At 43.0% G+C, this 139001-nt stretch overlaps 18 protein-coding genes, 2 long non-coding RNA genes and 1 pseudogene across 30 annotated transcripts in view; 8 read left to right on the top strand and 13 right to left on the bottom strand.

Moving 5' to 3' along the window:
* LOC8064483 (probable inactive beta-glucosidase 14) overlaps positions 1–107 on the bottom strand; it is a 4030-nt gene extending 3923 nt beyond the window's left edge. The window contains exon 1 of the mRNA XM_002448129.2: positions 1–107. This exon is cut by the window's left edge and continues 22 nt beyond it. The gene's annotated coding sequence lies outside the window, so the exon portion shown is untranslated.
* On the top strand, positions 1549–2705 carry LOC110436557. Of its 2 annotated transcripts, none has more exons than XR_002454342.1 (3): positions 1549–1856; positions 1940–1974; positions 2459–2705. It is a non-coding gene; the product is annotated as an uncharacterized LOC110436557 (long non-coding RNA). The 2 variants fall into 2 exon arrangements; XR_002454341.1 differs by having other exon boundaries at positions 1550–1856; positions 1943–1974.
* Positions 5793–15337, bottom strand: LOC8064485 (probable inactive beta-glucosidase 14). Its single transcript, XM_021463336.1, is given in 13 exon segments — positions 5793–6352; positions 6469–6577; positions 8075–8177; positions 8450–8705; positions 8830–8945; positions 9037–9289; positions 9368–9455; positions 10443–10517; positions 10628–10648; positions 10651–10702; positions 11128–11186; positions 11321–11387; positions 15039–15337. Coding segments are annotated over 13 exon segments (1560 nt in total). The 5' UTR covers positions 15177–15337; the 3' UTR covers positions 5793–6129.
* On the bottom strand, positions 16112–21502 carry LOC8064486 (beta-glucosidase 16). The gene is made up of 11 exons (XM_002448132.2): positions 20967–21502; positions 20741–20807; positions 18809–18870; positions 18619–18694; positions 18333–18495; positions 17964–18216; positions 17729–17844; positions 17384–17636; positions 17121–17223; positions 16898–17000; positions 16112–16718 (listed from the first exon to the last, which is right to left on the bottom strand). The coding sequence occupies exons 1-11, from the start codon at positions 21099–21101 to the stop codon at positions 16496–16498; spliced, it is 1554 nt and encodes a 517-aa protein (XP_002448177.1). The 5' UTR covers positions 21102–21502; the 3' UTR covers positions 16112–16495.
* LOC8064487 (beta-glucosidase 18) lies at positions 24720–29478 on the bottom strand. The gene is made up of 11 exons (XM_002448133.2): positions 29326–29478; positions 28806–28872; positions 28612–28670; positions 28434–28509; positions 28234–28308; positions 26262–26602; positions 26039–26154; positions 25675–25927; positions 25476–25578; positions 25251–25359; positions 24720–25147 (listed from the first exon to the last, which is right to left on the bottom strand). Exons 1-11 carry the CDS (start codon positions 29476–29478, stop codon positions 24967–24969), a joined length of 1533 nt encoding a protein of 510 aa, XP_002448178.1. The 3' UTR covers positions 24720–24966.
* LOC8064488 (beta-glucosidase 18) lies at positions 36205–40561 on the bottom strand. Of its 3 annotated transcripts, XM_002448134.2 has the most exons (11): positions 40172–40558; positions 38666–38732; positions 38468–38526; positions 38304–38379; positions 38144–38218; positions 37715–38055; positions 37486–37601; positions 37090–37345; positions 36870–36972; positions 36667–36775; positions 36205–36523 (listed from the first exon to the last, which is right to left on the bottom strand). In XM_002448134.2, exons 1-11 carry the CDS (start codon positions 40352–40354, stop codon positions 36343–36345), a joined length of 1566 nt encoding a protein of 521 aa, XP_002448179.2. In that variant the 5' UTR covers positions 40355–40558; the 3' UTR covers positions 36205–36342. The 3 variants fall into 3 exon arrangements, 2 of the variants coding, with proteins under 2 accessions (XP_002448179.2, XP_021318225.1); XR_002453912.1 differs by lacking the exons at positions 36205–36523; positions 36667–36775; positions 36870–36972 and having other exon boundaries at positions 37253–37345; positions 37418–37601; positions 40172–40561; XM_021462550.1 differs by lacking the exons at positions 36205–36523; positions 36667–36775; positions 36870–36972 and having other exon boundaries at positions 37270–37345; positions 37460–37601; positions 40172–40561.
* Positions 43322–46270, top strand: LOC8064489. 2 transcript variants are annotated; one of them, XM_021463260.1, is made up of 6 exons: positions 43322–43981; positions 44241–44336; positions 44439–44600; positions 44994–45237; positions 45608–45645; positions 45747–46270. In XM_021463260.1, exons 1-6 carry the CDS (start codon positions 43451–43453, stop codon positions 45846–45848), a joined length of 1173 nt encoding a protein of 390 aa, XP_021318935.1. In that variant the 5' UTR covers positions 43322–43450; the 3' UTR covers positions 45849–46270. The 2 variants fall into 2 exon arrangements, with proteins under 2 accessions (XP_021318935.1, XP_002446784.1); XM_002446739.2 differs by having other exon boundaries at positions 43325–43981; positions 44508–44600.
* On the bottom strand, positions 44787–50626 carry LOC8075929 (pentatricopeptide repeat-containing protein At3g09040, mitochondrial). 4 transcript variants are annotated; one of them, XM_021463257.1, is made up of 4 exons: positions 47275–50626; positions 46864–47006; positions 45520–45601; positions 44787–45316 (listed from the first exon to the last, which is right to left on the bottom strand). In XM_021463257.1, exon 1 carries the CDS (start codon positions 50465–50467, stop codon positions 47378–47380), a length of 3090 nt encoding a protein of 1029 aa, XP_021318932.1. In that variant the 5' UTR covers positions 50468–50626; the 3' UTR covers positions 44787–45316; positions 45520–45601; positions 46864–47006; positions 47275–47377. The 4 variants fall into 4 exon arrangements, with proteins under 4 accessions (XP_021318932.1, XP_021318931.1, XP_021318933.1 ...); XM_021463256.1 differs by having other exon boundaries at positions 45520–45659; XM_021463258.1 differs by lacking the exon at positions 46864–47006.
* LOC8068630 (disease resistance protein RPS2) lies at positions 50757–55017 on the bottom strand. Of its 2 annotated transcripts, XM_021463259.1 has the most exons (3): positions 54730–55017; positions 53752–54412; positions 50757–53094 (listed from the first exon to the last, which is right to left on the bottom strand). In XM_021463259.1, the coding sequence occupies exons 2-3, from the start codon at positions 54367–54369 to the stop codon at positions 50977–50979; spliced, it is 2736 nt and encodes a 911-aa protein (XP_021318934.1). In that variant the 5' UTR covers positions 54370–54412; positions 54730–55017; the 3' UTR covers positions 50757–50976. The 2 variants fall into 2 exon arrangements, with proteins under 2 accessions (XP_021318934.1, XP_002448181.2); XM_002448136.2 differs by having other exon boundaries at positions 53752–55017.
* LOC110436357 lies at positions 55308–61956 on the top strand. The gene is made up of 3 exons (XR_002454252.1): positions 55308–55657; positions 55771–55943; positions 61167–61956. It is a non-coding gene; the product is annotated as an uncharacterized LOC110436357 (long non-coding RNA).
* LOC8054271 (disease resistance protein RPS2) lies at positions 56134–60356 on the bottom strand. The gene is made up of 2 exons (XM_002448137.2): positions 59668–60356; positions 56134–58844 (listed from the first exon to the last, which is right to left on the bottom strand). Exons 1-2 carry the CDS (start codon positions 60292–60294, stop codon positions 56631–56633), a joined length of 2841 nt encoding a protein of 946 aa, XP_002448182.1. The 5' UTR covers positions 60295–60356; the 3' UTR covers positions 56134–56630.
* LOC110436292 (casein kinase 1-like) lies at positions 62914–67824 on the bottom strand. Of its 2 annotated transcripts, none has more exons than XM_021462973.1 (14): positions 67182–67824; positions 67018–67058; positions 66237–66306; positions 66005–66153; positions 65761–65856; positions 65456–65526; positions 64752–64813; positions 64492–64555; positions 64319–64403; positions 64062–64188; positions 63901–63974; positions 63751–63811; positions 63556–63650; positions 62914–63467 (listed from the first exon to the last, which is right to left on the bottom strand). In XM_021462973.1, exons 1-14 carry the CDS (start codon positions 67255–67257, stop codon positions 63174–63176), a joined length of 1365 nt encoding a protein of 454 aa, XP_021318648.1. In that variant the 5' UTR covers positions 67258–67824; the 3' UTR covers positions 62914–63173. The 2 variants fall into 2 exon arrangements, with proteins under 2 accessions (XP_021318648.1, XP_021318647.1); XM_021462972.1 differs by having other exon boundaries at positions 63553–63650.
* Positions 68524–73367, bottom strand: LOC8054272 (putative pentatricopeptide repeat-containing protein At3g23330). Of its 2 annotated transcripts, none has more exons than XM_021462971.1 (2): positions 69650–73367; positions 68524–68832 (listed from the first exon to the last, which is right to left on the bottom strand). In XM_021462971.1, the coding sequence occupies exon 1, from the start codon at positions 73324–73326 to the stop codon at positions 71392–71394; it is 1935 nt and encodes a 644-aa protein (XP_021318646.1). In that variant the 5' UTR covers positions 73327–73367; the 3' UTR covers positions 68524–68832; positions 69650–71391. The 2 variants fall into 2 exon arrangements, with proteins under 2 accessions (XP_021318646.1, XP_021318645.1); XM_021462970.1 differs by having other exon boundaries at positions 69081–73367.
* LOC8054273 (60S ribosomal protein L14-1) lies at positions 75769–78039 on the bottom strand. Its single transcript, XM_002448139.2, has 5 exons — positions 77912–78039; positions 77704–77805; positions 76291–76420; positions 76102–76214; positions 75769–76020 (listed from the first exon to the last, which is right to left on the bottom strand). Exons 1-5 carry the CDS (start codon positions 77912–77914, stop codon positions 75961–75963), a joined length of 408 nt encoding a protein of 135 aa, XP_002448184.1. The 5' UTR covers positions 77915–78039; the 3' UTR covers positions 75769–75960.
* Positions 80341–81054, bottom strand: LOC8054274 (antifreeze protein Maxi). Its single transcript, XM_002448140.2, has one exon. The coding sequence runs from the start codon at positions 80850–80852 to the stop codon at positions 80400–80402; it is 453 nt and encodes a 150-aa protein (XP_002448185.2). The 5' UTR covers positions 80853–81054; the 3' UTR covers positions 80341–80399.
* Positions 87210–89966, top strand: LOC8054275 (dCTP pyrophosphatase 1). Its single transcript, XM_002446740.2, has 2 exons — positions 87210–87651; positions 89440–89966. Exons 1-2 carry the CDS (start codon positions 87460–87462, stop codon positions 89671–89673), a joined length of 426 nt encoding a protein of 141 aa, XP_002446785.1. The 5' UTR covers positions 87210–87459; the 3' UTR covers positions 89674–89966.
* On the bottom strand, positions 93132–96345 carry LOC8075930. Its single transcript, XM_021463869.1, has 9 exons — positions 95619–96345; positions 95178–95329; positions 94928–95023; positions 94639–94701; positions 94416–94484; positions 94210–94312; positions 93992–94063; positions 93739–93827; positions 93132–93635 (listed from the first exon to the last, which is right to left on the bottom strand). The coding sequence occupies exons 1-9, from the start codon at positions 95956–95958 to the stop codon at positions 93483–93485; spliced, it is 1137 nt and encodes a 378-aa protein (XP_021319544.1). The 5' UTR covers positions 95959–96345; the 3' UTR covers positions 93132–93482.
* On the top strand, positions 117654–118939 carry LOC8084661 (protein CUP-SHAPED COTYLEDON 1). The gene is made up of 2 exons (XM_002454684.2): positions 117654–117926; positions 118074–118939. The coding sequence occupies exons 1-2, from the start codon at positions 117654–117656 to the stop codon at positions 118548–118550; spliced, it is 750 nt and encodes a 249-aa protein (XP_002454729.1). The 3' UTR covers positions 118551–118939.
* On the top strand, positions 122585–124850 carry LOC8084660 (annotated as a pseudogene).
* Positions 123354–124751, top strand: LOC8056404. The gene is made up of 4 exons (XM_002454682.2): positions 123354–123393; positions 123576–123697; positions 124493–124555; positions 124668–124751. Exons 1-4 carry the CDS (start codon positions 123354–123356, stop codon positions 124749–124751), a joined length of 309 nt encoding a protein of 102 aa, XP_002454727.2.
* On the top strand, positions 134645–136858 carry LOC8054276 (protein G1-like4). The gene is made up of 3 exons (XM_021463993.1): positions 134645–134797; positions 134930–134997; positions 135381–136858. Exon 3 carries the CDS (start codon positions 135395–135397, stop codon positions 135992–135994), a length of 600 nt encoding a protein of 199 aa, XP_021319668.1. The 5' UTR covers positions 134645–134797; positions 134930–134997; positions 135381–135394; the 3' UTR covers positions 135995–136858.

The following is a 139001-nucleotide window of genomic DNA, read 5'->3' on the forward strand; positions in this document are numbered from 1 at the left end:
CCAAACAGGAAGTCTGGAGGGAACTGGTTGCGATCAATAGCTGATGAAGCGCACGGCAGTAAGAGCTGGTGAGCAAGAAAGAAAGCGAGCACAATTATTACGCCCGCCATTATTCTTGCTCGATGCTGGCTTATTGGCTGGTGGCTTTAATTTGCTACACCACCAACAGTTTGTGCCCTCTTTATTTATAATCTCAGGGAAACGCAGCGCGTAGATTAGAGGCTTTGAAAGCTTGATTTATTTACAGTCAGCATTCAATTTTGAAATGTATGGCTCAAATCGGATGTGAGAACGTATGAGGATGTTAGAGCCGTGTAGAACGCACACGTGGGAAGAGATTTTTCCGCTTAATTTGTTTTTGTTTGCCTTCTCCTTCTCGATTACAATGTCCTGGCCTCCAATGTCCACCGACCTGCACAATGTCCTTGACTCCTTTGGAGAGGAAATTAATTGGGCTTTGTTTAGTTGGTGAAAAGTTTTGCAAAATGCTACTGTAGCACTTTCGTTTGTATTTAACAATTGTTGTCTAACCATGGACTAACTAGCTAGGGTCAAAAGATTTATCTCGCAAATTATAGGTAAACTGTACAATTAGTTATTTTTTAATCTATATTTAATGTTCTATGTATATGTGCCGTAAGATTCGATATGACAGAGAATCTTGACTATTTTACAAAATACTTAAGGAAACATGGCCTGAATGCAGGGCAACGAATGAACAAACACATATGTAACACGTGGAGAACACATATGTAACACGTGTGTAGATTCATTAGGACTTACGAGGGCTATGACACATACAACTTGTGGTATATAGCTGATGGACGCCAGTAGATTCAGTAGGACGTGTCATCACAACTCATCAGAAATGCAGATTTAGTTTCACTTCACGATTCAGACATATAGATCGAGATAATATAAGAGATCTCATCATAATATAAGGCCTTGAAAAAATTACTTCCGACCTCTGCCTAACAAGAAATGCACAGCCACAAAGATGATGCAACTTGCGATGTACTACCATAGCTGATGGATACTTGTTGATTCAGTGGGACTGAACTCAAGGGCTGTACGCCTGTACGTATGGTCACTGCACAATTGAAAAATGAGTGGTTATGTTAGAGTTTGAACTTTGAAGAGTCTCCTGTGGCGTCGCTGTGGGTGTACTCGCCCGGCTGGAAGCTTCATGTCGGCCTATCCTTCGCTGCCATTCACACACACACACATGTACACACACATATCATTTTTTTAAAACACTAAATTTTATTATTTCAAGCACCTTCAATTTAAATTAACTTTTTCGAGAATAATGTAAGGAAACAAAATAAATTAAAAAATTTAGAAAGCAAACTCGAACAATTTTTAATATTTGAAAATAGAGTTATAAATAATGAGGAGAAAAACATTCATTTTTTTAAGAATTACAAACAACCATTTTCTTTTTTTATAATTAGAAACAATTTTTCTTCTGTTAATTAAAAAATCATTTTCTTTGCCGAGTGCCTGAGACGATGGCACTCGGCGAAGAGCTAACCCTAAAGCCCAACAAAACACCCACCCGTGGCTTGTTTCTGTAAAAAAAAAAAAAATCCTCGCACACATCCTTCCCATTCACGACGCCTCCAGCAGATCCCCATCGCCGCCGCCACCTCCGCCCGATCTCCGCCGCCGCGCCGCCCCAGGCCAGGCCGCACCGCCCCCGGCCAAGCTGCTGCTGTCCAGGTCCGCCGCACGCGCGCCCGCCTCCGGCCGCGCCCAGGCCGTACGCGTGCCCGCCTCCGGCCGCGCCCAGGCCGCACGCGCGCCCGCCCCTGGCTAGCGGCGCCGTGCAGTGGTTCAACAGGTCCAACATCAAGGTTCGTCGCCCTGAGATCTCTGTCTGCGAGGAGACCTGCTATTCTGCTAACACTGGGGCTCACACTCCTTGATCTGCTGTCAGCAGGTGAACACGGGGACTTGTCAAGAAGGAGGAAGGTGGGCCAATCAATTGAACTGGGACATTAACATTACACATTTTTCTTGTATGACCTTAATTATTCTTGCATGAGCTTGATATTTTGTACTACCTGACAGCAATATGCAAATTAAAACATTCTTGTAGTCACATTTGAAATTATTGAAGCACATCTTTTTTTTTGTGGTTGCTGAAACATGAGGGCAGCAGCCTAGCATGCACATTAAATTGTCCTATATGATGATACATTAGCTCATCCTTGAAACCCATGTTCGTGCTTTTGGGTAATTGTTTATTCAAAACATGATAGGTTTTTAGTGTCAAACCTACCGATGGCCTGCCTACTAGATCTATTGATGTGTGGGCCTTCGCGCCAGATTTGTTTGTCAGCCTTCGTGCCGACGTTTCCCCGTGCAGGGGAGGTGCTGCCAAAATTATTAACTTTTGTTTGAACTATTTACATTTTTTTTCTCACTCACATGCAATCTCTTCTCTTTTGTGCAGCATCAATCGGCGGCAGCGTCAAACCATTGCGGAGAGTCGCCGGCATCGCAAGTCGGCCCGTCCCCACCCGGACCGTCTCTGGGATCGCACGTTGGGGCGTCCCATCTCTCACAGTCGCTGTGAGCCGCTTGCAGATTCTTTTTTATGTATTGAACTTGTGGACTATGAGCTGTGATTTGTAACATATTGTGGATTTCAGACAAATTTGGTCCTTTTTTATATAAATTTGTGGTTTGTGATTATTTGCTATTGAATCGTGGTTTCTGATATATATATATATATATATATATATATATATATATATATATATATATATTGTTGTCTACATGGGGAAAACAAAAAAAAGATTTTTTAGAGGTGGCTTTGTCGAGTGCAATGGTCATGGCACTCGGCAAAGAAAATACTGAAAAAATATTAAAACAAGTCTTTGCTGAGTGTTGCACTCGGCAAAGAGAGTTTTTAATTTAAAAAAATAAAAATCTTTGCCGAGTGTTGCACCCGGCAAAGAAAACACAGCGTGACCTGCCTGATAGACGGCGTTAAATCTTTACCGAGCGTCACCGTGGCACTCGGTGCCGAGAGTCTGCATTTTGGCACTCGTTAGAGCTGGCTTTACCGTTAACATCTTCGCCGTAATTCTTTGCCGAGTGTTGCACTCGGCAAAGGCTTTGCCGAGTGTAACAGACATCCGGCAAAGAATCAACCTGCAGTTACGGTCATTCTGTGTGGTTGTAGTGTCCAGCCGGCTCAAATATCAACACTATAGCGAACTGAGCTGGTTAGGTTTTTTTATGGAACATGCCCAACTGAGTTTAAGTCTCCAACTTGATACAGGTGTTAGTATTTTTCTGGATTTACTTTAGGATTTAATGGTGCTATTCTTTTAGTGGTAGGTGATGTGTTCGTCAACAGCGAGGCGTCTATGGTGACTTCGTCAATTTTAAAATTTGTCGTTCCAACTCGGTTCTTCGGAGGTGTTAAAAGAGGTAGGGTGTGCGTGCGTGCGTTCATAGGGGTGAGTGTGCACTCGTGTTGTGAGCGTCTGCATCTATGTCTCGCATTTTTTTAGATTTATTCTAGGATTTAGTGGCGCTATTCTTTCAGTGATACGCGACTATGCCTATCGACAGCGAGACACCTATGGTGACTTCGTCAATTTTTCGAGATTTGCTGGTCCAACTCGGTTCTTCGGAGGTGCTTATAGGGGTAGAGTGTGTGTTCATAGGAATAAGTGTGCACTCGTGTTTGTACGCATCTACGTCTGTATCTTAGTCTCGAAAAAAATCAACACTGTAGCACGCCGTTTAGTTGTGGTCTTGCACAGCTCAAATATCAATTAATAGTGACGAAATATACAGATAAAATTGAAGCATGCGCTCTGTCCAAGCTCGGATTGATTACTAATATGGTTTTGAACAATTTGTTACTATCATTAGTACATGAGTTTTTAAGAAAATGTTTTTTATGTGACGAAACATAACATATATATTTATCGCTCATATACGCTAGCATGACATTTACAATATCAATATTGTATAAGTTGGGTAATATAGAAACATATATATGTGTTATTTAAATATTTTTTTATAATAGAAGATGCTAACAATTTAGATGTAGATTTTAAGGGGACATATAATTTTTCTAATAATGAGATAAAAATTGTGTTAGGGAAGTTATCTATCATAATAGGAGGACAGGGATAATTAGATGCAAATTTAGGTCCATATTTCTTAATGGCATTGGTGGGTCATTTAAACATAGAGCCATTTGTTACTTTATTGTGTTGTTTCACACAATAGCAGAGGTGGATCATTATTTATAAAATAGAATAAATTCAAAAGCTATTATTATAAATTGTGATTAGGTTATATCAAATTAATGGCCACATGTTTCTAATATTTGTGAGATTTTTTAGTATCTATTTTTCTATCGAGAAGACACACAACCAAAAGTTACAAAACACAAGCCAACCGGTGTCGAGAGAGATCCCTAGAATGGTAGAAAAGCAATGCAGAAATCGGAAGTCAAAATGGAGCACGAACTAGTGAGTAAAGCACAAAAACACAAAAACAGCTAACACTGCACACTGGACACTGTCTGCCAACCCATCAAACTACCGCGAGTAGCGTACTCCATACGCGTCATCCGCCACTTGACTCATGTCACCATTGTCCTCGACCGTCCGACCACCAAGTCTCTTCAGAGCCTCCACTCTACCTGCACGTTAGTCGTCTTGACTCGGTTAACACGGTCACTCCTCTATGTACACTTGCGCTTGTCGATGTCTCCAGATATCAGCCACCACGGCTCCCGGCCTCCTGGTCCCTCGGTCCATGCCTCATGTCTGTTTTTCACCACTCATGGTCCATCGGCACGGTCCGTCTCTACTTGACCTTCTTCTCACCATCGACCACCACCTCCGGGCTCCACATTCGTACACCACAAGAAAAGTAACATGTTGTACGACACACTCACGCTACAGTTAGTTCACAAACTCAACCTGAAGTGCTAGTTCATTGACAATCACTCATCGCAAATCAGAACCACAAGAGCATATTTTAACCTTGTGTTCGCACCCATGTTGAAGTCTTTCCACTTAGACCTACATTGAGGTTGCCTTGAGTAACCCCCAAAAGTCAAGTTCCTTGTGGTGTCCCATCCTTGAATCCACTAGTTGATCTTTTCTCTTGTAGAGGCAAGATCACAGCTCTCACAAACCGTCCCACAAAACTTTACAAGCTTGGGTGCTCACCAACAACACCTAGTCATCTAGGAACAAAGCTCTAAGATTAACAAATGTTTTAGTGAATTACTTGACATAGGCATATGGTGCTCAAGGCTTAGAACAGCTTACAAAGTGCTCACACAACTCAAAACTCTTACCCAATCCAAAGGATCTCACTTATCACACAAAAATCGCACAAAAGGGACAATGGAGAACACTTGAGGCTTTTTGAATGTTAGCTGAACGTGGAAGGCATCGGTAGCCCCCCAAAGTGGGAGAGGGTGAGTATAAATACTCTTGTCACATGAAAGTCATTGAGAAACTTATCACACAAAACCGGCTTGGCTGGTTTTAGAAACGGCCAGCATTGTGCGCTAACATAGTGGTATCGATCGCATGCGAGGACGTCACAACAAGAATTGAGAGGGCACCACCACAACTGAGGAGGGGGGCAGGCGATCAACGGAGTGCCCAGTGGTGAGGTCACTACCCCAGGGCAGTGGACAAGGCAACAGCTGGCCCAAGGTAGTGGTGGATCAAGGGGCGGTGAATGAGGCAGTGGAGGAAAAAAATGGTGGACATCGATTAGCAACAGGGCCGAATCACCGGTGATTGAGGACAACTTTGATTTGTGTGTGTTTATGCTTATGGCAGTAAATGTTATTTAATTTTTATAAGTCATACATACATACATACATCGCACCGCTGATGAAATCCACTAATGACGTTTGTGCCCAGTGTTCTGCCCAAACTCAATACACGGCATCCTTCAAAATGAAAACAACCCCTCAAAACACGTGTGTCGTACACTCGATGGAGGATTTGATTGCAGTTTCCAGAGTGAGTCGAACAAGAGGGGCTTCACTCCAATTTATTCAACGCAATCAAACATGCATACTAGCTTTTTCACACAGCAATCCGATGAGGAGAGAACGGTCATGGATCATTATGCCGTGTAGTGCTGCAGCTGGGAACTTTTGTCTCGGAGCCTTGTCCCAACAAGTGATCCCTTGAGAAACTTCCTGAACCAGTTGGCCGAAAGTTTTGGAGTCCTCTTCAGCGTGTTGAAGTCGACATGACAGAGCCCCAACCTTAGCGTGTACCCAGACGTCCACTCAAAGCAATCCAACAAAGACCATATGAAGTAACCGCGCACGTCGGCACCGTTTCTTCACAAAGTTAGAGACATAATATTTTAGCATTCATCAAGGATCGGAGAAAGGACTAACCTATAGCTTCGAGCAAAAGCTTAGGTTGAACTTGTAAGAGTTGAGCAAATACATACCTTATGGCTGAGGCTAAAAAGGTCAGGTAGTCACGAATGTAGTTAATCCTTGGAGTATCGTTGGTAAAATCCTTGGCACTCATGCTGCTATTGCTTCCTTGAGCATAACCTAGAAAAACATAAACACATACTAGATATCGCGTACATTGTATCATGTTGTACTATTGTGACAACAATATTACACCAGCAATACCTGGCAATCACAGCCACGGGGACGGCAATATTAATCTAGTCTACTTGAAACTTTGCAGTTTATTCTATAAAGCAGCCTTGCTAGTGGAGCTAAAGTTGTTTTTCAAAAAAAACATTTGGTAAAACAGCTTCTCAATTTATTCTATAAAGCAACTTTGCTAGTGGAGCTAAAGCTGTTTTTTTAAAAAAAAAACATATGGTAAAACAACTTCTCAGGGAAGATAGAAGAGAGAAAGCTAGAAGAAGTTGCAGAATGTGTCTATGAGAGAAGCTAAAAAAAACAGCTTCAAGGGAGAAGTTGTTTCATCGGAACCGTTTGGTAGGAGAAGCAAAAAAAAAAAAAAAAACTATGAGGCTGTTGCAAAAGCTATACCTAACACACCCTTATACAGAGGACAGGGAGATCCGACCTATAAGAAACTTGATGAAATTTCACTAGGAATAAGAAATAACACCCAAAAAATTAAGTTGAGCTAGGCTAACGTTCTTTGTTTTCAAAATAGGAAGGCAGGCTTTGAAGCACCGGTGGAGTTGTAGCATTTCATCTTAACATAGTATTGTTTGAGGTTTTCAAAAAATTGATCTAGATTAATCTTCACTACAGTCGATCAACTAAAACTAAGATAAAAATTAGGGATGGCAATCACAAGTCACAACCACGGGGCCGGGTGCAACATCAGACCCGCAGGTATCTTTGGGTCATCCCCACAAAGATGTCAGGTCGGGTGCAGGTGTCATATTTTACCCATGGATGACACCAGGGCCAGAACTATGTTTTTTCTATTTCCCCCCTCCTATTAGAGGTCTAAAACTAATGCTTGGCACAAGTATATGTACAACTTAGAATGACTTGTATGTATTATATTGGCTATGAACGTTCATTTCATTGGCAATAATAAATTGATAATTATGTGTTATTTTTCTCAAATTTTATAATCTTTCAGTTATATGTTAGCTTCTTATTAACACACCCATGGACCAACCGAGAGCCATGGGTCACCCGTGGGTGCGTGTACGAGTGTGACATTGCACCCATCGGTCTCATTGAGAGCGGGCGTAGCCAAATATCATGGGCATCATCGAGTGCAGGTTTTTACTCCACCCGCGCCCCATTGTCATTTCTAATAAAAATAAAGGAATAATTCTCTGTTTCATTTTATTTGTTTCTGTTCTGATCTCATTGGAGGGAAATGGGGTTAGGGAAATAATCTGCAAGGAGAGCAGAAATACTACACAAAACAGTGCCAGTGTCTTGGCAATGCAGCAGCATCACACAGAGTGGATTGTGTGCTTGGGCAGTGTCCTATTCAAATTAGTGAGATAAAAAGCAGCATGTATATATTACATTATTTCTACAAATGCTACATGACAACAATTTCAGCTTACAAAATAAACTAACAGAAAGAAGCCATACCATTTTCTGTAATATAGATTGGTGTGTTATTGTATCTTTCTTTGTAATACATGACCACTTGTTCCATCCCATCTGGAACAGAATAATAGAACGGCGCTCCTGTCTGCATGAATGATATTGCAACCACACCAATTATCACTTGATTATTCTCTTCAAGCAGGGTTTCAAACGAATTAGTTTTCCATTTTGTCAGTTCCAAAATCGATTGAAACTTTGCACTCACTAAAGAAGGAGATGGTGAGTTTAGTTTTTCCTCACTTACTATGACTCGAACACAAGTGGGGAAAGGGAATATAGAAACCTCCTCACCACCACCAGGATGATTACATATATTTCGAGCACAAATAAATTGATATTCAGAAGTTATGTATTTACCGCTTCACCAATAAGTACTCCGTCATCGCTTACTGCTGAACTAAAAACTCGAGCATCCCCATCAACAGGATCTACTTCACATGGTGAGAAGATGCAGTCCTTCAAATATAATGTCGTATAATGATTTAGTCCAATGAAATCCAATCCTGTGGCCTTTAGCAGCTTCTTCTGTTTGGATTTGAATTCAGGTAAGTTTGAACCTAAGATCTTGCGCATCTCTATGGGATAATCACCAAGAATTAAAGGATCCAAAAACCTAGCATATACGGAGTATAATTAAATAAATAAGGCAATCAAATAATTATATTACAATCTAGGATTTTTTTTTTATTAGGGTTATTAAGTGTCAATTAATACCATCCTAAGGGAAAGATTAGTACCATGGACCACCAAAAGATAAAGCACGTTCAACTGCTAAGATGTCTGCTGTGGTATTCCCGAATGGTTCATACCATATTGCGCAAATAGAAATTCCAATATGACCACCTTGTTTCTCCTATGGAATGGGAAAAACATATCAACAGTTTCTTTTCATTTAAAAATTATATAGAAAACACCATATCGTCCAAGATGACTACGGTTTGTACCTGATATCTTTTTCTGTAGACACTGACTGCATTTGCATGCGACAATATCATATTGTGTCCTGCTATGTATGGCTCTGTTGTGGAATTCCCAAAGCCACAATTACCAAATGGCTGAGAGCAGCGACTGGGTGGGTACCATCCATCCATATAACTGAACTTCAAGGACAGATTTGCCTGATTAAATGTTATCCAAAATTTTACTCGATCACCAAACATCTTGAAGCATACTTCTGCAAAGTAGCCAAAGTCCTTCCTGGAAGGTATTTCGAAGTCAGATAAATAAAACAATCAGGAAATATAATGCACCTTTATGACATAGCAACAGACATACTGAATTTCGGGGCTCAGCCATCCACCATATCGCATTTCCAGTTCTTGTGGAATGTCGTAATGTGATATTGTAACAAACGGTTGTATGCCTATTTATAAATACAGTAAACAACTGAGGTCTTCAAAACTATAATAAAATATATCCTGGATCCTTAAACTTTTCATGGACTCTCAATTGGGTTCTCTAATCCTCAATCTAGTGCTGATTTTCATTTTGGTCATCAAACTAAAAAAAGTATCTAGGTCCCTAATCTACTGATCTGCTATTGCGCTCAACTAAAGGTCCAAAACCATCCATGTCACCGCCAACTGCATATATGGCCGTGCTGGTTAAAGATGCAAAAAAGAAACCTCCATCTCCATTTCATTTCCCTTGTCTCATTTGTCTTGCAGTCCACCTTTCATTGCTTGTTCTATGGCTACTGAGGCCTTGTTTAGTTCGCAAAAATTTTCAAGATTTCCTGTCACATCGAATCTTTGGTCGCATGCATAAAGTATTAAATATAGATAAAAGTAAAAACTAATTACACAGTTTACGTGTAATTTGTGAGATGAATCTTTTGAGCATAGTTATTATGTGATTGGACAATGTTTGTCAAATAAAAACGAAAGTGCTACAGTAGCCAAAAACCATACTTTTTGCCAGCTGAACAAGGCCTGAGCGTGTACCTTGAGTGCAGACATAGCCGCAAGGCCGACAGGCAGCACAGGCAAGCACGTGGGCGCAACCACGAGGCGGGCGTGGGAGTGGGATCGACGGGAGACAGAGGTTGGAGTGGACGGAACGAGAGGGGAGAGGGAGGGTTTTTTTCTACAAGTTTCACGCTGACACAACCATACAGGCATATGGATGTGATGTGGTGGGATTTGGACCTTCACTAGGACATAACATTAGTTGAGGGACCGAAATAATCACTTTTTTAGTTTGAGGATCTATGTGAGAAACCACGGTAGATTGAGGACCTAGATGTTCACTTTTTTTAGCTCAAGGGTCCAAGTGAGAATCCATGAAAAGTTTAAGGACCCATGGTGCATTTCACTCTTGTGTTTTCATCGCATAAATTCCATAGGGATACCTTTTTGCAGAAGTGCATCAATCAGATCATTGTAGAATGCTATGCCATCCAGGTTAACATGTCCGAATTGGCCTCCTGCAACAAGAAGTAACTATAAAGACATCAATTTGTTCAATCGACTTTCCAAGTCAACCATAAATTCTTACATAATCAAGTAATGTATTAGTTCAGTATTCTAAACTCACTTGGTAGAATTCTTGTCCACGTATAGAGAACCGGTATGAGTTGACACCCAAGGAATGCATCAATTCAATGTCTTCCTGGAGCAGAAAAACATGCTTCCAGTCTTAGGTAGTTGAATGGATAGAATTCGCCTGGTTAACAATAACTGGTATAGAAATTCATTTCATGCAAGAATTATTCAATAAACTCTCCATGGATACTATCTACATTTTGGAGAGAGAGAAAAAGATTTTTTTTTTCGAAAGATCCGTTACCGGCTTTCATTGATAAGGAGGTAATTATGTACAGAGAGTTTAAAGCTTTGTCAGGCTTTCACACTAATGAGAGAGCCATGGCAACCCCGTAGTCTTTGGTACAGGTTTTTAGGTTTAGTTAGTAGTTTTTCTCTTGCCTTTCTTTGCTCGATGTTTTGCTGATCTTTGTTGTTTTTCTCCTCTTCTTATACTCCACATTGTAAAGTACATAGAGAAAAAGAATTTACATGTAACCAAAAGGAGGTTACCAAGTAATGATGATAGTGATCAGCAGTAGTCTCACCGTTGCTTCCATCCTCGATTGTACCTGAACCCAGTATTAAAGATTGGATTGAAGAAACATAGAAGTTAACACAGAGGAAGGAAGGGATAGAACTATTGACACGAAAGGAGTTATCCACTAAATGAAAGTGGACGGTGATGCAAATTATCATTCCTCACCTAGCTTATGGGAGAATACATCCCAAGTGCTGAGGCCTCTGTTACCCTCCAAATATGCGCCTTCAATCTGAAGTGTACCAATCGAATAATATTGTCAACATAATGAATGTGTTTTTTTTTTAAGAAACTGGAGGGGTTTGCAGCTTGCACCCCTACAGCGATCAATAAAAAAGCCCAAAAAGGTGAAAGTAAGTTCAAGGTTATAAGTAAAATTGTACAACTACCAAAGAAGAGGTGAGGTGGGGGAGGGAGGGAGGGAGAATTAGGAGACAAAGAAAGAAACTAGGAACATCAGAAGCAGCACTGAAAGCAACCAGGCTATATATATAGAACATAAAGACCAATCCAAGATAGGACTATGGAATAAATTCAGATTTGCCACCTCCACTAATTTTAGCCAGCACCCCAGTACAACACAAAACGTCTATGTATTGGCATGTGAGCTGCTTCTACGCCCCAGCACAACACAAAACGTTTGTTTAGCCTTTATTGTAAGGTCATAGACTAATGTCAGGTCTGATCCGCTTAGTGGAACTCTGGGCTGCTTGTTTGATTTAACTCTAAGCATTCAGGTGAATGTGAAGGCTGGGATACTTTTATTCTGTAATCTAAAAAAAATTGGCATGGGTTGGGAGCACACCATTAGCTGTTGTGTGATTTGTAGGAAGAATAGAAGTACGCACTCAACTTGCTCTCTGCAAGGAACCAGAGAAAAAGGTAGCTCCCCCTAGCACCCCATGGGCGACTCGAGGGTGCTTGCCGGTGTTGCTCGCCCAATCCCTCTGAGCCTCCTCTCCAGCCGCCGTCACCGCCCTCCGGCATGTGGCACCGGTGGCCCGCCGTGATCCCTAAAAATAGGGAGCCGCTTGCATCCATCCTCTCCCCTCCTTCCTCCCAAGGCCCCTCTCAATTTCCTTAGTCTCATCCTTCTCTTTTTTTTTAGGAAACTGGAGGGGCCTTGGCCCCTACAGAGGTTATATTAAAAAAACACAAGATCTAGGCCTCCTCGGGCGATCTGTTGTCTCCGCCTCTGGCTTGCATGTCCCCTCCCTGCCTCATCTTTCTCTTCCTCGTTGGCACCTACGACCTTTGGCAGCCGGTGATCAGATCGGGGCTACCTAAGCCCCGATCTGTTGTATCGGCCTCCGGCTTACGCAGCGTAGATGGTCAGCGGGCTCCACAGCACAATGCTCCATGACTCAACGCAGATGCATGCTGCTGAACTTCCCTTAACGCATCCTCCCATTACAGTGCTCCTAGATATGGGAGCCCCTGCACGGGTTTCTCTATCACTAGCTTGCCATCGTCCTTGTTTGGCCCTAGGACAACGCTCCACGACACGACGCGGAAGCATGCTAGTGAGCCCCCTGGCGTGACACCCTCGTTGTGGTACTCCCGGGCATGGGATCCCGTACATGGGTGTCTACTTGACTAGGCCAAGCGGTTTGCTGCACCCATTGTCGAATACTATGCCTCACAACCAGATTTGGTGGAGCTGCTCTGTGGTGCAATGTTCTTCTTCATGTGATCACGTGGTTTGGTTGTGGGCATGCTAGCGACGGGGCTGCATGCCTGTGGATGTCCCCTTCGCTGGATCCAGCAGCCGCATGTCTAGATCTTGTGGAGCCACGGGATCAAGGCACAGGTGGTGCCTTGGCAACGGTGTGGTGACATGCATGTGTAGGATGTGTGGTTTGGCCACGGGCGAGCCGATGGTGGGTCTATGTGTATGCAGGTGTCGTCTCCCGATGCCCTCTTGTCGAGGAGGGCAAAGCATAAGTTCGGCAAAGCAATGACACCGACCATGCCTATGTCCATGGTGGCGGTGGCAATGTCATGGTGGCGTCAGGCGTCAACTTAGTAGACATGATGACGCCACTATGTTATAGCTTCATCTATAGAGCACTTGCGAGGGTTCTGGGTAAAGCTCAGCTCTATGCTAGGCCAGTGTCGAGGGACGCCTAAGGGCAGAATTTCTTTATTAAAGGCATTGTTGAAGAACCTCTTGTTCCTTTCTCTCCTTGGTCAGCCAGGTCAATGCATTTCTCCTCTAAGATGGGTGAAAGCCTTGCTAAGCTCCTGCTTGGTAGACAATGATTATGTTTTGACGCCATTCACCTCCCTAGAGGTACCGTTGAAGATTGTTATGCCTTCGTGTTGTAGTTTTCTCTTTTACTCGTATGTTTGTGGTTGTGCCACTGTTCGCCCTTGTGTTGTGTTATTTTTATTACTTACTCGTGGGTGTGGCACATTCTCATCGTTGTTCTTGGGTTTTTATCCTAATTTAGCTAGGTCTTAGTTTTAGTCCAATTTTCTAAAATTAACCTAATGAAAGGGTTTTGCCTCGCCCCCCCCCCCCCCCACCCACCCACAACGACACTATTGATGTGGTTATGCCATGATATATCAATACTATTCAGGTGGGGATTGATTGTAGTTGCACGATGGTTCCAGGCCTAGCCGCCTAGGATGACAATCATACTCGTGTGGGTGCGGATTTCGTATACGATGGTTGTAGATATGAGCATGGAAACTCACTTGTGGATATATGAGGATCAGGATCAGGGACCTGTAGAGATGCATGTTTTATCATACGCAGCTACAAAACCTTACCATGGACATCCTCACTGGTGGACAAATGCTAGGGTCATGAGTATGTTTACAGGCGAGTAAATGATTTGTACGCACCTTATCGTATCCGCTGCCATCTCTATCTAGGCCTCTAGCACCTCGATTCCCTTTGCTGGTGCAGCTGTGTAGGTCACGGGGCGGGGTGGAGGTGCATCTCCCTTTGCTGGCGTCGGCCGTCAGGCACGAAGCGGAGCCGAAAAGCGGGAATCCACGGGGAAATGGAGATAGGCTCGGACTCAGGGTGGACCGGATCGGATTGGGCACGAAGATTGTCTGTCGAGATTGAGGCTGAGGCGGACATAAATGGGCCAACTCAAGTTGGTTTGGAAGTCGGATGACTCTTGTGCAGCTAAAATTATTGCTAGCTTTGTTTGAGGCGATTTGAGCCGAATCTATAAATTTTACTAAATAAATCTTATTCTATGGCACTCTTGAAGGTATCATAATTTCTAAGTATAATAATTATTTTACCAGTTAAATATTTTACTAATGTGACAAGACATTTATTGACGATATAGTAATTTTTTGGAGAAACAAGTTCTAAAAAATGATTTTTTTTAGCACTTTGTTGATCTATATATGAACCGTAACTAGAGGCTCATGTTGGGTTTCAACTCTAGCCTACCCCAATTTGTTTGGGATTAATAGGCTTGTTTTTGTTGTTGTTGTTGTTGATGATGATGATGATGATCTGTATACATCTTAATAAATATTAAATATTGAGAAATACATATGGGAGTAGTTATTATTCATAGATTAAAAAAATATAGTTTTCTATAGGAATTATCTCAGCCAAAATCAGTTTATAGAAATACACATGGGAGTAGTTATCCATTGATAAATATTAAATATGAAGCACTTCTCGGATGCTTTATTACAACCAAGTCGCCAAATCCAAATATATTTTTTTGGACTTTTTAATTCTTTGAGCTTAAACAAATATATAGTTGAATATTGTAATTGAGGGGGGGTGTCTTCTTTTTCGCCAGAGCGGCAGATAACACTTCTCCCTCTAAAAACTCCATGTGCAGACCAAGCCAACAAAGTAGACACCGTATATTTTTTTGATTAAAAAGTGGGTGATTACCTGGTATGCGGAGGTGGAGGTCCCGAACAGGAAGCTGTCAGGGAACTGGCCGCGGTCAACGGCCGAGGCCGCGCAGGGGCACGGCAGGAGCTCGTGAGCGAGCAAGAGCAGCAGCCACACCACCTCGGCCGCCATCATCGCCGCTCCCGCAGAGCCGCCGCTAGCTACTTGTCCTCTTCCTCTTTCGTTCTGAAGCTCTCCTTGATTCTCTCAGATTGCGAGCTTTTTTCGTGCGCGCGCACTTACCTATCCTGCGTGGGCTGAGTGGCTGCCCTGGTCCGGCAGCCCCGCACTGAGAATGCGATTTTGCAAAGGGACCCGACGACGCAAGACCCCTCCTAGGCCTTGTTTAGTTCCAAAATATTTTGCAAAATGGACACTGTAGCTCTTTCGTTTGTATTTGACAAATATTGTCCAATCATCAACTAACTAGGCTCAAAAGATTTGTCTCGTCAATTCCGACCAAACTGTGCAATTAGTTTTTATTTTTGTCTATATTTAGTACTTCATGCATGTGCCTAAAGATTCGATGTGACGGGGAATCTGAAAAATTTTGCAAAATTTTTTGAGAACTAAACAAGGCCCTAGACCTGAGTTTCGGCTGGCCAATCCCTGTCCGGCCGGCTGTGTGTCTTGTCATTGTCATGTCATCTTCATTTCGTCGTACGCTCGCACGGTCTTACTCGCTCCGTTTAAAAAAACATGTAAATCTCGGTTCTCGATGAGTTAAAAGATTTTTAACTTTGACTAAATACAAATAAAAACGTATTGATGACATGTAATGAGTATAGTTAGATTAGTTATTAAATATAGTTTTATGATAAACCTGATTAGATATTTAAATGTAAAAATATAATTTATAAACTTAGTCAAACTTAAAAGATTTTTTGACTCTCTGAAAATTAAGATTTACATGTTTTTTAGGATGAAGGGAGTAATTAGTTGTGGATTGTGGCCTCTGTGGCGTCGAGGTATGTAGCCGAAACCTGGACCCTGGAGAGACGCTGTGATCAATGCCAAAACGACTAACGGTAATGCGTTGGATCGACGGTGAGGTCGAGAGAGATGGAACATGCGTTTCTCAGCAGCAGAAATGGACTGCTGGGCGTTCGTCTATGAAATAGTACTACAGACAGACATTCACATTCAGATCGTCTGAGAGCATCTACCTGCAACTGCAAGCATCTAGCTAGTAGTACAGACCGTTAAGCCATCGAGCAGCAGTACAGCATGATCCACTATATATGCAGCAGTACCACCTTTTCTAATGATGCCCATATATTATATCTATCCATATACACACACACTAGCTAGGACACCCCACGCATTCTAATATGGCGAGGGGAAGGAGACGAGCACGATCGAGTAGTGCTGACTCCTGAGTTCATCCTGAGGCCTGCGGCTAGCTGTTTAGCAAATAGCAACGCATCCGTTCGCTGGAACTGGAAGCATCACCATCACGCGTCTGCTCTCCGTGCCTGCGCTTCGTCTTCGTGGGTCACCAGGCTGGTGTTGCCTGCGGTGAGGAAGCCCTGGTACCACGTCGCAGACATCCGGGGCGTCCTCTCCTGGGTGTCGTAGTCGACGTGGTACAGGCCGAACCTCACGGTGTAACCGAACGTCCACTCGAAGTTGTCCAGGAGCGTCCACACGAAGTAGCCCCGCACGTTTGCTCCGTTCCTGTATGTATTCAGTGTCGACAGGTTGAAGTTTCGTCAGAGAAAATAAAATTGCTAGCTGATGATTCTCTGCTTCTGGTTGGTAAGCTAGGCCGGCTTATATATCATGAGTTCTAGGTGAATGGTGAACGGAACCCATTAAATTCTTCTAGATTGTTGTTTGGTAAGCTTCATTGTCACCTGACTGCTTTGGATAGGCATGTGACGTAGCCCTGCAGGTAGTTCTTTCTTGCCACGTCGTTGATCAGCCCTTCCCTGTTGGCATCACTCCATTGTGAGAAACCTGAAAACAAGTATATATATCTCAGAACATATATGACCATTGATCATGCACGCATGGAAATGACCTACTCTGGACCAAGACATCGATCCCCAGGTCCCTCCCAGCAAAGCTGTAGCTCACCGTTCTCAGTGATATACACCGGCGTGTCCTTGTACCTCCCGTTCACAAACATGATAGCCGGCTCTATGGCTTCTGGGACATCGTAGAAACCTGACAGCGCCGTCTGCGAGAGATTTATAATACAAATCAGAGGCAAATTTCACCGTATATGAACAGTAATGAAGCAAGTATATACAAGAAGTACTGTCTGTATATATGAACAGTGAAGGACTGCGCTGATGATGATTAGCACGTTTATATGCCAAGATAGTGCTAGTTCTTACATCTCTCCCGATCTTCACCCCGTCCTTTTCCCCGGTCGCCAAGACAAACGCGTTCCCTTCGTATGTCTGAAGGTTGCACGGGGAATGGATGCAGTCCTTAGCGTAAATCGCCGTGTAATGATTCAGCCCGATGAAATCCGGCTTGTATTGTAGCAGCAGCTTCTTCTCCTCCGCGGTGAAGGTTGGCAAGTTTGATTGCAAGATCTCTCGCATCGCTCTCGGGTAATCACCGAAAAATATTGGGTCCAAAAACCTGAAAAACAAAGCAAAACAATACATGTGTGCATGCACTCGACAGAATTGTTGCATATATATATGACATTTTCGTGAAGGTTGACGACATACCACTCGGTTTCGAAAGACTGCGCGCGTCGCGCCGCCAGAATGTCCTCCGTGGTATTCGTCAGCGGCTCGTACCATTTCATGGCGGTCACGATCCCGATGGAGCCGCCCTGCTTCGCCTTGAGAACAGAGCACGCACGCGTACGTCAGCATTGCCGATGATGATCACTAGATATAGCTCACTGCTAAGACAGCAGCAGATCGATCGATACAACAGATGATCAGTAGCCGGACAGACCTGGTAGCTCTCCTTGTAGTTGCGGACGGCAGCGGCGTGGGACATGATGATGTTGTGCGCGGCGACGTACGGCTCCCGGTGCGAGTTGCCGCTGTTGCAGCTGCCGAACGGCGGCGAGCAGTGTCTGGGAGGGTACACGCCCAGCATGTACTGGAACTTGGTGGACAGGTTGGGCTCGTTGAACGTCGTCCAGAACCTCACCCGGTCGCCGAACGCCGCGAAGCAGACGTCCGCGTAGTACTCGAACTCGTCCCTGTGTTTGTTATTCATTGCATTACTGAAACTGCACGCCGAGTCTCTGGAAATATACGCATGGCAAAAGCAGGACAAGGACTACGAGAGCTAGCAGAAGATGCGTGAGAATTGTACCGGATCCCAGCGCCCAGCCAGCCCACGTATCGGACGTCCAGCTCGTGCGGCATGTCGAAATGGTTCAGAGTCACGAATGGCTGGATCCCTTTCTGCAGGAGCGCATCAATCAGGCGGTTGTAGAAGGCTATCCCACCTGCATTGACGCCACCAAGCCGGCCTCCTACAATCGTTGTCCACATCAAAGTAAGCATTAAGGAACCGATCGATCATCGAGCAGTTGGCAAGGCAAATGAAGCTTGCTAACTTAATATTATGAGGAATCCGATCTTATTGGCATACATACTTGGTAGAATCCTCGCCCATGAGATGGAGAATCTGTAGGCGTTGACGCCCAGCGATTGCAGGATCTCCACATCTCCCTGCTCACAGGTCACAATTCACAAACAGGTGGCAGCGTCATGCACCATTTCACATACGCATGCACGACATGATCCGGACGTCAGCGATAGACTGAAGTTTTCTGTGATCTTTACCATGTAGCGATGGTAGTGGTCGTCAGCTACGTCCCCAGTGCGTCCGTCCATGATCGCTCCAGCTGCAGAGGAGCAAAAGCAGGGCCTTGAATAGATTGCTATCGCTAATAATACATACAGTACGTTCGTATATATATGGACCGATCGATCGAGACGCTCCAAAATCCTAGCAGGTAAGCTGCAGCAATCAGATCGGCAACTGTATCTGTTTAGATGATGAACACGACAGCTCGACAATATAATTAAGCTAAAGCCTTGTTTAGTTCCGGAAAATTTTGGGAAATCGACACTGTAGCACTTTCGTTTGTATTTGACAAATATTGTCCAATCATGGACTAATTAGGCTTAAAAGATTCGTCTCGTCAATTCCGACTAAACTGTGCAATTAGTTTTTATTTTCGTCTATATTTAATACTCCATGCATGTGTCTAAAGATTCGATGTGACGGGAAATGTGAAAAATTTTGCAAAATTTTCTAGGAAGTAAACAAGGCCTAAACTTATACTCAAACCCCAAAAAAGGAACACATTAGGGTGCGTACAACTAAGGATAAGATCGAGCATGCAGTTGCGTGGTACTGTCGACATGATCCAATTGTGCTTGAGCTTATTTGCAGCCGAATCTACAGTTATTCAGTATTATTTTTCTCTCCCAACAAATCAGCGAATAATACTTTTTGTCATGGTTTATTAGCTAAACGAACAGGGCGGCATCGATCAGCAATGTCCGGAGGAAGCAACCAAGCGGTTTGCTGCGGACGATATGAAATTCGGAGGGGAGGGGTACTGGTAGCCCAGTGAGGCATCACTGGAGAATAATACGGATTTCTATATGTCCGAAAAGACCTGATGCTTCTTTTGTCTGTAAGCTAACCAGTGAGAAAGCTGATGCCTTTATTTTCTTTTTCGCCTCTGAATATTGGTGGAACGAATGCCTGGCACCCGTAAAAAGTCATTTTCCGCGTGCGTCGCTGTCATGTACTTCCTCCGTCCCCATGTCCCGTAATAGAATAGAAGACCTTGTAAGGCCAATCTCCGTGCCAAGTTTTATCATAGTTTTATTTATGTTTGATGAGCTGCCACGTGAGCCATTTTGATGATATGGTAACATTAAAAAAGAAGAAGAAATGAGTTTTACAAGGATAATATAGAAACTCTCTGGCCATGATTACCAACTACTTATGAATCATGAAATTAAATATCCATAAAATTATAGAATGAAACTTTTATTGAAAGATATGTTTTATTCATGTTTTATTTTATTATATATGATATGGTGGTCTTGAATGTTATGAAACTCTTCACTCAGACTATCTAAGTCTGGACATGGACGTTAAGGAGAAAACAAAAGGTACGATACATAGAAAATTACAGGTTAGGATGGAGAAATAGAGATAGAGATATTTTATTGGTAAAGAATAAAATTATATTGGGAAAGAGAAAAGTACATTTGAAAGTAAGTAAGAACAAGTATTTTAAACACAAAATTTGAATACTAGTATAAGGTCTTGTCTTCTGAAACGGAGGGAGACTGCGTTCAGCAAGTAGTACAGATCATCAAATGATTAGAATCTACAAGGACGAATCTTGCTTACCATTATCCCCGCAAAAAAAGTAAGAATGCTTACCACTAACATTTGTTTGGTGGGCGAAAGTTTGTTCTGCGTCTTGTTTTGTTTTGTTTTTTGAAAAAAAAAAAGAAGAAGAAGAAGAAGAAGGAGAAGCAAGCATTTATCTTAATAAGGAATTTTTCAGTAACAGCTGTGATGAAACGGTCAGATGGACTTGTTATAGTCGTTTTTCCAGACAACGAACAGGGACGAAAACTCTCATTTTCAGTTTCTTTTCGAAGCGTTAATAATCATGGCACACGTCCACACACTATGAATGAGCAAAGAGAGCATTCGAGCTGGTGTGCTAAGAAATGACTCACTGTGTGTGTGGGTGAAGACATCCCAGTTGCAGAGGCCCTTGCCGTCCTCCAGGTACGCGCCTTCAATCTGACAGCGGCACTTGTCAAGAAAGAGGGCAAGACGACGACAGTCGACAGGCGGCACCGGCCGCTTTCATGCCTGCCCGTCCTCGTTTCAAAGAACGGCGACGGTGTGCAGGATGGAAAGAGAGATGCTGCGCGCCGGAGTTAGAAGTTCGCAACTCACCTGGTACGCCGACGTCGCGGCGCCGAAGAGGAACCCCGGCGGGAACTCGCCGCGATCGACCCCGCGCGCGGCCGGCGCGAGGAGCGCCGCCACCAACACGGCCGCCGCTGCGGCAATGGCTCTCGCCGTGGCCATATATCGCGGGGCGCGTCGTCGTTGCTCTGCTTCCCCCTCCCCTAAGCTCCCCGGTCCCTGCCGCTGGCTCTCTAGCTAGCTCTCCGCCCGGCCGGCACCAGTCACCCTCCCGCAAGGCACCGCCCCCGACGTGACTCCGAAACGAACGCCCTCCTCTTGTTGCTGTCGCATCGCAGCGCCGCGTCGCGTATTTAAAGGTGCTCGCCTCGTGCTGGGACAAGGATCAGATGGGCAGCGCTAGCGCGGCGCTGTCCGGCGTGCGACTCGGCTCGGCGGCAAGTCGTCCCTTGGATGGATCGCGCACGAGACCATGTGAGGCCGGTCGGACGGACGGGTCCTGCCGGCCAGGCCGGTGGGTACTGGAAGCGACAGCGAAAGCTATTCGCTGATTCTAACAGAGTTAAGCTTAAGCGAATGAGCTGCCTGTGGGAATGCGGAATGAGGACTGCACTGTTCGCGCAAGGAACCATGTAAAGCAACCAGCCACGAGTACGGGGCAGCAGGACAGTGCTGCTGGCCACTGGTTTGGTGCTGTGCGACTACTGGGGGTCAGGTAAACTGCCTGACTGGTCACGGATTTAGTTTCACTGTCATCACCTTGTCACGCTAGTTACCGCTACCAAACCCCGGGGTTGGCGGGTTGCGTCGTCCAATGGATCGCGTCCAGGTCCAGGTTGCTGGCGCCCGAGATGGCGATGCGCGCGCGGCAGCCGGCAGATGGGATGAGGCCGCGCGCGACGTGTGTGGCGCGCAGGGGATTGTTGTGTACGCGCGCAGGACTAAAATTGCTCGATGGACTGGCCAGGCCGAGAAGCGCCATCGATCGCCACTTTGTCACGATCCGGAGTAGCGACCCGGCCTGGGTGTGGGTGACACACTTCGCCAGCAATCAACAGCGACAACGAACGCTCGTGGCTGGTGGGCCGTGGCCAACGAACGAATTGAAAGCACCGATCGTTTTGGATTTCTGTCGTGGCTTTTCGTCTCTCTCTCTGCACGCTGCATGTCGGTAGCAGGGGAATCTAGATTTGGGGCTCGTTTGTCAGAAAATCAGCGCAAACATTAGAGTACAGGGATGGAATGGTTGATCCTCCCAGACTAATTAATTGGGCTAGATGCCCTTGTTATTTAATGACTCGTGGCGCTTAGACAAATAAAACCTGGGTGATGAAGTTTTGCATATGTTTCGCACTTGCACATGAATAACCAACCATTTTGCAGCCGTATCGTATCGTATCGTATCGTATGGGATCTCAAAACGGGCGGGTAAACTCTCGCGGCCCGCCGAGACTGCAAGTGCAAGGACAGAAAGTCTAGCTGAGTCAGAGATTTATCCTTGATGATGATACCGTACCGTACACGACGGTGCACGCCTTGACGAGCTGCAGCTCCTGTTGCCGTGCCAGCCCCCAAGGCCCCAACACGAGACTCCTGTTCGCCACGCCACCAACCATCAGCGCGCTCGTCGGCCATGGGGCCCATGGCCAACGTGCGAACTGCGAAAGCAACACCGATCGTTTTGGATGGGGAGCACGCGTTGGTTCTCCACGGCGCCGGCGCGGGTGCACGCTGTGGCCACGTGGGCAGCAGCGGGGGAATCTTGGATTTGGAGGCGCTCCAGCGGCCGGCGCGTATGGTTTTTGTTTGTCCGTCGGAGTATCGATCAGTGCAAACATTAGATTACACGGACGGATGGTTCCTCTCACTCTCAGACCGGGCTAATTAAGGCCTCGTTCGGTTGTTGGGAATTAAAAACAGGTCTGCTTTTATTCTTGGGCTGCATCAAGTGATACTGGTTGGTTCACTAAAACCTGGTTCGTTTTTATTCCACACCTATGATGGTCCGTTTTCATTCCAGACATAAAAGAGAGAGAAAAGGCCTGAATCAACCAGTTTTTATTTCGGGCCGTATCTAAACGAACGACCATTTCTGATCCGACCTGACTTGAAGTCGGACCAAATTGATCCGGGCGGAATAGGCCGTATTGTTTAGCCCAAAACGAACGAGGCCTAAGGGTTCATTCGAATGGCAGGAAATCATCTCCTGAATTTATTCCTACCAGAATTACTTAACTAGCCGTCTGCAACTATCCACATCAGCTGTCCTTTTTACAATCTTTTCTAAGATGGTTCTCCAACCCTCACTAATACCGATCACATATCACAGATGGAAAATCCCAGACGCTTAAAATAGACGGAAAACCCCCACATGAAAATCCACCTCAACCGAACGGGCCCTAATTGGGATTCCTTTACTCGCAGCGTTTGACAAAACCCACCTGCTTTGCACATGGATGATAAAGTCTTTGCATATTATGCTTTTTGCACTTGCACATGAATAACCATTTTGCAGCCGTACCGTACCGTACCGTATGGGAACTCGAAAGTCAAAACGCGGGTAAACTTTAAATTGTGCCTGCCGGATCGAGCAATATACAACTTCTTCAGCGAGTGCACGCCGCAGCTTCGGTCAAGCAACATGAAATTTGCTCGCCTCGCTACCAAGTGGGTTCAAAACTTGAGGAGACACCGACACCGCTGCGTACAGACCAGAGAGGCAAAGATCGAGCCCACTCCATCTGGAGTTCTGGACTCAAGTAGAAAACATATCCAACTTTGCCATATTGTGAGGAAGTCATCTTACCACATACCCCGGCCCATGGTGAGATCCAAACCTCTTTTTTTCCCAGCTTAATGGAGCATGGTGAGTTTCTTCTATTAATAGTACTCTCCCTTTTTCATATGGCTTGGGAGTAAAGGAATTATATGCAGAACAAACTGTTTGAGCTATGCGACAAAATGACTTTCATGTCACACATGTGACATGCTATACAACCTAATTCATATGGCTTGGGAGGTATTGAGATGAACAAATAGTCCATTTCCTATCTCGGTTGAAGTGGAGCCAAATAAACCCAGCAATTACTACTCCACCATTTCCAAAAAGGCAATAATTTTTTTAGTACTGTCCTTTTTTTAAGAGGTTGTTGTGATTTTAAATAATTAAACTCTAAATTTTTTTACTAACAATCAGTCAGTTTATGTGTATGTTTTATGTTCAAAAGAGTCATGTTACAATGTCTTCTAAATAGGGTTCAAAATTATCTTGGCAAAATTTCACCAAAGTCTCACAAATTTTGGTAATTTTGAGGGTGGCCGAAAGACAAATATAAATTTTGTATTCCACTAATATATGTGTTGTATAATTCTAGAATCATACCTTCTATGGTTTATATTGCATTCTTCAAATCAATAGATGTTCAACCACAAACCATTCTAATATTTTGTTTAGGTCAAAAAGTTTACAAAAAATCATACTTCATGCTTATCTAAAAAAGTTTGATCAATTTTTACGAATTTCGTTAATTTCAGGGGTCACCAAAAAAAATTATAGTAGTGAAATTGAAACCCTATTTCTAATACGATGTCAAATTCATAACCGATGATAATATATTGGAAGAGAAATCAATGGTACGGTACAGGTTTGTAAATTTATAAATTTTGAGGTATGCCTAAGGAAGAAAACACTTTGTTGTCCGGATCAGGGATGACAACTGCGGAGTGGCCCTTTAGGCTAATTTCAATAGGGTTTTACGAGAGTTTTATGAACATCAAATATACCGGTATAGAACTATATTAATAAAGAGATATAATAAACATTTCATAGGAGTACAGAGAATTTTTATGGGGATAAAAATCTTCTGTACTATTTCTAAAATACATATGTGCATTCAAAACTATAATATAAAACTTTCACTAAGACTAGCCTACAAATAAGATCATGTTCTTCATTTTCTGAATTGAAGCAGCAGCCTGTTCAGTCGCCACGCCTCACGCGCTTATATATTTAAACAAAAGGCACCCTCTATTGAGCTTCATGTAAACTTTGGAGGAACCGTTTGTACCAGAGCGCGGATGACTTGGGCTTTCTTTCCTGTGTTTGGTAGTCAACATAGTGAAGCCCAAAGCGGAGGGTGTATCCGTATGTCCACTCAAAATTGTCAATGAGAGACCAGATGAAGTAACCTCGAACGTCGGCGCCGTCCCTACCAATTTCACTTAGATACGTTAGTTACTAGGGAAACAGTTCGTCCACGCATCGATGCAATTAATTAGGCTGTCAACTTTGAAATTAAAAATGGAGCTGACCTGATAACTTTGGCAAGTTTTGTGAGGTAACCATCGAGGTACTGTATCCTACTCTGGTCGTCAAGCCAATCTTCGACTTGGTTGTAACCAACTCCACCTTGTGCATAACCTGAAGAAATTAATTTTTTTTTAGTTACGTATTGTTGCAACTCTGAACTCTGAACGTCGTCAGGGAAGGGAAACTCGGAACATGAACAGCACTGCAAGCTGAATTAATAGGTGTACCATTTTCGGTTATGAACATGGGTAGATTGTTGTATCTCTTCATGATGTAGGTGACCATCTTCTCTATCCCGTCAGGAACATCGAAGAACAGTGGCATCGCTGTCTGCACAAAATGAAACACATATCACTCAGTCATCAGAACTTTGTCTTCATTTTTCAAGTAAGCATGCATATATAACGACATCAATCTGCTTATTACTGGAGGTCCGATGGGAATTCCATTTCTTTCTCCGGTGTAGGCCGCCAACGCGTATTGGATATCCTGTCCCGATGGGCAACCTGACGTGAACATGCAGTCCTTCACGTACAGCGTCGTGTAGTGGTTGATCCCGATGAAGTCCAGCTTGTAACCCAGCTTCCTCTTCTCCACCGGCGAGAAGGTCGGCAGCTTGGAGCCCAGGAGCTGTCGCATCTCCGGTGGGTAGTCGCCGTAGACTATCGGATCAAGATACCTGCAGCAATTAATAATAATCAAGCGACAATTGGAAACAAACGCTCGTGTTTTGCAGGCCGTTTTGCTTTGGCTGATCTGAATATCTGATCTCTAGACTGTTTATAAGTACCATGGAACGCTGAAGGCCAATGCCCGTTCAGTCGCCATCCGGTCCACAGGTGTGTCCGTCAGTGGAACGAACCAGAAGGCGGCCATCACAATGCCAATCATGCCCTTCTGCTTCCTCTGCAGCACCGAAAATTAAACCGGGAGGTTGGTGAGTACGTTGTAAAGATGTGGCGACCATCAGTTGCCTCTGGGTTAATCAAATAGTAACTAGCGATATAATTAACCTGGTACTTCCTCTTGTAAATCTCAACGGCGGTGGCGTGGGACAGGACGACGTTGTGCGTGGCGACGTAGGGCTCGGCGTCGGAGTTTCCCTGGGCGCAGGAGCCGAACGGCGGCGAGCAGCGGCCCGGCGGGTAGGTGCCGAGCATGTAGCCCTTGGTCATGGCGACGTTGGGCTCGTTGAAGGTGGCCCAGTGCTTGACGCGGTCGCCGAACGCCGCGAAGCACACGTCCGCCAGGTAGCCGAAGTCGCGCTGGACCTCGGTGCTGAGCCACGCACCGTACCTGTCCACCAGCTCTTGTGGGATGTCGTAGTGGGCCAGCGTCACGAATGGCTCTATTCCTATGTTCCATGCAGCAAAAAATCAAACGTACGTGTTGGAATTCAGAATTCTCATCTCGATGGAGCTCACAATGGATATGGTTCAGGTGACGAGAGAGCCCACTGTCTGAAGGTTTGGATTGTTTAAGAAAAAAAATCCAAGAGGTGTACCAAAGAAAGTGTCATAAAAAATTTTATGGTAAAATATCCAAACCCCAGCCTGATTCGCTTGGCTGAAAAGTTATGGTTGAAAGTATTGTTTGCTGATTTATAAACTCAAACGAACAGGCTATATAAGAGCTCCACCAGATTAAGGATAAGTGATCCCTTTCACTATAACTAGTGATAAAGGGGAATGAAGGAAACAAAAACAAGCTCTAACAAATCTCCTTTTCAATCTCTTTTTCTTGATTTTTTTTCTCAATCTAGAAAATCAAACCCTCGATCCCTCAAAGAAAGAGGAACAACCGAACAACCAATAAATTTTCTCAATCAATTTTCTTCCTCTCCCTCTCACTGTCATGGTGTCACCTCGGACCCACAAGCATGCTCTCATTGCTGACTAGGTAGGCAGCCGTCACTGCAGGCAGCCACACCGATTAAGGATAAGTGATTCGTTTCACTATAACTAGTGATAAAGGGAATTGAAGGAAACAAAAACAAGCTCTAACAAATCTCCTTTTCAATCCCTTTTTCTTGATTTTTTCTCAATAGAGAAAATCAACCCCTCAATCCTTGAAAGAAAGATGAACAACCAACAAATTTTCTCAATCCACTTTCTTTGTCTACCTCTCACTGTCACCTTAGACCCACGAGCATGCTCTCATTGCTGGCTGGGCAGGTAGCCGTCACTGCGGGCAGCCACACCAATCTTCTTTCAGTCGACATTGAGAGGCGAAAATGGGACTATGGGAGGGAGATTTTTCCTCACTGACACATAGGTCCCACATATATAGGTTTGTGGCTTTCCTCAATTTGCTGGAACACATATCCCCTAGACTTTACAATTTAGTTTTCTCAATAACCTATACTAGATTTTACAGGAAAGAGGATCTGGTAGAGATGCTTTAATCTAGCAACCAATGGACTAAGGAGGTCTGAGTATCTGTAGGTTGGATTTACAAAACAAATGCCTTTGAAGTCTTATCCAAGTGACTTTTAAAACTTAGTAATAAAGACAGGGTTTAGCAAAAACTTACTAAGAAATAAATACATTAAAAATAAGACGTTGTCTAGTATAAGTAAAAAAAGGCGAGAGATTATCGTTTTTGAATGGGTCTCCTGGGTGTGAAAGACCAGTTTATGAGCTTGCCATGGTTTAATTTGAAAAAATGGCTCTCAAATCAGATTTTGACAAGATATATGCTTATGGAGATACTCTTTGTGTTCAAAATACCCAATATAACATTGTTCGCAAGAAACATTGCTATTCGTGTTCAAAATACACAAATCAATTTATGAACTTTCCGCTAGCTGTAGATTAGTAATAGATGCTTGATGGTGTAGGATGTATTTTTCTCTCTTTAAGAGTCTATCTGAACAACTTAGATGTGACTTTTCTGTGATGAACCTTGTAATGAGTTCGGTTTGGTTTTTTCAGCGAAATAAAAAAAAATAAAAAGGTGACGATGGTTACGGCTTACGGGAGATACCTTTGAGCAGGAGTGAATCAATGAGTTTGTTGTAGAAAGCGATGCCTTCCGGGTTGACTTGGCCGAATCTTCCTCCTACCCTCGGCAAATGAAACATTTTTGAGGGGTTAATTAAGAAGATATTGCAAAGATTTCAACGAGTACCAACTGAGAAATTAATGATGGAAGTTTTTAAGCGTACATAGAACTAACAAACTCACTTGGAAGAATTCTGGCCCATGATATCGAGAATCTGTAGGCGTTCGTTCCGAGAGAGTGCATGAGCTCAACATCATCCTGTGAAGAAGCAAGATTGGAGGCGCTTAAAAGGTGTAATTTATCGAAAAACAGGGGGGAACCATTTTTTAGTTAATGATATACTATTGTAACATGTACTACCTCGAAACGATGATAGTGATCATCCGCGGTATCCCCGGTGCTTCCATCTTCGATTCTTCCTGAAATATAGCACTATTGTTACTACTATGTCTATCGGTATGCAATTCATGGCAGGCATCAGGCAGAACGACGGCAGTTCAGCTTAACAGAGTGGAACTAGCTCAGCTCTCTCGCATGGAAATTCTATGATTTACCTGGTATGTGAGTGAAGACATCCCAGTTGCTTAAGCTTTTGTTGCCCTCGAGGTACGCACCTTCGATCTACAAGTGAAAACAAGATTACATCAGTCAGCACGGCTTACTGAACTACTATCTTTTTTTTTTGGCTTTATATTTTTCACCATGTTCATCATCTTAGCTAGATTAGATAAGAAGAGTCATTCAGTCCTGCTGCGCAACGCAGGGTACGTGGGCCTGTAATCACTAGAGCCCAAGAAAGCCCAGTAAAAGAAGTACATATTCCAGCTTCCACGAGACACAGAACGACCGGGACGATGGATGGTCCATGCGAATGCGATTCTGCCTAAGTTCTCCACTTATATATTTTCTCATCATCCGCACGTACACCTTTTTATTTATTTATTTATTTACCTTCGTTCACCAATAGGAGGCCAACCAAGCGCCTGCATGATCTGCATGGGCTTGGCATGGCAAGAGATGGAGGCAAAAACAACAACAAGGCAAACGAGAGATGGAGGTCGATGGATGGATCACCTGGTAGGAGGAGGTGGCGGTGCCGAAGAGGAACGACGCCGGGAAGTCGCTCCGGCGGACTGCCGCCGTGGCCCATGGGAGATCCAGCAGCCCCAGGAGGAGCAATAAAGCCCCGGCGAGCATGAGCCGCCGTGCCCTGGCCCTGCCCGCCATGCACACACACCACACCAGCTAGTCTACTTTATTTGCTCTTGGCTCTGTACGTACGTAGTACGACGACGTTGGCCGATCGAGCGAGGTGGTGGCGCTGGTGGGTGGGTGATCACTGATCGGAGAGGACGGCACGGTAGTGCTGTTTCCAACCGCCTTTTTTTTTCTCTTTCCCCCATCGGTGCTGGACATATATAGGCTACTAGCTCAGGTGGCTGTGGTTGCTTGTTATCTTGTGTGAAAAGAGCCGTGTCGGAGGGAGGGAGATCTGCCGTCATTCTCCACTACTACGGGAGGGAGATTCTTGCCGTGATTCTTTTTCCCCCACTACTACGAGACGCTCCGCCTGAGCGCCAAGGCGTGGCGCGGGGCCAGTCGGCACACAAGTAAAAGCGCGAGATGCTGCGGGGCACTTGTTGGCGGGGCACAGTAACAGTTACGTACGGGAGAATTGAACCGGGCTGGACCTTAGCAACCAAGTTCCCGGAACATAGGGTACGTGGTACGGGAACGTGGTACGCGGTACGACATTCTCATAAACTATGGAACGTAGGGGGTATATAGCTTCGTCTCGTTCCTTTAAGTTGCGGAACGCGTTCCACTTTCTAAAGGAACGTGTTTGGGACGTAGTGGTTGGCTCAGGTAGTTTTACATGTTGTTTTAAACCAAATGAGTTCGATTTCTAACGTGATATAGTTTACTATTGTATTTTTGTTTTATTTAGGGCTGTCCAACTCCAACCTTTTGGCTCATTGCATGTGTAGGCGAATGAGTCAATCACCATTTAGATTTTTCGCCTACCGCTCATGGACGGGCACGGCGCCGTATGCACACACACCACGAAGTTCCATAGTCGTTTGGGACTGACGTTCCTATGATTGCTCCTATATATGATTCGTGTTCCACCGCATTTGGGAACGATGTTCCATGATGTTCCCGTTCCACGTTTCGGGACGAAGTTCCCGGAACGGGTTACGTACCCATGTTCCCGTACCCCGGCTGCTAAGGGCCGGACAGGAGTAGAGACTGGATGAGTGCAAAAGAAGGAAAACAGCGATAGCTAGCGAGCGCGCGCGCGCACGACACGATCATTTTACTGAAAGCATTTTCAAGCGGTCGGTAACCATTCCTGTTTTTTTCCACTCGGTTTTTTTTTTCTCCCCGTATCACTTCTGCTTCAACAAGTTAAGGCGTGTGACCGCGGTTGGAGAACCGTACTGGGATCTTCTTCCTCCTCGCATGTCTACCTCTGTCTTCCTCATCCACCGCCCCTGGTCAGCGACTGTTTCGCCGTCGACCGTGCTGCCTATCTCCTCGTCGACCTCATTTTTTCCCTCCCTCTTCCCGGCCGCTGTTGCTATGACCACCGCCCCTATTTGGCCTGGTCGTCTCCTAATAAACTATTAAAACCGTCTCCACTGCTTGGCCAGCCTATATCCTCGGAGCCCCTTGTAAACTCGTTAGAGTTCGGAAAAAGAGGAGAAATAGATGAGAAAGAGAATAAGGAGGTAAAAAAAAAAAATGGAACCCATCGCGTGCTAGGCTGAGCAGTGCGCTTGACGACTGAAGAAGTCATCCTCCGATCCTACAAAGACGGTAAATGAACCTATGCGTGCTGTTGCATAAAATTACCACCGTTTGAAACAAAGTATATATATATATATATATATATATATATATATATATAACTATTACTCTGTACCTGGCTACAAAATAATTTATTTTGTAGCCACTTTGAGTTACGATAATTACTATATTAATTTACAAGATTATAGTAAATTTTTACTAAGTGGTTTATACAGTGCGCTTGACGACCGAAGAAGTTATCCTCCGATCCTACAAAGATGGTAAATGAACCTATGCGTGCTGTTGCATAAAATTACCGCCGTTTGAAACAAATATATATATATATATAGGACACATTTATTTTACACGCGCGTGTAGTTACTCTCATCTATGTATCTCTAGATTTAAGGTGTATATGACCGAACGAAATGTATATAGACAAAGTATATGATCATACTAGACCATCTAGAGTGATATGTATGTTAAGTATGCATGCATACATAGAGTATATGGTTATACTTATTATATATAATATAGTAGTGGCATTTTAGTAATATATTTAAAATATAATTTTTTTTTGAAAAATTTTCGCGTGGTAAGATCTATAGTATCTTAATATGGGTATATAAACATACTCAAACCGATAAACAAGTATGAATACATACAAAATGTAGTTTATTGAAGATGAGAGTAACTACACGTACGTGTAGAAAGGAATTTGAAAATGTAGTTTATATATATATATATATAACTTAACTATCGTAAATATGTATACATATTATCGTAAATTAGTATATAAAATTATCGTAAATGGAGGTGGCTACAGAATAACATATTTTGTAGCTACAGAGTATATTGTCCCTATATATATATATATATATATATATATATATATATATATATATATATATATATATATATATATATATATATATATATATAACCTAACCGGATAAAGAATCATCACGAGAAACTATTAACTTGGATGTAGTGTCCCCCCGGTCGTTCTATAAGCCTTCTCGACTTGTCGTACTTACGTAGGCGAAGATCGATCGAGTTTTCCGCATCGGTAAGCCTCTTGCCAGCAAGCAAATTAGCTGATGTGCTTCTCGATCTAATCTCCCTAGTCCATCGTCGTCATCATTAATTTTCCGAGGGGCACACCGCACACTGGCACATATTCTGTCGGTGGGTGTGCCGTAACGATCACTGAAAGTGGGAAGTAAAATAGGACTTCATTAACCTCGCCCCAGCCACAAGATTCTAGAGTAGATTCAAGATGCTTGGCTGTGTGCCATACGCGCGTGACGGTCGCAGTGAAAGCAGCCGCACTGCAGCAGCCAGCCAGTCATTGGCGAGGAATCTTCCCGCCAATCTCTGCAAGGTGTCACATCGTAGCGAGGAGATCCCATACTCAACAAGGAATCGCGGCAAATATCAGCGAGGTCTACATCATCGCAGCGAGCTGATCCCGTACTCAAGCTAATATAAATACCGGATAGAAGCCGGCCGATTCCAAGTGGATTAGTGTCTGCGTAGATGAATAGCGGATGTTATTATTAGAGCTTCCGGAGTAGCTTACATGCTGAATCCAGAGGATGCTCTGCCGGACAGTTTAAACTAAAAATGATTCTGATTATGTTTAGTGAATATTTGAAATGAACTATGTGGTGGAAGCTAAGAAAAATAGTTTTTTTCTAATTCACTTAACGCTAGAGAATCACTTTTACTTAGAATCATCCTCTTAAAAAATCAGTTCCGTAAATAATCTAGAACAGGAGCTAACATGCCCTTATAACAAATTAATGCTAAGTTCCAGCAGTGACATACTTCCTCCATTTTAAATTATAAATTGCTTTGATTATTTCGGTATATCAAATTTGTTATTTTATAAACCATATGCCATCCCAGAGCCTCACCACGTAATTAAGATCAATCAACATCCACTTAGTCAAAATGTCACTACATCAGAGAAAAATTGATTCTTTTTACCAAAACGAATTGGCAAGATCACTTCTTTCGATTAAGCAAGAAAGGGAGTTTACGTACAAGAAGAGAGTAATTGAATAAGTGGAAGAGATTAACTGAAAAGTCACATTCACAAGAACCCAATAAAAAGGCTTTTGTAGGCCTCTGCTAATGATTTAATGTATGTGCTGATTTCCCATCCATACTGTGGTGCTGCAACAGTTTTATGAATTGTTGACTGTTGATACTGTAGCCAGCGACAGCTATTACAGGTGTTACCGTCTATTTCAACGTGTTTGGTTCATGGAAGCTACGATAGTATATTATGTTCATGTCATGGTTTCGTCACCATGACAAGTAATTAGTGTATTCGATCAATGAGCTGATGTATGGGATTTCGGTGGTTAGCACTCAAGACCCAAATGGTATATCTTGGTTCAAGCTTCTAGGCCCTATGTCCAACATCGTGTTCTTCATATTAGAATGCTCAAATGAGTTCTTATAACGAGAGAGTATGAGATCGCTAAGAGCGTCAACCAAACTCACCCTATGCCACCCCTTAACCCATCATCACCGAGGCCACCAAACCTAGAGTGTCCCCAGAGCCAAGCATTGTCCCCTTGGGTGTCATCACGGGGTTTTTTTCTCTGCCGGCGCGGGAGAGGCGACGGGGAACCAAGCCCACCTAAGATGTCGATGTGCATGCTATGTTGGGGCTGGCGTCTTCAAATTCGTGTTTGAGTCGGTGTTATGTGGTGCAAGGGGTGGGGACCATGAGGAGATGGGCACGAGTTGCATAGGTAATTTTCACCCTAACCATCGGGAGCGTGTGTCGCAGGCGAGCTGCTCCGTGGAGCATCACTAGGTGTGGTTTGGTAGAGAGACAAGAGAGATGAAAGAGAGAAGTGCCTAGTAAGGAAGGACAGTTTGGACCTCTTTCATGGCTCATGTCACGTGACAAAGCGGTGAGATAGTCAAAATGCAATGGAAACGAACAACTAGAAGACTGAAAGACTTTTTATGGCTCGTATGAAATTTTAAACTTTATAATATCACATAGAAAAATGTCTCCTAAAGAATCATTCAAATCTAGAGGTGATTTTGAATGGGTCACTCCTTGGTCCAAACACACACCCTCGTTACTTTACAGGAGAGAGGGTTTTTTATGGAGCGGACGAAGGGTTGTGCTCACTGCTGTTGTCGTCCACGACTCGACGCACACACGGATGACAGAGGCTAAAAAAAGTTCTCATGTTTTCATCCAGTAACACACACGTACGGACCATGCGTCGTCGCGTTGTGTTTGCATCCCTGCAGTGTGGCGTCTCTAACCGTGCCGTTGACGAAGCAACTGAAGTTTAGTAAAAAAACAGTAGTGTATGAATCGAACTTGCAGTATACCCAGAAATATGAGATGTTGTCTCGCGAAAAACATGACCTCTCTGTCTGTGTTACCTGCTTATCAAACTTTTTAAATTTGATTAGATTTATAAAAAATACTCCTAAATGAGTGGGACCTGCTTATAAAAAATTTTAAAATTCGACTAGGTTTATAAAAAATACTTCTAAATGAGTGAGACCTGCTTATTAAACTTTTTTAAATCCGAATAGGTTTGTAAAAAAAATACTCCTAAATGAGTGGGATTATTACTGAACTCGGCTTTTGCTAATGACTGAATTTGCGTATAGCAAAGTGTGTGCATGCCCACATTCATCATGTAATAAAGTAGCAGACTTATGTGTGTTGAAGTGATATGTCAATCACTTGGGATGATGTATCTCACTTTCTTGAGGATTTAGTGACCAGCGATTCTGCTGAGTCCGATGAGTAATGAAGTTCACGTTTCAAAAAAAAATGTAAAGTCAACATCTATTTGGTGATACCAAATTAGATCTCTGCGTACGTATCCATGACCAATACAAATCATTCTCTACTCTTGGAGCTCACACGTTCACGTCCTACCTGGTTCCAATATGAAGACTGGATCAATGTGTCTGGGTCCGATATGAAGTCTTCAGAGCTCACGTGTCTGCATCTGATTACTTAGGTTCAGACTAAAATCTCTCTCTCTCTTTCTCGGTGTATTGTGGTTGTGCCACTGTTCACCATTGTGTTGGGGTGTGTTGTTGTTGTCGTTGTTTTTTTATTAATGGGTATGCCACAATCTCGCTTTATGCTAGGGCTGCTATTTTGGTTTTAGTACAGTTTTCCTCATTCCCTAAAAATGAGGTTGTTGATGATATATTCAGGTGGGAATTCTATCCCTCAGTGATAGTTCAAAAAATCATGATCCTAGTACAACACACGAGCATATACTTAGGCTTTGTTTAGTTTCGAAAAAATTTCAGATTTCGCTACTGTAGCACTTTCATTTTTATGTGACAAATATTATCCTATCATTAACTAACTAGGATCAAAAAATCCGTCTCACGATTTACAGACAAACTGTGTAATTAGTTTTTATTTTCGTCTATATTTAATGCTTCATGCATGTGCCGCAAGATCCGATGTGACGGAAAATCTTGAAAACTTTTTGGATTTCGGGGTGAACTAAACAAGGCCTTAGTTATTATAAAAAAGATTCAATGATCTATCTAATTATACTAATTATATCTTATAATATTAGTATTTTTTATATATATGGTTAAAGTTGAATGTTTCACTTTTAGAAAGGGAGAACGAATGCCTCAGGAAACATATTTTAATCCCAGAGTCGGTTTCTTCTGCCTCGATTTTAACCTACACCAGTCTTTTCCAAGTGGTTATGTAACACCTTTTTCAGGATGTTGATGTTTACCTACCGGCTAACGCGACACATGAGCAAGCAAGCGATCACGCTTCCATGTCTTGACCACCTTGCGCAGTAGAGTAGTACTTACTTCTACAAATACGTTTGTTCTTAATTAACATCGACACGTCAGATTATAAGTTGAACACACTACCTCCTCTTCAAAAAAAAAAAAAATCGCCTTCACGATCTCTTTCAGTCCTCCAGTTTCGTCATGTCACCACCTCTTGTTTGTCTTCTGGGCTGGCATGCTCCAGGTTCAAATACAGAGAACTGAGTTAGGCCTCAATCGGTCCATCTGATCTGACCAGCCCAAGCTTTATATTCGAAAGGCCCGTCCTTCATGGCCGAGCGGCCCACGTACGCGTGTGAGCACCAACGTTTGTTCGCGGGATTGGACGTCAGAGATGACAACTGTGGTGGCCCTTTATTAAGGATCAATAGATTTATACAAATCATATCAGGTTCTTTATTTTCTGAACTGAAGAAGCAGCATGTTCAGTCGTCACACACGCTTATACTGTATTTGAACAAGGCACCCTCCCTACTGAGCTTCAACAAAACTTTGGAGAAACCGTTTGTACCAGAGCGCGGATGACTTGGGCTTTCTTTCCTGTGTTTGGTAGTCAACGTAGTGAAGCCCAAAGCGGAGGGTGTACCCGTATAACCACTCAAAATTGTCAATGAGAGACCAGACGAAGTAGCCACGAACATCGGCGCCGTCCCTAGCAAATTCACTCAGATATGTTAGCTCGAACAGACGAACAGTTTGTCCACGCATGTAATAATTGACCTGTGTGAAATTACGCTCGTGTATGTGAGTGTCTGCATATATAACTGGGTCTCGCAAAAAAAAAATGCAACTGACCTGATGACTTTGGCAAGTTTTGTGAGGTAACCATCGAGGTACTGTATCCTGCCCTGGTCGTCAAGCCAATCTTCGACATTGGTATAACTATCTCCACCTTGTGCATAACCTGAAGAAATTATTTTGAGCAACTGTACGTTACAACTCTGAACATCGTCGGGGAAGCGCGGGGACATGATCATGAACAGCACTGTAAGATGCACCATTTTCGGTAATGAACATGGGAAGATTGTTGTATCTCTTCATGATGTAGGTGACCATTTTCTCTATCCCATCAGGAACAAAGTAGAACTTTGGCATCGCTGTCTGCACAAAACGCAGGAGGTATTCAGGTCGGTCAGCACCCGCCTTCACTCAAGTAACATATGCTGCATATCTACACCAATGTAATTACTGGAGTTCTGATTCTTGAAAAGAACTTACCGGGGGTCCGATTGGAATTCCATTTCTTTCTCCGGTGAAGGCCGCCAGCGCATGATGGATCTCCTGCCCCGACGACGGGCAGCCTGACGAGAACATGCAGTCCTTGGCGTACAGCGTCGTGTAGTGGTTGATCCCGATGAAGTCCAGCTTGTAACCCAGCTTCCTCCTCTCCTCCGGCGAGAAGGTCGGCAGCTTGGAGCCCAGCAGCTGTCGCATCTCCGGAGGGTAGTCTCCGTAGATTATCGGATCAAGAAACCTGCAGCAAGCAGCGATAAATATAACTGGAAACAAATAAACGCTCTGAAAAAATTAATGCACATCCATCCACCAGCGTTAAGTTCTGCAGGTCATTTGCATTGCATGTGTGGACCTCTGGACTGTGCCGTCGCTCCCTACCATGGAGCGTCGAAGGCCAGTGCCCGTTCGGTCGCCAGCCGGTCCACTGGCGTGTCCGTCAGCGGCACCAACCAGAGGGCGGACATCACAATGCCGATCATGCCTTTCTGCTTGCTCTGCAGGTAATTTCAATTGTCCCAAATGATCGAAAAATTGGGAGGGAAACACGACGACTGAATAAGAACCGATCGATCGACCAGCTAGCAAGACGTTGTAGGAGAGTACGTACCTGGTACTTCCTCTTGTAGATCTCGACGGCGGTGGCGTGGGCGAGGACGACGTTGTGCGTGGCGACGTAGGGCTCGGCGTCGGAGTTCCCCCGGGCGCAGGAGCCCAGCGGCGGCGAGCAGCGCTCCGGCGGGTAGGTGCCGACCATGTAGCCCCTGGTCACCACCACGTTGGGCTCGTTGAAGGTGCTCCAGTACTTGACGCGGTCGCCGAACGCCGCGAAGCACACGTCCGCCAGGTGGCCGAAGTCGCGCCGCGCCTCGGCGCTGAGCCACGCCCCGTACCTGTCCTCCAGCTCTTGCGGGGTGTCGTAGTGGGTCAGCGTCACGAATGGCTCTATTCCTGTCGTCGTTGCCACGATCCATACGTGTGTTTGGTGAAGAGAGATGCATGGTCAAGCTAGGTTGTACATGGCTGCTGAATTATGTACCTTTGAGCAGGAGAGAATCGATGAGTTTGTTGTAGAACGCGATGCCTGCTGGGTTGACTTTGCCAAATCTTCCTTCTGCACTTGGCAAGTGAAACATTTTTAGGTGGGCTGCATATCTAAATGATGAAGTTTTGAAACATGGAACTAATTAATAACTCACTTGGAAGAACTCTGGCCCATGATATCGAGAATCTGTAGGCGTTCGTGCCGAGGGAGTGCATGAGCTCAATGTCTTCCTGTGATGAATGAATTTATCCAAAAAAAAGGTCAACTTTTAGTCTGTGATAACACTGAGGACACTATATTTGTAATAACACTGGGGACCTCGTAACGATGATAGTGATCATCCGCAACATCTCCGGTGCTTCTGTCTTTGATTCTTCCTGAAACACATTTACTACTACTATGTCACATGCATGTATGTGGGAGTAGTTCAATTAACAGAGTGAACAACGGCAGTTTTCAGCTGAACAGAGTGGAAGTAGCTGTACATGGAAAAAAATGTGTAGTTGTATGATTTACCAGGTGCATGAGTGAAGACATCCCAGTTGCTTAAGCTTTTGTTGCCCTCGAGGTACGCACCTTCGATCTACATGTGAAAGCAACATTACATCGACCAGCATGCATATGGTTTATTGAATTTTCTTTATGTTCTTCATCATGTTCATTCATAATATTCATCGTATATAGATCATAAATAACAACCATATCAGTAACAATTCATCGTTTCACATGCCGCCAAAAAGCAACATGGATCACAAGGAATTATATCAGGTGATGTTTAACAAATGCTATCTAGATTTTTGAAGGTTCTTTTCGGGAAAGACACACTATAGTTACAAATCTACAATCTTGGAGTTTATTATAATGGTCAAGTGTAAGCCCAAGCCCAAGTATATAAGGAGCCTGTTCGCTTGTTAAACCGTACTTTTTCTGTCAGTCAACAATGTTTTTCTCTCACAATAAATTAGCAAACAATATTTTTAGTTATGGTTTTTCAGACCATCAAACAGACTCAAGATCCCGTACACTTTAGCAATAGTTCATTAGAATTTAGGATTAGTGACAAGGTGCAACAGCTCATCAGCAAAATGAGTTTTTGGCCTCTTTCTTTCTAGGAGGCGAGGAGCCGAGCCGTCAATTAATGTTCGAGCCCCGCATACGACACATAGCGATCGTGACTTCTCCGTTTCGTATTTCGGCACTTGGTGAGATGGCGAGTTTCAGAATCCAGAGGACAACGTTCTAGACGACGAGCAACGGTGGCGGCTAGACAGGTGACTAGTTGAGGCAAAGCCTTCTGTCCTTGTGTTCTTTTCGTGATTTTGTGAATCTTGGTTGTCAATCAATTTATATTTAAATTGTATAGATCTTAGTTTTTTTCCTTGTTCAATTTTGTCTAGTACTTTATACTTATATATTTATGTTTTTCTTAGAAAATTAGTCTATAGGGGCTATCATGACAAATTTACCAGAGAGTTTTAGGACCGAGACTGCATGCAAGCTACTAGCAACCTACATGTTGACTATCGTCTTTCCTTTACTGTCTTTTGGCTTCAATTATGAACGTAGAATTTCAAAATTCTACACTATATGTGTATAACGGTAATTAATATATGGACTAATGTTTCTTGTATATATATATTATATTTAAAGAAAAGCAGCAGCCAAAAGCATGAAAACATATCCTGCGGCAACCGCAAGTGCTTGGGCCTGTAATCAGGTGAAGCTCGATCGATAGGGCCCATTAAGAAGCATCGCAGCCCTGCAAATAGGTTATCCGCCTCAGAACGATGTGTATGCGATTCTTCCTATGTTATCCACTTATTTCTCATCATCTGAATAACTGAAGAGATCGACCACAAGTGAAAACCAACCGCAAGTATCTTCTTTCCTTTCAGGATCGGGGGCCGCCAACGCCCAATTAATAACCGCCTGCAGGATGCGTCTGCATGCGTGTGGATGCGCGCTCGCCGTCGCCGCTCGGCAACAGAGATGGAGAGAAATGAAACGATAGAGGCGGCATACCTGGTAGGAGGAGGTGGCGGTGCCGAAGAGGAACGACGCCGGGAAGTCGCTCCTGCGGACCGCCGCCGTGGCCCAAGGGAGATCCAGCAGCCACAGGAGCGAATAATAAGCGCCGGCGAGCAAGAGCCGCCGCGCACTGGCCCTGGGCCAGCTACCGGCCGCCGCCATGCCGCCGGCGTGCATGCACACACACTATATATACTTTGCCTAGGCCTTGTTTACTTGGCTAGCTAGCTAGCTAGCTTCTTGGACGACTTTGGCCGATCCGAGGTGGGTGATGACAGAAAGGGTGTGGTGTTGTTTGTTGGAGAAAGTAGCTATAGCTAGGGTCCGCCCGACGACCTTTTCATGTGATCTCCTCGCCACGCCGAGTTCCTCATCCGCTAGCGCTTTTCGGTGCTGGATATATATAGCTAGGCTGAGGTGGTTTTTGTGTGGCGCATGCACACGGGTCGGGGTGGCGGAAAAGGCGAACCGTTGGGTCCGGGACACAGTCGTAGGTATCGATCGACGTAGTAGACGTGGCGCTAGTTACACTAGTGGACAGCAGTACAAATATGACGAGTCTTTCAGAGATGGCTGTTTGAACTTGTCATATAGAAAACAATATTTAGACAGGTGAAATAATAAACCGTCTCTGACTTTGCAGTCCACGGTATATGTGTCTGTGATAAGTGAACATTTGAAATGGTCAATATCTAGATCCGTCTTAAATATTTCGGAGATGGTTATAGTTTGAGTGCGTCCGTTGATTTCATAAAGTGCATCAGAGACGACCCTTTTGTTATCCATCTGTAATATAGCATATATCTGAGACGGGTCGTAATTCAAAGACGCATTCCCGGATAACTCGTCTTTGAATCTGAGGTACCCTACCTTCGTTCTCCGCTTCTCATACATAGGCGATTGATGATATCTGTGTCACAGTTTTCTCATCAGCTGGTGCTGCGACACGTGTATCGCGAAAACTCGCCATCGACGACGACGGCAACGGCTTAAGGCCCCGTTTGATTCGCCAGAGTTACACACTGCTTTAACTTCCATCATATTAAATAATTAGACATATATATAGAGTAATAAATATAAATTATTTATAAAACTAAAAACAAAGCTAAAAAATAATTTGCGAGATGAATCTTTTAAATCTAATTAGTTTATGATTAGATACTAATTTTTAAATAAAACGAAAATACTAGCTGTGTTTGTACGTACGTACGTACGTGCTGCGTGACGGACGGTGCGACGATGCAAGCAGCATCCACTGATGAGGGTACCTTTTCCATCTCGGCGAGGGTGTTGTGACCTCGCCGCGAGCAGATAATCCGATACGACCGGCGCTGACAGATCTCGATCGATTCACCGACCCCACGTGGAAATCGCAGGTCCGGGCTCGCGGGTGGTTCCTGCCACAAGTCGATGCCGTCCTGTCTTCCCGATCCCGACGTCTCTCTAGGCTAGCCATAGATACATAATAGGCCCATAGCCAGAGCTGAGACAAGTTTTCACGCAGCTAGCTGTTACCGTCCACGCGACGCACGGGAAAGCAAGGCCTTGTTTACTTCCTCAACCAAAACATTTCGTTACACTGTAGCTTTTTCGTTTGTTTGTGGTAATTATTGTCCAACCATAGACTAACTAGACTCAAAAGATTCGTCTTGTCAATTTCGACCAAACTGTGTAATTAGTCTTTATTTTTATCTATATTTAATACTTCATGCATACGTCTAAAGATTCGATGTGACGGAGAATCTTGAAAATTTTTGGGTTTTTAGAAGGAAATAAACAAGGCCCAAGCGTGCGCGTCTCGCCGTCGTCGAGCAGGTACGGATGATAGGTAGAGGTAGTAGAGAACGGTGGATTACCTCTGTCCTTTCTGACCTCTCCACGTCAAGAAAGCTTCGTCCGCAAAACAGAGCACGTTTATAACCGCGCATGCTCACATGGCCTGCGTTTGTTTTTGATCCACTAGCGCGCGCACACGTATACGATGTAGGTGGTCTCGATCGGCGTTGTCTCCTTGTTCCATGTTTTTTCCCAGTCCAGGAGGATGATGTATGTAGCCATCGACCACCGTACGTTCGTGTCTTGGCCTCCTTCTGCACTACTCTACAAATACGCTGACACGTCACATTATATAAGTTGAACACTTTTTTTTGTCCCCTCGAAAATTCGCTTTCCTAGATCATGGTCATGACCTCTCTTCCACGTTCATGTCAAGCATCTCCAAGTTTGTTATTTTTTACTTGACAAATCTTGTGTTTTGGCAACTCCTAAAACAAAATACCAAGTAAAAAAAGAGACAATTTTTAAAAGTTTGCTATTCTTGACTTGCCATAACAAAAAATAGAAGGTCCATAAGATTTTTTTTTTTCGCAGAATCAGCGAGATTGATGTCGCCGCCACGTCGTCCTTCCTATGCTGCACGTGAAGGTTCCCTCTCCTAGCAATTATCTCCACCGCCGGCCATCTCCCCAAGCAGCCACGTACCTGATTGGATCAAAGGCATCACGCAGCAGCAGGAGCCGTCGGGGCAGAGGCCGGCCTTGCGCGCGTGAACTGATGAGATGACTCACGCAGCAGCCGTCGGGGAGGAGGCCGGCCTTGCGCCGTGAATTGATGAGATGGTTCACGCAACAGCCGTCGAGGAGGAGGCTGGCCCTGCGCGCGTGAACCAGATGGCTGTGTGCGGATCCGATCTTGCGGGAGGAAGACGACGAAGTTTCCTTGGGCGCGCGGGAAGGAGCCGCTACGGCATGCGATACTACGATGCGCGGTCGATATGCGCGTGCGGAGGGGAAGAGTGGCAACTTGCTAAAATTACCAAGTTGATTTACCAATCTGTTGGAGACTACAATTTTTTATTTTGCCAAATTTTTAAGAATAACAATCTTATTTGATAAACTCTTGGAGATGCTCTCTTCTGGGCTGCTGCTATATATGCTCCAGCTTGGCCCAGCTTTATACAAGAAGAACTGAGCAAGAGCAGACCCAATCGGCCCATCTGATCTGGCCAGCCCAAGCTCGTTTCGATCGGCCCGCTGTTCATGGCCGCCTGGCCGGGCGCGCTGCGCGCGCGACGCCACACTTTGCAGAGTGGAATTGCAATCACAGTAGTAAAAAAAAAAAAAAAAAAAAGCTCCGGCGGCAAATATCAACCACCCCGGCCGAGAAATATCCACGGCTAGTCTCCTCGCACCCGCCCACCCGCGGCCGCCACTTCGTCGCCCGCTCACTCCCGGTCCCGGTGACCCACCACCGCCTTCGTTCTCCCCGACGACGATGATCGCCGCCGCCGCCGCAGCAGCAGCAGGCGCGGCCACCGCCTTCCCGTTCGTCTCCACCGCCTTATTCCACCGCCCGCGGCTCCGGCCCAGCTGCCCGCGCCGCGCCGCCGCCGGGCCCTCGTCGTCCTGGGAGGAGCGCGAGGACGCGCGGTGGCTCCGCGAGGAGCAGCGCTGGCTGCGGGAGGAGCAGCGGTGGCTCCGCGAGGAGTCGCGCTGGCGCGCCGAGCGCGAGGCGCTCCTCGCCGAGGTCGCCGCGCTGCGGCTCCGCCTCCGCGCGCTCGAGGGCACTCACCCTGCTGATCACCTCGCGGTCGTCTCCGTTGACGCCGTGGTGGCCTCGCCCGCGCCGCAGCCCAGGCCGGCGCTCGTCGAGGAGGTCGAGGTGAGGAAGGAGGTGGTGGTGGTCGAGGAGAAGAAGGTGGCGGTGGCGGCCAAGGCCGAGGCGGGGAGCGGCGCCGGTGACAGCAGCAAGAGCAGGAGGACGCTGAGGGCGGGGGCCGAGGGCGAGGACGTGCGCGCGATGCAGGTGAGCGTCGTCGTAGGCCTCTCGTTCTGGCTAGGATTCGTGTTGCACGCCGTGCGTGTATCTGGGTGGGTGCGTCGGCTGAGGTACTGAGGTGCCACGGCCCGGCCCAGCAGGCCAGAAGTGTCTACGCGGCCAGATTTTTTCTGTACAAATCAAACAGCAGCTTTAAATTGCAAAACGTCTCATGAATCCTACTATAGTTTAGTAGTAGACGACTGATTGTCAGTACAGAAACTAAATGCATTTTTGCGTGACGCAGGAAGCTTTGCTGAAGCTCGGTTTTTACTCGGGCGAGGAAGACATGGAGTACTCTAGTTTCTCATCTGGCACCGAGCGAGCTGTCAAGACATGGCAGGTTAGTAATACTAAATTATCTTATAAGCCGTACTTTTTCTGTCAATAATATTTTTCTCTTACAACAAATCAATAAATAGTATTTTCAGCTATGGCTTTACAGACTTATTATCCTGCACACTATATTACATTGATGCTACGTGATGATACGATGATACGCACTCTCTTTCAGTCAACGGTTGGAACTTCAGAGAACGGAGTGATGACGTCGGAGCTACTTGAGTGGCTATTCTCAGGGAAGACTGGGGAAGATGCGAAAACGAAAGTGAGTTTAGCTTCATCACCTTGCCAATGTGATACAATTTATTAATTTAGGCCCGCTTTGGAATGTAGAATTTTTCTTTTCTGTTTCTTGCATTTTTTTTCACGTGAAAACAAACTGATTTCTGAGAAATACTCTACAATTTCTCCTGCATTTGAAAGGGGCCTTTACTATAGAATATATCCAAGGTTTTTGTGCTTCGCAAAACAACTTGATTTTCTATATACTCAGGACACTTGATTACACGTAAATCAGAACGAAACAAATTCTTTCGGAACCAAATAAACAAATAAACTCTCCAGTTACCTTCTGCATGCGGTACAGGAAGAGCCTTTTATAAACTAACAGGCATTGTACATCGGGATGCACAGTACTGAGATTCCAATTTTCTTCTAGGATGGCACAAACGGAGCAGCTGTTCCTTCTGTAACAGGGATTGCGGAGGTTCAGAAAACTGTGATTACAGAAAATGGTGTCGCCGGAGCTGGGGTCTCCGAACACAGAGTGTTTCTTCTTGGTGAAAACAGGTGGGAAGACCCAACCAGACTGACGCAAAATAAAAAACCAGTCAGCACCGGCACTACTGCATCAACCAAGGCATGCATCTCTTGTCGAGGTGAAGGGCGCCTCATGTGCTTAGGTAATAAACCCTACTAGTTGCACTAATGTGTACAACTGCATATTCAGCTTCCGTATGTACAACTCATAATCTCTGGAACCTGAACCATAGTACGTAGATTTTTGTCAGATACCTAAAGTAGCAAGTCTTTGTAGTTCCTCTGTTCTGAATTCTAACAAAACTGAATGCGATAAAACTGTTTTCAGGCACACTTTTTAGTTTTTATTGTGATCTCAATCCCTACTTGATGTCTGATGTAAAGTAAGAAATAGCATGTGAACAATTGCTGACTGTCGTGCTTACCTTAGTTTTTGTTAACCGTGTACGGAAAAGTGAGCAGGAGCGCTGCATTGCTTTTCATTAGTCCTAATTTGTTTCTTCTTTCCTGCAGAATGTGATGGAACAGGTGAGCCGAACATTGAACCGCAGGTAACCATAGTTTCCTGTTGCACAAATGCATCATCCCATCAGTTAAGATAAATTTTGCTCTTTCTTATCTGAATGCATATTAACATTTCCTCAAAATGCAGTTCTTGGAGTGGGTCGGTGAAGATACAAAGTGCCCATACTGTGAAGGACTTGGTTCCATTTTATGTGATGTTTGTGATGGAAAGAAAGTAATGGCAAGTTAAGTAAGACTTAAAGCAACAACATGCCTTGTTTGTGTTCGGTTCCCACCCTGGGAAACACGTCTAGGCCAGGCATCAACGCCAGATGTTCGATTTGGGCTCAGATGAGGCTGCCTGGTGTCACTCCCCAGGCGAGGATTGCAACCAAACATGCCAATATAGCAGCATGTGTAGATACTAGCAAAATATTCAGTTTTATCACAAAACTGAAGAATGCGTTCAAATGGCAATTTGAGTGGACTGTTGTCCTGCAGAAAGCAGAGGCATAGCAACAGTGTAATATTTTTATGGTACAATACGAGATGGAAACATATTTAGAAAGAAGAGGAATGCTTTCCCAAATCAGGCCTGTAAAATTAATGTGCCTATTAATATTTCATTTGTTACAATCTCTTCCCAAAAGTATGTGATAATCTCAAAAGCTATGTTGGTGTTCTTTCCTACCTGGACTAGTATCACCTACTTCGATTTTACAGCATGCAGCCATTTGCCACCTAAGCTTTGGAATAGTGCTTTAAACATGATTTCTGTTATACATGTACAGAAGAAATGAACTGCTAGCATATATCCGTAAAGGCAACATATTGTGTTAGATAATGTCAAATATTATATTATGGAATGAATTGGTGAAATATGGTACTTCTAAAAAAATATGTTAGTGATTAGTTCTTTAAACGAAGTAGAAACAACCCATGGTTTTATTAGCATTAGTGCATGAAAAATAATTTGTCTGCAGTCAATAAATGAAGCATGGCCAGCAACAACGGAGAAAGTATGGTGATTTTCTAGATCTGGTATTTTTACTAACAGAGTATAGCACTGAAACAGACAGACTCCACTGTTTTCCATATATCCTTTGATACACTTCTTCATTACTCTGGCAAAATACCAGCAATGACTATATTAATGAGTAATAGGTCAAACAAAACAAGTAAGGGTGATTGATCTATGTTTGTCAAAAAGCTAACTTGAATATATGCTTCCCCGATCAATTAACTTGAATAAATGTTTCCCTTACCAGATAAGAAATAGCAGTCTGCTGTTCTTTCTTCTGCTACAGAAACTAGCAGTCTTTGACCATTTACATATCCTATAGAGTAAGGCACTAAGGCAGTATGCATTATTTGTTCTGATGCCTTTCACATGCCAACTCAGCCTTATCTATATACAAAAAGTTACGACTTATGAGTACACAGAGGCTTATGACTAAAGCAGAAAAGACTTCATGGAAGGGGAAGAAAACCAGAAATGAACTTAAACAAATCAAATTTCATCACTAGAGAATCATAAAGATCTAAACGATGTAGTTATCTTAATGCTTGGAGCCCAGATGATAAAACATATAAACATTAAGTGATCAAAGCCTAAATCCTTAATTTATATAAGTGAATGTATTACATATACTATGCAAGGGTACCAAATTCCTCACCTAAACAACCAGACATCTACTTAAGGTCCATGACGAGTTAGAAGATCAATCTAGGCCCTTAATCCTTTAGCGTGATATATTATTTAAACATGGTCACTATCCCTCAAGTAAGCATTTCAGACAAGCTACGCAGATCATATTCCTCAATTCTGTCATCTTTATTCATCATTCCAGTTAGATCATCAAGCATTTTGTAGATGCCCAGAGTGTCCGGATGATGTGTGTCCTGTACAACAAATAAGTTTGTTTTGTTACCCACTGTGATCCAACTACACCCTGGAAATTTCATCACCCCTTTTTCTCGCATAGCTTCTCTGGCTACCTTAGCTTCAACCCAATTACCAGCCGCAGCATGCAAGCTTGAAAGGAACACATACGTGGACGACCTTTGTGGTTCCATCTCAACAAGTTTCTTTGCTGCAACTTTCCCTCTTTCTTCATCCTTGTGCATTTGACATGCTGCAAGGAATGTAGCCCAGATTACACCATCAGCTCTGAAGGGTAACTGGTCAATAACTTCTTGAGCTTCTTGAAGATGACCACCACGCCCAAGTAGATCAATGAGACATGCATAGTGATCTACTCTGGGCACTATCCCATAAACTTGGCTCATAGAGTCAAACAAATTCCGGCCTTCGGAAATTAAACCAGCATGGCTACAAGCAATGAGAACACCAAGGAGTGTGACTTCATCAGGCTTTAGTTGTGATTCTTGCATCTTCTGGAAGAGAAGAAGTGCCTCGTTTGCATAACCATTTTTCGCAAAACCAACAATCATGGAGTTCCATGGCATTATATTTTGCTTGTTTTTCAATTCCTTGAAGATTTCAAAGGAAGAAATAACATCGCCACACTTGGAGTACATGTCCATGAGGGCACTGGCTGCAGTTTCATAAGAAACAAAACCAGATTTGATAATGAGCCCATGTATCTCTTTTCCATCTGTAAGTGCTGCTATCTCAGAACAAGCTTTCAGAACACTAGCGAATGTGGCCTCATCTGAACGAACATCGTGACTGCGCATTCTCCAAAACATCACCAAAGATTGATCACTGTAACCATTTTGAGCATACCCTGAAATAGTAGCTGTCCACTCAACCAGGTTTTTGTGATCTGGCACCTCTGCTAAGAGTTTGTTTGCATCCTCAAGCAACTTGCACTTCAAATATATTCCAACAAGAGAGATGCCAAGTGAAGTATCCTGATTCAAAAGAGCAGATTTCAGCGTGTAGCTATGGACTTGTTTGCCAATTACTGAACTGACAGGTCCAGTACACCCAGAAAGAATGCTTGCAAATGTAAAGTTAGACGGCTTGAACCCATCTTTTAGCACTTGCTGAAATAACTCTATGGCTTCATCTTCTCTATTGTTCTGCACAAGACCTGTAATTAGAGCATTTATTGGAACCATGCTGCTTGCATCTACATGTGCTAAAACCTTCCTAGAAGATTCTACATCTCCAAACTTTGAATACAGGTCAATCAGAGAGCTGCCAACAGCATGATTTGAGCAGACATTATACTTGATAGATGCGCAATGAATTTGCTTTCCAGTCTCAGTAGCCCGGATGTTGGAACAGGCATTAATTGCAGTTGCAAAAGACACCTCATCTGGAGCTATACCATAGCACTTCATCCTTTTAAGCATATAGACCGCTTCTTCCTCCTCTTCATTATGTGCAAGCCCAACTATAAGAGCATTCCAGGATACACTATCCTTGCCTGGAATGAGACTGAATAATGCTTTCGCGACATCAATTGCTCCAAGTTTTGAGTACATATCTAGCATTGCATTAGCAACAAACAAGTCTGCATCCATGCTGTTCTTGATTGTTATACAGTGTACCTGCCTACCTATATCAAGTGAATCCAAGTTAATGCACGCGCCAAGGACACTCACAAATGTAAAATCATCAGCCTCAAGATCAGCCCTCCTCATATACTGAAACATCTGAATGGTCTCTTCTTGGAGATCATTTTGAACAAACCCATAAAGCATTGCATTCCACATGACAATGTTCTTTTCAGTGGAGAAGTCAAACACCTTCTTTGCATCAGAGATGCAGCCATGTTTCACATACAGGTTGATCAGTGAACTGCCCACAAAAACATTTGCATCTAAGCCATGCTTTACTGCCGCTGCATGTATCTGTTGACCTTCATCAAATGCTGTCATGCTGGCTGCTGCACTTAGCATGCTCGCAAAAGTGGACCTAGTTGGCATCAATCCCTGTCTCTTCATATCCTTGTACAGGCCAAACACTTCACTCTCAAGACCACTTTGTGAATAACTTGAGATGACAGCGTTCCAAGCAACCGTGCTTGGCATTTGTATCCTCTTCAGCAGAGTTCTTGCGTCAGACAGTCTGCCCATGCTTGCAAGAGTGGAAATGATGGTAACGTATGTTACCTGGTCTGGAGCAGAGCCCATCTTCTCCATCCTAGAAAACAAAGCCAGTGCTTGCTGGTAGCGTCCAACCCGATGGTAGCCCGCAATCATGCTTGCCCAGCATATTGTGTCAGGGCAAGCAATCCCATCAAACACCCTCCTCGCATCCTTGACCTCAACGCACTTGGCATACATGTCCACCAGCCCAGCCTGACAGAAGGCACTGGAGCAGAACCCGCTCTTCAGCACATCACAATGCACCTGCCTGCCCTGCTCGAGAGCACCCAGCCGCGAACATGCGGACAGAACCACCGCAAGGCCAAACTGGTCTGGCGTGCCGCCAATGGAACACCTGAGACGCTGGAACGCATCGAGAACGTCCCGAGGGGACCCCGACCGCGCGTGGCAGGACAGCACCGAGCTCGCCGCAGCGCCTGACGCTGGAGCCCCGGTGCAGCAGCCCAGCGCGCGCCAGGCGTAGCCCACGCGGCCGGACCTGCCGTACAGGTCGACGAGCGCGTCGCCGAGACGGCCCCGGAGGGGCAGGCCGAGGCGCAGGACCCGCGCGTGAAGGACCCCGCATGCCCGCGCCTGATGGGTTCGGTGAGGAGTCGCGTCGAACGGGTGGTGGGCGTGGCGGCACTCCCGGGAGAGCGATCCGAGGAGGGCGGCGTAGTAGGCCGTGGGGTGGAGCTCACCACCCGCCGCGCCCGCGCTCGCGGATGCCGGTAAGGAGCGGATAGGGTGCTGCTTGGGTCTCGGCTTGGGCGCGGCGCGGAGGGCGGCGGCGGAAGCGGAATGCATGTGCGCACGGCTACAGCCACAGCCGCAGCCGCCGCATGTGCCGTTCGTTCGGTTTTGAGTAGGTGACGGCTCAGCCCATCAGGCTTTTGCAGGGGATTGTAGGGCTGCCTGTTGTCGTCCGTCTTTTGCAGGTAAGCACGTTTGGCGACTGGAATGAACAGAATAATATTTTTGGTTGAAAAAAATTCACCTTCGTTCGATGAGCATCAATCCGTTGATTTTCTTTTTGAGGAAAACAATCAATCCGTTGATGCTACCGAGTATTACAGGACTATTTTTTATATGCAAGTTAATAAATGGAGTTTTATTTATAGCATTTACAACAATGAATGAATCAATCAATCAATCAAATAAAACATGTACAGATTTGTGAACCCCAGCAATATATACACTCATACAGATTGCCTACATGTACAAACAACTCATCGCATATACAGATTATTGCGATTGGGTTATTCGTGCCAGTATTGTGCTGATGACGCAGCAACCGCTGGAGAACAGGGTTGCTGTCAGATTGGAATGAAGAACTTGCTCTCTTTGCCCTCCTTGTCCTCCCACTCCAGTTTCTCCCACCATTCAACTGAACAGCACACCTGTTTCAGTTTCCCAAAATTGTAGATGCTGCTCAGTGGGATGCTTCTCAGATTCGGGCAATCCTCCACCCGGATGGTCTCAAGGCTGGGAAAATTTCTTGGCTTGCAGATACTTCTCAGCATCTTGACATCAGTCAGCTCGATTGATCGCAGGTTCAGGAACTCTGCATGCGCGTTGTCACCGCTATTGCACGCACTTTGACCATCACCAATCCACTTACCTCCCTGTCCTTCTGTTTTTGTCTCTGCCTCATCACCGCTATCTTCTTCAACAACCTTCAGCAACCCATCACAACTGGTTATGACAAGCCTCTCGAGCATTTCGAGTTTGAGGACCCATGTGATGTTCTTCAGCTTCGGGCAACTCGAAATGGCTAATTTGCGGATGCGCCGAAAATGGTGGGGCATTGGTGCAACAATGACGTTCTCCAGCACAGGAAGAACTGAGAGGGTCAGGACCTCCAGGCCTGAAGTTGTCAGCTCAGCATCAGCATCAGCAACCAGCGTGCTTAGATTATAGCACGACTCGACATACAGCTCCTCGAGGTGCACCAAGTGGTTGAGATCAGAGATTTTGAGCGAATGCATTTTTCTACAGTACTTGAGATTCAGACGATATGTTGACTTTGCCAAAGGACTAGTCTTGTTCAGTTTCTTTAACACGTCCTCTGCATAAATAGTGATTCCAAGGAAAATTAGTGCGTTCAGGGAATCCAGATTCAGGTCGTTGACATCACTAATACCATAGTGACTGCGAAAGAGATTAAGCACCCTCAACTTGAGCAACTTTGAGCAGTTATTCAAGGTATCTTCGAGTTCAGCAGTCACACTGAGATCCAGATGCCTCAACTCTTTCAATAACCACAGCCGCTCAGGTAATATCCTAATACGTGTGTGTGACAAGTTGAGATGCTGTAATGCAACCAATGTCTCGCATTCTGGAAGTGATGTTATTGCAGTGTGAGAAAGATCCAGCACTTTCAAGGACGGCATAAACTTGAAAAAACCTGAACTCAGCTTGTTCAAATTTGGGTTATTCTGGATCAATAATGTAGTGAGGATTTCACATTCCGGTGAGAAAAGAAGCTCTTTGATATCATTAGACATGATGGAGATCCTTGTAGCTTCCTTCCACTCTTCTGCTGGTGGAGCACTATCCAAAGCCATCCCTGCTTGAACGAGAAACTTTTGACCTGTCTTGTTAACCAACCAAATCCCCATATGCCTGATTACATGGTGCATTTTTACCTTTGATGACAATGAGCTACTGGTCTGCAACAAGCTTGCTGAAATAAGGCTCTGAATTATCTGATCACCCTTTTGACGATCATTTAGTAAACCTTCAGCCAGCCAATAATTAACAAGTGGTTCCTTACTAATAGATCCATATTCTGGGAAAAGGGTGCAGTACAAAAAGCACTGTTGTTGAGTGGGTTTCAGCCTGTCATAGCTGTATTTCAGCCGATAAAACATTTCATCCACATCTTCATTGTTCAACACATTGATGTCATTAGCGGCTGAAATCCATTCTTTTGGTCCTTGCAACCCTGCCACAGCAGTCCCAATGACATTGAGTGCAAGTGGCAGACCTCCACAACTGAAGAATATTTTCCTGGCTTGGTCCCGAACAACCTTGTTGAAATTCGGTGACTCAACTGCTTCAAAAGTCTCATTGCTCAGCTTGCTCAAGAACAGGTTCCAGGCAGCATCATCATCCAAAACTTTCATTTCAATGCGACTCCTCTGTGCACCCATCTGGAAGCATACTTCTTGGAAACGTGATGTCAGGATCAGCTTGCTTTGGCTCTTTGTGTCTGGAGTTGGGATACCGACATCCTCCAGTCGGAATCTCTTCCTTACGTCATCAAGTAGCAATAGAAATCTTTTCCTGGCCAGTGCCTTAGCCAGGAATCTGGCCCGTTTCTCAACTGTCTCTAATTCATTCCATGGCAAATTAAGCCTATCAGAGATAGTCTGCTGCATCTCCACTGTGTTCAGGGTCTCTGAATTGGATACTTCAATAAAGATAACAACCTGGAATAGCCAATTTAAGGAAATATACAAAAATTAATTGCAGTGCAAAAGTAATCTGCTGATATGATTGAAATACAAAATAGAAATCTTGATCCCCCCCTCCCCCTCCTCATGTATACAATATAGAGAGGTGGATTATGAATGCTGGCTAACAATAGGTAAACCTCTGGAGAATAGGACAGTGTTATTATATTTTCTCCAATTGCATCTGTTCCAAAATAGTTCTTAGAGGAACCTTAAAAAACTTGTTACACACAAAAGAGTCACATCCATTTCATGTTGTAAAAAACGATGGTTCTACTTTCTTCTTCCTGCCTAATATGAATAGTTCATGTAAATATCCATGGTTTACATCTTCAGTTTGAACTAGTACTCGTGAACAACATATTAGCTGTACTATACATGTGCCAGAATGTTTGGCTATACAAGAACAACAGCATTTCCCTCCCATTACTGAAAGTCTGAAACTCAAAACTTCTGCAGTTTAATTTATGTTCAGTCTGCATATCATTCTGAATACACTACGAATGTAAGCACCATTAAATTCATCACTGAAGCAATCCTATATACGCAATTCAAAAGAGGAACACAAATAAGCAGATCCACGTATATTATGATGGGTAAAAAAATGCAGATTTGGAGGAAGTGAAATAGTACCTGATAGTTGTGATCTTTCTTTTCAAGATCATTGTTGAAGGCGTGTAGGAGAGTCGTCTTGCCGATGCCTCCTTGACCCCACACACCAATTATGTTTGACTCGCCCTTCTCAAGCAAATCATGGAGCCGAGCCAACATGGGCTCCAACCCAACGGTCTCGGTTTGGGATAACCGACTGACGGCCCTCGGCGGTGGCTTGAGCCCAAATGTCCTGAACTTCCTCCCTTGCTCGGTCAGTTCTTTCACCTCCTCCAGCGCCTCCACAACACGCTTGCCGATCGAGGCGCGGCGACGAGCGTGCACGGTGCACTGGCAGAGGCAAGAGAACCCTAACAAACTGCTGTAATCCTCATCGATGGTGTCCGGGCGAAGCTCGTCGACGCGCTTGAACCACACCTCCACCTCAGGGTCACAGACGTTCAGCTTGTCCTCCTCCGCGGCGACTGCCGCCCTGACCGTCGTCTCGACGGCTCGCAGGCTGTCCCGAGCCCTTTCGAGGTCGCCCCAATTCGACTTGATGCGAAGGAACGCGGCCACCTCCCGGCCCGCTGCCTGGAGCAGACATCCGAACAGGGGCTCCAGGCACGAGCACGCTGCGCTGATGGCTTCATCAGCCATCGAGGAAGGTGATGAGCGTGTGGCAAGCAGGCGAACGAGGAATCTGCAAAAACGGAGAGTTCTTTGAAGCTTATAAAGGAAAGCATATGCGGAGGCTAGACGCCACGCGGTGCACCGCACGAATGAGGCAACACGGCAGACAGTTGCCCTGATGGGGATTGGATTGGAAGGATTCGGGCTTTGCGAAGAAAACGTCCGCGCGCATGTTGTTCGGTGGGGTTTGAGGCTTTGAAAAGTCATCGAATGGGAGCAAAATCCCAGGTTGGGATAAGATCCACTGGCTGTGGCCGGACGCAGGAGGCAAGATCACTCCCGGTGAGCCAGTTTCCTCGTCGTTTCTTGTGAAGAGCAAGAGCATACCAGAGGCGGAAGCAACGGTTGCCGCCAAGCGGCGCCGGGCTTCATTCAACAAGGGCATGCCAGTGACTGTGTCTAAGGCGGCACGGTGGGGATGATCTGGAAGAGGCAATCTGTCAAACACCTTGCGTGCGGCGCCACTCCTCCGCGCGCTCGCGCAAGGCCGAGCCGTACGTGCCGAGAAGTTGCGCCCGCGGGTTCGTGGACGGCTGATGATTGATTGATGAACTGGCACCCGGCAGTAGATACTGGACAGGAAGGATCATTTCCGCCGTACGGCAGATGCCAGCAGCTCCGTTGACAATGAAATGGAATTTCCTGGTCACGACGACGACCTCGCCGAGTCGAGAAAATGGGAATTTTGCGAGTCGCCCATGAAAAGTGGCTCACTGGCTCCTTCGCGGCGCCGCACGGACGCGGTGACGAGGTGTGGGCCCGGTTGGCAGTCACAGAACAGAACAAGTTAGGCGTCAATCTCCCAACCCCGACACGTGTCGGTCTATGGTTGGCTTGCCTACGAATCTCCGTTATGTTTTTTTTTTCCTGCCGTTCTGAGACCAAGTCCATCCAATTTCTTCCCGGTGACCATGGCGGTGGCGGCAGCGGCGGCGCCGCGGCGGTGGCGGAGGCAGCGACAGCGGCGGCGATGGCGGAGGGCGTGCGGAGCCGTCCAAGCGCACGGCCCTCGCTGGCTTCGTGGGTCGACTCCGGCCTCCGTGCCGACGGAGACCCGTCGCGGCAAGTTTATCCCCTCCATGTCTAGTGATCTCAATTGATGTTGGCCTGTTTCTCCCTTATCTCCGTCCACAGCATTTCATGAATTGCTGGTAATCTGTGGTGTCTCCATCGGTGGAGGCATAGGAGAATCCGACGGAAGGTTGCAAGGTTATCAGTGGTGGAGGCGTGGGAGAATCCGACTGAAGGTTGCAAGGTTAGCAGCGTGGGGGCAAACACGAATACGACTTCTCTCATCAATTACAGATCACTATGTATTCCATCTAAACTGCCACGCGCCTGTTCCATTTGTTTCTTTATTTTTTGCAGAGTGTTGTTGGTGATCCGAGAAAGTGATTGCACGATGGGAGCAGTGTCCTGTGGAGAACAATTTGTGCATTGCTATGCAATGCAAGATGGGAACAGTGTCCTGTGGAGAACAATTTGTGCATTGTTAGATGCAATGCAAGGTAGAGAATGCTGCGTCCATGGACATCATCACGGTATGACACATTCCATAGATAACCCATTCTGTCAAGCTGTTACCCGTATTGTATGTGTCGTGAAATTTGCACGTGATATTTGTTATTTCCGAACAGTAGGGTGGAACCTCATCTTTCATTGGTTTCTAGCTAGAATGCTTTTTTTTATAGAACATTAAGGAAAATTAGTGTGCGCTGTCCACATATGCAGTTGGTTCTCCTGTCCAGGAACAATTACCATCTCAAGGGAATTAAGAAGGTATGGGATACAATAATAGTTATTCTTGTTTTAGGTTGCTCTTTTTAATGTTTTAGAGGATAACTGGATCTAGATGTGCTATGTATTTTTTTTTTTAAAAAAAAGATCGTGTATCCAAAATTTTACAACATAGTTAATCAGCTCGATTGCCAGGATATGAGGGATAATTGCATCGACATCTGAACAAATTTACATTATATACATTTGTGCTACATCTACATTGTACAATCTGTACAGTGTTTATGTAAAATATGTACAGTATTTACAGGTTGTGTATAAAATGTATACAGTTTGTATTACATAATACAAATGGGCATATACAAAAGCCACTTATTTAGGACTTTGAACATATGGATCGAATAAGTTAGTTTACAGGTGGGCAATTAGATCTTGAACAGAAAAATTATCAGTAATGCGTGCAGTAGTTGTACTTGTTTTTCATGAGAATGCTAGTCTTCATCTTTGATTGGGATGAAATACTTATTTTCTATTGTCTCCTTGCCATTCCACTCTAGCTTCTTCCACCAGTCATATGATCCACAAATCTGCTTTAGTTTTGGGCAGTCAGACATTTGACCCAATGGAAGTGCTGTCAAACGTGGGCAACGCTCCACCCTAATAATCTCAAGACAAGGAAACTCTCTTGGATTGCATATTGTTGTCAGCTTTGGCAGGTCTGTCAGAACCATTGCTCTCAGTTTTGGGAAGTCCACATGATGCACACCTTTGATCCGCTCATTCTCTGTTTTGTTCTGATAGCCTTTTACATGTTCATTATATGCATCTTCTACCATGCAATGTATCTCCTGTTCTTCAGAGAAACCATTTATTATGCCAGATCTCTGAACAATGCTGTGCTCGATCCCCCCTCTTCTGTTGTCCACCTTGTTGATTGTTTCTTGAACAACTTGCTCCAGTTCGTTGCAATGGCAGATAGAAAGCTTCTCAAGTGCATCCAGCTTCAGAACCCAGGTGATGTCACGCAATTTATGGCAGTGAGAGATTTTTATTTCTAGGAGATTGCGGAAGTGATGAGGCGAAGACCCAACATGAATAGTTTGGAGGGAAGGCAGTTTAGCAAGGGTGAGAATTTGCAGGCAGGAAGCTTTTCCCTTGTCAGGATCAGCAATAAGTTGTATCAAGTCAAGACATGATTCAACATAGAGTTCTCGAAGTTGCACCATATGTGTGAAGTCTGATATTTGGATTAACTGCATCTGTTCACAGTGCTTGAGGCTAAGACGCTGTGTTGACTTGGCTAGAGGATGTGTATTTGTTAGCTTCTTTAAAACATCCTCAGCATAGATTGTGATCCCAAGGAATTCCAGTTCCCTTAAGGAATCAATGTTCAGATCATTCACGTCGCGAATCCCATAATTGCTTCGAAAGAGGTTTAGCACCCTTAGCTTGTATAGCTTGGAACAGTTATCTAAGGTCTCTTTCAGTGCCTTGGTAACACTTAAATCTAGATGTCTTAGTTTTTTGAGCATCCATAACTCTTCAGGAAGTCTCTCAATGAGTGTGTGAGACAAATTGAGAAACTTGAGCTTCGCCAATGTGCTACATAGAGGAAGTGCTGTAATTCTGGTGTGTGATAGATCAAGTACCTTCAAAGAGTACATGGACTGGAAGAAGGTTGGACTTAGCTTGTCCAAGTTGGGATTATTTTGGACCAATAATGTTACAAGATCCTTGCATTCTGGTGAGATACCAAGGTCTCTTATGTCATTGTACATGAGTGATATCCTTCTTGCTGTTCGCCACTCTCTGTGGGGTGGTGCCTTTTCCAAGTTCATTCCAGCCTTCACAACAATCTTTTGCTGCACTGCAAGGGACAATCCCAGATGATGAATAATATGGTGCATTTTTACCTTTGAATCAGATCCACAGCTCTCCAATAAGCATGCTGAGAGCAAGCGATTGATTATGCGATGACCTCTGTTGGGATCTTGAGGTATCAATTCTTCTGCCATCCAGTATTCCACAAGCTGCTCTTTGCTAATTGAACCATATTCAGGGAAAAGGGTGCAATACAGGAAGCATTGCTGCTGTGTTTGTGTCAACTTATCATAACTATATTTTAGTTTATGGAACATTTCTGGGATTCCATCTATATCCTTGATATCATGCTTGGCTGCTTGCATTGCCAAACTCCATTCACTTGGTGTTGTCAGCCCTGCCACAGCGCTCGCTATCACTTTGAGTGCTAGTGGCAAACCACCACAGCTTTGGAAAATTGCATCAGCATGTTCTTTTACAGCATTGTTGGGGCCAGATGAATCAATGGCTGCAATTGCCTGAGTGCTCAAATTGCTTCGGAAGAGCTCCAATGCTGCCTCCTTCTCTAGGTACTCCATCTTGATCAGGCTCTGTTGAGCTCCCATTTGATAGCACACCTCCGCATAACGTGATGTGAGAATTACTTTGCTTTTGCTCTCAGAATCAGGGGTAGGGATCCCAACATCTTCTAGTTGGAATTTGTTCCAGACATCATCCAATAAAATTACAAACTTCTTTCTTCTCAGTGCTTTCATTAAGAACCTCGCACGAGCTTCCTCTGTCTGTCTGTCATCCCATGGCAACCCAAGACGGTCTGTAACTGTACTCTGGATTGCTACTTTGTTTAGAGTTCTAGAATTGGACACCTCGATCATGATCACCACCTATCAAAATTATTGTGGCAACAAAAAAGTATTAGGATACAGTTGAACCGCCCTCGATATTTTTTTTTAATTTACGGGTATGAAGTGGGTGTTAGAGGGAGAGTTAATCTGCTGCTCAAGAAGTTAAAAAGAATATAAATTTACTATAAAAAGGGAAAAATATCCAAATTTAACCTACATCTGAGAAGTAAAACGTCACAATGCATCTGTTTGTGATCTGAGAGCTGAATAAGTAATACTGATCATTTATTCGGACAACAGACAATTAGCTCCCGTTGGCCGAGCTGCCCTCCAACTCTAGTAAGAGTGGACCCAAGGATTCGAACCTGAGTCGCATGCTCCAAAGCCACTAGCCACCCAAACCTTCTTCCCGTCAGACAATAAACCCTACTTGAAAGATAAGTATTTGTAGGTTTTATTTTTGTGGAATGTGGACGTGATTGAGTTCATAATATTGAAATACTGCAAGACTATAGAACATATCCTCCCTATATCAGTACCTCTCTATCTGATTTACATGATTTAGACCATTCTAAAAGTTGTGTGCCATACTCACACAAGACTAATAATTATGTAAAGCTCAAGAGAGGCCTGCAGACTGCATAGGGCTTTGCATGGGGAAGGCAAAAAGCAACGAACATAAAACAAGAGAAAAATCATAATGTACAAATTTTGTTGTAAATTGAGAAGGAGTAATTTGACTAGCGATGTAATCTGAGGGTTACTCAGCTAACTCCTTTAGAAACAGATAAGAATGTTTATTTAAATTTTCATGCTAAATTTAACTGACTAGTTTATTTAGATCTTGGAGAGCCTTAGATACCTGGTAATCCCTGCCAGATGCTTTGAGCTCATTGTTGAACGTGTTAAGGAGTGTCGTTTTTCCAACACCTCCTGGGCCACAAACTCCGATGATGCTCACAATGGTGCTGTCACAATATTTCCCAAGATCCTTCAGGACTGGCTCGATGCCAAATGTTTTCGTCTGTGGTCGCTCCTCGACAGAATCTGGCAAACGTTTGGATGCAAACGTATCAAATTGTTTCCCTTCTCTGATTAGCCTATCTACATCCTCCAACATCTCGGCAACACGTTTGCCAAGACGGTATCTTTTCCTAAGGCTTAGAGAAGAACTACATAAACAAGAGGGTTGAAACAATTGATCAGCTTCTTGGACGATGGGGTCGACTAGGACATGGAGGACCCTCGTTAGCCACAGGCTGACTTGAGGATGGCACTCGTTGAGGTTGTTGGTCTCAAGTGCGACTTGTCCTTGAACCGTCTTCTCGACAGCTTGCAGGTCCTCCATGGCTTTTGTGAGGTCTCTAAGGTTGCGCTTGATGCAGGCAAAAGATGAGACACCTCTTGCAGTGGCTGCAGGAACCCCTGCTTCATTGACGAAGCTACACACAGGCTGCAGAAGAGCACATATCATGCTAGGATCAGCCATGGAGTGGCAGCAGGGGATGGTACAGGGAGGAGCTCAAGAAAGGAGAGGGAGCAGGGAGGGAGGTAAGCAACACAGAAATATGCTTGCGCAACACGCGTTTGATTCTTAGTTTCTTGATTTCTTCACTCCAATTGAGTTGAGGCTCCTGCCTATTTAAGAGTGGGACCAGGGGCAGGTGAAAAAGGTAAGGAAAATCCTTCCGATTTTGGTTCCTGTGATCCACGGCTCCACGCAGTGGCTTGAGTTAGCACGGGACCTGGGGTTCTAATAATTTCCTTGAAGGTACAGGGCGCACAGGTTGTCCAAATAGAGATCATCATGTCTCCATGGTGTGTATATGCTGAGGAACGGATGAAGTGGACAGTTGCAAATGCGTTTCTTTGTATGTGTCAGTATTAGGGGGTGTTTGGTTGGAGGTGTTAAAGTTTAATAGGTGCTATAGCACTTTTATTTTATTTAGCAATTAGTGTCCAATCATGAACTAATTAGACTCAAAAGATTCGTCTCGTAAATTATTCTTTAGCTGTGTTTTTAGTTTCGTAAATAGTATATATTTAATACTCTATGTATGTGTCTAAACATTCAATGTAATGGAAGTTAAAAAAAATAAGAGCAACAAAATATGGCCTTAATAGTTTCGGGACAACCCTTGTATTTTTTGTGTCATTACAAAAATCAGTAGCCTTCTAGAATCTGTATGCTTAAGTCTCAATAGAAAGATGCTCTTCTCATCAGGTAGACGTGGTGTATACGCAACACACATGCCACTTGATTAAAACAAATTAGCGGCTGCGATCAAATGTACTAGTAGACACTATGTTATCTTTTCTAATGCTTCACTTTAATTTGACCATCAATTTCCTCTGGTATAGGTTCAAGGAGTCGTGGCAACAGTTTGCGGGCCACAGTGGAGACATCATGGCGACAATTTTCAGTGAAACTCTTGTTTTCTCTCTTTGCTTCACAGTTGGAAATTCGACCATACACGCATTTGGTTTGTTTAACACTAATTTTGTTTTGCTTTCATAAATTCATATCCCTCTTATATATCATATACCAGAAACCATCGCAGGACGCGTTTCTTGTTGGAGCAATGCAGATACACGTCAGAGCATGCATCTATATCCATTCATGTACCATAATATTGTTCGTGATCTTAAGAGTACTGTCTGACTCACAGAAATATGCTTTTTCCCATTAGGTACAACTGGTGTACACGCATCATACATGGCACTCGATTAAAAAATTGACGGTTGGGATAAAATGTAGACAGCATTGGATTTTCGAATACTTTACGTTGAACATCATTTCCTCAATTCCTCTACAGGAGGTTTAGTCTTGTGGGTCTAGTCAGATACTTCGGGATTAAGACATTGTGGTGAAGAGATCGATTATATTAGCATACTTGTAAGACAACAAGTATCATCAGGAAAAAAAAAATGTCCATCTTAAATAAGTTGATTTTCTATTTGATTTGTAAGCATGCCTGGGAGACGCGTTTCTTGTTGCAGCAATGCACACAGTATTTGCACTTCAGAAGCTACCAGCAAGCATAGGCGGTTAGCCTAGTCAGTTCTGATTCAGTTCTGATTCATCATAGCGTATATCCAGTCATGTACTGTCACCGCTGTACTGCCTGACTCAGATACATTATACGTGTCATCTCGAGCCTGTTCGTTTGGCTGAAAAGTCATGACTAAAAGTACTGATTACTAATTTGTTGTGAGAAAAAAAAACACTACTGGCAGATTCGATACGGAACATAGAATTGAATGGGGCTGCTTTGTGACAGATTCACTTGGCACAGTGAGCGGGTAGCCCTGTTTAGGTCCCCCATCCAAAAAAATTATATCCATCCCGTCGAATCTTTGGACACATGTATAGAACATTAATTGTAGATAAAAAACTAATTACACAATTTGGTTGAAAATCGCGAGACGAATCTTTTAAATCTAGTTAGTCTATAATTAGACTTAAGTGCTACAGTAGTTAGTAACTAACATATGCTAATAACAGATTAATTATGCTTAATAGATTTGTCTTGCAGTTTTTAGATTAGCTATGTAATTTGTTTTTTTATTACCCCTCCTGATATTCTTTCGACACATTCGATGTGACACCTAAAATTTTTTTATCTCCAATCTAAACGGGGCAAGAATTGTGCCTTGTGAGCACAGTTCGTCAGAGGCCCCTGGCGTCCGAGATGACAGACCGCCATGAAATTGCTGATGGCGATGATCTACCCTGTTTGCCTCTCCGTTCTTCTACATGGATGCATGAATCCCTATGCAATGATGTACTATGTAGGGCAACAAACTTAGCTACCATCAAACTACTATTCGTTGTCTCACCGTCTCTTCTTCTCTAGTACGGCCGGAGCCGGATCCACGTATTGTAGTCTCTTACTACCTCTAGGAAAAAAGATACAATTCTAGTTGTCCTTAGTCAGACTATCTAAAGTTTAACCAAGTCTACAAAAAAGAGTATCAATATTAATAATCTCATGGTGAATCTGAGACTTATTTGGTACTCTCTATGTTCCAAATTGTAAGTCGGTAGATAACTAGCAAAATTGATGTCCTAAAAAAATCAAGGAGACTTATAATTTGGAAAATGGAGTATCATAATACTTCTTTTATAAACTTGGTCAAATTAAAAATGGTTTGACTTGATACTATGCTACAATTGTATTCCCTTCAGAACAGAGGAAGTATTAAACCGGAGGGAAACAATCTCATAAGTTAAATCATCTCTTTTATTTCGAAAAGAATATTTTTCAACATACAAATACTGGAGCTGCCTGCTCATAATACCCCCAGCAGGCCAGCACTCCATCGTCATCATCCAGAATCCATACCCTAGCCCATTTCGTCAGCTCCTTATTTTCTCCTGTCTGCACCAAGTGAGAGGAGCTCAAAGTTCCTGATAGCATCATCATGTGAAGACCTTCCGATTTTTGACAAAGACGATGATCTCATCTCAGCTCCACCTGAAGGATGTGCCCTTTGGGCAGTCGGTGGACGGCTGCTGCTACTTGGGACCAGGCGACCCATGCGGTTTGGGTCGCTTGGATCTCCAGAAGAGCTTGGTTTGCTTGATGAAAGCACGGCTCTTCTTGACGTGCTTCCGTTGCGCGATGATGATGATGGCCTTGTTTTATCCGAATCAACAGTCTACAGAAAGCAATATGTAGTGGTAAGATCTTCTGAAATCACTGCAGAATGATTAGCTGGTGTACAGAACAGCAAAGCATCTTACCACCTTGGATGGCATCAGTGACTCTAGAAGACTTCTGTGCTTGGTGTGTTCTCGATTGTGACCAGAACCAGATCCAGTTCTTCTAAACAAAGCTTCAGCTGCAGAAAATAATCTGTCAGAGATGTAGTTGTGCCACTTGTTGATACAAAAATTTGGTAAATTTCACCAACTTATTTAAAAGCTCAAAGATTTACGGACCTGCAGTTCTATCAGTCCTTTCTGCAGAAGGGCCTGCCAACCCACTAATCTTGCCACTAGACTAGTTGCCAAGAACAAATGCAAAATGTCAGCCCAATGAAAATCGCATTGGTTAATGAAGGGATGTAAATAAATAACATGCATGCATACCTGAAGTTTGCTTTTATCTCTAAACTGAGGATACTTCATAATGGTCCAGTCAAATACATAATCTAGTTGGTACCCTGCAAGTATCCAGAATAAGCCACATAAAAAAACAAAAATAAAGGTGCAAGGAACATCAATTACACATCTCTAATGTTTAACCATACCCTCGCGGATAAATAAGTCACGGAAGAGTCTCTTCAAATAGGAGTAATCCGGTTTATCTTCAAATCGTAGTGATCTACAGTAATGAAAGTATGCAGTAAACTCTGATGGATACGATTTACAGAGGACCTGTTAAGGAATTTGGCATGTTATTATCACAGAAAATCGATACCATAACATGTTATTTGAATAGCACATTAAGTGATGGGATCATGGGGACTTCACAATGCACTGTCCCTTGATCTAAAAAATCAAGTACCTCAACTGGTGTCAGCATTTTCTTTTCACTGATTCTGTCATACTTTTGCTTCTTTGTGCCAGCTTTCAGGCCTTGCCAAGGAAGACTGGGGGGTTCCAAGATGACAACAAAATGTTATGGTGCACCATGCACAAGAATATAGGAAATCCTAGTGAAGAAAAATTATGTCATACCTTCCTCTTAAGAAATACATCAGCACATAACCAAGAGATTCCAGATCATCTCTTCTGCTTTGCTCTAGAAGGAAATGAAGAAAGGTTAACCCAAATTCATCTATCAAGGCATTCAGATTTGTTAGTGTTACAGGTTTTGAAGAGTTTTAATTTGTTCAAAATTTTTGTCTTCCCTATTCCCTTTGCCCTATAAACTCTCATTTAATGATTAAATACTGATGATACAGATATCTTTATTTACAAGCCATAAATAAACTCACCTACTCCAAGATGGGTATTTACACTGGCATATCGTGCTGTTCCTGTGAGATTTTTGTTTTCCCTGTGGCACGACGAAGAAATTGACAAATTGTATTAGCTTTTTAAATGATAACACACGTAAAGTAGGTCTGTTTAGAAGCTTAGAAACAAAAAGATTGAACCTCCAATAAAAAATTTGCAACAGGAATTTTCATGTCAAAGATGAAAAGTTAATGCTAATCAGTAGAGCAGCGTTTTACAATGAACTTTTGATATTTCCAATTATTATTATTATTATTAATTATCTACACACATTGTTTGAGTATCATTGGCTGACCCTAGCTTGCTTATATGAACCAACTTGACCACTACGGTTAAAACCAGTGCAAAACATCTTCCTATTATGACAGGTACCAGGTTAACCTCTCAAGAGTGACCAAATTTACCCAAGACAAAAGGTACTGATCCAATATTTCAATTTTCAGGTAGGTTCAGAACCAAGAACCCAGTCATGTCATAAGCTGTTGCATAGTACACCACAAAAAAGATTTATGGTATGCGTGAACTATGTCAAAATGCCAATGGCATCAAAAACATAGTGATCAGGAATACAGACACAAAACTACAGGATCTAATTGGGATGGTACACCTGAACAATCTCCCACTTTCAGGATGCTAAGTTAGAAGTAGCTTTATAATTTTATAGGCATAGATTCTCCTTTACCTGTATGGTATGTGCTTATGAGTTTGGAGATCTCGATACTTTTTCGCAAGGCCATAGTCAATGACAAATACCTGTGGAGTGTGCACAACTGTTTTCAGATGGTAACTTTGCCAGCAAGCTAATAACCATTTCTCATAATAAGAAACGTCATTCAACTTCACTGTTATCATTAGACATCAAATAATAGGATTCTTAAAGTCTCTCATATTCAAAATCTTTTGATTCACCATTGCTCAATTAGGTAGACAAAATGCTTCAAATAAGAAAACTGACTCTTAATGAGGTTTAGCAGAAGTAGCACAGACCTGGTTTGCTTTACGTCCTAAACCCATGAGGAAATTATCAGGCTTGATATCACGATGTAGAAACCCCCTCGTGTGCATATATTCTACTCTACTGATCTGTATCCCACATGAAGAAGGCACGTTATTTTTGTTTACAAAGACCAATGAAATGGAAAGTGGAGAATGCTTTGACACTACATCACTATGTGGTTTCAAAAGGTCCAAAACAAATACAAGAATAATGTAGAACATAAGATAGACTCACCATCTGATCAGCAAGCATTAGTACTGTTTTAAGGGAGAACTTTCTGCTGCAGTAGTTAAATAAGTCCTCCAGACTTGGACCAAGCAGATCAATCACCATGACATTGTACTCCCCCTCCACCCCGAACCACTTAAGATGTGGAATCCCAGCTACAAATCAGGGCAGAAGAGAAACAGATCAGTAAAATACCAGTGTAATTGGGCTAACCAAATTCTACTGTGGTTGCACTTACTTCCACCCTGCAAAAGCATGTATAGTTTTGATTCATAGTGAAGCTGTGGATGTCGTGATTTGACCGATTCCTAATAAGAAGTTATACACACACAAAATAACGTGAGCAAGCAGACCTAAATTCCTAACAGCAACTAAGGCAAACAATATCAATGACCGCAAATCAGGTTCCTCTACAAAAGATCAACCACCTAGCAATTATGAAGATGCACTGAACATATCAGTGCCAAAAATATGGTTTGATATGTCACTGTTGACATTACAGCCATGGAGCAATACTCACCATCATCTAACAGTCTAACACACTAATTTAGTTTAGTGTATAAAGAGAAAACGTAACTCCAACGAAGCAAAACCCAACTTTAAGAATAATCCAATCAGAACAAACAAGTGGTTAGTTTCCAGTGGCTGCTGTTCAGCATTGATACCCTCACTTCAGAGGAGTGCTACAGGCTCATTGACTCAAATGAGCAAACCTTTGTCCAGAATAAATTTGTGTGCTACAAATGATTCATTTCGCAAGGATGAAGCTTATTTCAGGATCCAAATGGTCCCACTGTTGACAATTCTGTCGCAAGAGGCGTAGACAACGCTGGATAACATCATTTCTGTACAGGAATGCTTGTGCTGTAATTGCCCAGCTCCTAATATGCAATAATGTTTGCAAGGTGAGTAACAACGATTAGGCTAACTACAGATTCCAGTTACTCCAACTAGAGTTAACTCCTAACACGGAACTGTTCACCTAGACATGGATAGTGGGCACTAGAATCATGGCATACCAGTTTGACAGCCACCTCCTCGCCATTCTGCACGTTCACGGCTGCACACAAATCAAACAAACACGGTCAGAAGCACGAACACACCGCCGAAGCACGCACACCCGGAGAAAAAGGGGAAAGTGAGCTCCACAAATCAAGGACCCATCATCACGGGGAGGACGCACCGAGGTAGAGCTCCCCAAAGGATCCGCTCCCGATCTTCTTCCCGAGCTTGAACTTGCCCCCGACCACGTGCTCCATCCCTGCCGGCAGCCCAACGCGCGCCCTACCGCCTACAACCACCACCAACTCCCCACCGACAGAAGCTCGTTCGCTTCCCCTAGCTACCTGGCACCCTCACTCAGATCCCCCAGCCCAAGCGCCTCAAACAGCTCCACGAACTGACCGCATTGCCCCGGCACCGCTGGCCTCGACAGCAGGGCCCGACCCGAAAGAAAGCGACCGCCGACCCGACGAGCGCCCCCCCGTGCCGAGCTGCGGCCGTGCGGCGACGCCCCCCCGCCGCAGTGCGAGCTAGTCAACCTCCCGCCGGAGCCGATCGCGGCGGGGTCCTGTCGGCGAGCGAGCGGGCGGGCCTGGGGATTCGCGGGCGAGAGATCCGGGGCGGAGCGGGGCGGGGCGAGGCGATTCCTCGTCTGGATTAAATTAACTGGAGCATTTTTTGGAAGCGGGGGCGAGTTAAAGAGGGGTGTCGGGAGGAGGAACTGAGGAAGACGGGGGCCGCGGCGCGGAGGAGGTGGTGGTGGGAGGTCGAGGGCGAAATGCCGAAATGGAGTGGAGCGGAGAGGTGGCGACTGGCGAGCGGATAGGACAGCACGAGTCGAGGGTGGGAACGGGGAATATGGGGTGCCTTTTCTTTTTTTTCTTTTTTTTTGCTTTGCGATTCGGGATTCCTTCCGGGTTATCCGCCGCGTGCTGTGTATACGTGTACGCTGCCTGACTGACTGCACTGCACAGATTTGGCCGTCTTTTCGTATATGTTGTCACGTCCTTGTCGCTCGTCGGTCGTTGCGTAGGAGTATAAAGTATGTATACGTGTACGGTGTAGCGAGTGAGTAGAAATCAGTAAGGAACACTCCTGCCATACGTATAGCTCAACCCATTTTGCTGTATCCGCTTCTCTGTGCAAAACCACCACCACACTCATTTCTGGTACGTGTACGTGCTAGTACTATTTTGATTAGCATCAAGGAGCATCAACGTCAAGGAAAATGATCAAGGGATCAAGCTAAAAAAATTGGTGAACCTTGGGTTCTATTTCACACTTTATAGGGCGAAAAAAAAGAGGCCGTGGCGCATCATTCGGCTGCAGTCTTGTTCAGCTGGATCTTGGACTAATGCGAGCTCCAGCTGTAGTCCCGGCTGTACTGTAAGCAATATGGGCTCGCTGGGTACTTGCATACTACACATGTGGCTGGACGGTCCCAGATTTATGAAGGAATCAATGAACTCATTCATGACATGCTCGTGCTGAGTACAGCTACAGCATACGTACTGGAAGAATGATAGCAATTCACACACTTGATCGCTGGATTATTACCGCAGTAGTTTCTAATATCTATGCATGCCTTTCAGACCTGCCTCTGATAGTCTGATGTCACAAGATTTACACAGCGGATCATACCTGTTATCCGTCATGTTACCAAGGTATACCGAAAACCGAATGACAAAGAAAAAAAAAGGACGAACTGGGAACCAGTAGATTGCTGTGGTGGCTCCATGCTGAAGAAAAATAATGGTCGTCTCCACAATCCAGAGTGTGCTGCACTTGCCTGGAATCATGGGCATCCACCACGAGCTGCTCATTTGGTGTACCTGTAAGCATGAAAGGGAAATGAGTACAATCATGTTACTACTTTCTAAGACCATGGTTCTAAATAGACCGATAGCTTTTTTTTATAGGGTCTTTGGCTATGATATTTCTAATTGTTCCGCTATAGCCACTAATGGCACTTTAACTCCACTAAACAAAGCTATTTGGCTTACCCGTGAAATAATTTTAACACCACTGATCCTCTAGACTAGATAACTATAATCTATGTCTCTTTGTTGTCTGTACTTACTTAATAAATGATGTGACGAACCATTGAATCGTTATTGAATTGTTGATTGTTAAATTAATATGAATGTCCATCCTTCATCGTAGCCATGAGACTTTGTTTTTCTCTCACAAGAAATCAGTCAACAATACTTTCTGCCATGGCTTATCAGCCAAACGAACAAAGCAGGACCGCTATTTAAAACCTTGTCAAGACACGAAACAAGCATTTGCTTGGGGAAAAAAACTTCTAGCAAAACCATGCCATTCATGCTCAATGATGAGTGCAGAACTGCAGATCACACCAGCTGCACTCTAGTGTGAGTCCACACCTTGGAAAACCTAGCACCAAGTGCCCTTGAACAAATAACATCACACACTATTTCCAATGTCAAGTTTCCATGAGTTCTCCAGTTGTACAGGGCAATGGGGATTGATGTGGGTGCGTGATATGATGGTCTCATCTAGATCCAGTTATCAAAATAAAATTTGGGCCGAGGTATGCCATGTATGATATGCCCCATCCCCATACATGAATGATTCAACAATTTCTTAATGGAAATGTGAATCTGGTGATTCATATAAGGATGATACCTGAAGGGCAAAAATTGTAACTTGTCATGCCAAACCTATAGATTCATAAAATGCTACAAGCAGACCACTACTGCAAAAACAAAACAATCTTTAGGAAACATGACCAAACAAAATTCACTTGTGATGTTAGACATCACATGAAAGTAAAAGAATGTTGGTACAATATAAGTGGCTTACAAAAACAAGTTTTCTAGCTGTTGATTTTGTTGTTCTTTTTGTTGGGGTCATCGCAATCAAATAGCACTAGAAAGGTTGACAAACTAGAATATAGACAATAAAAGTGACAAAATGACCTTCTAGGCATTATTGGCATTTTCTTAAATTTTGTTATATCTAGCTCCTTTCCCGCTACATGTATATATTTGTTCAACAAAGGATGTCTGACATAGTTCAACAGTCATGCTTAAGTAGGAAATATGTCACTGTTATAGTTAGGCACAACATCCAGGTGGTAGCAAAAGCATACATGAAGTAGTTGAAACTGAATGAAAAACATTAGTATACCGGACAAAAAATAGATTAATCACCTTACTGAACAACTTGTCATTTATTAGCTACTTTAACTAAGGCTAAATGGTGATATGAATAGGTTCAAAAACAGGATGAATAGTAAAGGTTATGAGCATATGGTCAGCCATGAGAAGAAACTGAGCATTATGATGACAGCAGTACAGGACAGACATACAAGGAAAGGAAGATACTTAACTCCCAAAATAAATGATTGTAAGAATATGCATTAGATTGATCAGTAGAGATAACAGCACATGAGAAATCTTGATTCAGAAAATGATTGCTGCAAGGTGCTCACTCAGGGTGCTACATTCAATACAGCTACACAATGCAATTGAAGTAACAGCTATTATTCAGAGTTTACCACTGTTAAGGTGGACACTGAGGTTGGATGATTAACTATTTAAACACACTTTGAGCATCCATACCTTTCTTTATTCTTTATGCAAGGTGGGGATTAGGTGACCATGGTTCAACAATGAAAACATAATGTGAGAAATGGAGCATACTGTAGCTAGTAGGTTGATGGATTGCAGAACTGGCATCTGAAACAGATGAAACTGCAATTTCATGAGCAAAAATAGTTCAACACACTCAACAAGCAGAATTTTGTAAAGTGATAAAGCAGCTATTGAAAGTAAGAAGAGTAAGTTTACCCTAATAATATTCAAAGAGTAAAGAATAAAGAAATATAGTGTTTCGATGGCTCTAATGTTCTAGAAATACTTCCTTTTTCGTCCCACTCTCAGCAGTTCTTCAAAATAGACTAATTGACATGGCTGTCTAAACTAAAGGCAATCTTCAATCTCGTGTAGCTGTGATTCCTCTAAAATTTCAGAAACAAACAAATAGCTCATATCCTCGTCATTACAGAAAATACTTAGATTAGCAAGACTCCTTTCCATCAACTGCCGACAATCAATATAGACCACGTGCAGTAGAAACTTATTTTTTTCACAAACATATTATTGAGTTGCAGCACTAACCAGTTCAACCCAAACCTTCAACTGATAGGGAAGGCAGACTGTTCACTTTATATCTCAACACTCCCCCTCACCCCCTCATGCCTCAGATGTGGAATAAGAGAGCACAACAATTATTTTTTATTTACTTGTGCTATCCATGATTCGAACTCGAGACCTCTAGTCCGCCAGTCAACCCAAAAGCTTAAGCTGAAGGGAAAGGAGGACAATTCACTATATTTCAACACATGATAATCCCAAATCACCCAATCACCAAAAGTCCCCACAGGAACAATTTCCATCCTTAAAGTGGTGGAAACGGTTTGCATCACGCACAACAATCTCCCTATCAGCTAACTTTGAAATAAATTTAGTTACTGTGTGGCAATCAATACAGACTCGGAGATTCTTCATCACACGAATTCTTGTTCCAGCAGGTGTGCTTATAATACCAAACACTATAGCAAGTTTCTCACTGTGACCACATAACACATATGCCTTCTGCTCTTCTTCAATATCCTGGAAAACATCCTCTGTATTGGGTACATGCCCTTCGCGTGCCATCTGCTCTGAGAAAACATTCAGTGCATCAATAATCCTGTCATACCAAGGGTGGGACCTATCATGAGCTACAAAGACATGCAGTTTGTTCTTCACTTCAATCCAACTGCAAGCTGGGTCCTTCTTCATACCCTTTTTTCTCATAGATTTTCGTAGGTGTGCTGCTTCATTCCATCTCCCAGAAGCTGAATACATATTTGACAAGACTACATGAGATCCAATGCTCCTAGGTTCAAGCTCCATAATTTTCTTGGCTACTTCCTCAGCTAACATTGTATTTTTATGGACCCTGCAAGCCCTTAACAATGTGGACCAGACACTCGCAGTTGGTTTTATTTGCATCTTCGATATAAAATTGTATGCTTCATCTAACTCTCCTGCACGACCAAGGATATCAGCAAGCGCTGCACAATGCTCTAGGGTAGGAACAATTCCATAATGATCTGACATACTCTTGAAATATTTCCAGCCTTTATCCACTAATCCAGCATGACTACATGCAGTCAGAACCGCAAGAAAGGTGATATGATTAGGCTTTGCATTTCCCAGTTCCATTCTCTCAAACAGCACAAGTGCCTCTCTTGCTGGACCATGCAATGCATACCCCATGATCATCGCAGTCCATGATACAACATCTGGTGAACACATCCTGTCAAAGATGTGATGAGCAATGCTAATCTCCCCACATTTGCAGTACATGTCAATCAGGGAGCTAGATATAAACACATTATCTTCAAACCCACCACGGATCACATAGGCATGCAGCTGCTTCCCAAAGCGCAAGGATGCCAAATTACCACAGACAGGTATGAGGCTCGAGAAAGTCACAGGCACAGGTCTAACTCCAGTCTGCAGCATCCGACGGAATATTCCAAGAGCCTCCTCAACTGAACCATTTTGTGCACAACCTGCAAGCACGGAGTTCCACAGAATTGGGTCTCGTACCGGGAGGTTGTCAAACACTTTGACAGAGTAATCCGTCCTTGTGCAATTCGCATACATATCAATCAGGCTACTGCCAACAAATACATCGTTGTCAAACCCATTCCTGACTGCAAAACCATGCACCTCCGATCCTCTCTTGACATCGGCACACTCTGCGAAGATTGGCAGCACGCTGGATAAGGTGAACGAGTCAGGCCTAAACCCTTCCCTCCACATCTTCCTGACCAAGACCAGCGCTTCATGGTGCCTCCCTTCCTCCGCACAGCCCAGCACCAGAGTGTTCCAGGACACCACGTCCCTCTCGATCATTTCGTCGAACACCTTGCGCACGCTCTCCAATGCGGTCGATGATCCGGTGCCACCCACGCTGGTCACACCAGTGGAGTGGAGATACGAACACGGGAGCTTGCAGTAGAGGTTGAGGAGGGCGTTGGCGGTGAAGCGGTCGGCGAATGCACCGGAGCGGATGGCCAGCGCGTGGAGGGAGGCGCCGAGGGCGCTGAGGCCTAGGGCGGCACAGGACTTGAGCGCGGCCGGGAGGGAGGCCGGGACAGACGAGCGTGGCGCGGCGCAGGCGCGCATCCGGAGGAAGAGGGAGATAGCGTCGCGGAAGTGGCCCTGGGCGGCGGCCATGCGGATCTGGTGTGCCCATGAGAGCGGGGGCGGCCATGGTGTGTAGACGGCCTCGGAAACGGACATGACGGCGAGTCGGCGAAAGAGGCTCGCTGTGGCTGCGAAGGTGGTGGCTGCCACTGCTGATGAAAACGGTACAGATATTTTTCGACCGTATTTGAAACCGAATTCGTTTAGAGAGGTTCAGATGTGTTCGTATCCGAGTCTGAATATTTAACATCCGATACCGCATCCGTATCCGAATACTTAAATCGTATATTTATGATGTCGACATCCAATCATATCTTATCCGACATGATTGACATTATCCGTATTCGTATCCGAATCTGACTAAAAATATGAAAACAAATATGATATCAGTGATATTCGTCCGTATCTGATCCGTTTTCATCCCTAGCTGCCACAGCCTACAGCTGGTGCCTTGGGGAGTGTGGGGAGGGGCCAGACGGGGGAGTAGGTCGTGGACGAAAAGATTTCGCGACACTTGTAGTACTTTCGTTTGTTTATGGTAATTATTGTCCAACCAGGCCTAACTAGATTTAAAGCTTCATCTCGTAAATTTCGACCAAACTGTGCAATTAGTTTTTATTTTCGTCTATATTTAATACTTCATGCATGCGCCTAAAGATTCGATGTGACGGGAAATCTTGAAAAGTTTTGGGATTTTGGGTGGAAGTAAACAAGTTGATACATAACATTTTCATTTATATTTAATAAATATTATTTAATTATAAATTAATTAGATTTAAAAAAATCGACTCACAAATTATAGATAAACTATGTATTTAGTTATTTTTTTATCTATATTTAATGTTTTATATATATGTGCCGTAAGATTCAATATGACGGAAATCCTAAAAGTTTTTTGGATTTTGGGTAATCTAAACAAGGCCTTAGTTGGTGAAATTTTAAAAAAAAATTGTTATTGTAGCAGTTTCGTTTGTATTTGACAATTGTTGTCTAACTATGAACTAACTAAGCTCAAAAGGTTCGTCTCACAAATTACAGACGAACTGTGCAATTAATTATTTTTTTATTTATATTTAATGCTTTGTACATGTGCCGCAAGATTCGATGTGACGCGGAATCTTGACCATTTTGCAAAATGATTCAAGAACTAAAGCCTTGTTTACCTTCAAAAAATTTTCAAGGTTCTCTTATTCAAGAACTTTGGCCTTGTTTACTTCCACCCAAAAACACAAAATTTTTCAAGATTCCCCGTCACATCGAATCTTTAGACGCATGCATGGAGTATTAAATATAGATTAAAATAAAAACTAATTATACAGTTTGGTCGAAATTTACGAGACGAACCTTTTGAGCCTAATTAGTCCATGATTGGACAATAATTTTCACAAACAAACGAAAGTGCTACAGTGCCGCGAAATTTTTTCGCTCCGGAAGTAAACACGGCCTTAGACCTTGTTCACATATCCAAAAATTTTCTTTTCACGAACTAGCCCTTATTTAAGGCATCTTTTATTTCAAAGAAGAGCTTGTTCGTTTGTCCTTAATTTGTTGTGAAAAAAAATACTATTGAATAGCTGTCAGATTCGGTAGATAAGTTGTGATTCGACAGATAATGAGTTGACATCATAAATGTTATTATCTTATCATATAAATTTAGTTAAACTTAAAATAATTTTACTCTTTAAAATTCTTAAAATGACTTAGAATTTAGGACGGAGAGAGTAGCCACCAACCAAACAAATTTGTTTCGTGATAAGTAATAATAGCAACTGCTAAGGTCTCTAGCTGTGATTAATGGATGACACTAGCTGTTTCGTGGTAAGTGGTATGGGACATAGGGGAACATGTATCTCGTAGTCTCAATGCACTACGATTGTTTAGTCTCAATGCACGCACACGATTGTTCAAATTATTTATCATATAAGATCTTGTTGTGAGCAATGCACTACGATTGTTTAGTCTCAATGCACGCACACGATTGTTCAAATTATTTATCATATAAGATCTTGTTGTGAGCTTATCAGCCGAATCAAATCAGCCAACAGTATCAGCCAAACAAACAAATTTAGTTCAATTTCCACACAAATCCACCTGTAGGATACAAGAGAGAATTTTCAGAGACGTATGTTAATTTTAGGCCTTGTTGAGTTCCTAAAAGAAAAAAATTCGCGATACGGTAACACTTTCGTTTATTTATGGTAATTATTGTCCAACCATGGACTAACTAGACTCAAAAGATTCATCTCGTAAATTCCAACCAAACTATATAATTAGTTTTTATTTTCATCTATCCACCTCTAACCAAGTCATTGTTAATTGACATTTACAACAAAGACAACCTAACTAATCGTCATTGTTAATAGTCATTTACAAAGACAGTCAGTCCATCCACCTCAATAAATCGCTTATGTTTTAGGTGGCAGATACCTGTTTTTAGGTCTATTTTCATTTACACTCATCCCCTTCAGAGGGCATTCAAATTCTAAACGGCAAATATTGGTCACATGAAACTGAAAGCCAGCCAGCAACAACATTGAATGGAACAAGGATGCAACACTTGATAGATACCAGAATATAACACTATCTCAGATTCAGAATAGCATTTTAGACAATATCTAAACAAGGCAGTTCAAAACTGACATCTTGACAAGCTAACTGGAAGTAATTCGTGCATTACATTTTTCAAGACATCGAAGCATAAAGGATCAAAATCAAAACCACCAAAGCAATCTAAGCAGCAGCAGCCACCTTTTTAAGCTTAGCAAGCTCTTGCCTGATGGCACCACCCCTCTGTTCAAATGACAACCATAACAGTATATTAGGGAATAAGCAGAATAGATACATTAAAACTGCTCATAGAATGTGTCAAACCTTGATCTTCGCCAACATGATCTTGAACCTGTCAAAGTCATTGAGCGATGCTCTCCTCTTCTGCACAATCAGCTTCTTGCCCCATGAGCTATTCTCCCACTTGGTTTTCACATCTGCAATCAGGATATGATCAGTGGTCTATAGACATCAGGTAGATTCTAAAGAATGAGTCCAGGGACAGTTAATCACCAGCTTCCTCCATTGCCTTAATCAATGTAGTCTTCTTTGGGACACGTTTAATGTCAATCTTGATATCAGTCAGGGAAAGCCGCTTGAAGTTCATTTGGCAACGGACCATGTCAGGGGCATCCACAAGAGCCTAATACCAGACAGAAAAGACACTTAAAACTTCAATCATCATCAGAAAACAAAATAATGATGATTATCATCGAACAAATAGCCATTGGTAAGTAATTTCAGTTTTGTATGTAGTGGGCTGATTGGCCAACAAGATCTCATTGACATGATTACCAAGAAATAATAAACAATTGTTATTTTTTATCCACAACGGCAAAGCCAAATTTCATTTCAAAGCAACAAGTTACAAGTGCTTAGTTCAATCACAGCAATGTCTATAAACAATAATAAGTGCCTGCAACTCTGACCATGAAGGGTTCAGCTGGCTAGGCAAGCCTCTCCAAGTTACCTAACTAGAGATTATCAGGAAACTAATACAGAATAGTCATGGCAAACAAAATATAAACTTTAAACTAGTAGAAAAATGTTTGGACACTGAAGGTACATATCAACTTCCCATATTTCACATAACGACTTAATGAATGGACTATATTTGTAATCACAGTAAAGCAATAGACTTGCAGAAACAGGATTTGATCCATTTACAGGGAAATGACTAATCAATATTTGTCAATCAAAATTCAATCTTGCTTAATGCAAGCATGTTGGTATGTCATTTCTAACAGGGGAAAAGAACATGGCAAATCACGTTGATGTCAACAAGTTAGAAACCTACTAGCTGCATCGTTGTATCATATAGAGAATATGGAAGTGCCACAAAAAACTTTGTAAACCAACATTGCAGACAAAAATTGCTGTAGGTCAACTGACAAAAATCTCAGAGCAGATATATACAATGATATATGCTTTGGGCGGTCTTCAATGTGTCTTCAGATTTAAGAGATTATGCAAATATTTGAAAATTAGACAATTGCAATTAATTTCAGCATAAACCAATTGCAAGGGGCTAATAAAGGTTTTCCATTTGTGAAGCAAGGGCATTTTGCAAGAAATTCGCTGTCTAAACATTCAGAATTGAATTAACTGGTAAAAGGTGGATCAACCATTTTCATAAGAGACTATTATTAGCATCAACTAGTGACCAGAGTTTACTGTACCAACTGTGGTATAAGTGATGTTGCTACTGGACTTCTACTACACAGATAAAAGCGGCTACGCAAGATAACTGGAACAGTAGTGATCAACAACCTAACGCAAAGTTCATAAAACCACAGCACCATCGAACACCTGGCATGTATCCACACCTCATCCCAAGCAAACCAATGGAGAGCAGCCCAAGCAAACCAATGGAGAGCAGCCCAAGCAAACCAATGGAGAGCACACGAGAGAAGTGATCCGACTCACCCTGTTCTGGTCGACGACGTCGACGATGACGACAAGGCGGCCATACTCCTTGCCGTAGTTCACAAGAGCCACCCGCCCGATCTCCACGAACCTCTTGAACGGCTGCAGAACCACGACATCAACAACGTGCGCAAAAATTAGCCAACAACGCCAACGAAAAAGGCAGCAAAAACCATCGATGCGGGAAGACATCGCGAGGACATCTTACCATTTTGGCTGCGGGCGGGGACGGCAGCGGCGGCGGGGCGGCGAAGCGGGGTGTGCGGCTGAGGAAGAGGGGTTTTGTTGATGCCGCAGACGTATATAGAGAGGAATGGGATGTGGGTGAGCCGATGGATCTTGGGAAGACGGATTGTAGCCGTCCGATCTAGGTTAGATGAGTTAGAGGCCTTTCAGGCTGATGATGACTTTGGGCTGGCTTTGGATAGTACTTGTAAAAATTGTTGGGCTTCATTGTGTGGGCCGCTGGGCTGGCCTTTGATTGAACTTTATCTCCCATTTCCGGCTGAGTCAGTATTTTTCCATTAAGGCCTTAATTCAGTTGAGACTTGAAATTGGGCGTGTTTGGTTTGCTCATATATGTGTCGAGTTAATCTTTGGCATATCTCGAGATATGAATAAATGAGTCTCATCTCAAAAAAAAAATATGAATAAGTGGAACATGCCTTATCGCATTTTTGGCACCAAATACAAATAATCAGTTTGGCCTGGCCGCCTGGTGTAATCTTTCTTATTAGGGGATTGTTCTGGTTCGTATGGTATGCCATTTGTGAAATTAAAAGACCGGAGCTTGGCTCTAAAACTCAAGAAAATTGTACGCAGGCAGCATAACTGTTGTGGTGTCCCTTAGAGCAACTCCAACAGATATGCTATACATGTTATCTATGCTACTTTTACATTTTCAAAGCAAAAATTAAAGTCCAACAGGTGTGCTATCTGGTTTGCTAAAATAGCAAGTTTGCTATTCCTAAACTTTCGTTTGTCATATATAGCATGTCATCCTCACTAGCTATCCTATACCAAAACTGTTGTTGAACTCTATGTTTTGAGTGAGTTTTTTATTTTACACAATGGCTAAATCTTATAGTTTAGAATATAATTTTACCTAGTCTCTTGGAGATGCTCAAGAGCCCCTCCTAAAATTGAGAGTTTACAAACCATTGATTTAATGACGTTCCTACCGTAAGTCAAGATGTGAATTTTCCTCCATCTTGAGTGTACAAATTCGATTCAATAGTCCATACTGGTTTGCAACAACCCCTCACATTTTATTCTTTTTGTTCTAGTGTCAATATAAGTGGAGTCGTGGAGGAGCCACCGGTTGCAGGCCAAGCAGGGTTGCCGGTTGCCGCCATAGTGGGGCTCGGCGAAGGGAGCATGTTGTCGTGGGCCATTGAGGTCGCTCTTTGCGTCGACCGGGAGCTGGAGCATATATATGGAAAACATGAAGACTTCTTAAAAAAGATGTTACTCCCTCCATCCCAAATTGTAAGTCATTCCAAGAATTTTGGAGAGTCAAAGCATTTTCACGTTTGACCAAAATTATAGAGAAAAATACTAAGATTTGTAACGTAAAGTGAGTATACTATGAAAATATAATTAAGAAAGAATCTAATGATACTTAGTTAGTACCATAATAATTATTATTTTATAATATAAATTTGATCAAATTTGATCAAATTTAAAAAAAGATTCTTGGAATGACTTACAATTTGGGATGGAGGGAGAACATAATAACTTAGCACACATCATCGTTTTTATTAAAAAAGAAAAAGAAAAAAAAACTTAGCACGCATGGAAGTATAACCAGTTATGCTTCCATGTACTTAGCAAAGCATAACACAATACATTCGAGTGATGTTACAGAATAACTTTGCACACACATGGAAGCATAACTGTTCAGATCATCTTATTCAAGATCTGGGATTACCATAACCAAATAACTCTACTGTAGAAATCCCTGCCTGTTCCCTCTCTTCGATTTGCTTCAACAAGTCCTTATCATATCTCTTCGTCCCAAATTGTAAGTCATTCCAAGAATCTTGGAGAGTCAAAGTATTTTCACGTTTGACCAAAATTATAGAGAAAAATACTAAGATTTGTAACGTAAAGTGAGTATACTATAAAAATATAATTAAGAAAGAATCTAATAATACTTAGTTAGTACCATAATAATAATTATTTTATAATATAAATTTGGTCAAACTTAGAAAAGTTTGACTCTCCAAGATTTTTGGAATGACTTACAATTTGGAACGGAGGGAGTATTTACTAAGAAACGGTTCACTCCCATCAGCGCTACGATATAACTCCAACGGCATATACTGGTCATGGATATGTGAGGTGTCTTCTCCTCTTGCAAGAAGTAAATCGACATGCCTTCTTTTGCGAAGGTAAATGGCTGCTATCTTTGGATCTTCAGGAACACAGGTGTTCCAGTTGTGCGCATGCTGTGCATAATGCTTGAATAATTTGAACCGGCGTGTCATCTCAGCATGGTCGCGTTTCTTCTTGTAAGGCTTGTTTAGTTCTCAGAAAATTTTGCAAAATTTTTCAGATTCCCCGTCACATCGAATCTTTAGACGTATGCATGGAGTATTAAATATAGACGAAAATAAAAACTAATTGTATAGTTTGGTTGGAATTGATGAGATGAATCTTTTAAGCCTAGTTAGTCCATGATTGGACAATATTTATCACAAACAAACGAAAGTGCTACGCGACCAGCGCTCGGATAAGGCCCATACAGCTTCATCCGACTCCAGGTCCTTGTCCATCGGGATGATACCAGCATCTGACAACTTCGCGTAATAATCGGCGCAGGGAGAGGTGTAGGAGAGAGCATCGTCACGTGGCTTCGTGGATCCGTTCTCGAGACCTGGGCAACTTGGGCAGCTCTTGATGCGAAGTATGACGCCTGAGTCCCCGCGGCAGCGGGCGGCGGCGGCGCGCGCGGCGGCTGCGGCTACGCCGGCCGCACGCGCTGAACGGGACGCCATCGCAGCGGCGCGAGTTGCGGCTGCCGCAGCGGCGCCCGCGCGCGCTGAGCGGGATGCCATCTCAGCAGCGCGAGTTGCGGCTACTGCAGCTGAGCGAGATGCGTCACGGGCACGGGCAGCCCGCAGGAGAGCCGATGCCATTGTCGCCATGGCGGCGGCGAGATTCCACCTCTTTGGTTGCTGCAGATCTGGATTTGAGTCTAATTGGTACCCAGGGTATTAAATATATTCGGTAACCGAGAGGCCGAGACCCCCGCGCGTGCCCGACTTCCCCGTGTTGAAGCCCGATGTTCAAACCTGCCGAGGCCTTGTTTAGTTTCGAAAAGTGAAAACTTTTCGGTACTGTAGCACTTTCGTTTGTTTGTGAGTCCAATTATGGACTAACTAGGATCAAAAGATTCGTCTCGTGATTTACAGCTAAACTGTATAATTAGTTTTTGTATGTGCCACAAGATTCGATGTGACGGGGAATCTTGAAAACTTTTTGGTTTTCAGGGTGAACCAGACACGGCCCGAATGCCCGATGTTTTATTTCCTGCCCAAATAAAAGTCACGTGTGGTCGGCTCTTGTAGATGTTTTTTTTTTCCATTTTGGTTATAGCTGTTTTATTTCCTTTTTGTTGCAGATAATTTTTTTTATTTTCTACGTCACGTGGTCGGCTCTTGCGGCTGATTTTATTTCCTTTTTTTTCTTGTGGCCAATTTTGGTCTGTGTTTAGTTTTCGAAGGGAAAATATTTTGTGACACTGTAGCACTTTTATTTGTTTGTGGTAATTATTGTCTAACCATGGACTAACTAGACTTAAAAGATTCATCTCGTAAATTTCGACCAAACTGTGCAATTAGTTTTTATTTTCGTCTATATTTAATACTTCATGCATGTATCTAAAGATTCGATGTGACGGAAAATCTTTAAAAATTTTAGGTTTTGAAGTGGAAGTAAACAAGGCAGCCTGGGCTTTGTTTAGTTCCGAAAAAATTTTGGATTTCGGCACTGTAGTATTTTCGTTTTTATTTGACAAATATTATCCAATTATGGACCAACTAGGCTCAAAAGATTTATCTCGTGATTTACAGGCAAACTGTGCAATTAGTTTTTATTTTCGTTTATATCTAATGCTTCATGCATGTACTCTAAAATTTGATATGACGAGAAATCTTGAAAAGTTTTTGGTTTTCGGGGTGAACTAAACAAGGCCCTGGTGAACGTCCAAGAACTAAGGTTCCCAGAAAATTTTGCAAAATGTTTCACATTCCCCGTCACATCGAATCTTTAGACGCATGCATGAAGTATTAAATATAGACGAAAATAAAAACTAATTGTACAGTTTGGTCGGAATTGACGAGACGAATCTTTTGAACCTAGTTAGTTTATAATTAGATAATATTTTCAAATACAAACGAAAGTGCTACACTGTCGATTTTCCAAAAAATTTCGGAACTAAACAAAGCCTAAGGCTTGAACGTATATTGTTTCTTATTTTTGCATTTGAAAGGTAGATTCCATATTGAAATATGTAATGAATCATATAATCGTATTTCAAATCATAAACCTTTATTTCAATGAATCATCAAAGAAGACTGTAACACACTTTACGGTTTGAATAGACATAGTTTTATGCCTCCGTCTGAGTTATTGTTCCACTAAATCACATACAATACTTTTTTATAAAAAAAATAAAAAGAAAACTAATATATTCCTCGCTTTTCTCGCCTCTCTAATGGCCTCTAATTGCTACATCACCTGTAAAAAGAAGCGAAATAGAAGAAAACATTAAAAAAACTTCATAATTAATAATAGAGTAAACCATGCATAAAAAATTCCTACAAACTCAGATAGTGATTTGTGCTTTCTTAAATGACTGGATAAACATCCATGAATCAAAATTTTTAAATGGGAAGAAAAGAAGTATGAAATCTAGCAAATAAACACAAGTAAAGATGGTAGGCGCCACCAACAGCTACTTGCGTGTATTACCTGACCCCTAAAGTACAATAAATAATAACAGCTCGTTCTCGTACTCTTCCCGGTGCCGAGCCTATTAATAATTGAACATCTAAAAACATGAGGGCAAGACAAGAGGAAGCCAAAATTACCTCGACAGAATAAAAAATCTAGACATGCACTGTATGGTATGCATATGCACCTTGCTGAATTGTTGGAAAGAAGACACCTATCTTGGATCACAGTTCTAGATATTAATATAAGGCTTATATTGCAGTGACAAATCAAGTACTACTACTCCTAGTGTTACTATTGGTTCTAGCTTCTTACCTTCAGTCTTGGTATGCAAAAGATGAACTAATGGCTCTCTGATTCACACATAGACCCATGTAAACTGCATTAGGGATCAGTTCCTAGTGCTGTTGGGACCATGGTGCTTCTTAAGAATTTGTCATGCAGAGACAACACAGAATAGCAAGTTAAGGTTGTCACCCTTTCTTAATGGTGAATCTAGTGATGCAGACAAGTGGGAGAAGTACCGCTCTAATTCCCATATTCCCAAGTTTTCATTGAAACGTGACATCAAAAAATTTGGATCATTGTGCATGTAAACGATTGCTAACCTACAAAATTTGTCATGGCAAAATTAAATAGTATGTCAAATAGCACAAATGCTAATGAATCTGCGAGTACGATGAATGTAGAAAATTAGTATAGATGCAGAGAGAGTGCTAACTTAAAATGGAATAGCTTCACTTGATCATAATTTAGGGTGTGACTGAACTTTGAAGTGTGCACTCCAAAGAAACATGAAATGCTTTGCCACCTATTGAACAAACAAAATATCATGCTAGAAAGGAAATGGTAAGAAGCGGAAGTTTGCCATTAGGAAACTACTTGTCATAGACAAGACAATAAATTAAAAGAATTTGGTTGCATATATATTTTCCAAAGCATATAGTATGGGTCCCACCACCGCAATGCTAGGCAAGATTAGGACAAAGGCATAATTTGCAAGTAAATAAGCAGCTAATCTGCCTCAGTGGGATAGTATAGATAGTTACAAGAAACAATAACTTTGATTTTGTAAGTAGAAGACCCTACATAATCGACAGGTTTAGGTAAGTGGCATCTCCAGGTTTAGTTGTAAAAGAATATATGTTGAGCAATTGTCAGCATACTCATTTCGTTCTTTATCACAACCACTGTAGATGTGCAGACAACAAATAAAAAAATGACCTGGCAAAAGCTAGAAGGTTAAATAATGATGATTCACACTGTCTGCTAGCAAACTCTAGATGGACACCTTGAGCTAATTAAGTAAAATTAGAATGAAAATTCACTACATAAATGCAATATATGCAGAGAAGCAGACACTTCTAGCTTGGAGATGAGAATAAAAGAGCATGCAACGCTATCTCTTGCTCAAACTAGCTTGGAGATGAGAAACAAACAATTGCATGGTCGTGTTGAAAATATACGTGACAAACATGTTGAAGCTCTCTGTTAGGGACCTGGACCTGGAAGATGACAAGAGGAGAGGAAGATTCGGATTGCGCCGACGGTGACAGCCAGTTTTATTGACAGAGAAGAAGACACGCTCCCTTCTACTTGCCCCTGGCTTAATTCTGTAGACAACTCATAAAAAACATGAGATATTTGTTAGGATGGTTCAACTTTGGCTATGTTAGGTCGATCTATTTTGGTGCTCGATGCTTGTTAGAAGCACGTTGTATGTTTGTTTAAACTCTTCTCTTTAGTAGAATGATCTGTAAATGTTTTATACTTCCTCCATCCCAAATTATAAGTTATTCTAAGAATTTTGGAGAGTCGAAACATCTCAAGTTTGAACCAAATTTATATAGTAGGATAATAACATTTATGATATCAACTAAATATCTTTAGATTTTTCATTAATTATATTTTCATATTATATCTATCTGATGTCACAAAACTTTGTAATTGTTTCTATAATTTTAGATGGTTTGACTCTCCAAAATTTATTGATAGAGGGAGTATATTGGGAAAAAAATTTTCTGAAAGACAACTCGAAGCAGTCTTGGCTTGGCCCGTGGCCCGTGCACTCCTCCTGAGGCTTCGGCATGGACGGACCTACAGTTGTGCCCGGGTATTTCCGGGCATACCCTACATTTTTGAAAAAAAATCTAATAGGTATTTGAGATATATACATGTATAATATATATAAGGTGTTAAAACTATGTTTCTCTGTGTTTCTGGGTCATTTTATTCAGCAATTCACCTCTAATTCAAAAGCAGCCCCATAAGCCACGCGAATCCAGACGGTCCATGACTCATCTAACCTTCCCACTCACTTTCCCACTCCCCCAAAATCCCAAAACCATCAGGCCTATTTCGTAGGGGTAGGGCAGCCGCGCACTGACGCACAGGCAGGCGCTTCCGCGACTCTCGACCGCTCGCCGCCGCTTTCACCGCACGTCGCCGCTCGCGATTCGCCACTGACCTGCAGGCAGGCGCTGCGGCCTGTGCGGACGCTCTGCGCTGCCGCTTCGGCGGCTCCATTCCCCGGCCATGACGCCCCCTTTGCTTGGACTCAGAGGTAATAAAACTCAAATCCCTTTCCTTTTTCCTTTGTTGGTTCTATTAAATGTCATTTTCAATTGCAAAATAAATTTTATAGATATGCAATACATTTGAACTACATGTATCTTTTATCTAAGTAGATCTAGGCCTTGTTTAGTTTTCAAAAAATTTCAAGATTCCCCATCACATCGAATCTTGTGGCACATGCATGGAGTATTAAATATAGACAAAACCAAATACTGATTACACAGTTTACCTGTAATTCGCGAGCTGAATCTTTTGAGTCTAGTTAGTCCATGATTGGACAATATTTGTCACAAACAAACGAAAGTGCTACAGTAGCCAAAACCAAAATTTTTCGTCAATTGAACAAGGCCCTAAACATTTTGTGTCGTTCATCCAAAATTTTTTTTACCATGGGTATACCTTGGTCCTAATTCTTGGGTCCGCCACTGGGCTTCGGACTGGAGACATGATGCACACGCTGTCGCCACTCGCCACGCCCTTGTTCGTGTTGCCGCCGCCGCCAAAGCCGGAAAAGGCTCGCGTTTGATGCCTCCATCATTTGCGCGTGTGGCGTTTGGTACCTCAGGCCAGGTGCTGCCGCGCTGACTGCCTTTATGCCAACCGCCGCCTCCCCCCACGGGCACTCCACGACAGCGGCACCGGCAGCAGCTCTGCTCTGCCAGGCCTGTGCCTGTGGCTGTGGCCAATCCGCGCTGCGCTCCTCCCGGCTGCCTGCCACTGCTGGAACAAGCAATCAACTCTTGGAAGTTTCAGTTTCCAAAAAAAAACTCTGGGAAGTTTCGCTCTAAGGCCTTATTTAGTTCCAAATTTTTTTTGCAAAATCGACACGGTAGCACTTTCGTTTGTATTTGACAAATATTGTCTAATCATAGACTAATTAGACTCAAAAGATTCGTCTCGTCAATTTCGACCAAACTGTGTAATTAGTTTTTATTTTCGTCTATATTTAATACTCCATGCATGCGTCTAAAGATTTGATGTGATGGGGAATGTGAAAAATTTTGCAAAATTTTCTGGGAACTAAACAAGGCCTAAACCATTCTGAACCCTCGGATCGGAATTCGGCGCTTGAGATGAAGGGAAAACTCACGCCGTGACATAGATAAAAAGGATCGGCGTGAGTTTTCTCTTCATCTTGAGCGCCGAATTCCGATCCGAGGGTTTATAATGGTTTAGAGCGAAACTTCCAAGAGTTCTTTTTGGAAACTGAAACAATCTGAGACCCGATCGATTGCACCCTCAAATATAGCAGCTCATATCCAAAAGATCCTACGAGATCACAGTGCCTCTTCTCAACTTTTATTTTTCGCCCTCTTTACCTGGACACACACACCTTAGGGGATGTTTGGGACTGCTCTGCTCCACGTTTTTCAGCTCCGCTATACGTTTTTTTGTCAAACGGTTTCAGCTCTATGCACTTGGTTCGATAATAAAAGGTGGAGTTGTGAGAGCACCTAAAGAGGTACTCCACCAACTCCAGTTTTTTGTGGAGCTGCTCCACGACGGAGTTTATAGAGCAGAGTTCGTGGAGCAGTTCCAAACACCCTCTTAATGTGTATGCAAAAACGGTAAGAAGACCGTTCAAAGTAGGCCTTGTTTAGTTTCGAAAAGTGAAAAGTATCCTAGGATCAAAAGATTCGTCTTGTGATTTACAGCTAAACTGTGTAATTAGTTTTTGTTTTCGTCTATATTTAATGTTTTATGCATGTGCCACAAGATTCGATGTGACGGGAAATTTTGAAAACTTTTTGATTTTCAAGGTGAACTAAACAAGGCCGTAATCTGAATCCTTGAGGGCCCTGTTCCCAAGGAACCGTTCCACGAACAATTCCTAGCCGAATTTATCCTTGAGTAGTAGTACTATTAACGTTTGATCAGCTGGAACGATTCCGATTCCTGGGTGGATTTCTAGCTAGCTGGCAATTGATCAAGTGCCTAGCGAATTCCAGGCGAGAAGTAACTGCATCGCTCTGTGATTTCTTAGGAAACAAGCTGTCAATCTGGATTATGCCCAGTCGCCCACTGATAAAAGGAAGTAATTAACATCGCTCTCCCTCGCCAGGCTAGGACCATTAATAATTCCCTGAATTGTTTACTACTACTAGTAATCCCTTGCCAACTTATGTACAAATCCCCCTTCCACCCACGCCGCCTCTGCTTTAGGAGTACTTCCAAAGCGCCGAACCAGAGGCAGGCACCTCGATCGGCAAGTGCTCGGTTGACATGGAGGGCGACAAGAAGGCGGCGGCGGCGGCCATGGCGGAGGAGGCTGTGGTGGAGCAGAAGACGAAGGCGGCGGCGGCTGCTGCTGCTGGCGATGTGAGCCTGAAGGAGCTGTCCAAGAGGCTCAACGACTTCGCCAAGGAGAGGGACTGGGAGCAGTACCATAGCCCCAGGAACCTGCTGCTCGCCATGGTTTGCATCTTCTTCGTCTCTCCGCTCTCTACTAGTCTTCAATTCTAATCCTGTGTTGCCCTTCGTCTTCTCGTGTTTCTTGGTCACGATCACGACTGAATAGCTTAGGGTTTTCTATGTGTTTGTCACTCGTCTTTTTTTTTCCACCTCTCTTTTGACGATTTTGATTTCCTTCGTTAATTACTAGTAGATCGAGAATTACGCCGCCCCCCAATATTCAGTCTACGACGGAAAGCATAAATTGGGCAAGTAGGACGGTCCCCATTGCCGTTGGGGACTCGTTTTCCTCGTGACGCCGAATGATCAATGGTTTCAAGGATCTGCTAACGTGTTTTTGGATGTATATCACTGCACACTGCACAAACACGTCGTGGCTAAAAAAGCATGCCTTTTTATTAGCTTTCAGGGCGTGACCATGCATGGCATTTTTCTTGCTGAAACAAATACTACACAGTACTACGCATGTCCAAAAATTATTTGAGTTCTGCATCTGTATTTTTAGTTTCAGGTGTGGTATAAGTGGTAACTCAAGTATGCATTGTAACTTCACGACATAGACAGTACTACGCGTTACTTGTTGTGATTAAATTAAACAAATTTTTGGTTAGCATTGCCCATCTCAAGACGACAGAGAATCAGTACTCATCGTCTGAGCAGGAAGCATCTCTAGAAGTCTAGTAGAATATCATGTGCACATAGACAATGTCTCCATCTCTTGAAAGAAGAGAACTATACTAGTAGGTCGCAGTTAACAACGAGGGGTATCCTAAAAAGAAATTCTTCATTCCAAGGCCACCATAGGTTTTGTTATCTGAATAGATTAAATTATCACCTTATAATGCGTTCTCTTTTGACCAACTGTTCATTAAGATTCTCCTTTGATTATTTCTTTGTTCCAAGTAGTGCGACTAGCTAGATTCTTGAGATCTATCTGATTTATTCGTTTCACTTAACAAAATACCTGAGAACTGATCATGCACGCATACCTACTATAGGTTCCCAGATACTTACATGTGTATCACAGGGGTTGTGGCGCCGCAATGCATCTAGAGTTTCGTTTCACTTATTACCTAGCTTAGAATTGATCATGCTCGAATTTATACCTTATACCTCTAGGTTCTAGTTACATGTGTACCACAAGGTGATGATGGTGCCGCAGTGCATCTAGAATTATTCTTCAGAATTTTGGTTTTGGAAGAGAAGGAAACTTCTTCATAACCACATTGATGGAGACAGGACCTAGCGTCGATCCCAAAATACAATCATTCTGCATTATCCCCTCCCTCACCTCCTGATATTTTTGGAGACTTTTAAGCGTGCTGCTCCTGAAAGATCATATGCCGTCCAGCAATCCAGGTGTGGGTTGGTTCATGGGAGCAAAATGGGACAAGTAACTAATCTCCGCACTGCCCATGGCCTGAGCGGAATGCAACTTTTCAGGTGTCACATCTCCGATAGAGTTGGATGCCACGTGGCCCCGGGCCCTGTTGAAGCAAATTTCCCGCGTCAAGATTGCTGTTGTCACCTCTGACGTGGTTATGTTATGTTGGTTCAGACATCAGGGTCACTGCTGATTTGCTGAATGATGATCACTGTCAGCTTGTGACTGAATTTTCTGAACCTGAAGGGAATTCGATTCGCTCCTCGTCATTCCGATTCTTTTTTTTATATATAATATAAAAAAGCATCGACCACACATTCTCGCTTGCAAAAGCAAGGACTTTTCATTTGTTCCATTTGTTAAGGAAGGCGAGAGCTTAATGATTTGATTTGTTTTGTGCCTGACAGATCGCTGAAGTCGGGGAGCTGTCAGAGCTGTTCATGTGGAAAGGGGAGGTGCGGAAGGGCCTCGCGGACTGGGACGAGGCCGAGAAGGAGCACCTCGGCGAGGAGCTCTCCGACGTGCTGCTCTACTTGATCCGCCTCTCCGACATGTGCGGCGTCGACCTCGGCGACGCCGCCACCAGGAAGATCGTCAAGAACGCCGTCAAGTACCCGGCGCCATCAAAGGAAGGCGCCTGATGACGAACGATACCTCCCGGCGTGCTTCTTTGATGCTTTGCGATGGCTGGTCCCTGCTAGAACCAGACAGATACATGAACTGATGCTTGGTGCTGTTCTTTTCTAGTGCCTTTTAATTCAAAGGTTAATACAAATATTGCTCGTCTGATAGCGTTTTTCTCTTTTTCAACTGGAGTTGGTCAGTCGGATAGCTTTTTTGTCGACTTTGTTGTGTCCAAAACTGAATCTATAAATGAGCAGAGCAAAAACAAATAAACAAGTAGTATGAGCAGTTTAAACTGTGCTACACTGAAGATTACCACACAGCAACTGGCACCGGCTGATGGCGACCGGGGTGCCGAAGACATGTTCCTATATTAATATTAGGGCAGTCTCAATGGAGTATTTATGATAGTTTCTATGTCTATTAATTACCTTAACAACTCAGTTTTTTTGCTGACATGGCAAAAAAATTAATGAAGAGAGAGATTACAAAATGAAGAAACGATTTCTTCCTGAAGAAACCAAGTCGACGCTAGCATCGATGCGTGAAGAAACCAGGCAAACCCCATTGGGGAGACTCGAGTAGTGTCGAGCGGCTTCCACACGGATCCAGTGCGCCACCGCCGCCGCCAATTTTCCTCTCGCGCCCTGGTTCTGCTACTCGCACGCGGCCGCTTGCGACCCGCCTCGGCCTCGCAGATGCCGACTGCTGTGCTTGGTCGCTGCTGCTGCAAGCATGCATGGGCGGAGGACGTCGGGCTCCCGCGTGGCCGCACAGGCTCGACGCCGACTCGCCAATCCATCTTCACGCACGCTGCCACTTGACACCCGCCTCACACGCGGTTACTTGCGACCACCTCGGCCTCGCAGATGCCGGCCGCCGCGCCCGGACGCTGCTGCTGCAAGCACGCACGCCTTGGAGAATGCCGCTCCTCTTCACGCGCAAGCCGGACCTGCAGTCCAGATGCACAGCCACACTGCCAGCAGTCGATGCCCTGCCACGCGGATGCGTTAGGTCGCTGTCGCCTAGCCGCCGCCGTTGTCGCAACAAACGTGCAAGCACAAGCCCAACGCTCCGATGGCCTGACCACCAGGTCGCCGCAATCACAAGCGAGAGCTGGGCTGGCCTTGCATTTCGAAGCATATTTTTTCATCCATGTGGTTTCTGCATAAAAGATCCGTATGCTAGAGAGGTGATTACGGTGACTGATTGGTTATTTTATTGTTTAGACAATAGAAGAAAATCTTGCATTGGAAAGAATAGTTTCTTGGCACAGTGTCCTATACTGTAGAAACTGCTACTGATTTCTTCCATTGGGACTGCCCTTAATAATAATAAGAACAGTGGAGAGGAACAGGTCAGCCTGCAAAGCTCATTTCCTTAGCGCGCTTTAATTTCTCCTCTTTTCGACTGCCCAACTCCAGCTAGCTCATGCAGCCCATTCCCTTGCCTAGCTAGCCCAAAACAAAAGCTCAACAATGGGTGCACCCAATTTTTTGTCATCTTCTCCAGCTCCAGTAACAAACTAACAATTCGACTTTGCTCAAAAGAAAAAAAAAACTAACAATGTGACCAGCCTGGCAAAATTGTCCATTCATAAGAAAAAAGTGTCAACAGATGTATACCAAAAACTATTTATCTAGAAAAACTAAAATGACCTATATAATTTAAAATGAATGGAATAGTTTTCCTTCCCAAACCGTAAAACCAGACATTAACCAAAACCACTTGCCATATACAGGACTAATAAGTCTAGTATTATGCTTGACCATGTAACCCTGTGGATTCGGTACGATTTTGTGCTCGGAGTAGCTAGAAAGCTAGTACCCGACACATCTTGGCCGTTTACTGGTCATCTTGGGCCTTGTTTAGATCCTAAAACTTTTTGGATTTTGAAAATATAGCATTTTTGTTTTTATTTGACAAAAATTGTCCAATCATGGAGTAACTAGTCTTAAAAGATTCGTCTCGTGATTTACAGGTAAACTGTGCAATTAGTTATTTTTTATCTATATTTAATGTTCCATACAAGTACCGCAAGATTCGATGTGATGGAAAATCTTGTAAAGTTTTGGGTTTTTGGATGCATCTAATCAAGGTCTTGGCCAGAAAGGTTGAGATGATGACCCATTATGGGTAGTGTGGGCGGCGGCCGTCATTCTCTTATGGCTAAAACCTCTACCCTCTATAGAGTTTTTGAATTGACTTAACCATATTTCATAGTACCACACACTCTCGATTATAAGCACATTCATGATTTCTAGCTCAAAAGTAATTATTGTGATGAAACGACTCATGTAAAATTGAACTCTACCCTAGTTCACGCTTCTTATTATACCACTTGCTATGCCCAGATTTAGTTGTTTACTCTATCCAGAATTGCTTTTGTGCAAACCAAAACTTTGCACCTTGGCATAGCGCAAATGTATATTCCCTTATTATACTAGGCAAGTCCTATGGAGTGCACTCAGTGTACTCATGTGGGTACGAGTGAGATGGCCTCAACCTATGGCCATTTCTATGTTCCTAATCCTTCAGTGGACTAGGAGTGAACATATAAGAGGTGTAGCCCGTGGATGTGGCATGGTTCACATGGGATGTATTTTTAAAACTTTTGTATAATTAGTTTTGATGTAGTACTTTTGGTAATGTGAAGTTAATGTGTTGAATAACATGTGATGTAACTTGACTACCTTTATGTTAGGTTGAATTTGTGTGAGCTATGTATGTTCTTCTTTAGCAATGGATCCTAGTTATGCACGTAGTGGATATCACGGTTTGTGTGATTCTAGGGACGACCGAATTAGTCACATTAAACCAAGTGCTGATCCAAGGATGACAACTTGATTTAGTCTAATTAATTAGAGGATCATCACAGTGGTCATAATTACAAAAACTATCATTTAGGATCATATGTGTATGTTTTCCCCCCTAAAAGGCAGCTCTAAGGTCATAGATATTTCACTGTAGATCTAGAATCAAGCACTTTTGCACTGCAATGAAAAACACTAATATCATGGCAATCTCAAATCCAATATTTTAAACAAGTGAATAATCCGCCCGTTCCCCAAAAATTAATGTTTTAGAATTTTTAGGATATAGTAGTTCTCAACAAAAACTATACATACATCCCTATTCATTAAAGGCGAATCATGCTAATTAAAGAATATAAGCCCCTCATTAAAAGGAATGCATGGAGTCATGGAGACATAATCTCAAATTGATATTGGCCCAATCTATTGTCCAATAGTTAAAACATCAATCGTATTTTGTGGGACAAGTTTTGTATCCTATTCTATTTTTTTTAGACTGAGGGAGTGCTAGTCACTAATCAGGACCTATTTATTTGGATACCATGGGCTAAGCTTTAATCACCTAAATTTTAGACCCTAGGTATCCAAACAGATGAACTAAAAGTGATGAAGTAATTTTTAACAGTATCAATCATGCAACATTGCAATTGTGAGAGAGGGACGGGAAAAAAGAGTGGGCTGCTATCTTCCTTGCACGCACGTGATATACTAGGATTATTACATACCTGGAAGTTGCTATTGTATACTATACTTCCTATATTGATTACAGCCTGCATATATTTATCCATATATGTATGTACAGATTATATCTACATCACTTTACATGACTACATGCATTATATTTTTTTCCCCAATCTTTTACCTATCTTGATGGTTAATTAACTAGATCAAAACTTGTCAGACGCCTCTGGTCTTCTGATTGATCGGTCGATCGATCATCCAGTACTACGTGCAATCAGCATAGCTAGCTATCCAGTAGTACACCACGCTGATCTATCCGCCACATCTTGCAGTTACAATGTGTCTGAGCTGCTCTCTTGACTTCTGACCTGCTGAATCCGCTGCCGTAGCCTTCTCCGGTGGTCGTGGATTTTCCAGAGCCCATGGCCAAGGACAACGGTGGAGTATATGCCGTGGGTGATCATAGGTGCTAGGATATTGTCGGTCTGCATTGTATCCATATCACACACAGATATTGTCAATCGTTTGCATGAATTATGTTTCTGACGAATTTAAATCTGATATCATGCATGGACCTACTATGCGTACCTGGATCCATTCGAAGCCAAGGTAGAAAGCCAAGATTCCTTCTAGAAGCGGGGAGTATATCTTCCTCATTTGCCTCCTCTCGTACCAAGCTGCAAATCCATGGATATGCCAAGGTTAAGACTAGTAATTACTTTCGCATTACTACTCTGCTATGGGCTGAGGTGTGCACATGTCTCTCTAGTATACAGTACACTCTTAACTACGTTGCAACATCAGCTCAGTTACAAAAGAATATGTGTGTGGCCAAACTAACCTGCAAATAGTTTCTTGAGGTTCTCCCGCCCTGTGCGCGAACGCATTGCTGGTGTCACAACATATGTAGGGTCTGAAATTTAAATGAACAATACATGTCACTTCACATGTATAGCCTATTACTAGATTTCAGGATCAATATCGTTGATTCTAGCTACCAGAAAACAAAAGAAACTAATTCGTGCAAATTAGGACTGTCCTCAGTAGAACATATATCACCTTTGGGAGCTGTGGCAATATAGTAGAGGGTTCCTGTGAGGGCTGCAGTGATGACTGCTGCAAACGTTTGAGCAAATGGAACCAAAGGAGGAACAATACCACTCTGCATTGCATCGGTACAGTTTCATAAAGACATATATTAGATGGTCTACTAGTATATCACAAAATTCAGTTTCATCTCAATTCAGCTGAAAGTATATATGTACCAGGGATGCAATCCCTCGAGCATCTTTCATTAGCTCTGTGCTTCTCAGGAAAATATCAGCCAATGCTCCCTACAATTTCAGTGTTTTTACCAGCATCAACACGAGCAAATTAAATGAAGTGAAAAACGTATGCTAATTACTTGCAAAGGAACGCAGTTTCCTCCACATAGTTGCAAGGAAGTAAAGTTAATGACCATAATGAGAATGAACAGGCAGCACATACCTGAATAGCTGCACGGTAGAAGAGCTCCTCACCAATTGAGCTAGCAGCCACGATGAGAATGAACTACAAAATATAAGAAAAGATTATATACTCCCTATTATTTATTGACTTTAGCTAGGAGCTCCAAGCCATTATATTCTCCATAACAGCTGACACATCTAGCATCTAGGATAGTGTTACTAGAGTAATTACACGTTCCATATTTCATTAGCTAGAATCTATTTAGGCTTGGAAATTTAAGTGGAAAATATGCACAGCCAACATTGACAGATCATCAAGAATACAGTACCTGCCATGGTGACATGCCATAGAAGAAGCTGCGAAGCTCCTCATCCTCCACATCACGGATGGCACGCGCGTGAGGCGAATACTTGACTACTTCATCCTGAAAGCAGAAATTAAACCACATGCACAAGTTATCTACTAGTACTAATTAGGCAGAGATAATAATAAAAGTAAAGGCAAATTAAATGGAATTGAAATGGGGCTAGCTAGGTGATCCGAGAGTAGAGCTGGGAATGAGAGGACGGTGTACATACATCAAGGATGAAGAGCAGAGCCATGATTGGTGGAGCTGCATAACCAAGCCCCTCGACAAGTGCCGTGAGAGATGGATGGAAGCCTCCCGTGCAGTCTATCCCGGCCATTTGGCATATGAATCTCCCGGTGAGCGCCATGGCCCCGTAGATCCCTGTGATCGCAGACATGGACAGATTGATTGACTATAGGAGGATTAATTGAATGCATGCATGCATGCTCATGATGCAACAAAATTCTTAAGGTCTTGTTTGGATGTTGTCGTATTCACTTCAATCCATGTGTGTTGGTGTGGATTGGAGTAGAATTTAGTTCAAGTTCCACTTCAATTCACCTCAACATGTGGATTGGTGTGAATCCGACAACATCCAAACAAGGCCTAACTTGATACTGTAAATTGAACTGGTAGATGATGTAGGGGTGTGGAAGCAGCAAGTACTGACCAATGCCATAGCTGAGCCTGACGACGGCCCCGAGCTTGTCCCACATGGCGAGCTCGGCGTCCCGCGCTCCGAACCCCGCCGCGCTCCCGGCTGCTCCGCCGGCGCCGCCTCCGCTAGTGGCCACGGGGGCAGCGGTGACCTCGACGACCCTGGGCCCATCGGCGGCGAAGCTGGCGCCTCTCCGTCGGCGGTCTGCCCCGCCGTCGTCGCCCTCAGCCGCCGCGCGGATCCAGCAGCTGGTGGCGCGGACCCGTGGGGAGAAGCCTATGGAACAGTGGGTGTAGGTCGCCGTGTAGTAGCTGCTACATCTGTGCGCCGAAACGGCGCTCCCCAGCTCCATGAATCTCCCTCTCTCTGCTGCGGCGCAAGGGCCGTCGACGAACTAGAACCAGAAGAGGAGGAGGAGGAGCCGGGCGAACGAACAGGTGGAAATGGCCGGCACACCGCACGCAGACAGAGAAGATACTTTGTTTTGTTTAATCTATCACCGGGAATAGATTATTCCGTTTTGCTCTCTAGCTAGCTCGGATGATCTGGACGGACGTTGTGGAGGAGGAGGGGTAAATAAGCAAGACTCCTACTGGAACGACAGGTGAAGAAGCTAGCGGACAAAACAAAATGGATGGATGGGAGACCAGCGGCGCAACGCAGGTCTCTTCCTTCCTCTCCGGCCGGCCGCCGCTAGTTTTCTCAGTTTTTTCAGCAGTTTCCCCTCCTCCTCCTCGTCTAGTAGTCGTCCGCCTGATTTTGACGGTGACTGCGTGCTGTGCCTGTGCTTGGTTGGCGGGTGTGGGCGCTGCCGGGCGCCAGATGAGAGGGGATTTGCATCCTCCAACCAGCGCGCCGCACGTCAACCGCGACGTGATAAGGTCATCCGCAGGCAAGAGTCCCGATGGATGACGCGGCAACAACGAAAACGGTTTGATTGGGCCAGCCGACGGAGCATATGCAACCAGCCCAGCCTAGATCGGCCCAAGGGCGTATTCTTCGCAAGTGCCTGCAAATGGAGCCCAACCAGAGGAGGGCCGAGTTTTGTTTATGGCCCTTTTGATCCAGACGAAAGATTTGGGGCGGGGCGGGCCGTGTCCATCGCGGACTAACAAAGACGCGGCCGAGGAACGAGGAACCGAGAAAAGCCCAAAACCGCACCTGATCGCCGAGGCTGATGCGCAGATCGGCCGTCCGCTTGTGGCCCAAATTATACCGCTGATTCCGGCGCTTCTTTCTCTACCTGCCGAGCGGGCTTCAATCAACCCCCACTAGGCCCTGTACCGCTGCTTCCCTCAGCGGCGAGCTAGGTCCGGCCCTCCAGGCACACTGGATTTTCATTTCAGTGAACAAGCTTATTTCTTTTTATTTATCCGGGTCCCTAACCTCTCAAATCACTTGTTTAGGTGCTCAAACTTATTTAGTTATATCATTTAGGTTCCTAAACTTACAAATTACCTATTTAGATCTTCAAAATTATTCAGTTGTGTCATCCTGCTCTCTAAATACTTTAAACTTGAAAATTCAATATATATTTATAGAACAATTATAAATCTGTTTTTGTTAGGTAACTTGTACATTAAATTAGAATATAAGAAAGTAACCATGTGTTTTTTTTTTATTTTTAACTCTATATTTTAATAAATAAATAGACATATATATTTTTTAGGATTTATAAGAATATGTGTGACTATTTAGTCATTTAGCTATAGAATTAAAAATAGAAAGTACATGGTGATTTCATTTATATTCTAGTTTAATGTATAAGTTATCTAACAAAAATATATTTATTATTTTTGGACAGTTCTATAAACATATATTAAATTTATAAGTTTATAATATTTATAATATTTATAGATCAGGATGACGAGCGATTTGCAGACCTAAACAAGCGATTTATAAGTTTACGATTTGGGATGATGCAGATGAACTAATTTGAGGATCTAAATGATCGATTTGTAAGTTTAGATACCAAAATAACACTGTCGAACAAGTTTAAAGACAATCAGTGGACTTTTACTCTTATCTATTTACGATGAAAACAGAAAAGAGATCGTAGCGTCTGCTTTTACGAAAAAATATACTAGAGCTATTGATGATCGACAAATTTTGGACGATGCCTCGATGGACCAGGCCGTATCGAACGTGATCGACCGATCTGCCAGGCAGGCAGCCTCTAGGCCTGACCTGACTGACATCACTGGCACGGACGCACGGTGCACATAATAGTAAGGGCCTGTTTAGATTAGGAATGAAAATTTTTTGGGTGTCACATCGGATGTGTCGGAAGGATGTCGAGAGGGGTTTTTAGAAACTAATAAAAAAACAAATTACATAGCTCGTCAGGAAACTGCAAGACAAATTTATTAAGCATAATTAATCAGTCATTAGCATATGTGGGTTACTGTAGCACTTAACGCTAATCATGGAGTAACTAGGCTTAAAAAATTCGTCTCGCGATTCTTAACTAAACTGTGTAATTAGTTTATTTTTTTATCTATATTTAATGTTCCATGCATGTGTCCAAAGATTCGATGGGATGGATGAAAAAATTTTGGTAGGAAAAGCCTAATCCAAGGCAACAGGAGGAGCGCCATCGGTGTGCAGGAATCCAGGAACAACCCGTGCTACGGTCGTGCTGACCGGCCTGTTTCCGTCGTTGTCCATCCACTCGTATCAGTCATCATTGTGCTGGTGCTGTCGTCTGCTGTACATGTACTACTAGCCAAGGTGTGTCACAGCAGCACGGGCCGGCCGGACCGTTACACTGTTACATTAGTTATTACAGCTAGGGGTCTTAGGCCCTGTTTAGTTTGCTACCAAAACTTTTTTCATTCATCCCGTCGAATCTTTAGACACATGCATGGAACATTAAATGTACATAAAAAAATAAACTAATTACATAGTTTGGTTGAAAATCGCGAGACGAATCTTTTATGCCTAGTTACTCCATGTTAACCTTAAGTGCTACAGTAACCCATATGTGCTAATGACAGATTAATTATGCTTAATAGATTTATCTTGCAGTTTCTGACGAGCTATGTAATTTGTTTTTTTATTAGTTTCTAAAACCCCTCCCGATATCCTTCCGACATATCCGATGTGACACCTAAAAATTTTTCATCTCCAATCTAAACAGGGCCTTATTTACTTACAAAAAATTTGCATTTTTTTAAATATTTCTAGTTACATCTAATCTTTCATTGAGTATTAAATATAGATAAAAAATAACTAATTGTACAATTTATCTGTAACTAGCAAATATGCCCGTGCGTTGTAATGAGAGAAAAACATCAAATGGATGTTACATATCTATTTATATTTATCCTTTTTATAAAATTTAAAGTCTATAATTTATTTTATCAATAACCATAACATCTATAGTATTAGATAGTTAATATTTACAATAATATATAGCTCGGAGACATATTCATTTAATAATAAAAATAAAAATTAGTTAAATATTATCTTACTCTAATATTACCTCTTAATATACCTTAGTATTATATTAAAACATGAGAAGTTTGTTGCTAGCTTTATTTTTTTTATTTAAATTATGATTCTTATGAAGTATGATATATCATGTAGGTTATGAACACATAGACTTATGAAGTGTTGATATGACATAACAACACATCGTGCAAAGGTAGTGGAAGCATTCTCAAGCATAAATTTAGATAATTAGTAAAATCAGTGAGATATGCAGGAATGGTGCTAAAACTTTTACCACAAATCAAGCATCACATTAAATAGGCTACCATAAAATTTTCATAATAATTGGAGCAGATAACTACAATTTCAATTTTACACTAAAAAGCATAGGCAATAAAAATGTACTAAAATTTGTGATATTTTTTGTTTACTGCATGGACCTATATATGTGGAGCTGAACAAAATTTGTTTTGTAATTTTTAGATTTTTCTATGAATTACTACGCATTTATCAATTTTCAGCCGATCAATTTTACATTAAAAAGTATAGGCAACCATCTCCAGCAAAAAAATATACTAAAATTTGTGATATTTTTTTACTATATGGTTTTATATATGTGGAGCTGAAAAAAATTGTTTTTATAATTTTTATATTTTTCTATGAATTACTACACATTTATTAATTTTCAACCGATTTAAAAAAATAAAAGAAAAGTAATACAAACACTTTGCACCTAGCCTCCTATATTTTCTTTATTCGATGTACAGAAGATTTTATATTAGGAACCCTAGAAAACTTTTTATTTTATTTTCCTCTTCTACTCTTTCTCCAGACGGAGGCGGACGAAGGTGGAGGAGGCAGACAAATTTTTTCTGGGCGGACTGAAATTTCCTTGATTAAGTATTAGGAAAAAAGAAAAGATTTGTGAGACGAATTTTTTAAGGCTAGTTAATTTATGATTAGACAATATTTATTAAATATAATATAAATAAAAATGCTATCGTGTCTATTTTGCAAAATATTTTACAACTAAACAAAGGCTAGGAGGACATCACGCACGGCACTTTCGTTGATCCGCTGAGGCGCTGACTCCCATTATACATAATGCATGCACGCACCCTACAGGCTACAGGCTACGCGGATCATATATTCCGAGAACCAGGACACTACGCGTGAGCAAAGCTGGAGCCATCCATCCGTCGCGCGTCCGCCTCCGACTCCGACCGTGCGTGTGGAAATCGAACGAACTTGTACTAGCAAGAGCAACCATCCAAACGCAGCTAGCTACCTGCTTGTTCGATCGCCTGTTGTGCGAAAGTTACCCTAGCTAACCGCCAGTACGTAGTGTGTTAGCTGCTGCCGTCGCCGTCGCCGCTACGCGTACGAGTGCGTGCCGCCGTTCTGTGGAGACACGCTAATTAATCCCACCACGTACGCGTCGGGTTTGTTTTGCTAATTAATTAATTATTTGTTCCTTTAATATATCCCTCATGCATGTCTTGGGATCATCTGGGAGACGAGATCCAAGTTTCCAACCGCGGTGGGGCATCGAATAAGCTAGAGGAATCTCTCACCCGTGAGTCGCCCAGCTAGCGCCAATATATACGTGGAGGGAGCGAGGTAGCTGTAAGATAGCTAGACCAGGGTACATGTTGCCAAGTTGGCCAATACGACGAAAATCATCATATATTATATATCAAAATACGCTCCAATAATAGCTTATCCCTAGTATCATTGTTGGAGCCGGATACAGGCTTGAGTATACTACTAGCAGTGTACATCTCCAGCATGCGCCCTACTACGTCGACGTCGTCGCAATTATGCAAGCGCGTTAGGATTCGAACAGTATTTTCAGCCAAGCGAACAGACCATAGAAAGAAGCAAGAACTAGCTAGCTATGCATGTCCGCCTGGCGCCGCAGCGCACGTGTCGCCGCATCATACATATCATATTCCTGCCTGTTACCACACGGAATAGCATAACTACCGCGCAGCCTCTCAGCTCGGTTACACGCATGCATACGCATACCTCCTCCCGCGCGTTGCATTGATCAGGGGTAGCATCAACGAATTGAACTCCATTATTACTCGTGATTTTTTGCTACCTCCAATTCATGAATATTTGTCCATCGATCATATATAGGCCGGAGTGTATATATCATGTGTTGGCCGGCCTGATCTATCGGTAAATACAGCATGGCACATGCATGACAAGTTGGCAACTGGGTAAAAAATCACGCGTGCACGGCCGGTCCCGGCCGGACTATGTCCGCGCGGCGAGAAAGCTAGCCCAGCTCGTCGCGACACGATCTCCGGCGACCGGCGGCGAGCTGTCTGTTGTGTGACAGGGGCCGGTCTCTCCGTCCGGTCCGCTCTATATATGCAAATGCAATGCAACGACGACAATCCATCACCGTAGTAACAGCGTTGGGCGTTGCATTATATTTTTCCTTACGCGGTTCACACCGCAGGCAATAATCGATCCATCTGCATGCAGAATTGCAGAGATCTCGACGGCCGGACACGGGACACCGCGCTTGCCGTTCCTTAGCCAAACTCTGCCTCCGCCTGCCGCCGCGCGCAGCTTAATCGACAAGTATTCCATGCGCATGTTTGCTCTCTAGCTTGTTCACATGCATGATTTTAATTGCTGATGATTGTGTGTTGTGTGATGTAATAACCTAACGACCTATACTACTAGCTAGCAGCAGGAAAAAGCGATGCATGCAGGAGTCAAAACATTGCCATGTGGTAAGTGATGCTGCTACATGTTCCAGCGCTGTCGAGCTCAAGAACATCGTTTGAACATCGTTTGAGAGAGAGAGAGAGAGAGAGAGAGAGAGAGAGAGAGAGAGAGAGAGAGAGAGAGAGAGAGAGAGAGAGCTATTGACATGAACGAATGATGCTACCCACTACTGTGGGAACATTTGGCAACAGGAGCCCGTGACGGGATAGCGAGGCCTTGCATCAGCATGCCTTGTTGGTTAACTAGGCTGCCAGCTCACGCTGCTGCACAGCAAAATTTCTCGTCTTGGTCTGGTAGCCATGTTGCTGTCATAAAACCTCCGTTTACCAAGGGTGGAACTTACGAGAGCGATGACCCAAAAAACATACTGTACTATGGAACTGTACCGGGTCCTGGATAGATGCTATATCTATCTATCTATCTATCATCTATCTATCTATCTATCTATCTATCTATCTATCTATTACTCATGCTGTGTCATGCATGGTATGTTGTAACCTGTAGTAGCTACAATAACATTATCATAGAGCCAATTCATTTCAACAGAGATTAGCCTCTAGGCACTTTAATTTATAGGAACATTTTAGGGTTTAGGGTTTTCATTTCGCAATGGAAAGTGTTGGTAATTTAAATGCACCTTTTCGGTTGGCTTTAGATTATCTTTCATAATGACAGATGTGAGAATTCCAAATGTTAATTTAGAGGGCTATTTTAGATTATACTTCTATTTCATTATGTAGATTATAGGTTATTTTGGGTGTAGTACCCGATTTTAAGGACAAAACCAGATATACACTATATATGAGTTTTAGAAGTCAATTCTCATATATAGCTACAAATAAGGGGTAATATCAAAAGACAATGCATTAATTATATAACGTACTTAGTATAAAAGAGATAACCTTAAGAGCAAACAACGGAAGATAACTCCAAACTTCGGGTATTAACTTCACTCTACAGGATCCAACTGACTGGTTGATCACAAGCCTAACACATCTCCTGAAGTGTGGGGGAAATAGCAAGAGTGAGTCCATGTCGAACTCCACAAGTATAGCAGCTAGATTGTATAGCTCTCACAATCTCATGATCAATGTGACATAAATAATATAAAGCATTAAACAATAAACAATGAGCATATTTAACATACAAGAATCATCACCCTTAATGTAGATGTCCCCAAGGCCGCTCCTGACCGTGAGCTCGGCTAGTATACTAGTTTTTAACCCTCTGCAGAGGTTGCACATCTTTACCCATGAGTCATGATTTACCCTTTCGCCCGAGGTAGCTAATCTCTTAACCCCCTTCCAAGAGAGGTCGGCAGGGATCACTATGAAGTCTTTCAAAGGTTCGTCTAACAAGTTAGGGCCGCTTGGTTTCATTAGTCAGTCCGTGTGATTCACCCGCAGGAATCCACGGTCTGCTATTCCCCAATTGCGCCACAACGGTAACCGCTAACGAGCTAGAAAAGTTACTCATACTTAACTAAAGCCAGAGCCATTATAGCCCTCATGGTTGCACTGTTGTCCCGGGTGATCACGTACAGATGAATCATCAAGTGGCTAAAAAGTCATTTTTATCATTTATTACTTAACATTAATCTAGTCACAGGATCATGGTCACAGAAATAAAATCCAAATGCTATACTTGCCTTAATCCAAATGCTCTTGCTTATCCTTTTGGTTCTGCTGGTCTCACTTGTTGCCAAAGCTTTGATCTTGATCACCGAAACTGCTCTCCGTCTAAACTCGATCATCGATCACACAAACAATCGGAGAAAACATACACGAGCAAACAAAGCTACAATTAGAACAGTACACCAATCATATGAAAATAGTATGAAAAGTTTGTAAAACGATTCTACGCATCGCTACGATTTTATAGACGTAAAGATCACGAAAATCGGAGTTGAAATGGAAAAGATATGGATTTTCTAAGATTTCAAATAGAAAAGTAATTAATTAATTAAAGTCACGAAATTTAAAAGTTCCAAACTGAGTAAATAATTTTACTAACACGTAGAGCTCATTATTACGAATCCAATGCAATTTGAATGGATCAAAACGGAATTAAAACGAGTATTTTATGGTTAAAACAATCTCGATGGCAAAACTGTAAATACTGAAAACGTATTTTCGGAGTCAATCTGGTTGGTTTCCGTTTTCTAAAACAGAAAGCGTATTTCTGAAATCCGCTTTGGACTGCGGGTTTATTCTTAAAAAGAGCAGGGACTCTTTAACAAAAATACCCCCCGAAGGGGTATCTTCTAATCTGATGCGTCGATCGAAGATCCTACGGCTCTGGTCCGTCCAGGAGGGGCACATGGTCGGCGACGAGCCTCACACGGCCGGGCGCCATTGCCGGCATCTCGAGCTCGCCGGAGTTCATAGGAAAACGCGTTACGGACCACTATTCGCTAAACCGATAGCATGGGGAGACAGAGGGAGAGTTGACGAGCTCACCAAGGGTGGAAACGAGCGCAGGAAGGACGTGGATTCGGCTGTCGACGGAGAATGGCGGCCGGAGAGCTCCTACACGAGTTCGACATCGGTTAGCGTGGCCTAGAACGTGAGAGAGGGCAAACGGAAAGTCTTGGCGGCTTCGTTACTCGAACGCGCAGCTCGGCAGCAGATCGGGGTCCACGGCTCTGGCGCAGACGACCAAAACCACGACGGCGGCGCTCTCTACTTCTCGGCGAGATCCAAACGGTGGCGGGACAGGGCAATAGGAACTCCTCGGTTGTGCTAGATGCGAAAGAAGATTGCAGGGAGGATGCCCAGGCTTTTAAGGGGGTCAATCGCGCACGCAAGGCAGGAAATCCCAAGAAATCGGGGAAGATTTCGGTGGAGCAGAGTCCAAGCCGGAAACGATGAAGAAGAAAAGAAAGGAGGAAGAAGCCGCTGACAAGTGGGTCCAGGCGCGCAGAGGAGGATGCTGGGCTGACTGGCCACGGCTCCTGCCCGGTTGCGCATGCGGGCCGAGGCGAGGGGGAGGGAGGTGGCGTGCTGGGCCGGGAACGATCTGGGCCGCGGGGTTGGGAGGATGGGATGGGCCTTCGGCCAGAATAGAGAGAGGGCAGGTTTCCCTTTTTTTTTTGTTTTCTTTTATTTCAAAGCCATTTCAAAAACAAGTTTGAAAATCATTTTAAAATCAGTTTAAATCCACACAATACAATGAAAATAATGCCCCAATATGAATGCACAACAAGTTGCTAAATTCTATGATAAGTTTTATTTTAATGAAGATTATTATTTCCATTGTTTCATGAGCACAAAAATTCAAAATTAAATTATTTTAGCTCTATTTTCCACAAAACAATTTTTAGGGTGTTACATTGGGGTAATATATAATCATAAATGTGGGTATTTTTTTAAAAAAAGCTATGGACATATGTGTTTATGGTTTTGTAAGAACTTCTAAGGTTTATCTCCCTTTATAAAGCGTCTTGTGAAGATTAAAGAAGCTATTCACTAGAGTGGATCGTATTATACCTAATGGTGTGGCAGTCTTGCAATAGTGTGATGACACTATTGTTTTCTTGAAACATGATATTGAAGGTGCTAGGAATACAATATTTTTCTATATATGTATGGTATGATGGCTGGCTTGAAAATAAAATTTAACAAAACTGAAGTAGTGATGATCGATGATGATAACAATTGGGGCTCATTATATGCAGATAGTTTCAAATGCCAAGTTGTTAAATTTCTTATTGAATACTTGGGGTACCTATTAGCCCTAGCAAGCTACATTGAGTGACTGGACCCCTCTAATTGATAAAAGTAATAAGAGATTAGACATGTGGAAGGGAGGCACTATGTCAATAGCTGGTAGAGTTACTTTAATTTGTGCTTGTCTCAATACTTCTCCTATTTACCACATGTCTGTGTATATGTTTCCCAAGACAACCTCAAACAAGATTGATAAAATTAGAAGAACATTTTTTTGGCAAGGTCATGGCACTAAAAGGAAGTATCACTTAGTGAAATAGACAAAAAAATTGCAAAAGCAAAAAGAAAAGGGGTCTAGGCATCAAAGATTTGAAGAAGATGAATATGAGACTTTTTGTGCAAATGGTGGAGAAAATTTGAATAGGAAGAGGGATGGTCGCGGGAAATTGTTAAAACTAAATAGCTTCATAGTAAATCGTCTTCTACGTGACCCAAAAAAACTAATTCCCCCATTTGGTCTGACTGACTCAAACTGAGGGGCATATACCTATAGGTACCTATAGGTAAGATGTATTAGAACTATGAATGGAAAGAAAAATAGATTCTGGATTCATCCTTGGTTGTATGAAAAGCTTATCTACACAATTGTGCCAACACTATTTATCCAATGTGAACAAGGATGAGTGTAGCTGATGCAAGAAGTGGTAAAATTCATATTGCTTTTACAAGATGGCTGACTTATGAACTTCAGACCTATTGGGAGAAAATATGTTCTAATGTGAACAATTTTAAGCTCCAAGAGAGTGATGACGTTATTATCTAGAAACTTGAAAAGAACAAACGCTTTTATGTGAAATTTATGTATAATGCTTTGACTAAAAATGATGCTAGATCCTTCCATAATATAATTCAGAAAGCAAAGTTCCTCAGAAGATAAAATTCTTTATGTGGTTGATGCCCAACGGAGCTATTTTAATAAAAGATAATATAATTTTAGGATGCAGTGGACTAGAAGTTCAATGTGTCATCTCTATGATCAAGATGAGTCTATTGACCATCTCTTTTTCACATGTCCAATTGCAAAAGTATATGGGCAGTGATAGCCAAAGGAATTGGAGGTAATAATGTACCCACATCTTGAGCACAATGTTGGGCCTGGTGTGACAAATGGCTACCTAGGGGAATCGGCAATTTAGAAAGCTCGAAATAAAGCCTACTGTGATGGGAAGAAACTCAATAACCTCGTCAAGATTATATGTCATGTGTACGCTTTAATGTGTTTTTTTTGGATAGGTTTATATGCCTATGTGGATAGGAAGATGCTCATCGATGGAGCCGTGCTCAAAGTGGCGGCAGAGATACTAATCCCCAAAAGGTTAGATGAAAATAGGCAGAAGCGACTGAAGTATGGTGGTCATCAGGAAGACAAAGACCAGAATCGATAGAGCTTGTGATGCTGAAAAGCCATAGCAGAAAGACTATTTGCTATTTTTTTGTGAGAGAAAAATACTGTTGAATGACTGACAGATTCGACTGATAAGCTCAAACGAACAAGATGAGTTTCATCTTGTGGTAGTTTTTGGTTGGCCAGAAGGTTTGTAACAAGCTTCTAATACTCTTTCTATTACTGCGAGTAGGTGGGTTTTAAACGTTTTAGCTCCTGTGGCTATCTGACTCTGAGACAGAGTGCAGCTAGGTTGGAGTTGGGTATCTGTTTTCTATTTGCTCTTCCTATTCCAACAGACTCTTGTATTTTTGTTTGTATGAATGGAAATGGGGTTATCCTCGTGTGGAAAAAATAAAATAAAAGGTTTGTTTTTGCTGTTCCTCCCCAAATAATATGTATCAAATTTAATTAATTCACATAGACTTGCGGAGGTGCAGTCAGCTATTTTCTCTTGTGCAATCAAACTATTCAACTGTCAGTCCCTTGTCATCAAGGCCATCAGAATTATATTTCTTCTCAATATTGTTTGCAAACAGCTATATGTGATTCTAGACTCTAAAGCTGTGACCTTTCACCTGCTTTCTAGTTGTAGTATTTCAATGTACTCCTTTTATCCATAAAATTAAAGATTGCGATTCTCATTTTTTAGGAGTAAAACTGTTTGAATTTATATAAAAAAAATATTAACACTCATAACACAAAATAAGTATCATTAGATTAGATATATAATATATTTTATAATAAATTTATTTGGAGACATAAATGCTGATATTATTTACTATATATAAACTTAGTCAAATCTGAGTCATGACATAGATTTCATAATTGCATTCTTTCGTAGAAAGAGGAGCACATATCTGCAAGCAAAAAAAAGGTTTAATTTGCCATTTTAGTTTCCTCGACACATTTCAGTTTTCGTACGAATACAGGGAATGAATGTCGTTGCGGGTATCATGAGCGGCCGCAAATGATTGTACGAAAGCTCTTAGCCAATCAATCAACTCCACCAATAACCAGGAGCCAATCGGGAAGTCCATGTCTCCAGGGCAGAGGACTCCGGATGGCGGATATATACCCGTCCGTCGTGAATCCATCATCATCACCGCAGAGCAGGCACAGGCAGCAGCAGCCCGATCCGCTGTGGTAGTGGTGGTAGCTATACTAGCTACTAGTGTCATAGTGTGTGTGTGTGTGTGTGGATTCAGACAAGGCGGGCAAAGCAAATCGCAGTCGGACACCCGGGCACGGCGAGGCCCCGCAGGTGACGCGCGCGCGGTTGTTGCCTTTCTGCTGGTTCCCCCGATGGCACGATCCGTCGGAATGCGACCGCCCGGCCGTCGTCGTCGTCGTCCTGGACCTGGACGGATCATGGAGGCCGATCGATCGATGCACCGCGAAAACCGGTTGCCGCAAGGAAGAGAGCACGGAGCCGTCACTCCACGGGCAAGAGATTTGGAGCCGAAACGGCTTATAGCTGCTGCTGCTGCTGCTGCGAGCCCCCTGTGACTGCGCGCGCATGCACGCCCGGCCCGGCCCTCTCGCTCTCAGGACGACGCCAGATGGCACGCGGCGCGCCGCGAAACCTGGCCTGGCCTGGCCTGGCCCCTCCAATCATGGACGTGTCCAATAATTTAGTGCGTGTCCGTGCGTGACCGGGAAGCGCGTATCGATGTGCCTGTGGCTGTGGCCCTGTGCATGCACGCGCGCGCCGCGGACGAACGAACGAGCACGGCTGAGCCGCCAAGAAAGCCCGGCCCCCTTTGCCTGCCTTGCCGAGACGCGGCAGCGTGCCAGCAGCTGAGCTAGCTAGCGCGCCCCGTCCTTGTCCGGCGTCGGGCCCCGCCGGCTAGCTGCTGCTGCTGCTGCAAGAGGGATGGACGATAGGGATGCGAGCTGCGCCCCCAGTCATTCGCTTGCCTGAATGCTGAATGTGCCCCTCCCTCTGCTTTGGCTGCTTGCGCAGCTCGATTTTATAAACTTCCGCTAAACGATGTGGCTGTTGCTGGCACGGGAAAAATGGAAATGGATGGGCTTGTCGGAACTCGGGCTTGTGTTTCCCTTTCGTAATGCAAAGTGGATTTGTGGAAAAGTCGCCTGCTACTTATCTTTGGACTACGCGCGAAATACTCCCTTTTGTTGAAATTATAAGTTGCTTTGATTTTTTTTTAAATATTTATTTTGCTATGTATTTAGATATAATATGTGTCTAAATACATAGCAAAATGGTTGAGAGAAGAAAATCAAAACGACTTATACTTTAAGAGAGAGAGAGTAGGTAATTGCTAGGACAACGTCTATATATACGCATGGGGTCTATATCTATAAGATGGTTTAGGACATGACTGACACAATTACTTTCACTTCTTATGAATATATGATAGATATATCTATAAATAGAAAATATTATATACTAAGGAAATGTTTTTTTTCTACTAGCTTGTTGCATTCTTGTTCACCATGTTCAAATATATATATGTGAAGATTTGTAAACTGGAATGACCCTCACGTGAGTGAGAAACAAAAGAATATATACTTCCGAGACACGGTAGCTTTCACATTTTGCCACACCATGAAAACTGACATTGCAACACTTATCCACGTATGTTCACACATCGTTGTTATGGATCCCTCCACACGGCCACACGTATATATATATATATATATATATATATATATATATTACATCCTCATCTGGTGGCCGGCTGGTGCAACAAAACAGTGATCCGGCCGGAGAAACCAAAATCACCCCCAAAAGATTCGCACATTGTCCATTTTTTGACCAAGTCCACTCGTTTTTCGAGATGGCAACTTCACGCGTGTCTCTACCAAGTCCACTCGTTATTGCAGTGATCCGGCCGGGCATCTGCCTGGCTGTAGGCCCATCATCCATCGTCCTGCTGTTTTCTGCCTCAACAAACATCCAGAACATCCAGCTACGAAAGGCCTCGTTTAGTTCCAAATTTTTTTTTAAAACAGGAATAGTAGCACTTTTGTTTGTATTTGACAAATATTGTCTAATTATGGACTAACTAGATTCAAAAGATTCGTTTCGTCAATTCCGACCAAACTGTGTAATTAGTTTTTATTTTCATCTATATTTAATACTCCATGCGTACGTCTAAAGATTCGATGTGATGAGGAATCTGAAAAATTTTGTAAAATTTTTGAGGAACTAAACAAGGCCTCAATTCGAATACGATCGATCGATGCGGCCGGGGACCCGGAATGGCTTGTCTCCATCATCATTTCGCGTTTACTTCGCATCAGGCTACATGAGTTTCCCCGATTCTCATGATTGCTCTGTTGACCGCGACAGGATATAAGTATGTTTTTAAATTTTTTTGATTCATTATGAAGTACACAAATCTCACTTTCTTGTTTCAAATCGTTGGTGGTACGGTGGTAGTGTCGTAATAAGTATCATGCCACTGTCAACATGATCTCAGGAGAAATGGATCGGAGTTCATTCCTTGCATTGGATTCTGCCATTCTCTTGTTGTGTGGTTGTTGCACTGCATTGGTTCGGTGAACACTGAACTCATCCATGCCCTGTCCCCGGCCCTTTATGTGTGTGATCATCATTTGCTGATCGAATCTGCTAGTCGGTTCAGTGAATTAGGAGTAGTATATTGATCTACTCCCAGTATATACTTATGTTGTACGGCAACACATGGCATGACTGCATGAGTCCACATACATGCAAGCAACCCGCTTTCGCTGTTAATGACCAATAGATTCAGACACCATAAACCAGCCAATCAACATGATCTTTCAACCCGGCCCGCTCAGCAGTCAGCACACTATAGCAATTATAAGGTCCATGCATGCATGAAAGCGTACAATGTATGTGCTTGAGGAGATAGATCTACCACTACAGGGAGTCAAATTGCTTGGGTCTCAAGCTGAGGAGCAATCTGGGGTGGTGCCGTAGCTCTACCACAGGAAGTGCACAGAAGATCAGTACTGCTGGAGTGCTGGTGCATTCCTTGAGAAAGGAGAATACTGGGGATCGATTTGTAATCTGAGACCACGACGGTGTAATTTTTCATGCATGGTTAAATATCTTTTGTCTATGCACTTTGTTTCTCCAATTATGGCTATAATAATCCCAAGTTTTGTAACCTAGCTCTCGCTTAGGCCTTGTTCGGTTACCAGCGAACCAATCACTGGAACTATTCCTAGCTGGATTGTTTGTCTAATTTATATAACCTTTTATCAGTTGGAATGATTCCTGTGGGTCAATGTAGGCTAACCGAACAGGGCCAGCCAGCTTAAAAAGAGACTGGATCATTACCTTATTTGGGTTTATTCCCTCCCTACCTTTGTACAGACACTTTTAGACCATGATCTCACTGATGTCATTGTGGAATAAAAGCAGCAAGAGATCGAACGACGTAATTAAGAAAGCACACACACTACCACCGCAAGAGAAAACATGGTTTTAAAACTAGACTAGATCCGCTATACCGTATATAGAGTATAAATTCGGCGTGACTTAATTCTAATGCATATATAATCAGTATAACCTTTTTTTTAAGAGGTGTCAGTTCGTTATAATACTTCAATCATGGGCTAGTGTGATGTAATCATGAAAATATTCCCATAAGATCAACCAATTTAAAATTGAATGAGTACTATTACTGATGATGCCATGCATATTTGTTGGATCATCTTAATATGTAACAACTGTGCAAATGATGTGAAAGATGCGATTCCTCATACTGTATTTTAGTGCCGACTAGTTGTTTTTTTTTTTGTCCACGAGCTGCATATCTCTTTTTTTTGGACTAACACATGCACGTACACTTATCATTAGAGCACGCTTTTTCAATATGCATGGGGCCTATATATATACGTACGCGTGCCGCGCTTCACTAGCTTCATCCAAATCCCATTTGGAGATACACACGCTATACTACTATATTTAGGTGGTGGACAATCAAAGATTTGATATTGTAAAAAAGCAAGTTATATAATTGCAATACATTCTCTTTCCTTGCCCGTATTGTTTTAGTTTGTTTCTATCCACACTCATCGGAGATGTTTGATCCGTGTTGTTCTCGCATACAAATCATCTATCTTGATGTGTTCCTTATTAATAAACTAATATAAGCATCTGTACTACGGATACAAAATTGGAATGATGTATCCATGTCACCTTTTTTTTGACATAGAGCTTCAATTAATCAAGAAGCAACAAGATTACAATCTTCAACCAGCAAATGCCACTAGTACAGAATAGTTTTTTAGGAACGCCTCATATTTCTTTCAAAAACAATCTAAACTGTTCGTAAATATCCCATGGAACACTGTAGCTTATAAACTGCCCCTATAAATACATTTTTAGGAGCTATTCTATTAAAAAATAATTTTCAGGGATGGTTTCTTATGTCATTCGTCTCTAAAAAAGGTGTTATTAGAGACAGTTTACTTAAGTCAACCGTCTCTAGAAATTGATTTTTAAAGAAGGTTGACTAAGTCATCTGTCCTTCAAAATAGCTAGATCACAAATAAATTAATAAATTTTTCAAATAAAGTTGGATGAAGTATATCAAATTATAGAGATCGACGAGATCGAAAACTTTGTAGTTGATGGAATTTTTATTTGAGATCGTTTAAGGGCCCAAATATATACTATATATTAAGTTCTTGGATTTAAAAGTTTAAATTTTTTCAAATGACTTTAAATGGAGAAATGTCCTATACCGAAGTTCTAGTGCTTGACGATACCTACAACTTTATAGTTCAAAGTTTTCTCATTTAACATTGTTTACAAGTTAAAATATTAATTATAAGATTTGTACGTATCAGTATAAATAGACAACATCATATATAACTAAGCAAAGTGACTGTCTGATGTGCTATTGGGGATGGAACACGTGAGGAAGGAGCTTCTATGTTTGAATCATAGCGGTTGCACTTGTTCAAAACAAGCGAAAAAAATCTTGGTGCAATGTGGCTGGTCCTTCAAGCTTCTAGCCACATCAAAAATATTTAGGCCGTAGGGGTGTCACCTCGCTTTTCCACCTTCGAAATTCCCCAGCTAATCATGAAGCACGACTGTGGTCGCTCCCTGACAAGTCAACTCTGGATAGGAGGCACAATTAGATTGCATTTGATCCACCCTTCTTGTGGTGCACTCCATCTCCTATCTTCACCCGCGGCTTTCTTCTTTGGTGCTATAGTGATCTACCAAATAGGGCTGTAGTGCCATTAGGGGATGCCTATGCATCCTCTAAAATTTTAAAACTTAGTTATAGTGATTAATTTTTTACTATATATACATCTCACATGGCGTAAATCTATATACTCACAAAACAAGTACACCTCTTAAATTTTCTCTAGCTTCGCCACTACTACCAAACCTAATATGCGGGCAGAGCAACAGGGTAGGCTCTATCGAAGCTTTGTCTTCATGCCTCGCGAGGTTGTGTGGCCATTCCTGGTATAGGGTCATGCCTAGGGCAATGACATAATGTGACATGGATGAGCGTGCAGTCATCACAAGAGAGCGCACCCAGGCTTGTAGGTCAGCCTCTCACTGTTTGTGGCCATGTCCTTAGTGTGCGGTGAATGCCACAAGGAAGACGAAGCTGGACAAGACATAACGACAACTCCAGCTTCCATCGGTCAGCTCTAGGCATGAGCAGAAGATGTCGTGATCGTCGACGAGGGACAGTGTCTGGTGCCACCACCAACCACAGATTAGGACACAAAACCCAAAAAACTTTCAAGAATCACGTTATCTTGTACTCCCCTCGCCGTCCAGTATATATAATGTAGGAATGAGGCTCATATAGAGACCACTGTTGTACAACCCTCTGCTACGATCTCTCTTTCTTTCTCCACTATTGTAAAAACTTGATTGAGCATTCTAACACGAAGAGACCACTATCATATGCATCAACCCGCCACTACTGCAGACCAGTTCTTTGCCGAGTGCCACGGGCACTCAACAAAGGAGCCTCGGCAGAGCCCTATTCGGCAAAGACTTCTTTGTCAAGTGTCGTTTTGGTAGTCAGTAAAATAAAACACCCCGTAAATTTTTAAATAAAAAAACCCAAAAAATAGGAATATTTTTTTATTTGGAAGACCCCCACTGGCCAGCGTCTATCCATCTCCGTCAAAGTCACATGTCACTGCATTTTACCCGTGACCTCTCTCTCCCATGACCTCTCTCTCGCGTATCTCCATCCCTAACCACTGTACCAGAGGTCCACAGTGTCACTTGTGTCTATATTGTATTTTGGTTTCTCATATATTATACCAAACCACGTGTAAATTGATTGTTCGAGACCCTAGACAATTTTAAATTAAAAAAATGTCAACTACAAAGATTCATAATTTTTTGAGATCTACACTTTTTCTGTAAAGAGTTTCTTTATCCGAGGTCATTTATAAAATTCAAATTTTAAATTTGAGAAATTCAAATATAGTTTTTGCATGACAAGATGATTTCAAATAAAAAAATTATAAACTACAAACTTTTATAACTTTTTAAGATCTATAAAGTTTATTTAGGGAGTTTTCTATCCAAGCTCGTTTGAAAAATTTGGATTTAAAATTTGTTTATGGCTTCAAAAATTCGATTTGAAATTTTATTTGTTGAGTGTTTTTTCTTTACACTCGGCAAAGAAGATCTTTTCCGAGTGTCAAAAAAAACACTCGGTAAAAAGGCTTGTTTGCATAATATAAAAAAACACTCGGCAAAGACCTTATTTGACAAGTGTTTTTTAACATTCGATAAAGAAGTTTTTTTGCCAAGTATTTTTTTTGCCGATTGTTTTCTCGGCAAACTATTTGACATTCGGTAAAGAGCCGGATACGCTGATCAAATCACTAATCACTGCTGCGGACTCAAATCCACGATAGCCGCAATACCATTTTCGGAGGTAGTTTAATAAAAAAAGGTCGTTGTTTCCTAAATCCTTTTTTCCTAGTAATGATATATGTTTTTCTTAACCATTCATATGGGGATCAAACTAGTATATATTAACGCTCCACCAGAATCTGTGCGGGCTATTTGGATGAGGAAGAGCGATTATCTCGGACAAACCTGCTCCAAGAATCGCTGCCAAATAAACGGTGCACACTCATACATACCGTCACACACACACACACATACATACAGTACCCGGCCAGCCCAGACGCCATCACACGTTGCCTTCGCCGCCGCCGCCGCCGCCGTCTCGTCTCCAATCATACTTGATAAAACCTTAAAAGGAACCCCTCTGTTTTATCCGCATAGGTTACTGATGATCTCCTCCTCCGCGGATCACGCACAAAGCCGCCGCCGGCCGGAAACTGACTGAAACGCCATCGTATCTTATCTCGTCTAGAAAAGAAGATTAAAAAGCGAGAGAGGGTCCGGGGGGCAAAAAAAAAAAAAAAAAAAGGCTCGCCAGTTTCGATCGTCGATCGCATTCCACGTAGATAGGATCGGATCTGGATCAGCACAGTATAATACAGTACTCATCGGAGCAGCAGGAAACCGTTGGCCTCGAACCTCTCGCCATCCGTCGTCCATGATCGATCCACCGGCCGGCCCCGCCATGACTGACTTCCCGGCGGGGATGGATAACTTGCGAGGCTGTGCCTCCTCGTCAGGCGAGAGGGCGATCCGGGCCGAGGGCAGCAGTTCTCGTGCCACAAGCATGAGGCATGCGCGACATGGCGATGGCGTCCATGGATCGATCAGTGGCGCGCGCGTTGGAATCTTCCACCTCAGCCTGCTGGCAAGCGCGCGTCCGAGCCGAGCGTGACGTGCGCCCGCCGCGAGCCCGCGAGCCCCAGGAGATATAGCTAGCAAGAGGATAGCGACGGGAGCTTATTGCCTGGCATGACACTACAGCACGCAGGCAGGCACAGCAGCGGTTTCTTTTGCTAGCCAGCCCGCCTCTCCTGCAGGCTTCCTCGTCCCTATAAATTAAAAGGATCCGGCCGGAGACCCAGCCACGCTCAAGACACATTATTAGAGTAGCTCTTGGCATAGATTCAGTACTACGTCTCTAGCCTAGCTAAAAAGGCAAATCTCGGCATGCAGGCAGGCTGCAAGAGCGAGATAATTAGTTGATCGATAGATCGAGTCTGCTGCTAGCTTAGCTTGTTCATCTATATATATATAGCTAATTAACGTGTGCTACAAATTAGAGAGAATCATCTATCGGCAGGCAGAGGCAGAGGCAGAGGCAGAGGCAGGGAGGTAGGGAGGAGGGGATGGGGCTGAGGGAGATCGAGTCCACATTGCCGCCGGGGTTCAGGTTCTACCCCAGCGACGAGGAGCTGGTGTGCCACTACCTCTACAAGAAGGTGGCCAACGAGCGCGCCGCGTAGGGGACGCTGGTCGAGGTCGACCTGCACGCGCGCGAGCCATGGGAGCTTCCAGGTGAGCACGCACGCCGCCCGCCCTGATGTTGCCCATCTCGATCTCTTACTCTTTAATTTGTTTCTTATCTCCATCTCCCATGAATGATGTGCCTTTCGTCTCTCCTGCTCATGGTTGTTGTGTGCATGTTCCACGAATCTAAGCTTCAATTCCATGGATAGATGTGCCTCTTGGTTCTTGATCGATGATGAGGTGTTAATTCGTTCGTTGTAATAGCTATTATTCGTGTCTGTCATTATAGTACTAGCTCGGCCGGTTCACCTAGCTATTGACAGCTCTGAGAATATGATGACGTTACCTTAGCCGTTTCCGATCACTGCTAACGCATGATGGAAGGGACGATGTTTGCTTATGGAAAATGGAACCAAGCAAGCGATGTGTGACCTTTGCTGCCGATGATATCCATGCCTGTATAGCTTAGCATGGCCTTTCCTTAAAGGTATCTAGTAGCTAACATTATTGGTGCCCTTGGCAGTAGCAAGAAGCAACAAAGATAAAGGCTGCGTGCATCACATGGTGCAGAGGGCTGGAACATGCATGCATGTTCCAATTCTCTAAAACAAACAGCAAGCAATGAGACGTCTTTCGTGATCGATTTCTGTTTATTACTATACATGTGTGTTCGTTTAGTGTAAAACAAATTCCACGTATATATACTGTTCTTCAGCATTGCTCATGTGTACGTAGGACTCACCCAACATAGATAAGAGGGCACATAATAATGATTTTTTTTAAGAAAAAAGCACTACAAATAAATCACCAACCATGTATATAGGACGGAGTACATAGTTTGATGGAGCCGTGCTTTTTTTTTTCAAATAAACCGATGTTGATTGGACTAGTCACCTGCTCTGCTAGTACGTTGATGCTGTCTGGTGTACGCGGTACGTGTAGTTATGTCGATCCTTGTAAACTAATGTTCCATATGCATCTGCAATAATGATCATTAATCAATACTAGTATATATAATTCCATTTGCATCGAGTGTAATCTCTTTCAAGAATGAATTAATTGATCCCAACGCACAAGACTCGTCACCATCTTGATGGCGCCCTTCAATTCCAGTCCATTTCCTAGCTAACGTCACATGAGTAACAGCCACGATTCTTCCTTTCAGTTCCTTCAAAGTTTCAATTTCATTCCGGTGACCGATCGATCGATCCATCACTTATCTCAGACCTGCTGTGTACATATATAGGCAGCATGTTTTCCAGCTATACAAATAAACTAAACACAAAGCATGCATTATATTATTCGTACACATATTCTTCTTATTATATATACGCTACTAGCTGCCAATTGACACGTTGAATAATTGACAAACAAATTTGCTGTGCATTTGGATGGTGTCTGATCTCGATGGATGATGCATGTCAGACGCGGCGAAGCTGACGGCGAGCGAGTGGTACTTCTTCAGCTTCAGGGACCGCAAGTACGCGACGGGTTCGCGCACGAACCGCGCCACCAAGACGGGGTACTGGAAGGCCACCGGCAAGGACCGCGAGGTGCGCAGCCCGGCCACCCGCGGCGTCGTCGGCATGAGGAAGACGCTCGTCTTCTACCAGGGCCGCGCCCCCAACGGCGTCAAGTCCTGCTGGGTCATGCACGAGTTCCGCCTCGACTCGCCGCACACGCCACCAAAGGTACCGTACCCGTCGACGACGACTATACCACCGTGTCCGTGTCCGTGTGCGCGCGTCAAATCGATCGGCTCTGCCCGGCCGGCCGGCCGGCCGGCCAGCCGCCAAGACACCATCGATCTGTTTGCTGATGTGCATGCGTGCGTGCAGGAGGACTGGGTGCTGTGCAGGGTGTTCCAGAAGCGGAAAGACAGCGAGCAAGACAACGGCGGCGGCTCCTCGTCGCCGACGACCTTTGCCGGCGCATCGCAGTCGCAGGGGGTCCTGCCGGAGCCGGACCAGCCCACCAGCATGATGGACGCGTCGTACGTAGTCGACCAGCCGGGCTCTACCGCCGGAATATTCGCTGCACCGCCGCATCATCATCAGGAGAACCTGATGAGCCTCGGTATTGGTGGCCTGGACGCGTTGCTGATGAACGGAGCGATGTGGCAGTACACCTCGTCGTCGGTTTTCGATCACTTCCCGCAGCAGGAAGTGACCAGCTCGCCGACGATGATGGGGCTAGGCAGCTCCAGGGGAGGAGGAGGAGACGGCGGCTGCAGCAGCAGCTTCTTCTACGACAGCGGCTTCGAGGACATGGCCAACATTGGGGGCATGGGGTTCCCACAGGGATGGACTGGCTGAGAGGACTGATCGAGGAGGCACGTACCAATTGCAATGCGTACGTACGTGCAGGTGCAGCCATGGGAGATGGACTGGGCATTGTGAAGGAAATGATTGAATTGATTCCATTAGTACTAGTACCCTCTAGTATTATTGTACAGTAGGTACTTAGCGTGAGGTTAGATTACTAGAAATTGTTAAGAGTGCACCTCTCCAATCCAAAAGGAAAAAAAAAAACGGAAAGAAAAAGTAGAGTGCATATGTGCATAAGATAGATCGATGGTTTGGTTCACCTGCATGACGACAACTGTATATATGTATATGTATCTCTTTGCTCCTACTATATGTTTGTATATATTTTAAGTACATGATGCATGTGTGCGTGGCACACAAGAACTGTTACTGATCAAGGAGGTGTCATTTTCATTTGCTTCATATGACCATGAGAAACCATATCAAGTATATGTGTGTTTCTGAATATACTAAAGGTTTCTGACTGTTCAGCTGACTTATTTATTCCTACATTTCTTTATTTATGGAGGTAAACGCTGCTTTTATAAAAGCAACATAACAAGCATTACAAACACCGAAAAATAATAAAAAAACGGCTATGGAAATTCCTACAATTCTCACCGGATTGAACTTTACATACGTTGAACTTATTGGTACATGAAACTCACACGCTTGGGTTTCCTGATTTAATTTAGTTCGTGTCAGAAAAACTTTCACAGCAATAATTCCTTAGTTGATTTTTCTTTTCCATGTTTTCTTCTTTTTCCCGTATTTAAATAGATTATATATAAGTTTATCTGGCTTTCTTTGCAAACTACAGTACAGACGCCAACAATCCATTTAATGGTAAAATATATACTTTTGTGAGAGACTTGAAGAAAATAAAATCGGAGCCAATACATCCTGATTCCAGACATGAAAATGCAATTCAAGAAAATAATGCATGCCCGATGCTTATATTTCATGTTTTCGTCATTTCAATAAGAAAAAAAGATTGCCTTTAATGTAATTCAATTGCATATATTCCCTCTATTCTTTAAAAAATCAATTCCTAGAGTTATCCTAAGTCATTTTTTAAGTTTTAATTGAATTCATAAAAATTAATTACACTAGATACACAGGAAACTATATTCTCATAATGTGCTTATTTATTTGGTGTCATAGATTGTCGACGAAATATGGTCGGCAGTCTATCTAGGGGTATGGCCAAGGTAGTAGTTTGGGTGGAGGTGCGCGAGGCAACGAACTAGATGGTGACGCAAGACAAACACTAAAGTTTATACCTACGTCCTGCGTCTGGTTTGTACCATTGTATTGTATGAGATGAGATGAGATCTATATGACCTGTCCTTCAGGGACCCCCGTTCCTCCTTATATATTATGAAGGGACAGAGCTACAAGCAAAATATCCTATTTGGTACAATACTTTTTTGTAACCTTGCGGTGCATGTCGATCAGCGTTGTGCACCGCACGTCTTCCTCTTATAGGTTGGGCCATCTCCAATGATACAGCCCATGTCGAACCATGAGAGTATAGAGGTTATACCCCCACATAAATATTTCTATATCTTCATATAAATCCGGGTGAGACATAAAAAAGTTTGACTTAAAACTCTAGGAACTGGTTTATTTAGGGACAAAAAAGTATATATTTTTGGCCTGAAATGTATGACGTTTAATTTTCTGTTTGTCTAATTGCAAAGCTCCAGATTTCCCTCGCTTATACACTGAGCAGAAGTTTCTCGGCGCATGGAACAGGTTTTACATAATGGTGGCAGCTGGCAGAGTCTAAATATTACTCCGTATATATTACAAAAGCCACGATAAATATTTGAACCATAATTGACACTACTATGCTAGCACAAACGTAGCTATTCTTCTCAAATATTTAGATTAGGAGCAGTAGAGCACTCCACATTTTTGACGTACGTAGCTATGAAGAGACTTTGGTCCTTTATTTTTCTGTGTGTTGCAATTGTCTGTGTACAACTGACACCTTTGTTACATTAGTTACTTGGGCCTTGTTTAGTTTATCCTAAAATTCAAAAAAAAATTTAAGATTCTCCGTCACATCAAAACTTGCGGTATATACACGGAGCATTAAATATAGATAAAAATAACTTAGCAATTTTTTTCCTAAAAAATAAATAGACAAATTTTTTGAGTTTAATTAGTCCATAATTAAATAATAATTGTCAAATGCAAACGAAAGTGCTACAGTACCTAAACCCAAAAAATAAAAATCGGAACTAAACAAAGCCTTAGACGACTTAAGAATTACAAAATTATATGTTCTAGTTGTGTCAGCGATTACAACACATTTATAATCACACTCTATGCCGTTATTAGGCTGTTCTGGCTAACATGACCAATGTAATGTCCCACATCTACGAGGCCAGATCTACTTATACCTGAAAGCTTTTTTAAGACATAGGCTATCCTCACAAACCAATACCAGTATTTTCTACACACTTTATCCTTACTCGTTGCGCACTCGGGAAGAATTTTTTGGTCTAGGGCTTAATAGGATTAATAGGATACTCATACCAACAAAGCTACGATTTTTTTTTTCTGAAAGCCCATATCTAAAAAAACTCTAAAGTTAAACGTTTTTAGGCTAGAGAAATTTATGATTGAGTGACCAATCGAGATGTAAGCAGACCTGGTCTCGTAGAGCTGACATTGTGGTAAGTAGAAATAAAAACTTTTGGCAGGTTGAGATTTTTAGAATTCACAGCCCCTCGAATATATTTTGTTTAAAAAATAATTGAATTTCCAAAAGACAAACGTTGCTATCAAGCGAGAATCAATCTCAATAGCTACGGCCATCGATCCATCTCTGTATCTTCCAGCCATATGCCCATATTGCCAGGCTATCATGCATGGGAATCTTGAATTTTTGGCGTATAGTATGAAGATCATATGTCCTGTTCCATGTCATAACTAGACAATCAATTATACTTATATACACACACATAAAAAAAAGAAAATCCTATACGCCTGGATTGGTAAGGGCACACATTCTCCTAATGCAAATCAGTGGTCTTGTAATCCCATCAATCTCTCCACCCTCACCAAATTGAAAGTACCTGTTGCATTCTTCTGTTTTTCGTCTTGCTTTCTACTTTAGGCACTTGTTTGAACGCTGAACCACACATTCCTGCTGTGTGGCATGAGTGATCTCTACAGACAATCTCTAAGCTACCAATTTTACTTAATCCATCTCAAATATAACACACTTGACTTTTTTCACACCAAATTTGACCACTCGTCTTATTCAAAAAATTGTGCAAAATATTACTTACAGACAATCTCTAGGCCACCAATTTTACTTAATCCATCTCAAATTATAAGATGTTTGACTTTCTTCAAACTAAGTTTGACCACTCGTCTTATTCAAAAATTTATACAAAATATTGCTTTTTGTGTTGTGCCTTGGTTTATTAATCTTTACTAATGATTTAAATTTAATTATGTTTGTATAAATTTTTTAAATAAGATGAATGGTTAAACTTAGGATTATAGTTTAAGATGGAGGGAACCTAGGTGTCATGTTGAGGCATATGGCCACCGTTGAGCTTTTGATCTGCTCAAGAGGGACGTGCGCTGCGGGTGGGGGCAAGGTAGGCGGTGGTTGTCAGTGCATCATCGCCGGAATCGGTAACAGATTTTACGATGAAGCAGCCATGAAGGTTGACGTAGACCAATTTGGATGGGCTGTATGCCTATATGGGCTGAAAATAGTATTGGTGGGCTGTACGTACGTTGGCCTGCCGGATGCCGCCACAGCCCTGTGCTCGTAGGCCAGATACGGTAGGCCTCTTCCTCACCAGAGTGTAATCCACATCATCGTCCTCTTCAATCATCATCATCATCGTCATCATCTCATCATGGTATACACGATGCAGAGCCCACACATGGCGGTCCTTCTAATAGCGCGAAAGATTTGTCAGTTTTTTCATTCAAAAAGCGAAAAGCAAAGGCAAACCATCCATACGAAAGTTTGTTGCGCTTGCGGGACGTGACACCCCTCACACATCGATTCAGTTCACCAGGTCCGTTTCATCCTGGATACTCTGTCGCTGCAGCGGTGCCGGTGCAGCACTGCAGTTGGGTTGCGCAGACGCAGAGCATGAGCAGGAAGGATGGCGACCAATGTGGTGGTGGACCTGCGGGTCCGACACGGTCACCAAGCCCCTCCGACGCCATGCGCGCCGCCATGGCCGCGGCCGAGGTCGACGACGGCGTCCGGGGCGCGGACCCGACCGCGCGGGCGGTTCCAGGAGGCGATGGCGGCGATCATGGGCAAGGAGGCCGCGCTCTTCGTCCCGTCGGGGACCATGGGCAACCTCGTCTCCGTCTCCGTCCTCGCGCGCGCACTGCCACGTCGGGGGCAGCGAGGTCGATCATCCTTGGCGACGATTCGCACATCCACCTCTACGAGAACAGCGGGCGTCTCCACCGTCGGCGGCGTGCACCCCAAGACCGTCAGGAACAACGCCCATGGCACCATGGACATCGACGGGATCGTCGTCGCTGCAATCAGGTCTCGCGGCGGGGGACTGTATTCAGATATCAATTTTAGAGGATTGAGATCTGAAATAAACCAGTAAGATAAGATGTGTACTTTGCCTCCACACTTAGAAAAGTTTTGGACATCTGTGCATGCGTCCTAGCTCTTATCCACTATATATATTCATTGTACTAGGCACTTGGATTTCCTGTGGACAGACTTGTGAAAGCCGCAGATTCAGTTTCGGTATGTTCGAATTTTCAGAGCACTATGCTCAGCTACACCCTACTTACATGTGAATGGACTACAGATACATGTATGTTGGTGCATCTACTTCAGGTATGCCTGTCTAAAGGTTTAGGCGCCCCGTTGGATCAGTTATTGTTGGTTCAAAGGCCTTCATTGACAAGGTCTGATCAATTGCGTTTCTAAGTTTAAATCGCAGCGTTGTACTATTGTAAAAAAAAAAGAGTACTGCGAAGATCTGCAAGTTACAATGGAAATATGAACAATACCTTCAGGCCAAAATTCTCCGAAAGACGCTGGTGGTGGAATGAGGCAGGTTGAAGTTCTCTGTGCTGCTGCTCATGTTGCCATTCGCGACACTCTGCGGATGACCACAGAAAGGCTAGAGCTTTGGCAGGTTTATTTTTCTTTTTCTAAAAAAACTTAGTCATAATTTTTTTGAGGGAAAAACTTAGTCAGAATTGGCTGGCTGTACGCTGTTTAATAGGAAAGGGGTTTATCTTTTTCTGGGAATATTTGTTCCTAACTTAAAACAACAGGGTAAAAAAACACTGTGCCATTGCATTTTCTCGAAAGCAAATCGAGACCGTCATTGACTATAAGTCCTGAACTTGTCACTCTTGTTCATTTGCCTGGAGGGACTGAATAAAATTGAACAGTTCACAGTGGATTCAGCTTCAGTCGAGACCAATATGGTTAGCCTCCTACATTATTTGTCATTATCCACTACCACTACATATGTAACTGTAGAGGTTCAATTGTAACATACATATGCTTTGTAAGGTATTCTTGGATAATGTGGATTCACGCATCTGACAAGCTGTGCCAAGTCCTGGGAACGCTCAATGTGCTTGCAAATCCAAGGAGTCCAAAAAGGTGAATTTCCTTTGCTGTTCAGTAAGTACTTCTTAAATAAGATTTAGCATGATTTAGCATGTTGAAAAAGGTGAAGTTGCAATCAGTAGTTTAGGATTTAGCATGTACATTGTTTTTAAATATGATTTAGCATTTTCAATATCTTTGTTGATGCTAGCGTATTACCATTCTTCTGGACTTTCTGGAGTATTACCATTACTAACTTAATTGAGACTACAAAAATTAGCAATATCAGCATTCAGCAGTCCTTTGAAATCCAGACAATACCATCCATTCACCATTCTAACTATTCATATGACCTCCTTTATTTATGCAGTGCCATGTCCTTCATTACCAAATTTCAGATACCGATGTTCAATATGCACTGGCGTGTTTTAAGGTAGATATGCAAAAAAGCTCACGAGGTTTCTACTTTCTACTTTTTACTATTATTACTGTTCTGGTTCGTGTGTAGCAGTGTGAATCTCAATGATACGATATTATATTTTCAGAAAGCTGTTGAAGAGCTACTGATGGGCAGTACTGAATTCGAGCATTTGGCAGATACTACTACCAAGAACTCGTACGGGCACTAGGACACCCTGATGCATCAGCTCGGTGGCCTTGTCTGTAATCAACTCGAAGATATTGTAGCCACACCAAAACTTTGCTGAATAAGTGTTGCTTTTCACTCATTTCTCGATTGTGTTCAATCCTGTGCTTTCTGTCTGCGTAGAATTGCCTGATATATACTTTTCACTTCCAGGTAAGACCGATGTGGTGTAATGAAAATGAATAAGTCTTTTCCTAAAATAAAAGGCTAAATATGGCAACAGAAGGGGAAGATTTAGAATAGAGCCAGTATGCAGAGAGGGAAGACAATGAAAAGCAAAGGTAAAACCGAAACATTTCATTGCAAATGCTGAAATATGACCCAGAGGATACTCGTAGAACAGTGCGGGATTTATAAGATGATATCTATCGAGCGCTTCTTCTTTTTTCGAAAAGATCTGGAACATTGACCGGCTTCAAGTAATAATGAGAAGAGAGTTACATGCTGGCGCATGGGAAACAAAGCTTTATCTGTCTTTTATTTTCGAAAGATCCGAAAGATCGGTTTTCGTTAATAAGCAAGAGATTTAAAAACATTTACACATGGCGTAAGATGCGCCAGTCACTACTCCTTTTGCTCAGAGCTCAGTCTATGAGCCCCAATCCACCCCTAGAAAAATGATTAAGAGATTACATATTAGGGAGCACTACAACCTCCCTATTTATAGCTTGTTGCCCATGGGCGTCAAGATTGATCGATGTAAAAAGCAACCACTGTAAACCTTTGTTTCCTGCGTAAGCCTAGGTCGTCGCTTCATCCTGTATAGCGCTTAGAATTTGTGGCACGGACCTGCACGTCTTTCTGAAAAATTATGTTGTTCTGCTCACGCCAAATTTCCGAGATAACTAACATTATCAGTGACTTTAGCGCCTCCTTTGTTGACAGTGGCACTCCATCAACCAAACCAAGCTTAGGATCCAATCCTGCATATTCGCATTCTGATTCCACATGTTCGGGGCCAAATTTGGGGCGACGATCCAATCTGCCACTCTTTTCCATATGCTTGTCGCAATGCTGTATTTGAAGAGGAGATGAGTTGCGGTTTCCAGGTTTCTGATGCACAACTGACAGAAATATTCAAGGCAAGAAAGCCTAGAAACGAGCTTAATGGGCTGAACTCTTTAGTATTGCTCTCCGCATGAAACATCGATGTTTTTGATATGCCTGGATAATAACATATGGAGCGAGGTACGAGGATGGATCCGAGTTTTGGGATTCATGCTTGACAAGCTTTAATAACCTGCCCCTCAGTTTAAGACTTTTAAGTATGGTTTTTATTTTACATCGTTTAGATTTAGGGCTTAGGAAAGGCTTAGGCCTTGTTTAGTTCACCCAAAAACCAAAAACTTTTTAAGATTCTTCGTCACATCGAATCTTGCGTTATATGTATGGAACATTAAATATAGACGAAAACAAAAACTAATTGCACAGTTTACCTGTAAATCGCGAGACGAATCTTTTAAGCCTAGTTACTTCATGATTAGATAATGTTTGTCAAATAAAAACGAAAATACTACCATGTTAAAATCCAAAAACTTTTCGGATCTAAACAAGGCCTTATTCATTCAGGAAATGCTACTAGCAGTAGCAGGTATGAGTAGTTCTATCTTACCTGACCAAGCTAGGTCTTGTTTAGTTTCAATTTTTTTTTGCTAGGTCTTGTTTAGTTTCAACTTTTTTTTTACAAAATAGACACTGTAGCAACTTTGTCTATATTTAACAAATATTGTCTAATCATGGACTAATTAGGCTTAAAAAATTCGTCTTATAAATTACAGGCAAACTGTACACTTAGTTGTTTTTTTATTTTTAGTTAGTACTCAATCAATACATATGCCGCAAGATTCGATGTGATGAAGAATTAAAAAATTTTGCAAAATTTTTTTAGTTATTTTTTATCTATATTTAGAACTTCATTCATATGTCGTAAAATTTGATATGACGGAAAATATGAAAAATTTAAAAATTCTTTTAGGAACTAAATGTCGTCTCTGCCGATCAGCCGATGGCTCCAGTAGTCCAGACGTCTAGTACAACTACCACATGGTGTGTCGTTTGTGAAGATGCTCTTCGTTCCTGTAGTTCCTTCAGTTGTTCACGCACTCCTCTCTGCTGCCCATGGCACCAGGACAATTCTGTAGTCTAGCTGCACGCACCGCTGTGCGGCTGTGCCCTAGCACTATATAGAACAGGAGCGTGCTACGCTACGCACCCAGAGCAATGTCAGCGTCATAGGTGTGCTGGCTGGCTGCAGTGTAGTACACGTACAGTACAGACGCTGCTATCTGGAGAGCTGCCCAATAAGCAGTAGCGTGGCATTGTTGGATGCTGCTGGTGCTGGGTTATTAGGCCACGCTCACGGTCACGGAAACACCCCTTGACCAGGCGTTCCAGGCGACGAGCGGGGGATCCAGCCTGCAGACGATCCACGCAGAGGCGACCGATGCAAACGGCCGCGGGGGGCCGCATGCGCGCACGGACGACGGCACGGGCAGGTCGGCACTCGGCTGGATCCATGCACCGCCGGAGCCCACCACCACACAGGGGGTGACGGGATGGGGGGGGGGGGGGGGGGCACGGCGGGCGACGAGACGGCGCGTGCGTACAAGTCTCGTGACGAGACGAAGAAGATCACGAGGTGGCGCCGACGATCTCGCTGCCGAGGGCGCGGGGCGCACCCCGTACCGCGCGGCGGCCCCGCCGCGGAAACAGTCGTCTCATGGGCCAGATGTGCTTGTTCATTCGGCCGTTTTTGTTGTAAGTTAGGCCCGGGACGGCTCTGGCCTTCGATCTAGCTAGGCCCGCGCGCGGTTAGAAACCCAGGGTAAAACTGCTGGGCCTGCAGATGCATGCATGCATTTGCATATGGACGGCAGACCTATCTCAACTCAAAGGTGCTTCTTGTGAGGAAACTATATCCCTATCAATCAAAGAAACAATTCGGCAGATCAAATGATGATAGGTTAGGAAGTCACGCACTGGAGGTATGACAGTATGCATGTGTACGGCAAATGGCGAGACACGAACGTTCTGTGTCGGCAGAAAGCTGCTGCATGCCAATATTTGTGGTAAATTTGATCATAGCCTGCAGCTCCAAACCACTATTTTCTACTGGTCTCCGATCCGGACTAGTAGTAGCTAGCACTCCGGAGAAACTCAGCTGGTGTTTTCTGTAGAATCATGTGATCATGTCTCGATCGGCAGGTCGTGCTGCCCAGACAGCACTGAAAGTCAAGGCGCCGTCAAGACTGAGATGTCGTCCGATCTGTCTACGCGATTGATGAGAATGAGAACTTGATCCAGAAGATCCATGACTAGAGTCAATGTCCGTATGTAGGACTATATGTACATGGAGAGACTGGGCTTTTATGACAGAGAAAGGGTTGTCTCCAAAAAGCACCAGAACAGGATGGCCATGCATATGCATATATATCAGCCCTCACCGAGGGATCACCACCGAGGCACCGATCGAGTGATCAACTGCCTGATTGGTCATCTTTCGAAACGTCTAGGAGCACACCTAGAAAGACTTCCACGCTAGACCTCGCTGGGACCTCCCACATCATCATGCTCTCAAATTTCTGTAGTATGACTGCGGCTTTTCGCTTCTGGACTCGGGGAGGCTGGACACTGTGTAGGGCGCCTGGGAAGACGTGTGTGCGTCATAATCCTACTAGATCTCTAGCAAGCACCAATGTAGCCGGATGCATGGCGCCATGGCCTTGTTTTCTTTAAAACAAACAAAGTGGCAAACAAGCACAAAAAAACCAGTTCAAGAAACGAAAAAGGAAACTGGCCTTGTTTACTTCCACCCAAAAATTCAAAATTTTTCAAGATTCCCCGTCACATCGAATCTTTAGACGCATGCATGGAGTATTAAATATAGACAAAAATAAAAATTAATTGCACAGTTTGGTCAAAATTGGCGAGACGAATCTTTTGAGCATAGTTAGTCTATAGTTAGACAATAATTACCACAAACAAACGAAATTGCTACAGTGTCGCGAAATTTTTTTTCTTCAAAAACTAAACAAGGCCTAAAGAAAACCTGAATTACACAAAGGCTCTCTAGCCAAGAAGAAATCAGAGGCAGATAATGCTCTGTTGCTCTATGAATAACCAGAGCAAACACCACCATCATGAAGATGCATTTGCACTAGAATAATATTTGCCTGCTCGGTAAAATAACATTGGAGGTAGTTTCTGCATCTTTACGAGTCCGTTCGCTTGTCTTATAAGTCGTACTTTTTCTGCCAGCCAATAATATTTTTCTCTCACAATAAATCAACGAACAGTATTTTCAGCCATGACTTTTTACACATGCGGTTTCGGAAAACGTCAGTGTCCAAGGCCAAAATGGTGTCGTTACATTAGCGTAAACTTGAGAAACGTTAGCGTAAATCCATTTATAATGACAGTTGGCACAACCGCCTTCAAAGAAATGAAGATCAAACACCCCCCCCCCCTCCCCCTTATACTTTGCAATTTCTAGACTTCCAAGGACACCAACAATCATAGGTGGCTTGATCTATACAATTCTAGTCCGAGGGAGAAGAAGGGTATTTATAGAGTTTATTGTACATAACACGGATTAAGATAAATGGTTTTACTCGTTCACTGATAGTATCATTAAGAATTGCCTGTGTAAATCATATATATGTACACTTGCATCTCTACCATAATTCTAAGAAACAGATCATCATATTGACAAGGTAGAGCACCAGGCGATCATAAGATTAATGGAGGTGTAAGGAAAATGGTTGTTATGTGCCATTTGGTTTGGCTGATGAACATGACTATTTAGACTAACATTATTTGCTAGTGTCTTTTAGATATAGTTTAAAGGGTGCAAAAGTGGACGTGGACTTAGGCAACGGTGTAATCCTGATGATCAACACCTCAAACAAGTCATTAGAAGTAGTGCTCAAGATCTACAAGTACATGCAGACGCAAATACCACGAAGAAACAAAGTCAAAAAAGGTTCTTTGGGGCGTCGGACCCTAAGGGCACCAGACTAAAGGGCAAAGCAAAGCGTGGTCAAGGCCCAAAGCATCAACAGGAGCGTCGGACCGAGTGGGCAAACTAGCATCGGATCATGCGACAATAGTGTTCATGGTAGTAGCAGCACATCAGACCAAGAAGAGAAAAGAGCGTCGGACTAATTGCACTTAGTCCAAGGGCATGCAAAAAGGTTGCGGGAGCAAGGTATCAGACTATCCTACGACCCCCCCCCCCCCTTCGCACGGTCTGATAGCTGTGCAGAAACTACGTGTTAGTTCCAACGGCTCTATTTTGAGTATCGCAGAAACTATGTGTAGGTTCCAACGACTCTATTTGGAGTTGGGGGCTATATGTGTATATCTCCATGGCTGGCCAAAGGAGATGCTTTAGAGCTTAAGGAAAACTTGTGCAAGTTGAGGCTCATATCTAATTGGTGTAGCCACTAAAGTGCTTAGTCATATATTCGATGATTAGCATTGGTGCTTTGCGAAGTGTAGGTTAGTTAAAACACCCGTGTTAGCGCTAGCTTGCTCTAAGTTTATGCCTCTTGAAATTAGACAACCTACAATAGGTTTAAAGCCTCTCGGACCCGCTACTTAACTAAGGGAGTTTATATATGAGTGATATATTGCATTGATCTGAAAAATTAGATCAGTGTGATCAAAATTCACTGATACCTAAAAGTATGTCTATTATTGATTTTAAATTATAATATGATGTTTACATGGATTACTGTTTTAGTTTTATGTAAGTAATGTATATATAGACTGCAACTGCAAACATTACTATACAATTTAGGGGACCACAATGCATGTAATATGAGTAGTGTGAATGCACCACAGTGTCATACATCAATTCAAGATTATTTTAACCGTGAACCTGTGCTCTAACGTTCGTACTATGTTGAGTACTGGTTTCATTTGAAATAGTTCGAACGTGGAACCCAAGAAGATCCCGGCCGGGATCAACTCTCGTCAATTTCTTCGAAAACAATGGAACTAAGTTCCACATGGGCTGGTCCTAGCTAGAAGCATGGCACCAATAATGAAGCTTGCACTTGCTCTCAAGTTGCCAACCTTTTTCCCAATGGGGAACTGTTTCTTTGATTGCGTTGCTATTGGCATAGCACTTAACCTGCCAGGCCCTAGCAAGATTCCTGCCTAGCTAGTGTGTTTTAGTAGTGCCATCGTGGGGGTCACTTCAAGAAGCTATGCAACTAAGGAGTGCAACTTATATATAAAATAAATATATAGGTGTACTGGGCTAACCGGTGCATACATTCGAGATATATACTGTTGATCAACGTGCGAGCTAATGATACTAGTGTATGTCCCTAAAAAATGCTTCTTTCCTTGTATGGTCTTTTTTTTTGAACTTCCTTCTATGGCCTTCAAACGAATTTTCATTCTATCTATGGTCTTCCGTCCGTTTTTAGCACTTAACAGTGTTAAGTGAAGGGTAAAAAGACCATAATGCCCATGGCATGAAATTTTTTTCACAAAGTTTGGTTTGTTTCTTGTATAAATAAAATTTTTGAGCACATACTGTATTATATATTTATTGTGATCCAAATGTACTGTTATAATGTCTAAATTGTCAATTTATTTGTTTACTATTACTCAAAATATACAAGAAACAAACCAAACTTTGCGAAAAAAAATTTGACGCCAAGGGCATTATGGTCTTTTTACCCTCCATTTAACACCGTTAAGTGCTAAAAACGGACGGAAAACCATAGAAAATAGATTGGAGACATCAAATATATATTACTATACAAATATAACTAATCAAGAACTTAATGATACTTAATTATTATAAATGTTATTATGTTATTATATAAATTGTTCAAATTTAGGATGTTTTGACTCTTCAAAAATTCTTGAAATGATTTATAACTTGGGATGGAGGGAGTAATGATTAGGGTGTTGCCTAGGTAGGATTTGAGAATTGGGAGGGAGAATTTATAGGCGTAACCGTGAAGGTAAATTGTTAGGTTGGCTAATCGTGAATGAGGCCTTGTTTAGTTTGCAAAATTTTTGGTTTTTGGCTATTTAGTATTTTCGTTTTTATTTGACAAACATTGTACAATCACGGAGTAACTAGACTCAAAAGATTCATCTCACAAATTATAGGTCAACCGTGCAATTAGTTTTTATTTTCGTCTATATTTAATGCTCCATGCATGCGACCAAAGATTCGCTGTGACGATGAATCTTGAAAATTTTTGCGAACTAAACAAGCCCTGAATCATCATGCCGTGTTCGTGCCATTCCTACAGGCATAAGATCAGCACATATCGAGGAACCGTGATGATACAACAACCACAGCCAGGCTTTTGACCATATACCTCGTGCCGCACATTTAGCCTGGACCTCTTGTCAATGCTCGCTCGCCCATATTTGAGAAAAAGAGGCAACTGTAACAAGTGCTTAAGAAAAGTTTCTCCCGAGGCTGCCGGGACTTTCGAAATTCACAAGGCCGACTGATTATTACCTTCGTAGAAAAGAGGCCATGGCCAATGCCTATGGCTTTTGGCCACATGGTTAGTACCGTTAGAGTACTGTACAGAATACTAACACATCAGTCAAGCGATCAAATCATCCTGTAGAGCAAATTCGACCTTTTTCATCATCTCATATTGTGTTTGCTTAGTAGCCAATGTCGTTATCATGCATGGAGTTCCTTGTAGTCCATATTTATTCGATTTTTATTATGCCATATTGCATGCGGCTGATTATTTCTGTTGTACCTAGTTTGTGCCGGTGCATTGTTGAATAAGTAGGTAACGAGTAACATAATAAATTTCACAACATAAATCATGACAAGAAAAAAAATACTTGAATACACATCTTTAACAAAAAAGTTTAACCAACAACATCAACAACAAGAACAACAATATATACTATGACACAACCAGGCATATATACTGAAATAATAGTTGGATCACAGCGTAGCTACTAGTGGAAAATCCTCAACTAGTGATGGAGGGGCGATGATGTTGTTGAAGACGGATCAAAGCAGCGGGTGGTGAAGATGACGAGCAACTGTTAAAGTTAGGATGGAGAAATCCATTAGATTTTAACATACCATTGCAAGTGTCTCGCGCCCTTTATCCTGAAGAGGCGACGCGAGCGCGCGTGTGAGTATCCCTTTCTCTCTTCACGACTTAAAAAAGTGGAGAGAACTTCCATATTTAAGTATGACAACATCTACTTCAACTAGTAAGGTGGGACTAAAGCTCTTCCCACTTCTGCACATGCACATATGAATGGACCTTTGCTATTTATTAGAAATTATTGGGATTTGTTGCTAAGCCTATGCACATGAACACATATATTCCATAATAATAATAATCCCCCACTAGATCTCAAATGCCCATTAGATATTTGCTTGTCCCTGCTAATGTTTAACATACTAGTGGTTTAGTGTAGAATGTTAAGTTGAACTTTTACCTAGAGCTTCAAGCTACGTCCATCCATAACTTGAACAATGGACTATGCCTTGAGTTGTAATTTTTGCGCGAACAAGTTTCACTTGAAGTCAAACTAATACCTAGCTTAATTAGGTTGATTGCAGTCCGACAACAAAATGGTGCCCCGAGAAGCAATATATAAGGCCAGTCTCAATGCATGTTTTATGAGAGTGTCATGCACATTAAATATGGTGCCACATAAGCAAAATTGCTGACTTGGCAGGGTCATTAAATGAAGGAGTTTCATGAGATGAGAGAGGAGTTTCATCCCCATGAAACTCTTGTGGCTCGGTTACCTAGTTTATAGTCTTGGTAACTGTGTCATGAAACTATGCATTGAGACTGACCTAATAACACCTATCTAACCTTCAGTGTGGCTCTCCATCTTCATAAACATTCTTCTAGTACATCTCGTGTGCATCATCGTATCTATGCATAATGAAATGTGTTTGTGTGGGACTCTCTCCTGCAAAAGAGTCCATATATGTGGATATAATAAGTGGCAAAAATATTTTGATGTGGTATCTTTCCATATTAAATTGGTTGGCATGGGAGGCGTCAAGACACCGCTTTTATAACCAGGAGCAATGGTGGTTAATTAGTGGGAAGAATGGTGGAGAATCAATGTTGTGATAGCTGATCCAAGAGCCGAAAGGAACTAATATTGACGGGATGAAAACCGGCAATGAAATACAAAATATCACTGTCGGATCGTCGCGTGACCCGACAGGGATTGTCGGGTGGTGATTATAGTCGATAGTGATAATAGGCACCATTACTGTCAGGTCATTAGCTTTCAACCAATTTTCTGGATCGTCGTCTTACCACATGACTGCTAGCTCAAATACACCTAGCTAGTAGTAGTGATGCTCCGACAGTGATTATGTGTTCTGGCATAGTGTCCTATGACTATATTGTCACTCTTGAACAACCAAAAAATCACAGAAGTTGGCCTAGAAGGCAATATTGGCAACACTTGGTAAAACCACCCTTATAGTACCTTGAACTTTATAAGTTCGGGTTTTTTCAAATTGCGGCATTAAACTTACACCGCCCTATATATGCAATGCGGACAAAGTTGCCACTAATTAGATTAGATCACCATGCATATTACACCTGTACGTGGAAAGATATCAGTAGGGCCGCTAATCACCCGTTCACCACATCAACTCTGGTGCACTGAAACGACAACTCCTTGCCGTACACACCTATCACACTTGAAAATACTACTTTTTGTCACGTCACCTTTCACCCCCCTCGCCCAGTGTCCTTTTTCCCCCCACTCCTATCAGCCGCTGATGAGTATACACTGCTCACCACTGTTGATTCCATGTCTCAGTCACTTCACATCTCTCCTTTTTAGGCCAAACACCACCCCCACCAGCCCCTGCGCTCCCCCCCTAAAAATAGAAGCAGCAGCATGCAATTCCCCACACCCTCAAACAGATCATGAAGCTGGTGCTCTCCCTGCAGATCCCCAATCACCAGATGATGGGCTTATGAGTGAGCCAGCAGCAGCAACTGTTACCAACATCATCACCACCACTGCGAAAGAGTAAGAAGCAACAGCTGAGATCAACCAGCAGCTATACTCCCAACTATTCCAATGCTGCTTAATTCTTAACCCTATCTTATGTGATCATTTGCTTCTCTGATTATGCTCCATGCTGCTGGATCTGATGCACAGGCTAAAGAAGCCAGGCTCCAAACTCCCACAAATCTGAGAACCAAGCTCAGCTGCCAACTTCACCCAAGGTAACTTGTTCCTTTCTTTGATCTTTTTCGAAGAAGATTTTCACATAGACACAGGGACATGTATCTGCTCTGGTCATCCCAGACTTCTGAGCACCAACTCCCAAACAAACAGGATCCCTCCAATCCCAACTTGTGCTAAAATATTGCTCAGAAGTCAGAAATCATCATTGAACTCATCATCCGATCCTTACCAGAATATGGAGTGTTCCTTTACCAATATAGTATATAGTATTATGGATATGCAAATTAAATATTCATTTCTTCATGGAGTAAAGAACATACTACAGAGGAGAGGGAGGCCTATAAATTAAAGAGGAAATTGTTTCAGCTCACAGCCTCACAGCTACACTGCTTTCTCTCTATTTGTTTTTTTCTTCTTATAGCTAGCCGATCCACCATGGACATGTCGCCGAACCCCGACAGCCCCTCGTCAGGAGGGGGCAACGGCATCGGGCCGAGCAGCGGTGGCGCGTCGCCGTCCGTTGGCTCCATGACGGCGCCGCAGTCGCCGAGCCGGTACGAGGCGCAGAAGCGGCGCGACTGGAACACGTTCGGGCAGTACCTGCGGAACCACCGGCCGCCACTGAGCCTGGCGCAGTGCAGCGGGGCTCACGTCCTCGAGTTCCTCCGCTACCTGGACCAGTTCGGCAAGACTAAGGTGCACGGCCCGGCGTGCCCCTTCTTCGGCCACCCGAACCCGCCGGCGCCGTGCCCCTGCCCGCTCCGCCAGGCCTGGGGCAGCCTCGACGCCCTCGTGGGCCGCCTCCGCGCCGCCTTCGAGGAGAACGGAGGCCGCCCGGAGTCCAACCCCTTCGCCGCGCGCGCCGTGCGCCTCTACCTCCGCGAGGTCCGCGAGCACCAGGCCCGCGCCCGGGGCGTCAGCTACGAGAAGAAGAAGCGCAAGAAGCCGCAGCAGCTGCCGGGCGACAGCAGCGGCGGCCTTCACGGCCACACGCACCAGCCGCCGCCACCACCGCCCGCCGGCGCCGCCTGCTGAGCTGATCGATCGTCGATGGCTCGTACGTACGTACGCTCTCCCATTTGGCCGGTATGATGCCAGATTGAGCTTGAGCTTATATATTTTATGTATCATTTCGCGCGCGTATGCATGCATATGCATGGCAGTAGCTTAGCGCCATGCTGCTGATCATGATCCGTGTACTCTACCGTGAGAAGCACCACTAGTGTGTGTGTGCTGCACTACGTACTGCTAGCTGCTGCATGCGTGTACTGCATTGCTTGTGTGTGTTTAGCTTTGGTGTTGTCGTCGAATCTATTTGCTTGTAGGAGTGAGCAAGTGTTTGCTGTACTTTCAACTGAGGAGTATGTCGATCGATGTCCGTCCTTTGAGGTCTAGCTAGGGACAGGGAGATACATATATGGTGATCTCTCTTGCTGTTTCTGTTTGTGGAAAACTCAAAAGCCTGTGTGTGTGTCCATCTCTACGCATGCATGTGTCAATTCGATTCTGGCAAGAGCATCTGCATCTCTTGTGTTTTCTTGTTTTGCTTCCTGTTTCGTTTCCTTTTTATGGTACAGATGCACTGATATATATGCAGTGCTATTGGTGGGAGAGATGGATGCCAATGGTGCATGTCCAGCTGTGCCTGCACGGCGATAGGGGCGATCGAGAGCGCCGTTGCACAGTGCGCACGCACCAAATAATAGGGGGGGATCGGACACAAGCATGTACTCGTACTATTCACTATTGACATCAGTCTTGGATGTGCATTCTTGCGAGTACAGGATGCATGTGTCAATTTCTGTCCTTTGTTTTACGATCGATCTTTTCGCATGGCTTTCTGAATAGTCTCGTCCCATCGTGGGGCTATAGCTCTGCTATGTTCTTGTGGCACATGAAGCGGGAAAACACAGTCATACTTCCTTGATGATCTAGTATATGCTTTGCTTGTTTGCTATGGACCAGTTGAGATCATTTGCTGTGCACCTACAGTTATATATATTGCATATAACACTATTTTACGACAGAGAGTTCTGATATATTTTCACCTTCGCATTAGAAACCAAATAAAAATGAACAAAATTTATCATCAATATAATACAGTAGGTTTGACTTTTAAACATTGTTATACGAAGGAAAGAGTTGTTCTAGTCCATTTTTTCCTTACAGAATTTAAATGTTTTTTTAACTCGTATCCGGTGGACGGTATATACATGTGTGTGTGGAAGTTCTTCTAGCTGCAAGCTTAGTATTTACATAACTAATTTTATTTTTTCTTCCATTTTAATTTGACATGTACCCTCATGATTTAAAAAATACTATTGAAGTCATACAAAACAGCATATATACGCATAAACAAACCAACTATACCTATACGTTACATTTTATCATATGGGAACATTTCATGTTTCTCGGGTGGTCCAGTTATTTAGATTTTACAGAAGACACAGGAAGACAATAATAATGAAGAAATAATCTTCGTATCCAGTTATATAGGCAGGGTTGCTATGCTGCCTGTCATTTATATTTATTATAATTTTCACTTAGCTAGAATTGTTTCTGATTTGGAAGTTTCTTTCAAGATTTGATCACATTGATTGATTAATCCATAGGTTCTTTTTAGCACTTATCAAAATAAGAGAAGTGATATAGGAGTAGATAGGAAGCATTGAAATGTGTACAGTATTGTGCTCCCATTGTCAAACTAATTTTTTAAATATGCATGAGACGTCTTACCATGACTGAATACATGTCACAAAACTTTTAACCTTTTCTCATGGATAACATCATGAACATTTTGATTTTATCATGAAACATATTTTATTTACATCTATCATGGCTTTAACTTATTATTTATAACATATCATGTTGGGATCAATGGTTAAATTTAGTTATGTTGGAGACCCTATCATGTTGGTATCGTCAAGCAACATTTGGGCTTTTATTAATTGAAGGGATTCTTATACAATTTGGTTTAAATTCAAAAAAAAGGTGATTTCTTGGATTTATCACAAGCAAATTTGTCAAACTATGAATAAGATAGTTGGTTTTGATAGCACTGGAACGAATATTAGAGTACTTATCATTAGGCAACACTTATGTTGATATATATACTCATCTTGATTTGTTTTATTTATTTTTTTTAAACTTGCATCTAGGACCTGGAACTATTAAAATGCAGTTCCATGTCTCTGAACTCATTAAGTACTTCACTGGTTAAGGTCCAAACTCAGCATTGCATATATATACCGAAGGACATTTTGTATATAACACTCTGCATAATACAATTAAATATATAGATGCCTTTTACTCTGTCCATCCTAAAATAATTATCGTTATAGCTTCCCGAGAAATAACTTTGATTAAATATATATTAAAAAATATTAATACTTATGGTACATAATTAGTATCATTAGAAAGATCTTTGAATTTAGTTTTTTTGACAAATTTATTTGGAGATACAAATGTTGCACGTATTTTCTATAAATCTATAATCAAACTTGTGACATGGAAACCCAAAATGACAATTATTTTGGGATAGAGGAAGTATATCTTAAATTGCTTAATTCAGTCAACAGGAAAAAAACAGAGATGTGATGCACATCTTGGTGCTGGTGCATAATTATTAGAAGTCTGTATTATTTAGTAACTGGTAAATATTTTCAGCTACATATGCATGTTTGAAACATATTCAAGATTTCTAATTTCATTAGTTACGTTATTGCAGTTTTATAAACTGAAACTTGGGAAAATTACACAAATACTTGTTTTCATCTCAACTATTTTAGGTTAATTCAAAGTGTGTAATATGTTGTTAGTGTGTCTTATGTATAGATTTATGTTTCCCACACGTAATAGCAAGCAAATCTACAATCATGCATAAAAACTGTTAATTAGCAGATGCAATTGCATGTGAGATCCACATAGACTCACAAGGTATAAAGTATAAACATAATCAGGGAATTAATAGACACAGCATAACATGCATTTTGTTAATTAAGGTACAATAGGAGGGGGCCGGAAGAGAAGGAATGAAGATTGA

The sequence above is a fragment of the Sorghum bicolor genome, chromosome 6, assembly GCF_000003195.3.
Source record: "Sorghum bicolor cultivar BTx623 chromosome 6, Sorghum_bicolor_NCBIv3, whole genome shotgun sequence".
NCBI lineage: Eukaryota > Viridiplantae > Streptophyta > Magnoliopsida > Poales > Poaceae > Sorghum > Sorghum bicolor.

What these genes read in the sequence shown, in the direction of transcription:
- LOC8064486 (XM_002448132.2), bottom strand. Translation starts at nt 21,101, where the DNA reads ATGGCCACGGCGAGAGCCATTGCCGCAGCGGCGGCCGTGTTGGTGGCG. An exon ending in CCGCGACGTCGGCGTACCAG is followed by an intron (nt 20,808 to 20,966) that starts GTGAGTTGCGAA and finishes TGCCGCTGTCAG; the next exon opens with ATTGAAGGCGCGTACCTGGA. An exon ending in TGGCTGGGCGCTGGGATCCG is followed by an intron (nt 18,217 to 18,332) that starts GTACAATTCTCA and finishes TAACAAACACAG; the next exon opens with GGACGAGTTCGAGTACTACG.
- LOC8064487 (XM_002448133.2), bottom strand. Translation starts at nt 29,478, where the DNA reads ATGGCGGGCAGGGCCAGGGCACGGCGGCTCATGCTCGCCGGGGCTTTA. An exon ending in ATCACTATCATCGTTTCGAG is followed by an intron (nt 28,510 to 28,611) that starts GTAGTACATGTT and finishes GCTTCTTCACAG; the next exon opens with GATGATGTTGAGCTCATGCA. An exon ending in TTTACAAGAGGAAGTACCAG is followed by an intron (nt 26,155 to 26,261) that starts GTTAATTATATC and finishes TCGGTGCTGCAG; the next exon opens with AGGAAGCAGAAGGGCATGAT.
- LOC8064488 (XM_002448134.2), bottom strand. Translation starts at nt 40,354, where the DNA reads ATGCACGCCGGCGGCATGGCGGCGGCCGGTAGCTGGCCCAGGGCCAGT. An exon ending in CGATTCTCTCCTGCTCAAAG is followed by an intron (nt 38,056 to 38,143) that starts GTACATAATTCA and finishes CAACGACGACAG; the next exon opens with GAATAGAGCCATTCGTGACG. An exon ending in AAACTTGCCAAAGTCATCAG is followed by an intron (nt 36,524 to 36,666) that starts GTCAGTTGCATT and finishes TGAATTTGCTAG; the next exon opens with GGACGGCGCCGATGTTCGTG.
- LOC8064489 (XM_021463260.1), top strand. Translation starts at nt 43,451, where the DNA reads ATGATCGCCGCCGCCGCCGCAGCAGCAGCAGGCGCGGCCACCGCCTTC. An exon ending in AGGGCGCCTCATGTGCTTAG is followed by an intron (nt 45,238 to 45,607) that starts GTAATAAACCCT and finishes TCTTTCCTGCAG; the next exon opens with AATGTGATGGAACAGGTGAG. An exon ending in AGCCGAACATTGAACCGCAG is followed by an intron (nt 45,646 to 45,746) that starts GTAACCATAGTT and finishes CTCAAAATGCAG; the next exon opens with TTCTTGGAGTGGGTCGGTGA.
- LOC8075929 (XM_021463258.1), bottom strand. Translation starts at nt 50,467, where the DNA reads ATGCATTCCGCTTCCGCCGCCGCCCTCCGCGCCGCGCCCAAGCCGAGA.
- LOC8068630 (XM_002448136.2), bottom strand. Translation starts at nt 54,609, where the DNA reads ATGACTTTTCAAAGCCTCAAACCCCACCGAACAACATGCGCGCGGACG. An exon ending in AGAAAGATCACAACTATCAG is followed by an intron (nt 53,095 to 53,751) that starts GTACTATTTCAC and finishes TGGCTATTCCAG; the next exon opens with GTTGTTATCTTTATTGAAGT.
- LOC8054271 (XM_002448137.2), bottom strand. Translation starts at nt 60,294, where the DNA reads ATGGCTGATCCTAGCATGATATGTGCTCTTCTGCAGCCTGTGTGTAGC. An exon ending in CATCTGGCAGGGATTACCAG is followed by an intron (nt 58,845 to 59,667) that starts GTATCTAAGGCT and finishes TAATTTTGATAG; the next exon opens with GTGGTGATCATGATCGAGGT.
- LOC110436292 (XM_021462972.1), bottom strand. Translation starts at nt 67,257, where the DNA reads ATGGAGCACGTGGTCGGGGGCAAGTTCAAGCTCGGGAAGAAGATCGGG. An exon ending in AGGAGGTGGCTGTCAAACTG is followed by an intron (nt 66,307 to 67,017) that starts GTATGCCATGAT and finishes ACTTCTTATTAG; the next exon opens with GAATCGGTCAAATCACGACA. An exon ending in CATAAGCACATACCATACAG is followed by an intron (nt 64,814 to 65,455) that starts GTAAAGGAGAAT and finishes GTCGTGCCACAG; the next exon opens with GGAAAACAAAAATCTCACAG.
- LOC8054272 (XM_021462971.1), bottom strand. Translation starts at nt 73,326, where the DNA reads ATGTCCGTTTCCGAGGCCGTCTACACACCATGGCCGCCCCCGCTCTCA.
- LOC8054273 (XM_002448139.2), bottom strand. An exon ending in ACGTCGTCGACCAGAACAGG is followed by an intron (nt 76,421 to 77,703) that starts GTGAGTCGGATC and finishes GTCTGGTATTAG; the next exon opens with GCTCTTGTGGATGCCCCTGA. An exon ending in TCATGTTGGCGAAGATCAAG is followed by an intron (nt 76,021 to 76,101) that starts GTTTGACACATT and finishes TCATTTGAACAG; the next exon opens with AGGGGTGGTGCCATCAGGCA.
- LOC8054274 (XM_002448140.2), bottom strand. Translation starts at nt 80,852, where the DNA reads ATGGCGACAATGGCATCGGCTCTCCTGCGGGCTGCCCGTGCCCGTGAC.
- LOC8054275 (XM_002446740.2), top strand. Translation starts at nt 87,460, where the DNA reads ATGGAGGGCGACAAGAAGGCGGCGGCGGCGGCCATGGCGGAGGAGGCT. An exon ending in GGAACCTGCTGCTCGCCATG is followed by an intron (nt 87,652 to 89,439) that starts GTTTGCATCTTC and finishes TGTGCCTGACAG; the next exon opens with ATCGCTGAAGTCGGGGAGCT.
- LOC8075930 (XM_021463869.1), bottom strand. Translation starts at nt 95,958, where the DNA reads ATGGAGCTGGGGAGCGCCGTTTCGGCGCACAGATGTAGCAGCTACTAC. An exon ending in TCTACCGTGCAGCTATTCAG is followed by an intron (nt 94,485 to 94,638) that starts GTATGTGCTGCC and finishes CTGAAATTGTAG; the next exon opens with GGAGCATTGGCTGATATTTT. An exon ending in CTCGAGGGATTGCATCCCTG is followed by an intron (nt 94,313 to 94,415) that starts GTACATATATAC and finishes GATGCAATGCAG; the next exon opens with AGTGGTATTGTTCCTCCTTT.
- LOC8084661 (XM_002454684.2), top strand. Translation starts at nt 117,654, where the DNA reads ATGTCAGACGCGGCGAAGCTGACGGCGAGCGAGTGGTACTTCTTCAGC. An exon ending in CGCCGCACACGCCACCAAAG is followed by an intron (nt 117,927 to 118,073) that starts GTACCGTACCCG and finishes GCGTGCGTGCAG; the next exon opens with GAGGACTGGGTGCTGTGCAG.
- LOC8056404 (XM_002454682.2), top strand. Translation starts at nt 123,354, where the DNA reads ATGGACTACAGATACATGTATGTTGGTGCATCTACTTCAG. An exon ending in TGTTGGTGCATCTACTTCAG is followed by an intron (nt 123,394 to 123,575) that starts GTATGCCTGTCT and finishes CAATACCTTCAG; the next exon opens with GCCAAAATTCTCCGAAAGAC. An exon ending in ATGCACTGGCGTGTTTTAAG is followed by an intron (nt 124,556 to 124,667) that starts GTAGATATGCAA and finishes TTATATTTTCAG; the next exon opens with AAAGCTGTTGAAGAGCTACT.
- LOC8054276 (XM_021463993.1), top strand. Translation starts at nt 135,395, where the DNA reads ATGGACATGTCGCCGAACCCCGACAGCCCCTCGTCAGGAGGGGGCAAC.